At 38.8% G+C, this 144,179-nt stretch overlaps 4 protein-coding genes across 6 annotated transcripts; 2 read left to right on the forward strand and 2 right to left on the reverse strand.

Moving 5' to 3' along the window:
• The first annotated feature begins 34,275 nt into the window (after positions 1-34,275).
• On the forward strand, positions 34,276-59,197 carry nckap1l (NCK associated protein 1 like). The gene is made up of 31 exons (XM_023284630.3): positions 34,276-34,448; positions 35,707-35,817; positions 36,362-36,454; positions 37,092-37,148; positions 38,845-38,987; positions 39,884-39,974; positions 40,774-40,911; positions 41,476-41,524; positions 42,033-42,189; positions 43,018-43,074; positions 43,193-43,289; positions 43,516-43,625; positions 45,590-45,722; positions 45,874-45,955; positions 46,043-46,101; positions 46,210-46,355; positions 46,522-46,654; positions 47,040-47,159; positions 47,520-47,659; positions 48,390-48,521; positions 49,598-49,816; positions 50,141-50,271; positions 51,982-52,079; positions 52,841-52,934; positions 53,964-54,046; positions 54,222-54,302; positions 55,675-55,768; positions 55,872-55,988; positions 56,605-56,714; positions 57,824-57,913; positions 58,608-59,197. The coding sequence occupies exons 1-31, from the start codon at positions 34,359-34,361 to the stop codon at positions 58,722-58,724; spliced, it is 3,372 nt and encodes a 1,123-aa protein (XP_023140398.2). The 5' UTR covers positions 34,276-34,358; the 3' UTR covers positions 58,725-59,197.
• A 1,257-nt stretch (positions 59,198-60,454) lies between these two features.
• On the forward strand, positions 60,455-82,723 carry LOC111578049 (dual specificity calcium/calmodulin-dependent 3',5'-cyclic nucleotide phosphodiesterase 1B). Of its 2 annotated transcripts, none has more exons than XM_035954773.2 (14): positions 60,455-60,852; positions 66,432-66,545; positions 69,350-69,532; positions 69,977-70,043; positions 70,162-70,278; positions 70,653-70,793; positions 72,587-72,687; positions 74,645-74,770; positions 76,777-76,878; positions 77,066-77,186; positions 79,196-79,277; positions 79,615-79,732; positions 81,678-81,814; positions 82,261-82,723. In XM_035954773.2, exons 1-14 carry the CDS (start codon positions 60,776-60,778, stop codon positions 82,356-82,358), a joined length of 1,584 nt encoding a protein of 527 aa, XP_035810666.1. In that variant the 5' UTR covers positions 60,455-60,775; the 3' UTR covers positions 82,359-82,723. The 2 variants fall into 2 exon arrangements, with proteins under 2 accessions (XP_035810666.1, XP_023140402.1); XM_023284634.3 differs by lacking the exon at positions 60,455-60,852 and adding an exon at positions 64,193-64,430.
• A 13,447-nt stretch (positions 82,724-96,170) lies between these two features.
• Positions 96,171-130,736, reverse strand: LOC111578046 (protein phosphatase 1 regulatory subunit 1A-like). Of its 2 annotated transcripts, XM_023284627.3 has the most exons (7): positions 130,360-130,736; positions 116,983-117,043; positions 108,672-108,709; positions 108,491-108,554; positions 106,551-106,733; positions 102,357-102,485; positions 96,171-100,132 (listed from the first exon to the last, which is right to left on the reverse strand). In XM_023284627.3, exons 1-7 carry the CDS (start codon positions 130,438-130,440, stop codon positions 100,053-100,055), a joined length of 636 nt encoding a protein of 211 aa, XP_023140395.1. In that variant the 5' UTR covers positions 130,441-130,736; the 3' UTR covers positions 96,171-100,052. The 2 variants fall into 2 exon arrangements, with proteins under 2 accessions (XP_023140395.1, XP_054866896.1); XM_055010921.1 differs by lacking the exons at positions 106,551-106,733; positions 108,491-108,554; positions 108,672-108,709; positions 116,983-117,043; positions 130,360-130,736 and adding an exon at positions 105,102-106,544.
• A 7,020-nt stretch (positions 130,737-137,756) lies between these two features.
• npffl (neuropeptide FF-amide peptide precursor like) lies at positions 137,757-140,590 on the reverse strand. The gene is made up of 3 exons (XM_023284644.3): positions 140,282-140,590; positions 139,006-139,121; positions 137,757-138,260 (listed from the first exon to the last, which is right to left on the reverse strand). The coding sequence occupies exons 1-3, from the start codon at positions 140,429-140,431 to the stop codon at positions 138,140-138,142; spliced, it is 387 nt and encodes a 128-aa protein (XP_023140412.1). The 5' UTR covers positions 140,432-140,590; the 3' UTR covers positions 137,757-138,139.
• Between the last annotated feature and the right edge of the window lie 3,589 nt (positions 140,591-144,179).

Below are 144,179 nucleotides of genomic sequence, written 5' to 3' on the forward strand. Positions count from 1 at the left end.
TGTCAGCCAGTATTTTTGTATATCCACGTTCATTCATGGTGCCATCTATAAATGTCATCTCTCCAACATGTCATGCAGCTCCAACATCATCACAGTCCCACCTCCGTGCTTCACTGTTGGGACTATGCATGCACTGTGGTAGTCCTGGCCAGTAAACATCCTCGACCAAATCTGAGCCAAACACGTTCATCTTGGTCCCATCTGACTGTCTGTTTGATGTGCAAATAGCACGTCGTCTTAGGAATACAGCCACATCTCTACCTCTTGATTGCCGCTTATGTTATATTTAGACAGATTTTTAGTTGATCACCAATCTTTCTGTATCCTTTTCCGTTTTTTAATGGGGCTCATGATCACATTTTTCAATCCGTCTGCAGTTCTTTACCATGTGGAGTCATGATGCAGACTTGAAGCTAAACGCAACCAAAACTGAGAAAGTTTTGGTGTTTATAAGTCATTTTATAACTGTGTGAATGTAATTCCAATTCAGTGGAAATCCCAGCTGTGCTCAGTTATGTTTCAGTGATCACAGGTGTATTCACTCTAGTTGCACTGACTTTCTCCTTCTGTCTGTGTTGTCAATATAGTCTTTTCAAAGTGTTTGTAATTCTTCATAAAAGCAAATACTCATTAACTCAGAGATAATGCAATTATTGACTGTGATGATATATTTTAATAAAACCCACCACAGGAGCTTTCCTTTTCATTAAAATGTTTGCTTATTACCAGTGTTTATTATTATTAGCATTCAGCTGCTGAGCTTCCAGAAAGTCGACTGCAGAGTAAACCACCATGCACGGTCAGTTGGCAAGATGGAAATCTGTAATGCAGTTAGCAAAGTGGATACTCCAGTTGTCTAATTTCTGTGTTTACTTGCAGTCTCCAAAAAACTGAGATATTTAGGAAAGTTGCAGGGTGCATGTGCTTGTTGCTTGATTTTGTGAGACTACTTGTTTCCCTGAATCGTTAACGATACAGGTAGAGAGTTCAAAGTTGGTATGACCCAGAAAGTCACAATAGACACATCAGGAAATATGTCATGATAAAATAAAGTGGAATTTTCTTTTCATTGATTGATCAATTGCTGTTATGCTGTAATTTCCCATTGCAATAAGTAATTTATTTAGCTATATGTCTCTAGGTTATAGATATTACCTAGCATGGAAAATACGGAAGTACATTTTCCTTAGTTGTTCACAGTTGAGCACGATTTACTTGAAATTTATGAGAATGGTCAGCCACAGCGTGTGTTTGTGCAGGATGGAGTCTTGCTGTAAATTCTGTGGAGGAAGTCCTTTAAACACTGGCCTGCTGCAGCTCTGACATTTGCAACTCTCTCACCCCAGCTGAATCAATAAAAGCCTGCACTGTCACAATGGTGGCACTCCTGACCCTCACCCACTCACACACACGCATGTGCACGTTGACACACATAGACGCACACACACAAACTTACGCTTAGTCATGCAGGCAGCCGTTGGCACACAGACACACACTCACACATACAAGACACCAGACCCTTCCCAAATACGAGCATTCCTCACACCCAAATGAGATCCTCGACTCTTTCCTCGGCTCGCTGCCCTTTTAAACAACAGTCTTGTTACACATAACAGTCTTGTTATGTGAATCCAGCTGTGCGCTTCTCTTATAGGCTGCTATGTTTCTGAGACTGAAGAGCTGACATCATGTTGTCAACCCTGCTACTGAATGTAAGGCTGTAGCACCAATCACGCTTTACCGCAGAATTTTTATTTATTTATTTTTTTAACTTAGATTGTTTTAAGTCTACTCCTAATATTATATGTGAAATGGATTTCAGGGCCATAAACAACATTAAGAGTGTTTTGAGGTTGAACATCAAACCAGAGGTGGCAGAATTTGACTGTCCAGCTGCAGTGGTCTTTGTCCTCTTTAAACTTTTTCTACAGATGTTTCCCATCTTTTTTAATATCAAATAAATCTTTTAAAATTGATATGAAAAACAAAAATAAAACAATAAGGACATGCCAGTTGTGCATTAGTGGATTTAGTTTATATAACTGTTACTAATTGCCTGCAATGGTCATCAGTCAGATTCTAACACAGGAGGAGGCTGTAAAAATAGAGTCACCACAGCATCAAATGTCTGAACTCCTGCACTGACACTAATGTAAATATAAATGTAAAGACACACATATGTGCACACTCTGAGCTTACATCCGACTGCTAAAGCATTTATGCATTTTATTATGTGCCAAGTAGAGCAAACCTACTTAAATGGAAGGCCTTCAATTCTGGGATCACCTCTAGGGTTATTGTTGCTTTTCACGCCTGCCACTCGAGAGTTTTTCAGCAAAATCACTTATTATTTATGGAAACGATACTTCTTCTTCCCCGCTTTCCTTGTAAAAGTGCAATTAATACTACAAAATTGTGAGGCAGCAGCTCATAAACACAATTTATACATCATAAATACCAAGTGCAACTTTGAACATTTCCAGTTCTGTGCTCACATTTATTCAAAATTAAACTGTTAATATTTTCACTACAATTCCATCTTTCCAATTCGAATGTCTGCATCCCAAAATGCAGTTGAGGGACAAAGAATGATGTTAAAAGTTGCCATGTGAAGTCCAAGAAACAACCACAATGGCTGAGTAGTGAAGTGATTGCAGAAACTGATGAATCCACAGCTCCTCTAATGGTCACTAAGAGTTGCTCTAAGAAAAGATTGTGAAGTCACTGTGCAAATGTTTCACTTTGTTCTAATTTTACCCAATTTAAGACGTTTTAGCGTTTTCATTATAACATCAAAGAAAAGTTTCTGTCACAGTGAGTTTCTTTGATTGAAGTTTGTCAGCCTGTCTGTGTCAGGCATAAAAGTTGTTCCTCTTACCCTCAAGTTTCTTCTGCTTTTACCAAATAGTCACGATTGCACTGTCAGATCAACCCTTTTAGAAACGTACTGGCAAAGTCAGAGACGCTACTTAGAGGTTTTTCCATGTTTCATATATCCTTCAGGCCCTTTTATAGGTTAAAGTTTCATCCGTGCAACATGCTTTCAAAATCAATGTTCCAATTTGAGCATGAAAAATTTTGTCTATCCAAATATACTCTGCTGGCATCAGTGTTTTCCATTCACATAAATACCCAGAAAACAACCAATTGCTCATTTTCAGAGTGATATATGAGTCCTGTGGGAAAAGGTTTCAACTGCAAGAGTGAAAAAAAAGAAAATTCTGTCTAAATCTTAGTCTGAATTTCAGATTCTTTGAAAACTACAACACGGAAAAGAAGAGACTGAATGGGTTTATCAGTCTATCACGGCATCTCACTGAGGAGCTGTTAAAATGGCTTTCTCCAGAGTTTAGGTAATTACACAGATTTGTAACATGTACACATTTTTTGAAGTGCACATTTAATTGTTTATTTGGGTTGTTTTGTTCTATGCAGTTCTGCTACTACAAATAAACCGAAATGTTCATGTAAATAGCTCTTCAGTCAGCACCCTACTAACACGTCTCTCCTTCAGTCTCAGGCCCTCAGCACAAAATACAGTGAGCGTTATACAACACATGTAACCGATCACAGCAACATACACTGTAACAGTCACTAATCTGCCTGTTTTGAAAAGTGATACGGGTGTATTTCTCCTCCTGCCCTCTCCTTCCAGTCCTCAGCTCACAGTGAGTGCTCTGGCTGACTCTGTAATCTGGCTGAAAGCAGGCCACATGGCTCTCTATCTCGTGAGGAGATCCCTCTGTGTGGCTGCTCATTCTTTTCAGCCGGCATCTAAGCCTCTCAGGAATGCTGAACTCTCAGACTCGGACTGAGTGCGTGAAAATGTGCATGTGTGTGGGGCTGGACGTTGTGCCTCTGCTTGTGAGTGTGTGCCAAAACTGTTCTTTTGTGTCTGTATGATGTTCACGAGCCACTCATTATGATTATATGCAGTAAACTTCGATTAAAGCCCCGTTTGCATTCATTTTAAGGGGTTGAAATAGTACAGAAATACAGGCTTGGCTCTCCATTCTTCCTTTAATCTACGCAGAAACAAGTAGCTCCTGGTCTGTAACGTTTAAAGCTTTTTCCAAGCAAGAAAAAACAACATTGTTGTTCAGACTGCTGGCCCTTCTGGACCCTCAGAGTCTTACAGAATTACGTTTCTGAGTCACACGTGATAATCTCTCAAATGGGTCCAAATGAACTCATTAACCTTGACGCTGGTGAAATGGGTCAATTCTTGCACCACAAAACATTTGCACAGACTTTCCCTTGTGCTGAAGTATTAACTTGATCAAAGAAACTATCCACTTTATATGGCACATTTGGATTCCTTGTTATTTGTTTTATTTTTCTTTTAATTCCTTTAATTTTTGCATTTATGCACCTGCAAGCCAGTTATGTCATCTTTATGCACATCAGTGTTCTTTACAGTCAGTATCATTGTCTAAATCTTTATATTTAAATGACAATCTGCCAGCAGTGTTTAAGACATTCAGTAAAGCTGCTCGTCAGTGGAATATAGCTGCGATGTGTCTGAGTGGACTTGTAAAATGTGGCCTCAGAACCTCACAATTGTATTTCAGTTGAACTGTATCACAATTTAGGAAAAGGTGTGTTATTTAGAAGAGACACAATTTATTAGAGTCCTACTTACTTTGTATTTTAAACTAAGTGCATTTCCTCAAATACTCTACTTAAAGCAGCAATCATAATTTTTCCTGATCTACCTGTGGACTCCGTAGTTCTCCGCAGTTCTTTGGAGGTCTAAAGTGGCTTTTAGCTTCTTGTTTTGGTCTTTCCAACCTGCAGTTTGACTGAGTGTCATCTACTACAGCCAAACAACAAGCAGTGGGTCATTTAGCAATCCTCTCTCTCCAGGCTTCTGCACTTATGGTTGCATTAGAAACTGATTTTCAGAAAACATAATTTATTTTAAACAAACAGCAATGACTGAACAAAAGCATCATCAATTAGTATTTCAAATTAGGTTCACCTTGACTGACTATATCTTTAGTTATGCTTACATGTTAATAAATCAATGACAATGGTCTCTAGATACATCGCATACTGTTAATATGATGCTTAAAAAGACAGCATTCTGCTTGTTGAGGAACTTTAGCATGAAAATTGGAAGTATTTTTTATTTTATAGGTGATAACAGGGTAGTACTTGCCCTTTTTGAGCTACTGTTAACCACAGTAGATGTATTTTCACATTTAGATTCATGTAAACTTGAATAGCAGCAGACCAGGCAAGTGGAGTTTTCTACCGTACAGCCTTCAACCAGCTGAACCTCCCTCACATGGGTATTTTTGCTCCTTTGCTGTTTAAAGAGCTATCAGCCCACATTGAGAAGTCGAGGGTGGAGGTCTTTACTCTGGCACCTCAGGTATTTTATACAGGATGGCCCCTCAAAGTGTACCTCCTCATCCCTCCTTCCTTCATCCCTCCTCCCTAACCCTCCTCAGGGTCTGCAAGCAGTACTGCTTTGAAACCTCAGAGTCTCATCAATAGCCTTTTTGAGTAGGTCTGTTTGGTTATAAACACAGATTAAAAAAATAAAAAATACAGGCTGAAGACTGTTGATGGTGGCCAATTTCCAAAAGCAGTGGAAGTGTGAGCGGAAGAAAAGGGAGCGGAGGTTGGATTGAAAGCGGGGCTGATGGAGGAGAGTGATGGAACGAGGGGGGAAATGGAGACAGAGTGTGTTTCAGTGTGTGTCGGTGCATGTGAAAAGGCTGTACAGTAGTTTGTGGTCTCCTAAGGTGAGTCCAGCGGCAGCACATGGTGAGAGGCTGGACTGTGAGCTCCCTCCCCGACACACTGACACAATGGGGCTCTGTGTGGTGAACTTGAGGAATGCTGAAAGATGGCAGGGCTGTGGAGAAAGCAGGGAAGAGGGGGTTCTGGGGAGGGGTGGGTGGGTACTGGTAATGGATAAGGAATAAAGAGGGACACATGACAATGAAGAAGAAGAAGAAGGTTTTAATACAATGTACCATAATGGGCCTTTAGTGGCTGGCTCAGGTTTTGCTGCTGCAATCAAATTTTGTCTCGTTAAACTTTGTTTTGTTTGTTTTTTTAAACTATTTTAAAAAGTTTTAGGCATGTAAATATTTTTTAAATGCCTCTAATTGTGTCTTAAGAGATTAATATTGATGTTTTGAACAGTATTGAAGAATAAGAATGGAGGTAGATGGAGGCTTTCAGGTGAAAAAGCAGTGCTTTTTCCTCTCAATATGAATGCTGTGGTGGCCTTAAGCAAGAGCCTTAACCCCACCTGTTCCACTAAATCTGCTCTGAAGTCTGCAGGTCAGACTGTGGTTGTAATTGCAGTGTCCAGGGATGAATGTGTGTGACTGAAAAGAAAAGCTGGGCTCTTAGTGAAACTACAGTGAATGAATAAAGCTTCAAAAAAGATGAGCATGGTGATGTGATGTGCATGATGTAGAAACTGTAAGACTTCAAATTGTATGTTATTTTCTACATATTTTTTTCTATTATTGCCAGTTTTTGAGAAAAAATCCTTTACTGTTGTCACCATTTAGACATTAGGGACAAAAATTTGCAGCAATTTGTAAAACGAAGTAGTAAAATGGGAATTTAAAGAGACAAAGACGTGTACACAGTAGGATTTATGCATACATACTGTATACTGTGTACCTAAACCAACTATTATATGCACATAAAGTAACTAACTATACTCACTGAGTATTTGTTCCGGCAGTCTTTGTACCGTTACTGCAACGCTGTAGACACTGTTTACAATAACACTTAGACCTTTGACGACGCTGTATTTTTATCCAGCGTTGTTTTTATATTTCTATTTGTGTTTATATGATTTTTGCTTATTTGTTTGCCTCCTTTTTATTGTAGGTCCATGTCTAATGAATGTATTCTCTTGTAGATGTTTATGTAGTTATATATTTCACCACGAACCACAATCCAATTCCTTATATATGTCCAAACATATTTGGTGAACAAAGACAGTTTGTTGTTATGACATAAATAGCGATGAATATAAGGCACAAATTGGTATTGGCTTAGTTAGACATAAATCCTGTGGTCTAAAGTAAAGAGAAATAGGATCGAAAGTGGTGGAAAATGCGGCTGGAGATCTTTGAAGGATAAGAAGAGAAGACACTGAAGGAGAGGAGGGAGCTGAGGAGAAAACTGAAGAAATAAAACGTAGCTCTGGGGCTGGTGCTGCAGGGGGTAGAGAGTGAAGGCTTTAAAGTTAGAAATGGGAAGTAGAAAAATGAAGGGAAGGTACCAGCTGTGAGGAGATTTGCGTGGGAAAGAAGGACAAGCAGGGAAAGAGATGCAGATACAAGATAAGATAAGATGAGGAAAGGATGCCGAGAAGACAGAGGAAGGAGAAGTAAACAAATTGAGGGCGCTAACATTAGCATGTGTTATCTAAAGTGAAATTAAAAGAGGTGGAGCTGTATTTGGGAGCTTTATATGTGAAGCTGATAAAGGGTAGAAACTGCAGGAGCAGGTAGCAGCAATGAACAATGAACAGCGTAAGGATGAGGAAGAAGGGGAAAGGTCAGGTAAGTGATGGTGCACAGAGAGAGAGGAAAAGAGAGAGGTGAAGGCAGATGTGTTTCCAGACTCTCCCCACACCAAGCAGGCTCCAGGGGTCTTAAAGGAGACTGGGACTCTGCAGTTGCCTGACCCCACTGAGGCCAGTTTAAAGGTGTTTTTTGATGCCTCAGATAGGGGAACATTTTGACTGAGGAGCCATGGTGGTGTCGGTTTGAAAAACCACCACCTAAAAATATAACTTACCAAATTTGAAATCACTGGCTGGTCCGAAAAAATGATTCCAGTTAACAGTCACAGCAAATATTTTAAAAATATTTCATTTTTATGATGCGTGTGACAGCTATAGATGGAACAACTACTTTCCCATCCCATTTTTGTAAATGCGAGATCTCTTAAACTCCTTGAAAGAATTTCTTCAAATTTGGGACAAATCTTCACTTGGATTGGTGGTCAAACGTTACAAAACACATTTTTACACAAAACGTGATTATTCATGTGTAAATTATGACAAAACTTCACACAAATGTTAGGCAGGATAGAATAATGAAGTGATGAGATTTTATGTCCAGAAAGTCAAAGGTCAGCTTCACTGTGACACCTTAATGTTCTGCAAAAAACACTTTTCTGGTCGATATTCTTGTGATGTTTGCTCAGATACTGATTTAGTGACACTTTTCCCGGGTGTTAACCTATTAAATTCCTTCAAAGTTTTCACAACATTTATTATAAAGTACGGAGTGACATGCATGTAAAATGCAACTTCACTTGTTGGCAAATGTATACAACCACAAGGTGGTAAATGTAGTTTCTAGTAAAAGCTAGGTCATGCCAGAAATATTAGGCTACTTAGTCACATTACTGTCTCATGCACATCCTCTGCTCAGCTGTCATACATTACCTTAAAATAAGGATATTTAACAGTGCATGATAGGTATCTCCTGCAATGCTGTTCAAATGTTTCCCATTGTTAGTGTTTTTATTTACCTTTTATTAAAGTGTGTTTCAAAATCCGTTAGTTGGATGTGAGTAATGTATATTTCCATTTTGCAGAAGTCATAAAAAAAAGGAGTGCTGTATTTGAGCATTCACTGACCTGAAAGACAATGACAGGAATTACTGTTTTTAATTCTGCTTCAGTTCTCTGTTTTAACTTGACTGCCTTATTTTCACCGTGTGACTGAATTTATAGTCCAGCTGACAACTGACAGCAGTTAAGATTAGAGACTCCAGCCTGCTGAAACTTCACCACATGTTCACCAGACTACGTTGATGTGATGCTGTGGAGGCTGCACAGTTCTGCAGTTTGCATGTGACGCTCATGTAAATGGATTGATGGTTTCATTCACTTCTCAAATATACACCGATCAGCCACAGCATTATGACCACTGACAAGTGAGGTGAATAATGTCGATCATCTTGTTATAATACAACGTTCTGCTGGGAAACCTTGAGTCCTGACATTCATGTGGATGTTTTACATGTACCACCCACCAAAGCATTGCTGATCAAGCAACCCCCAACCCTCATGGCAACAGCAGTCCTTGATGCCAGTTTCCACCTTCAGCAGGACAATGCACCCCGGCACACCACAAAAACTGCTCAGGAGTGGCCCAGGGAACACGACAGAGCTCAGCTGTTCACCAGGGTTCCACACTATTCAGATCCAAATCTTACTGAGCATCTGTGGAATGTACCAGGATAAGCCTGATCTAGGTAGATCCCACCCTGCAACCCACAGGACCCAAATAATTCACTGCCATCTTGCTGGTGCCACAGAACATCCCCAGTGGTCCTGTGTTCATGCCCCACTGGGTCAGAGGAGGTTTAGCAGCATAAAGGAGACCAACACAATATTAGGCACGTGGTCATGATGTTATGTCTGATCTGTGTACAGTACAGTGGGAAGGCAAACCTCCAAACTGAAGCCGAATTACAAATTGATTTAATTTCAGGCTGTGGCATTTGTCGTATTTAGATTTTGTCATGTATATGTTCTTCTTTGCACCTGAAAAGACAGAACTAGAAATAGACCACATAACATGCTTTTGACTCATGTATGGAAAAGGCTTGCATTCATTCAATTTGACCCATAATGCTGGATGTGATGTTGTAGAGGGGCGGGGGAAGATGGTCTGAAATTGTAAAATCAGCAATGTTTATTTCTGCATGCAGTTTTTTTTTAACCTACCATTTGTAGGCACACTAAAATGTTGCACAAAACACTTTTAGAGATCAAAACCTCCCCAGTGCTGCTTCAATGTGAAAATACAATGTCTTTCTCTCTCATGCAGCAAGGAGCTTTTCTCAGCTTCTCTCCACATAGTGATTTAGATCAATATTACCGTCAAGGTGTGTGCAGTGCCGCCACCAGAAAGAGCTAAGGGCCACCTTTAAAGAGCGCCGTGGGTTGCTGTAATCCAGTCCAACTCCAGCTGAGGGGAGAAACACTTTAGACTATGATCAGAGCTGCTTGGAAGGACAGGAAGCAGGTCAGTGGGCCAGCTGAGAGGGCTACCTGCATGAGCGGACAAAAGCACAGTGTTCTGGATGGGCCAGAGTTGATATGCTGTACATATGGTGATGATAACTTTTAAATAGATGAAAAGAAAACCAAACAGACCACACCATATTTGTTTTGTGGCTGGAGTTATTCACGGTGCTTCTGTGAATATGGATCTTTTACTCAGTGAGGAGTGAGTGCACTGAGGAAATAGTGAAACGTAGGTGTTTTATAGGGATGATTAAGGTGTTTGAGAGTGCAGATGAAGAGAGACTATTTGCCTCATTCTGAACTGTTTAACAAGGGAATGTGCATTTATACAAGATCAGTATTCAGTGTACTGTTGCAAACATTCAGATATATAAGCCCCCTTGTGGAAGAAATGCAAGTGTCAATTGTCAGCAAAAGAGCAGCAGTCCTCTAAGCTGATTATAGTGCACCATTAAACAAAATGAATCAGGAATTAAACATTCTTGCCAAACAACTCAGAGATATCCAGAATGGCTGTGCTGGCAAGAGCATCTGTTTTTAAGGGGCTTACTGCAGAATTACTGTCACACAGCGGTGGCGAATTAAGTCTTGATGAAGGGATCTGCTGATTTTTTTTAGTTCCTTTTAACGTTGATAAACAGCTGTAATATTATAGTATATTGTAGAGTACAGTAGCATAGTCAGAAAACACAGCTGTGGTAAAGGCTCCAGAAAACTTCTCTTATCACAAATGTATTTTTCATTTTAATATTTTACTGCAATCTCTACATAGCATGCGAGAAATGTCTTGTAAATACCACTCCTACACTTGTAGCAATACAACCACATCTTTTCAGCTCCTAACTGTACAGGTACAGTATATTTCAGTGTGCTCCAAGGGATTGGGTTTGCAGATTGGCATGCTTTAATCGGCATGTGGCAGAGGTCCAGTAAATAGCTTCAGAAATGAGTTGAATGGCTGCTCTGTTCACCTGGTAAATCAGATGGGGCCTTTCTCCAGTAAGTCACATGAAAACAGACAGAAGAGATCAGAGACAAGAGCTTCCAGTGATTACAGGAGTGTCTGTGAGTTTTGACAGGAGAGGATTCGATTCTTAAAAAGGCAGCGATGAAGTGAACCACACAAGATCCTAAGTTGCACAAAAAGGATTTAGCTGCACAGGTCAATCTATAATAGAGTAAATAAAGTGTTTTCAAATAGCACCTTTCTAGCTCCACCATCAGTAAGTGCTTTACTATGAAAGACATAAGCAAGACATGAAATAAATAATGAGGCAATGTTGAAAGGCAGAGTTGTTACAGCAGCAGTGGGGAATAGGATTTGCCACACATTTAATACAAGTGAGATTAGGCTCACAAAAATAACCAATAATGCGACGTTGGCTCACTGTTGGCAAAACAAAAAAAAAAGTACCCTCTATTACCTCACGGTCTATCAGACTGTGAAACATTTAAAAATAATTGTTGGTGATCCACTGTGCTGTTCGCTTCTGTCATAGAAATATAGACACATCTGACAGATTGTATTTTAAGTGTCCAGTTTTTACAGCTGAAAATGTTTTTATTGCTCACTGAATGTGCCTGTTTTCTACTGAGCAGAATTCACTTATTGCATAGAGGACAGTAAACTGTTATAATGGTTTGACTGATTCAGTTACATTTTGACTCACATGGATGATCGTCTTTCAGTTGACTGTTCCACAAGCTACCAACAGACCGACTCAGCTGCCGAGTGTCTGGTAGAGCTGTAGACTTTTCCATGAATTGGAGAGTAAATAACTGGTTTATTTTTACAGTTGCTGCCTCACTTGGTGAGCATATGAATGTTTAATTAGGAGACTAATTTGAATTTTGTCAAACTGATTACTGATGATAAGTGGCCTTCACAGTATGGCCACCTCAGATGTGAACGTTTGAGCTTTTATAGACATTATCTAGACGCTTTACTGATATATGTAAAATCATCGTTTCGGCTTCCTTTGGGTAATTTTGTGTTCTCAGAAGCAGGAGGAGGCAGCGTTGGGAACACTTGAGTCGGGAGATGACACACACATCCTCCCAATGTTTTGGTTCCAAACAGTAAGGAGCTGATGAAGTCTGTTAGAGTGCCAGTCGTGATGATTTTACCCCCCCACTCTGGAAACCTCATCCAACTGCAGGTTTATTGTGGGAGTAGAGAGTCAAATTCCCTCTCTAGCAGCTTTATTTTGATTAAATGAGCCAGGAATTTAAAAAGTCCTTCTGTTTATGATGTTTCCACAGGTAAACTCTGCTCTGGAGCAGAGGTATTTTCTGACACTGCACAAACTCTGATGGCTGGGATGAAATGTGGCTTACACCAGATACTCTGTTTGCTCGACCAAACAGATGAGTCCAGTACAGCAAATGTTTGACCAAAATTCCAGCCAGGGAAATAAACCATCCTCGGTTGCAGTCATAATACTGCTTTCTGTAGTGTAAATGAGATTTGCTCCATTAGCAAACCCATTGCATGGAGTAAAACATACTTTGTATATTTTATATAACATAAGATCCTTGATTATAAGAGCAGCATGGTTTCATGGGTGCTAAAATTAGATATTCAAATACCAGACTATATGATGTGGCTGGAGATGGCTTGGCTGACTGTTTGCTAGGCCCTGCCCACTGCTCTATTTCTATTTTCGCATAACACGTTTAAAGTTTATAGTGCTAACAGGAGCAGATTTACCACTCAGAATCTTTTGTCATCATTGTAACACTTCTTGATTTCAAACAAGAACAGTTTTGTCATCCATAGTTTGCAACTGTGATGGATTTTGCAGGCAAAAATGACAACTGTTGCAAGCAAATTTTATCAAATGGATGAAGGTGGCTGATTAAACTGATGTTATCTCCACTGACTTTTTTGAAAATGCAAACAACTCTGTCTGTGTGGGTTTTAAATATGCTTCTGAGAGCCAGATTGTGTTATAGTATCCTCATAGCATCCTCATCAGGTGATAATTCTCGTACAAAGCAATATAGTGATTCAATGGTGTGCTAATGTTTGCAGAGAAATCCCACTTAATGTTGCTAACTGCACTATTACAAGGGAGTCACTTAGGGAACTGTCGACCCAGTCACACATGCTCTTTACAATTTTTAAAATTTATTTTATGACTAAAATTGGTCTCACACTATTTTCTGTTATTTTTCTGCTTTTAGTGTTGGAATAATATGTTCATGCCCTTGACTTTACAGTGAGTGGCTTTATCTTTCCCAGTTGTTTGAGGTGTGGTTAAATGGTCTGCACAGGAATTTTACACAGATTTTAGATACAGTTATGCGTTAACACACTTGCACTTTAACACAAAGTGTAAACAAAGCGTAATATACAGCTTTAAGAGCAACACCTTCAATAAACCTCAATTAGTTATGTGGTCTGCTCAAAGTGAAAACAGCAATATTTCTGTGACTGAGTTTCTGGCTTTCAGCAGGTTGTTCCATCAATTAGACTGTGGCTCTCTTTGTCCCACTGAACTCTCCACATGTCTGGACGATTACTGTCTGCTGTCTAGATTGTGCGGTTTCACAATGACATATTTAAATGGAGCACACCCTGTGAGAGTAAAATGCTTAGGAACAGAAGTACAGAACAACAAGCTCTGGTCACATGTGGTTGTTGCTGCAACTTCAAAAAATCAGGTATCACAGAGCAGCTTTGATATATTTTTTTAGACTGGGAAGTACCCTTTATGAGAAATGAACCATAAAGGAGTCACAGTAAAATTCTGACTTGTGCATTAAACTATTTAGGAGTCACAATCAACTTATGTCTCCCGGTGCCTCACCCAAATGGGTTTGACTTCTCCAGTGGTTCAAATGTATCTTGCAATATGAAAACAACTTTTCAACCTCGTGCACATTTTTCTGCTGCTTGTTACAGAGAGCCCTCTATACATCGCGCTTGTGGAATCCTTTTGGTCAACGAGGTGGAACTACGCAGTGCTCAGGTAGGTAAAAGTCTGGATTGTGAAGTGTTCACCTCATACAGGCAGCTTTTTCAAGCAACAGAGAACAGGCCTGTGTCAATACTGGGTGAGACAAGGCCCTGATTTATCCAAGGTCATGACGCATTAGAATTAGGTGTATTACTAGTTTCCAAGCCTATCTGAAATGCCTGCTTTTGCAAGAGTGACTTACAGTGAAATGAAAGAAAAGCCAGTCACTGCATAAAATTTCCTTAGGTGTACTGTGTGAACAGGAACGACAGAAGAGGGAGGCTACAGCTGGGAGCCCAGGTATAATAAATAGTAAGGCCTATGCTTCTCACGGGGCTCCCTTTATAAAAGCTGCACCATTAATCAGGCCAAAGTATGTGAAGCAGTGACTCTGTGTTTTTATTTTCCTGCTCTGATGGGAGAAACTTTGAAAAGCTCCCAAAGGTAAGCAGAGATTCCTGCTGGTGCTGTATGCTGCGGCGAGTGACTCTTTGTCCTGCCAGCAAAGCATAACAATACAACATTCATCCACAAATCTCTCCACACATTTGCTAAAACGATTAAATAAATTTGCTTGTTTAATTCCAAAAACTTATTTTTTCTTTTCTTTTTTTTAATCCCAGAGTTCCTGGCTTGTCAGTTTAATCATCAGCCTGCCAAAGATGAACCCTCAATTGGCTGCACTTTGAAGCACAGAAATTCAATTGCAAGTAAGTGCCAGGAATCATTCAGTTTGTTCTTCAGTGTGTCTGTCCGTCCAAGTTATTGTCTCACTGGATGCCAGTGTTTTGTGGGACATCTGTAGGTTGTTTGTGAGTGGCATGGGTAAGATCAAGTTTCCTGGCGGCCGCAGAGTATTCATCCCATGTGCGCACTCTTTACAGTCCAAGTCCAGCACAGTAGCGACTGAACCTTTTCTAAACTATTGCACATGCTGTGTGTCACAGTAATAGTTACAAAGGTTTGACTTTTCATTCTCACACAAGTGTGCTTTGCTAAAGACAAGCAGGAAAACATTAAAGCGTTTTGGTGATTTTATTGAAAACGTCCAAATCAAGTTGATGTTTAATGCAGAGGAAAAACAAATAGCAGGTTTGTCTTGCTTACTACCTGTTTGCATTCTAATTATCTGCTCTCTTTATAGGCAAGAGTTAAGTTCTCCCCTACTTTCAATAATCTGTTTTGTAATTTTCTGTTTGAGACTTTGGTTTCTGCATGCCTGCTATTATCCAGAGATGTTTAACTGCAGTAAAAGCTCCAAAATCACAAGAAAGTTGAATTCAGTCAGTCATAAAACTTTTATATGTTGGTCTGGATGCTGGTCTATCAACTGCATAAAGACAAGATGGTATATAACAAAGTCAGCAATTAACATATAGTATAGTGTTGATTCAGTAAATTAACTGTAACACACCTGTATGCTTCCAGGTTGTTAAAAATTAAGTTAAACAGAATATTGCTGAATGCTGTAGATGTGTTTTTTACAATGCGTACCACAGAAAAGAGAAAAATCAAATGATGTCCACCCTTAATGAGCGAGAGTCCAGCCTATAACATAATACATTAACTAGTATGCAGTTGTAATCAGCAAAAGGAAACATATACATTTGCAAACAACTGAATCAAGAGGAAGAACAGCCTCTTCTCACGCGTACAGCACAACTTCAAAGCTTGTGAAAGGTCACGCAAGTGTTTGAAATGTGTTTGTTGTGAAGATGCTGAAAAACTTTTGGTAAGTAACAGACTTCTTGAGGAAGGAAATTAAACTATGTTGTACAATACAAGCACAAGTCTATAAATTGTAGATTGTGCTATTTTGTATACTGGTATTGCACAATCTAACTCAAATACCAGACATGTAGGTCATCAAATGTGACTGACCCTGTTCTCTATTATATTTATCCTTGGATATTTTTGTTCCTCTTGGTCATTTTGGTTTAAATGTGTGCAATGTCGCGTGATCACTCATTAGAAACCATTTTCAAAGTTTTGATTATGTGTTGTGTTGGGAAAACTTTTACTCACTCCACTTCAACACCTACAGCATCTTGGATCACTTCCAATATTTAATCAAGTGTCGTTTGAAAGGAAAACCGACGTACTCTACGGCACAGCAGAAGCTCAGACAAGACAAAACACTCTTGTTTCTTTTTGGAGTAAAAATACAAGACATGGAACTTGAGAGAGGAAACAAATTCTCCTTTATCTGTTGCCTCTGCACATAAACTGAGCACGATCTTTGTGTTTATTCTGGATGGAGCTCGTACCCAGGAAACCAAACACATCCCATATTTCAGAGAGGGGCCACACCCTATGGAGAGCAAATCTAATCATGATTCCCTCCGACCAGTATAACAACAATGTCGATTATTCTACAGATCCCTAGTTCATGTGTCTTGCATTGCAACCAGCAGAGTTTAGGACAGCTTTGAGCGCTTTCCCAGTGTTGTGTTTACTTTTATTAGGCTTGTCAGCAGCACAGCTCTGTGGATGGTAGTGTTGATCAGAGGACTTTGGTCCAGACTGAAATATCTAAACCAAATTACATTTTACACTGCCCTGACTTTTCTTCTAGTGCCACAAGCAGCTCAAACTTTGTCACAATAATGCAATAAACTAAGATGAGAAGCACCATGCAGTAAACATTAGACCTGCTAAACATCAGGTTGTTACTTTGCTGACATTAGTGTTCAGTTTAAGACACTGCTGTACTCATCAAGAGCTGTAGTGAAACTGGAATGACTTCTATTCAAATACATTACAAAACGCTTTACTACAATCACATATATCTGTGTTGCAGTAATGTAACATATTAGTGTTTCTAAATTTAATAATAATCACATTACACTTACTTTTCTTATTTTAGAGTACTTTAGCCAACTGTCAGTGCCACTTTGATACTTTTAGACATTTTTCTTTCTTCTCTTTGGTCAGATTTTTGTCACCTTTGCTGCTGATTTTGTGATAATACTTCATGAAAGGACATTAGGACAGGGATTTGTGTTGATATGTTTGCATACATAGGGCATGTGTTAGGGTCTCTTTCCTTCTCTTCCTTTTCTAATACAGTAGTCTTTAAAAAAATATTACAAGTGTTGCATAATACATTTGTTTTTTGAAGATCAACCAACCAATGTCAGTAGCTAAAAAAACAAACAGCTTCGAACCTTTCTCAGAAGTATGATGTGTGATTCATTTTGTATGTCTAGATAGAGTGTTTTTTAATATCATCTTTTAAAATTTCAGTTTTTAGCAGTATGTATTCATCCTCATGGGGGACTGGTAATAAAGCACTTGAGATGTTCCACTTAGATTAGACATACATGGAATAGCAACCAGGCACAGGGGTCTAAGTATCAAAGACAACAGAAACCACAATTAAAAAAGGTGGAAAATGACTTTAAAGGAGAGCTTTAATTTTGTGAATATGACAAGTAAAGCCTCACAAAGCCACTAGGATGTTTAGTCTTTTCTTCATGTGAGCGACAATTGCATTTTCTCTCATGAACTGCCCTGTTCGAGTCACCATATATCATCCTTTTGGCATTTATTACCTCATTAACAGCACTTATATGCTCATCCAGAGTATATTCTTGCTGAGCCATGTTTATGTATACATCCTATATTTAGTCATTCATTAGGTTCTTTTCTTCTCATCGAGGCTTTAAATCCAGCTGACTATACTATGCAAGTTACTGCACTGACAAGTTCAGTATGGTGTAAAAGATATCACCCAAAGAAAATCACATCTCAGCGTGTAAAACAAGGTCAGCAAATCAAGAGGATTTCACTTTGCGGCGTATCAGCAAATCTCTCACTCCGAGAAAACTCATAGACAAGCTCAGTGCAATCCTGTGAACTTAAAGTAAACTCAAGCCGGTATAAATTTCTCTTGCGCCCTTTTGAGGGGCTTGGGAGAATAAAGCACAATAAACAGAAGCCCCCCCCCCTCTCTAATGGTCTACAGCAAACGCAGCCCGGCTATAGCTTTATTAGCGGTCAGCTGGTTCCCATTAGAAAGGCTTTGTGAGCTGCTATCTCTTCTCAAGAATCCCAAACAAACTGACCCGCCGCTCTGTTTGTCTCCCTCTAACCTCTCTCAGCATCCATCAGGCTTCTCCAAGCGAGATCCCCGGATACCAGCGGCCCTCCCACAAACACGGGTCGACCTCAGTGACCTCTCTGACCACTGATGTTGTTACAATGCTACTTAGGTGTATACGGTGTTGAATGATTTATTAAACATCTGTTTGCACTGGAGAAATGGCCCCTCCATCATTTGTGCTGTACAAGTTGGAAATTTTGGGGCATATGTCAATTTGGTTTACTGGCGTGAGTTTGGTATAAAGATTGACACCAAAGTCGCATGAAGCTAAATCTTAAATGTCACTGACTTGATCCCATTTCTTTAATCAGTGCAAAGACCTATGACTAAAAATGACACGACAAACTGATTATTTGCTGGACTATATTGCTTTCGACTGCAATAACTTCTCCTCTGGCTGCCTGGCAGCGTCTTGTTAATGACAAGACTCTGGATCATGACTATTACTTTAGTATTAGCTTGGTTTTGCAGCATTAGCCACATATCGATGACAACGTAGTGCAACAGAGACAAGTAATCTGTTTCTTTGATTTGATAAGGAAACACACTGTATTGGAATCGCCAGTCAGGCATGTGTATGACCATGTGTTTTATTTGCAACTTTACCAAAGCCTTAGACATATTGTGTATTTTTAGTTCTATCTAACCTGGGAGGCAAGTTAAAGCAGGGACTTAAATGGTGATAAAGAATAAAAAAAAACCCAATACTACATAAATACTACATAAAGATCTATTTCTTTGTTTCATTTTCAAATGTTGATTACCTTTCTTTGTTTCTAAATCTAAACACAGGGGAAATACCTAAACCAATAAGTGTAACTTATGATAAGAAGTTCAAAGGAGGAAGGTTGGGAACTTCTGTTCTTTCAATTGCTTTTGGAAATTAACAGTGATCACTCAAATGGCACCTTTAAGTACATTGTCTGAGGAAAAATTTTGATGTTAAATCCCTATAAGATGCAGGGATCATCATAAAACTGAAGAGGAATGAAGTCAAATGGGAGTTTCCCGGTGAAAAATGTGCTGAAGTTGACACATGGAGGATGAAAATAGGGTCTCTTTCCTTTTCTTCATCAAATAAAGTTGGTCAGGCCTGCAGGACTGAGAATCTTTTGTTGAGCCCAGGCTCTTGGGTCTTACTCAGGCTCTCAGATGGTTTCATCTGGATCAAAGCTTCAACAGTCCTGACCTGTACTTCTTACTTCCTGCCATCAAACAAAGAGAGAGAAAGACAGACAGAGATGTGTAGAAGGAAAAACAAATAGATACAAATCTTTCCACATTTTTTCCGGAGAGAAAAATTATGAAAAATGGTAAAGAGAGGGCAGTTACGGTGGTAGTTTTGGGGGTATGCAGTGGTGGTGGTCATGGTGGGGACTCAGACACTCAACCAACTCAACGTGAAGACCAACCAACAAAGCCACCATTCATGCTCCTTCCCCAGTAATGGAAAACGTTTCCCCCCCGACACTGAAAACAGAGCGAGGGGCAAATCTGCAAAGACAACAGACAGGGAGAGGTCCCCGCCACCGTGGATTAGGATCTGCTTGCTGTGAGCCACGTTCAGATATTCACACAGGCAAAAGGAACCAGGCATCTGCACCACAGAGAGCAGAGCTGGGAGGAAATGAAAGGCCAGATCTTATTCCTCCATGGGCAGGAGGATCATATGGCCTTGGAGGCCAGGGGGACCCATTCTGGATCCTCAGCCTGCTCAGACCGATGCTGCTGTGTGTCTGATTTACCTCAACTACCTGAAATTTTGAAGTCGGTGTGATCATCGCTTCTTTATTCGAGGTCATGCCTAAAAAGAAGTGTGCACCCGCTAAAAAAGGTAGAAATTCATCAGGAAGTCACTGATTTGTAACTTAAATTCTCTCTCCACTCAAAAAAGAAAGTTGCATCGTTTTCTCTCTTGAAATACTCAGAGAGTGATTGTTTTTAATGAGTGTCCCTGCGATCATTTTGGAAGTTATTCCTCATTCAGCCTCTCTCTTTAAGATTTGAAGGCTTATAGACAGCTTTAATGTCTATTGTGTGACTATTGATTGACGGTTAGCTCACCTGCTGTGCTGCCCTGATCCTGGACTCCTGCTGAGTTGAACTTTTGGAGCTTGTGTTTAAATACTAAACAGTAAAGCTTACAATATTTCAGTAAAGTTAATGATTCTTCTTGATTGCAATACCTGCACTGTAGCTGAGTAGCTGGCCTTAGCTAATGCTAGTCATTGACATTCAGAGTGTGAAAGGTAAAACCCTGCAGTTCTTATTTATAAGGTCTTGACTTCAAATGGAAAAGATGGTGGAGAACAGAAGCTGCGGCTCTGGGCTTTAAACTTCCTCATAGCAAACCAGGGATGATATCACATCTTGCTGCATCCACTGTTGCATGTAGTCTATAAGTTTCACACCAAAAGGCTGATTTTAAATTCTTCGGCTGAAAAAGGAATGCTTCTCTGTGGGCACAGAAATCAGTGTTCAAGATATGTACCTGAAACCAGGATTTTCAATTTTACACCTGCTCTGGAAGCCCGATGTGGAAACATGAGGTCTGTAGTGTGTATACATCAAAGTCTTTCAGTGAAGGAGGAGACATCTTGTATGCAGTAATTAAATCTTTGAAAGAAGAATATGGATTTTTCCATCAGGCATGAGGTGTAGTGCTTTTAAAGAGTTACTGTCATTTTTAGTCAAGGTAAAATGAAGTTCTCTATAGAAAAGCTAAAAAGACCTTCCTCAATGATTCATTATTCAACATTAAATATAATTTTTAAAAAACTGGTGAATAGCTTGAGCAGAAATTGAGCCAGTATCTAATGATCTGTTACTAGATGGCCGGGAGAGAGAGCGAGTACTGAAAGAGGCTTATATATATTTTCCTTCATGCTGAAAGAAAGGTAGTTTGGATTTTAGGAGTTTTTAGCCGTATGTAAAAGCCACACCATGTATTTCACATCTGACTGAGCAGCAGCAGTGATTAATGATATTTACTGCTACAATATTTGTAACAGTTGTCTGAGGAAAACATCTGCAGTGTACTTGGCCATGTAACTCAGGCGTCGTGTGATTAATTAGACCTATGAGGGACGATCGATCACACATCTCATCTCCTACATATTGTATCAATTTATGTCTCAAAGATCTAATTCATATTTTTTATGTATTATTTGGGGTCTGACATAGAACAGTGAACCACTTGTGCACACATGTTGTGACTATGTTTATACAATTTTGTAGTGACATAGATGCAATGTATGTAATAGTTACAGTGCTGTAGAAAGGAATGGTATTCCAGTCAAGGTGATGGAACCACCAGGATTTCTTTTCACAAATAGTCTCTTGCTTCAAGTAGTTATATTTTTCATGTTAATTTGAATAAGGTGCTAAATGCTCATCTAATTTTTTTTGAAAAATGTCAAATACCTATGTCCATATTGTGCACTGGTGAAAAAAAAGACACTTTGATAAATATACTGTACTACAGTCACAGGAGATGTGTTCAACTCCTCTTGCTAGCGGCTTTACAGTAAAAATAATAAGAGTACCATCAAGAATGAAGTACTGGCACAGTTGCAGAGTCTGATCACAAGGCTGATTGCAGGAAGTTTAACGTTTGCATTATTATTATTGTTATTTTTTAAATCAAAGCACTATCCTGCTTCGTCTCATGAATGAGTTTGCAGAAAGTCTGTTTTACTTGGAAGCAGATCTGCTTCTGAAAACGATATAAAGACACAGATGAAGGGATGGATGATCAAAAGGCTGAAACAGCTTTGGGTGGCCTCTGAGCTTCCGATTACCCCATATTGTGTTTTGGAAAAACTTTATTTTGTTTGGGGGTCTGAGTTTTCTGAGGGCACTAGTCTGAGCTGGGACATCCTGTTTCCTGAAGGGAAGATGTTTGTCTCTCTCCTTTTCTGTCCTGGGGTGGTGCCTACAGTGCTGGAGGAACTTGAAGGCCGTGACTGTTGATGTTTTTAATAAAAAAAATGTGTGTGTTGTAATTGGAAGTGAGATAAAAGTTCCTGGCATAAAGAACTACAGTAATTAGGTTATTATTTCTCAGAGCTGCTGTCAGTGTGTGAAATCCTTGGGCGATAAAGATGATGAGATAATTAATTTCAACTTTTTTTTTAAACATGGTGCTGCTTGGAACAGTAGCTGCAAACAAAGAATATCAGCTTGAAAAATGTTTTAAATGCTGATAACTATGACTTAAATTAATCTGTTTTGTTTAAATTCTGCATGTTAAATTGGGCAGGCAAGGTCTGAGACTAGGACAGGTTGTAAACACACCAACTAGATTATATGAACCACTTTATTTGGAGGCAAATCTGAAAGGGATTGCTCCTGATATGTTGGTAATAAGGCTGCATTTGTGCGCACACAAGTACAATACAGATGCTCGGTCTGAAAATAATTTATGATTAGGATCAACAATTTAACAGATTAGTGAGGTATGATGATAAAGTGCATTCATTTGCTTTAATTATGCTGTCCAATGTGGTGTTTTTAAAATACATATGATTATTGATCGCTTTGGTTTGATGCTGTACTTTATTGTTTGGTTCAATCACTGCTCGCATCAGTGTTTTGTGGTGCAATGAACAGTATTGTTAACAATAACAGCAGATTTAAAATCATGTTTTTGTCTTCATGAGTAAAAACGTGAGATATTTACTATTTTTGCTCCGTTTGCTGATAACACTGTATGTCCTTGTTGCGCTGGAAGCTCCTTACACTGCCCCAAGTGGCCAGAAATTCTATTTGTGGACAAACTGAATGTGGTCTAGACGATGACGATCTCCTGAACCAATCTGACACCAGTTCATTGTCTGCTGCAGCTCTCATCTGCACTGAACCTCCTCTAAAACACTCAGTGCTACACCTTTCTTCTCTGTGTGGGCATTTTCTGTGCAGAGTTTTTTCACCTCTCTATAAGCTGTCTCCTCAGGCATCTCTGTCCTTCACTTTTAAACTCTAAAAAGCAGGTTAGGGAGAAAGGAATGTGGTAATTTGAGTGGGTGGTGGTGGGGATGGATGGGGGTGAGTGCAGCTGGGCTGGGTCTCCGGAATTACCTGAGGAATGACGGAACATATCCACTCCTGTGCTGAGAGGGGGTTGTTCTACAGGCAATTACTGTATATGGTAGCAAAAGTCCAGCCTTTTTGATTTGTGGGGACCTCACTGTCTGAATTTGTAAGATGTTCAGTGACAAGCCGTAAAAATGAGTCTTAAAACGCCAATAGAGTCTACTTGAAGTTACAGTTAGAATCAGATTTGCACATATATTAACTGGCAAGATTTTTCTGCAATGGCACTGACAATTCAACGTACGAATAATGACAAAATGCATGCATTAGTTTTGTGGTTTAGCAAGATTGTGATTTTAGTTCAGTCGCTCAAGTAAATGGTAACTTCAGATCATTTAAGCAAGATGCATGTGAGTTCTTGTACCCTAATAATTTGCATTTAGTCCAAAAGCATAACTATAAATACAAAAATTGCTGTGCAGTTGCTACAGGAATATTACAGGAGTAGCAGCGCTCATTTGGCTGAATGCCTGCTTCACTGGGAGTTACCGCAGAGGAACAAGAGGGCAGAGCTCCCAGCCTGACAGACACAATTACCTTGTCGGTCATCACCTCCCTCATGCAGCAGCCTCATCAGCTGCCATCCTCATTTTATGACAGCTTAATAAACACCTGGCTTGACCTTCAGCTCACTGGGGGAGTGCGTTACCATGGAAACAGATCAATACCTGTGTTCGTTATGCAATGGCAGAACAGCGAATGAGTGTGATCATGGTTAGAATAAAATATGACCATGTGAAGGTGCTGTTTTCCCCCCAAACAACGTGGATATTTAGCACCTCGGCTCATACTTGATGATATCACAATTTATGTAAGCAGAAATAATTACCTCCGCAGCCCCTTTTTGTGTATTCTACAACATTTACAGCATCACAAACTGTATGTACCGCTAACAATAGGCTATGTGTGCACTTTACAGGCAAACAAGTGGCAATAAATCACTGGGGGACTTTAATGATTAGGCTATAAGTGTGCTGAGGTCAGTGGTTTGCTGTAATTAGGCCAGAAACAGTAAAACAGAGGGAGGAAAGGGGGCTGGGAGCATCCAGAGCGAGATGAAAAAGCAGACACAGAAGAGAGAGACTCGTCAGGGGCAGCAGAGTTTTCAGCCAGCCGCTGAGCTCTTATTCATGGGCGGTTGGACGTGAACACTGGCCACTCTGTGTCTATAAAGGTGATGTCTACTGAGAGATGCTATCTTTACCTCATTGATACAATGGCCTCATACACAGCAGACAGTGGGCCAAAGCCACAGGTCTCCATACTGAACCTCAATGCTCAGCCATGGCTACAGCCAGGAAGAGTGCGCCACCTACAGGTGCTAATGGAAAGTGAGCCAGTGGAGGCAAAGACATGGGTATTATTAGTATACTGAGTAGTGATTGTGTCAGTGAGCAGTTGGTGACGTAATGATTCTTAACCTTGTGGTTGATTCTTTTGTCAGATATTCAATGGATAGTTTTATCTTTGGCCACAACCAGAAGATATGTCCATGTGGTGCAATGAGGGGTCCCAAGAAGATGTTACTTTTATACAACAAAAGCACCAATTATGCTTATTTTTCTGGACTTTCTGACATCAGTGTCTTTTTCTATAAATCGCAGCCTCAAGCCCACAAATTTTACTGAACGCTAAAATCTTTAAAATTAACCCACAATATTTACCTTCATTTTTCAGTAGGCAAAACTAAGAACTGTAGTTTCTATCAAACATTACTCTAACAGGAGTAAGTAATGGATTGGTCTGGGGCTATTTTTAGTTGTCTATTAATCTCATTTGGTGCTCTAGTGAGTATTTACAGCAGCAGAATGGTGTGTGTGGGACTGACTCAAAGCAAACTACAGAACCTATATTCACTGTAATGAAAAAACATGTCACCAAAGTGCAGTGTTGTGGTTTCACTGCACACACAGAAGATTTGTTAATAATAGGAATCATTGTTGGTTTTGGTCTTTTCTTGGAGTTTGTTTACAATAAGAAAAATGAAGAATAGACTAGAATAGAAGAATAGACTTTTAAATAGTCTAAAATCATTGACATTGAAATGGTCGAGGGAGACAACCTCCTCCTCCTCCTTGAGCCTGGTTGTACCAGTTTCTTCCTATTAAAAAGGGAGGGTTTTCTTCCTGCTGTTGCCACTTTGCTTCCTCCAAGACAATAATTGGATTTGTTTGGTTGTTCTCTGTAACAGAATATTTTAAGGTCTTGACCTTACTATGTGAAGTTCCCTGAGAAGACTTAGGGTGTGAATTGGCTATGCAAATAAAATTGAAATGAAATAGAGTGAATATACAGCAGTAGAAAACATGACAGTAGGACAGAATAAAAATAGATGGCAGAGTAGTCACAGCAGACACAAAAATCCAAGTGTCACACAGTATGCAAAGCTAAAGCGCACAAAACAGTGTCAGGAGATTGGTACCGAGAGGAAGAGACATAAAACGTTGTCAGTTTCTGTTAGGATGAAAACAAAAATGATCAAGGAAACAGAAGCACTAATACAGAAGCACTCACACTGCTGTCCTTTTATAGGCTCTGTTTTTCTGAAAAAAGGGAGGCTCAGTGCGGCAGCTCTCAGTAGCTTTGGATGCAAGATTGCTAGAGCTATTTCCTTTTGGCATTCCTTCCCTCTCTACTCATGACGAGACATTTTGGCTCACAGGGGGAAGATGAGAAGAAAAACGGGTTGAGAATGGAACATTTTGCTTTTTTCTCCCACTAAATGAACACATGCCAGGTGTCACATAAAATTATAGCAGGTACACACATCTACAATACATTGTAAGCACCTCCTCAGTCACTTGCTACATTCCATGTTCAGAGGAATTTTGTCAGAAAGGAAACCCAGCATCAGTGAAGGAATTCTAACCCGTTTTCATCACCTCCACCTCTGCACTTTTGCCTCCTCCCTCTCACCTAGTTTTTGCTTCTTTTCCCACCCCCTCACTTTATACAGTCCACATTTCTCTGTCCCCCTTTGGTCCAAATCCTGTCTCCTCTCATTTTCATTTTCATCTGACATGACACTTAATTTAATTGTGTACATTCTTTCAAGAAAGCAACAGAAACAGCAACTTCCATAGCATAGTGTAAATCCAAAGCCTGCTTAAATGATGCTTCATTAGGAAAAAAATAGGTTAAAGATATTCACATGTTCCCTAAGGTCATCTTTGTGGTCTTTGGAGTCAGTGTAGACACAATATTTTACTGATAATAGCACTCATGGAAAGACTTTTCCAGAGAAACCACAGCCCAAAAACACTAAGCAACTCCTCCTTTACACACATACACACAAGGCATAAATCATGACACACTCATGTTATACTGCAGGCGTCCAAGCATCTACCGCAAAACCCTTCTTTCTTTGCTCAAACCGTCAATGAGTCAGGGCAGTGGTCAGTAAGGAGGTAAAAGCAAAAAGAAAAATGTGCAAATGAAACCACCTGTTATTTAATCTGTGGTACCAGCTGAGCGGCTGGCAGAAAGCTGACCTGTTTCTGACGTGGGGTCAAGCCGTCTGTGAGCAATTTGCATTCTTTTAACTGAGTGTTTGACAATTTTTAGGCTCCTCATTAATATAATAAAAGAAAATACATCAAGCCTCACAGACACTTCACAAACACAGTCTGGCAAAAGGCTGTTCATCTTGTCCAGAAGTCACGAAGCTGATGTTTTTATTCCTAAAATATTGGAGGTCTTTTTTCAGCGCAGCACTGTTGCTTTAACTCTAAATTTGAGTTGGAGCTACTGCACACTGCACTTTAATGTTTGGGCAATCTAAACATCATTTTGGTCCTTAGACTGAGACAAAGTAGGTGGAAAATAAGAAAAGGTGGGGATTGTTGTGAGTCGGAGAAACGGGTCCATTAATATAGCTCCAAATTGTCTTTGAAAAGTGCAATGTGCAGTGAAGGGACACACCCCTCACTAAATGAGCCCTGACAGGCTCTCAGAGACGCCAGGGGAAAGAAAGAGAAAAGTCCGGAGAGGAAAAGCTTGAGAAATATTTCACTCAGACTGAGGCAGAGATTTTTTGATTTACTCTTGTAAGTCAGTTATGATTCAGAATTGTGCACTCTAATTGTTTGAATCTAATATAGAGCAAGTAAATGTTACCCAGAGAAAAGCAGAGAAAGTGTGCTACATGCATCAGACTCTAGATCAGCAAATAACAATTGTGTTGTATTTTGAACAATCTTGCTAAAAGCTAATAGCTATACCATCTGTACAATATGAATTTTCCACACATTTTTAAACTTCTATAAAATGCTCCAGCTGTCCATGTGATTACTTCTTTTAAGCCCTGATTTATGAGGCTTTTTCTCTATAAACTTTCGCCTCTAATAACTTTGATTCCTTCTGATTTTTGACCAGACTTCACAGGTCACTTTCCCTGACAGAATATGAAACAAAGTTAGTTGTGGAACCCCCGGCCAGGTTAGAGGATTACTGTCCAACTCCATCCTTCAAAACACACCTCCTCCTCCATTCATTTATGACTTTCACCTCCTCTAATGTCTTTCTGTCTGAGTCAAGCTCTGTCTGCCTCTCCTTCTATCTCTTGGCTATCTATGTAAAGACTTTCTGGGTTATTGGATTTACAATAATTACCTCTGCTGCTTACTGGAACAACCTTTTGTTCTCAGTATAATTGTGTATGTGCATGTACCAAGTTTCATAGTTTAATGAGTTCCTCCATCCTCTTTCAAGTATCCTGCAGTTAACTCCTGCAGAGTTTGAGGAAACCAGTTGCAGATCATTCAGGTCATTTGACCTCTTGCTTTTTGTGAATCCCTCTTCCTCCAAATGTATTCCAGAGTATTTTGCTCTCTCTCAGTTTGTCTTCAATTTGACCGTCTGTCACCCTGAGGTCATTGGAGTTTGTAAGCTACTGAATTCCACTGTCAGTTTTGAAACTGTAAGTGAAGAAAACTAGTAGCTCAACTCGGAAATACCTCCGGATAACAAAACAACATAGGCTTAAGGAAACTGCAGCTTTTTTTAGCAACACTAATGCTAGGTTAAACAACTAGCTCATCTTTGATGACCCAAACTACACACACTAAAGTAATTTTTAATCACATTTTTGAAGTGATTTCAAATGTAACTACTGATATTTGACATGAAATGCTATACAAGGATAAGGCTGTTGCTAATCCATATTCTTCCTTGCTGGAAAAACTTTAATAATGTTAGTGACACTGACAAATATATCATATCTGACTTCATTTAATACAGTACAAAACAAAGTGCAGTGCCCATGCTCATCACAGTCCAGGAACATGTTCATCAGTTCACCTGTTTCTGGACAACTATGGACACTTTGGCACTGATGACAAGCCTTTAGACTTAACATAAATCATTAGAATATCACCAAAAACAAGTCACACTAGTGCAAAAATGACTGATGGTCTCCAGTAGTTTGTGTTTATTTTGGGAAACCTGGGAATTTTCCATTATGAATAGGGTTTGAAAATCCTCAGCCTTTTTGACAAATTAAATTAGCATGCCAGTACAAAACAACAAACCATTTAATTCCTATCAGCAGAAAAGAGCCCAGACTTTCTTTTGTTTCGTTTACCTGGCAAATAAAATGATTCTGAGGGGATAACTGTCAGTCATGTTTTTGTGAACTTGTATCTTAACTCATCATGTACATGCCACACTTCCTTAACTGTTCAGATTTAACGCCTTGCCGCTTGTCAGTGCTATTTATTTCTTTTCATCAGGCCTGTAGTTCTATATTATCCTCATCTTGTTTTCCTTTCTGTCTCCTGTACCATGTCCCAACGTGCCAACAAAGAATGCCGTCTCTTTTAACTCCTCTATATGTTTAACCATTTAGATGTGTAATTGCATGCAGTGTGGGATGTCGTAGCCGGGGGCCAAACATAATCCTGTTTTCTTAAGAGAAATGCAAGCTCCTGGCCCAAAATGGAGAAAGTCAGAGATAATTACAGACCTGGAAGAACATGTGTTTGTATATCAAACAATGGGGATTTTGTCCATGTAAGCTATCGTACTTTATAAGCATTATATATACACTGTATTGTCATGACACCTGCTGTTCGCTACCTCTCCTGCATCCATGACTTTATCAGATCTGTCCAAGGAAATACTGACAGGCATCTCTCATTTGCTCATCATGTCCTTTGCAGGCCATGAAACTTGCACATTAGTTGTTTTGTAACTGATGATCTGAGATATAGCAGATTTCTTGTCTGATATCACTTTAATAGGTAATTTTGGCTTGGTTGGCAAACTGGAAGCATGCAAGTACAAAAGTTCTGCGTGTTTCTGCAATTCTGGGATTTTCCTTAGAGCATGCACATTAGCATCCCTTTCAGTTGAGCTTGTATTATTGGGCATGACCAACATTCTCACCAGTCCACTTTCTGGCACCTCACACTGAATGGGATAAAATAAAATAGCAGCTTTTCTAGACTATCATTGCACAAGATTGAGCAAATCTGATGATAAATGAGAGTCGTCTCATTGAGATCAGTAACATTTATTCACCCCTTTACAGCCACTCTTTTTTTAACAGTTATCTTGTGTATTGTAAACTACTAAGTGTAGCTGTCTGAGGCTAATATCTTGCTAATATAACAATATAAGTAATATTCTCTAACAATTAGGAGATTTGACCGGAATTGTACTGCAGATGGCCACTTATGCACAACTGCAATAGATTTTGTACACATTCAAAATAGAATAGAGTAACAGTAGCCTTTATTAATGCAGTATTTGTATTCCAAGCAAACCTTATTAACACTTGTCTTTCTAGTTGATATGCAACACATTTTTATAAACAGTTGCCTATTTACTATTTACACATTTGCCATGAAAAGAGCAACATTACCTTTCATCTAGAGTTGTGTCTTTGGCCTTCTGATATATCTAAGTCCAATATTCATGGTACTTTTAAGTTCTGCTTTGGTTTCCACCAACTCATGAGCAAAATATCCCACTATTTAGCTCCTAGAATTCTATGTTCACAGAACTTGTTGTTGTCTTAGGTGCAAAACTATAAATCAAAATGAACACGAGAGGAAAATATTTGAAAAGTTCTTCAACCAGGTGGCCAACCAGGTCTGCTAATGGGTTAAAATAGTAGCACTTACAGCAGCCTATATGTACGTGCCTATATTTTATTTATGACACACACCATGTGTTTTGCCATCTCTCTCCTCTGACATCTGGGCTGCAGCCGGAGCTGGGAGCACTTCCTCTATCATTACTGTTACAGACTGCAAGGAAGCTGCAGCTTCCCTGGTTCTCTTTATTTCTCCACTTTCAATTCTTGTAACTGTAAATACAAAAAAAATACCTACATCTGTCTACAAATCTATTCCTATCAGCTTTGTTACTCTTTGTTTTCCCTTCCATTTTCTTCTGAGTTTTAGCTTAAAGATATTTTTAAATATTATTCTCAGCTGGTAGTACTGCTATTTTTTTAAGTAACACACAGCCCCAGTGTGCATAGCTCTTCTATCGATCCTTTCTGTATGACTCGTATAGCCATAATTTGCGCTGTTCTATGAAGTATATGTAATTTAACCTGTTTTTCATCCATAAAAATGCATCAATACAGCAACAGAAATGTATATTTTGCTTCTTGTAGTGCTGTTTTAATGTTGCTCTTATCAAAAATATTTAGGCCAAAAGTGTTCAGGGATGACAGATTGGTAATATGTCTAGTATATTGTACTTTGGAACACAATCCAACAATGTGCTGAGGTTAATTGATTATTCTAAATTTGCCCATAGGTGTGAGTGTGATTGTCCTGTTTTAAGTTACTGTATTGTTTTTAAGTTATTCTCTTGTTTTTCACTGTGAAGCACTTTGGTCAACCTCTGGGCTGTTGTAAAGGGCTATAAAAATAAAATTTGACTGACATCATCATATCCACTTGTACTTTTTAAACTGTATTTGTGATCATAGTCAAACTGCTGCCTCAGCTTCAGCAACAACAAGAGCATTTGGAGCTGTTTCCCCAAACAAGCTAAACAGATTTAAGCACCTTTCTCTGTCATGATATGTCAGGTAAAAATTCATTTTCTTTGCTTGTTCACAGAGCGTAAGAGGTTTAAGCACCTCATCCACCAGGCCCTATCCCCTTCTCCTCCTCCCACATCCACATCTTCCTGTCTGCTTTCCCAGACAGCCTTGTTAACATGTCTACCGCTCTCTGAGCTTCTGCCAGTACGGAAATAATAAACAGATTATTTCTTCAAGTCCACTTAACATCAGTCATTGTTTTGCTTCACGCTGCACTCTCAGTGGTCGACTTTGGTGACTCTCATTAAGGAAATTAGTCTCTCCAAGGCCTACTCTGCACTCTTCAGTTTAAATTTTACAGAACCTGTTACAAATTCCAAGAGGAGTTATTGGGCTCTTGTGGGAAAACAGAAAACAGCACTTGGCTGCTGAATAACTTCGGGTCTTTCGAGTTTACATGACAAAAAGTCTTTAGTCTGAGTAATTATCACTGAGAATAGCTCAATGTGGACTGTGCAGAGCTGCAGGTAAATGAGGCTTCTTAGTTAACACACAAAGACCAATTTCAATTGATATGTAAGAGACACATTTTAATCACCAGGGTTCCAACACATCCTGGTATTCAGGCAGGGATAACCATGATTTTAAGACAAGCGTTCCAGTCCTGAAAAACTCCTGGAAATTGAGAGAAATAATAAACTGTCCTGAAAGCCGATGACATTATCGTCTTTTGCTGAGAGCAAACTGTGAGATCTCTACAACAGCTGGAGGCTGCTTAGGTTTGAATGGCAGGGTGACAGCTTACATGCTGTGATGCTGTTAACACACTATAAAGCTGTGGGCTTTTGAACGCACCCCGAATCATGTCAGGTTGGTGAAGACGGTGTGCACTTGCCAAATACAAATTGGATAAAATCACTGCTGAGAGGCAGAACTTATGAGAGAAGAGTTAATGGTTAATTCAGAAAATTGGAAAGGCAAAAACAGAGTTTGACGTTGATATTTGTCCATTTGTGTGACCAGGAAACATTCTGACTTCATTTTTATGTTGCACTTGGTAAGAAAGCTACTTGGATCAATGGCAGACCAAATTTAATGTAGATCTAATTTTATTCAACAAAATATTTTGAAAAATGTACGCAGGATGTGTAATATTGCCATGGATGCAATGAATTACAGCAACAACCTATGGCAGAAACATGAAATCCCTTTGGTAACTTTTTAAAAATGTTCCAATAGTTCACTGAATTAACTATTAGCAGTTCTTACAGCAATCAATTGATTACTTTGATAATAATAATAAATAATATATATATCTTAAAATTGGGGAATTGTCTGGCAAGTTATGAAACTTGTCATAAGCAGAAAAAGAGAGCCACATACAGAGTGGTGACAAATTAATGGAAAAAGCTGACAGCTTGACTGGAGTGAGAGGAGCCACTGGATGTTATGAAGTGAAGATATTGAGAGAACCAGGGACATTGTAGTTTCCTTACAGTCTTTAACGATAGAGGAAGTGCTCCAAGCTCCAGTTTCAGCTGTCTGTTATAAAGTGAGGGGCATTTTGCTGGCATGGTTTGGGTTTACTTGTTGCTTTAAAAAGAAGGGTGACAAACCAAGCGCACCAATAAAAAATTGTTGTTTAGGAATCACCTTTTCACTCATGATGAAACATTTCATTCCTGATGGCGGTGGTCCTTTTCAGGTTGTAGATACCCCCATCCACAGGGCATGAGCAGTCACTGAATGGGTTGATGAGTTATTTTTTAGTTTAGTTATCAGATTTCAAGCCAGTTTTGGTGATTATGGACCAGAGTGTTAGACAGCATTAATCACTACCACTATAACCCCTTTCGGATTAATCCCTCTAATGGAGTTCCAGAAGCTTGCAGAATCAATGCCAAAGTGCATTGAAGGTGTTCTAGTGGCACATAGAAACCCAGCATCCATGTCATCAATCTGTAGAATAAATATGTTGCATGCTGTGGCCTGTTTTTAAGTCACAGTTTTGTATGTTTTTCGTTTTGGCTGTAATAAACAGCCATAATTACGAGATCCTAATGCACACGCCGTTTTCTGATCGTGATCATGAGAGATTTTCCATAAATACAGGACAATGTGCAAGAACGCAGCAGGAATAGTATCAGTTTAAAACTTGCCTGAGAATCCTCCAGTATATCAGATTTCTACAGCATCGAAGTAAGACTGTTATTAGTACAAGAATAATTCATCTAGAAAGCTGCAAAATGTTTCCACCAAATATCTTGTTTCATAGTGTACTGCATTCTGTGTTTTACTCTCTTCTGTTGTATCTTGTTGATTGATGTTGGTGTCTTCGGTGAAGCCGTTTTTCTGATATTGTGTGCTTGAGGATTATACTGATCTGTCTAGGTTTGTCACACTGGTGCAGAGCTGAGCTCCATATTCACCTGAGCTTCAGTGAGTAAATGAGGCCATCTTGTGGTTAAAAACAGAACATTCTAACGATTTTAAACTTCATTCATGCCTTTCTTGCTTCACTGACCTGTTTTATAGCTGGTCCTTGATCATTTTATATTCAAAACATCATGATCTTAAATACCAATAATCAGATTTGTATAGTTCTATCAGTCGGTTCTGGTCACAGAAGGTTTTTTTCAGTTTCTTTTTTTTGTTTTTTTTTTACCAGAGGGGGGGGGGAAAGGAAGCAGCAAACAAAAGAGGCAGTGTAAGTTTAACAGTGAGGAAACAGAACTTTGACATTGATTTACAGGACAATAACTTATAAATGTTATGTTTTCTCCCCAGTAACCAAGTCAAAGTCAGGCAGTTTAATAAAAAGTAACTGAAAAAAGCAAATACACAAAAGACCATACTTTACCGTTTTCAACTTTTTTGGAATTTCATGATATTTTCTTAATTTATAATCCTGACATTTACATGACAAATTTATACCTGCTGTTATTTAAAAAAACTTAAAAACAAAAAACAAAAAAACAAACAAAAAACCCCCCATACAGTTATGTCATGAGTGATTCCCATTCAGTTTCGTTCATGACTCCACCTCTGCTGACAATCCCCATGTGACCTAGTGACAGGGTGAGGCTCTGGGTGCACTTGTTTCCGCTACGAAGGACCAGGAGGCCAAGGCTTGAACGGAGGGAGAGGTGTAGCGTGCCCAAAGTCATGGACTACCAACAGAAACTGGCTGAAAAGCTCACCATCCTCAATGAGAGAGGGAATGGGGTGCTGATACGCATGAACTACATTAAGAAGGTGAGGGAGACTTTGGAAACTAATGGTACACGCAACAGAGACGGGAAAAAAGGAACTTCTTCTTTCTTCATGTTTTGGTCATTTTCTCAGACATATGTGCCTACAGACAATTACTGCACAAAACAAAGATACATTTGAGAGTAAATGTATCACTAAATACTTATTCACTGCTCAGCAATTGACTAAATTTGATATTATTTGAATTAGTTTGTATTAACGTTTGTCTTCAGTTTCCACAGAGCTGTTAAAAGAGAACAATATGATCATTTTATAGATTGCAATCACTTTTATATATATATATACACACACACACACACACACACACACACACATACACACACATACACATGTACACACACAAGAAACAAATAATGATGTATAAAACAGATAAAGTAGAACATGTCAACATACTTTACATCTGTAAGGCACGGAAGTACAACAGAGTCCTCTAAGAATGCATGGCAGCAGTCAGAATCCAGAAAAGCACAATTTCTTAAAGTCAAGAGAATCTTCAGACAGTGTAACTTAAACTGTAGTAATGAGATAATGTGAAATAAACTGTGCTGTTTGTGCGGTTTGTCTATGTACTGACTGCACTTTGTGAGCAGTACAATCTCCCAACTGCAACTGAGCGTTTTTCTCCAAAGAGGAAGTGCAATCAGGAAGTCAGTCTGTGCTGTCAGTCAAAATTTTAGTTCTGAACTGAAAACTGTGAAGCTCACACAAAACAGAAGGAAATCTATTGAACTAGAGGGGCTCCAGGGCCAACCGTCTATTCTTCTATGATGTAATTTCACAAACCAAATCAGATTTGCTACCAGATATACATGTGCGCCACGTCTCTTCCGAGTTTAATGAGAAAGGAAGTCATCGAAATACAGCCTCCCTGGCAGAGAAAACATATCAGGGAATGTGATTATTTAAGCAGTAACTTGTGACAGGTCCATGGTTTGGAGCTTAGCTATTATAAAATCACCACGTCAAAGTATGTTTGGTTCATGATAATTCAGACATTTGTGACATGTAATGTATAAGCACCAGTATGCACAAACTCCATGCTTACATTTATCAGGAGAAGTAGTAAATAAAGAGTCTTAATATGAGCTATTTTAAAATGTTGCCCAGTGAAATTTTACGGTCCATGCATTATTAAAGCTTCTGCACTCAGGCATCACACTTGGGGTCTGCTACAGTCTTCCTCAGCTCAAGATTAGAGAATAACATCCTCCCATAATTCATTCTCTCACTTCTGTTCCAGTTATGTGCAGACCCCAAACTGCGACCCTCCATCCTAACAGACAAAGCTATGGAACCTGCCATCAAGTATATTAACAAGAAATTCCCCAACATCGACTTCAGAGGAAACATTGTAAGTATGAAGCAGACTCTTTTTCTAACCTAATCAGGGTGATCGTTTTTCATGCTTAGTTTCTTTGTGATTATAAAGATCACAAGCAGATTTCACTGAGATTTCTTGTCAGTTAATAATTATAACAGTGTGTGATCCAATGAAAATGCTGTGATTTAATGCTTTTCTGTTCTGTGTTGTGACAAAATGATTATCTCGTGAAAACAAAAGTCTGCTCTTGTGATAATAAAATAATGCTTATCAGAACAAAGCGTTGCATCAAAAGAAATATTTAAGATATTTGTGATGTAGAAAGATACAGCATGTTACAGTTTTTTTTGTTTTTTTGTATTGGATTTTACTGCATTGTCCAAATGTCTCTGTTCATATTTGTTTTATACGCATTTATAATCATCATTTATTTAATTTTATGCATTTTTAAGGATTGATTGATTGATTAATTGAATATTGAAGGGAGATGATATGTTCAACCACTGGAGAAAGGATTCATACAGTTTGCCACCTCACACCTGACTAGTAATGTTTTCATTATTCTTCATTACAGCAACATCTGACCAGCATTCAGCGACAGAAATCTGAAGTGCTTACAGCCACAAGCAGCTACTACGACTCTTTCATGGATGTCATAGAGTTCAGGGTGAGTTTTGTTTGATTTGTTTTGTGCTTCTCATCTTCCCCCCCTAAAATTTTACCTTTGGCATGACAAGAAAATGACCCCAAGCAAAGCATCAGACAATTAACAAATAGTGAAAAGTATTCAAGACAAGTGAAAAAAGGCTGTATGTCAGTCTTCAGATTTGAAAACACAAATGTGAAAAACCGTGGTGATCGTTGCAGCAAACAGAGCCCTCTTTGTTTTTGTATACCCTTTATTTTATCTTTATTTTAAACTTTGTTACCACAAAATACATTTACATATAGAGTGGTTTATACTGAATCAAGAGAATAATTGATTATATTCCCAATATCAAGGACACTTATTGTACCTCAGTGTGGTTTGTTGCAGTTTTTACTAGCTTCTTCACATTTGCATATTTCTGTGATGGAGGTCGCAGCCGAGCCAAAGGCATCACTGGGATTTGTGAGCTTGCAAATGACTCAATCTTGATGCTGTGGGAATATGCAAATGGTTAATGGTTATCAAGCTACAGGTTTCTATAAAAATGATAATATGCTTTGAAAATTTCATTAGAGACCTGACTTTATGCAGATATTGCTTTGTTCTTGTGCAGGTCGTTGTTTTCTAATCTAACTGTTCTCTGTTCTTCCCTCAGGACCACGTTTATGAGTTGCTGAACACCATCGATGCCTGTCAGTGCTTCTTTGATATTGTAAGTATTTGCTGGGTGGCTTGTAATTGCTTTAGTCATACTCAACATCTGCTCATAATCTGAAAAGCTGTCACTCTGTTCTCCTGTCTTAGTTCATGCTGCGGATGCATGTTGTTTACTGCTCCATGTTGCATTTTGTACTTTATGTTGTTTACTTCTTACTGCCCCTGGTGATGTTTGTTGGATGATTTCATTATCTGAATTAACCCTCCAATTATCCTCAAATATTACTAACATATTTTACCCTTGGGGTCAGTCTGACTCCAGGCATATTTGCCTCCAGAAAATCATCACATAAAATTGTTGACCAAGTTTGTGTCAGGCAACCCTTGATAATGAAACCTGAGCTGACCTGTACTCTAGCATCACCATCAGTCCAAACTTTTAAACTAGAATTAATCTTTCATACAAAATGCTTAATTTTATTTACTGACAACATTTATGACCCCAAGAGTATGAACCCTATTGGTTCTGGCAATGATATGACCTTTCCTGTAGTGCCACCATCAGGTCAAACTTTCAGTTTAGAGATAGTGTATCTTGTATGACACGGGACAAAACTTGGAATGTCTTCAGAGACATGGTGGCTGGAAATATTGCCCTTCCAGTCTCAACATTCCAAAGGCTTGCTGTTGCTTCACCTTTTGATTTGTAAATTCCTGCCAAAAGCAGCAAGCCAATGTAGTCAACTACATCCAAATTTTTCAAACTGTCCCCATATAGATGCTTCCCCTCTAAATTTGTCATCCCAAGTACAATATTTTCAGTCAGTGTAATGAAGAGCTCTAATGATGACTTGATGTCTTTAGCATGGCTGACTGCATTTCTGGTGGGGCCTGGAACCATTTTGATAATATTAGTAGCACTAAGTCTACCCTGCTGATGAAGAGGAGAAAGGGACCATATTATCTTTCCATTTTTGGAAGGGATCATGTCTGCTGGTGGTTGAGAGACAAAAGGAGGGTCAACAATCTTATTCGCATCAGGTGAACATTCTTCAATATCAGGGTCCTCCCCAACACAATCCTCTGTCTCAGAAACATTCTCCTCTAGGTCACTTACACTGTCAAAGAGTCTGCTCCAAAACACCATTGACAGTAAACCTTTTTCCACAGGATATTTTCAAGTGAAAGAGCCCGCAGATTGCAGATAGAGGGCTGCCCTGCAAGCTTTTAAATGTTTGCTCTTCCCATATTTTGCATGAATAACCAATGTCCTGCCGGGAATACCCACCCTCCACAGCATAGGAAATATCAGTTATCAAGTCTGCACCTGCAGGTGTGAGGATGTTAGGTCACTCAGACAGACAAGTTTTAAGCAGCTAAAGCAGCTTGGGGTCAATCAGACTCCAGAGGAACACCAGTGCATGCAATATGTGTTCAGCACACTGAAAATATTATCATGATAATTTTATGCTCAATCAGTCGTCCCCATCAAATTAGGAAAAGTCATGAAATATGAAGCAAAAAAAAAAAAAAAAAAGTCAGCTATTATTTTTTGAATGATAAACATGGAAAGTCAAAGTGACCCCAAAGATAATAGAAGAGTTAAATTGGCACCTCTTGCTTGTGATGTTAAACATGAAGTCCATCAAGATGATCTCTCAAGTCATTTTACTGTGCTGCATCTGTATTACACTATAAGCTGGAAGGAGGTAGTTGCAGATCAACTGACTCTGCAGCAATTTTTATCTCAGTCAGTCAACTTTGACTTCACCAAAAATTACCTGGATCTGATCGTCACCTACACGTCAGTTATCATAACGCTGTCTCGCATCGACGACAAGAAGGCTCTGGTGGGAATGTTCAACTGTGCCCATGAGATGACCAATGGGAGCAGGTAAGGAAATGAAAAACTACTGAATGGATCTGCACTGATCTCACTGATAGAGTACAGTGTAATTTGATGGATGACTGTGTTTTCCATTTACCTACTGCTTAAAATCCCATCTTTCCATCCTTGAGCACTTTAATTGAAAAAAAAATCCCACATCCATCAATATGACTACTCTGCTGATCGTCATAATTAATAAGAATTATAATTCATCATTGGCCTGACATTAACTTTTGTGCCAAGTGGTACTTTGGTAGTTTGTATTCACCAGTTTTGGAGGATGTATTCATACATTTCAAAACAAAGACATGGGTAGAAAACATGAACAAATACATTATAGAATAACAACAATATCATCTTCATTTGTATAGCACTATCAAAACAAAGTTAGAAACACTTAACATAGCAGGTAAATATCATATAAAACATAGAATCAGAATATATGGTGACAGTAAAGAGAAATAAAGAACCAAACAAATCAAACTGAAATTAGAAAATGGATGGTTTGCAAAGCATGCAAATATCACATAAAATGTACTGAACATAGTAAAATAAATACAAGTACTACCAGTAACATAAGATATAAAATAAACCGTTTACTCAGCCTGCCTTATTTCCTCAGGCACAGCAGTTTATACTGGGAATAGAAGTCACATTTGACTTGAGCAAGACCACACACAGTTAAACCCCCAGAGAGGGGCCTCAACTCTTCATTATTTCTGCTGCCCCAAAATTAAGCCGTGCAAAATGATTCAATTTCTTAAAGCCTAAATTTGTACCCTCAATAAAATCCCTGCCGCTAGATGACCGTACTTATGTAGCGCATCATTATTATGATGTCCTGCTTCTTTTCTTCTTCTTGTGGCTCCACTGACTAATTGCATGCTACATTGAATCTGCAGTGACCCCTCATACCCACGACTTGGCCAGATGTTTGTGGAGTACGATCATCCCTGGAGGAAGCTCACTGAGGAGTTTGGCCCCCATACAAGGGTAAATTCATCTGACATTAAAAAAAAATGTGTACTTGCTTATCATTAGCTGAAAATGGTACAAAACATTTTATGATTTGCTTCAGAGTCAAAGGTGGCCGGTGGCCAGGTGAAATATATAAAAATATGTTAATAAATTATACAAAATTTTCAGTTTCATTAACTTTTCTGCTTATATTAATGGGATGTTTTCCTCCTTGCAACCCCTCTCTATATTTTTATACCTTTATTTATTTAAACACAAAACATTTAGACCAAATTATAGACACTTCCGTCCTATCATATTACTGTCTTAACAAACAATTCCCCATTTGATGTTTTTTATTAGCTTTAAGGTGGTTAAAGTGTTTTATTCCAATCTGTCTGGCAGTATAATATGTTGTTATTAATCATAGCAGCATATTGTTGCAGCTCATTGTGAAAACAGAATCATGTTTTCACTTAGGAAATTACTGCTATGGATTTCATGACTGCACCACTCCATCAAATGAAAATATTTTATGCTCATCTTTCCAAAACTGACATATTTTGGTATCTTTGGAATCCTCACTTTAGCTGCACAGAGGCAGGAGTTTGCATCAGGTCACTAACTGCTAAGACGCTGACAGTTAAAAGGGCTTTGCTTGTGGTTTATCATGAAGTATGACTGTGTGTGCTTTAAACCACAGACTGCAGTTTATGAGCCTTGGATTTGGGGTTTGAAGCGCCGCCATCTCTTAATATCTGTGTATTTTGCCTTCTTTTGTTCATTTTCCCTCCCTCTCTCTCTGCATCTCCCCCGCTATCTGTCCTCCCCTCAGTCTGTGACAACAGCGTTGCTTTCCCTGAAGATGCTCTACCCACGTAGGAACCTTCCAGCGGAGCAGTGGCGGAGCGCCCAGCTCCTCAGCCTGCTCAGTGCTCCAGCTGCCATGCTGGATCCAGCCTGCTGTGACACTGTGAGTCCCCCTCTGCTCACCTCTCCTCTGGTATTTATCTGTGACAGAGAGAGAAGGGCGCTAAGAGAAATTACAGAAGGTGTCACAGCCAAGATGCTCTAACAGCAAATGTATTATTCTATAGGTCAAATACAGACTTATTGAAATTAGGAGCTCTATGTCCCATTTTCTCACCCTTCATACTTCCAATGATAATATATCATTTCAACGTAACGTACTGTGTTGCCTTTTAACTTCTTTGCTCCTTCCTTACATCCATCTTACTAGAGGATATTTAAAAACACCCACTTATTTAACTTCCTGCATCAGCACATTTTGGGAGGACAGTCAATAATTCTTTGAAATAAAAAAATCAATAAGCTCAGACTAACGCACAGAAAACTACTGAGCTTCCTCTGCAAATAAACAAGAGTACAGTGGCGATGCAGTGTAAAAAAAGAAGACACTATAGCATGATATGCTATACAGTCACCTCCTAAACAGACTGGCTTTTCCTTTTTTCCAAAAGATTGCTTTAGTAAACATGTCTGTGCTGGCAGCTCATACGTTTGTCGTCCACCACAGATGGCATGTGAATACCTGTCTATGGAGGTGATGGAGCGATGGATCATTAGTAAGTGTTTCTCCCTCTGACAGGATGTGAACATTTGCAAATTACACATTAGTACTAGCAGGATTCAGGTTTTTTCAGCACATCTCAGACACTCTGACATCTTGTACATATGAAGATAAATATGTAAGCACAACTACAACTAATAAAAGGATCTGGCTTAAGACACATTTCCAGTTAGCATTTTCCATAAATGACAATTAACTTTAACATTATCAGTGAATGACAGCTAGTTTTAAAATTACTTTTTTTTTTTTTTTTTTTTTTTTACTGTAACTGTTTTGATTTTGGTAATGCTCATACTCTTTGTGCTAGTATTGTTTTTGTGCCATCTTATCTCCAGAATAGTAATTTTGTCTTTGAAAATCTTCACACCTCACATCTTAATGATTAAAAGAAAAAGCAAACAAAGCCTTTAACCCAATTATTGATGATGTAATCACAAATAACCGCGGGATGCCCACAGTTTTTTAGACTTTATAGTGATTGTTGCTAACCTTCCTCCTTGTAGTCGGCTTTCTGTTGTGCCACAGCAGCCTGAATTCGAACCAGGCTTCCCAGGAGCTGTGGAAGATGGCTCTGCGGAGCGGCATCTACCTCATCCTCACCAGAGACGAAGTCCTCAACATACACAAGGTGTCTGAGGACCTATTCGACAGTATTAAAGGGTATGAAATCTGTCCTGCTGTGCAATGAGAAACGGTTGATGAATAAATATTTTAAAAACAAGATAACTGACAGTAGGTGCAAAATAATAAACCCTCATATTTCAAGCAGTAACGAATGGGAACTGATTTAAAAATGCATCTTAGATGCCGTACTCCGAGAGAGAAGAGTCCTCACCAGTAGCGTGACTCTCATTTAATTGTGTAAATTACTCATGGAGTGAGCCTGCATCAGCAGTCTCAACTGCCATATTTTGCAAATACCAAATCATTTTATGTATGAGTTTTAGGGAGAATTATTATTCATGAAATTACATATTGGTAGTAGCTAATACCATATGACTTATGTGAGTTGTGCAAAATTATCAAGCTGAATTTTTGACAACCACAGCATAGCAACTGCTGAGGTAAACTTCATTTTTTTCTAAACCTACTTCTCCATAACATTGCTGGATACACATTCAGTTTAAAATGAGTAAAATAAGCCTAAGACAGCCTTCAGCAATTTCAAAATTACAAATGAAATATGCCTTGACACTTTAACTCTGGCAATAAGAGAGGAGCTCAGTGTAAAAATAGACCAAGGTTAGCAAGAGAGGACACAAGGTTGAAGAGCAATTATAGTGAGTAATCCTTTCCATGGGATGAGTGTGTTATGATTTATAGTAAAATAGTTAAAGCACAGGCCTATTGAAAATCGAAACTGCCACGAAGTTAATAAATGTCAAGAAAAAGATATTATCAATCCCTGAGACTGGCATTAATCCATCTATGCATAAGAGTGGAAATGAGCTTGTGTCTCGTTAATTCTTTTTTCTTTTCTTTTTTCAGATATAGCAAGCGAGTCGCAGACATCAAGGAGTGCCGTGAGCATGCTATAGTCAACAGGTGAGCCTGGAAGGAAAATAACAACTGGTTTTACCATTTTTGTGCCATAAATACACAACAATGTGCATTTACTTTGGAACGAGCTGTGAGAACGTAATGTTTTGAATGTTATTACCAGTGGAGCTATGCACAGAGAGAGGAGAAACTTTCTGAGAGGAGCGCTGAAGGAATTATTTAAAGTTCTGGAAGATGAACCTGGGCTCCTGGGACCAAAGGTAGAAGTACAGTAAGGAGCATAACAGTGGTACTTGAGGAATTTAAAGCATGTCATTACTGCAAGTTATGACTCCAAAATGAAATTCTGGTCACATGACTTGTGATGTCTTTGATCCATCTTCCATCCAAATTGTATTTCATAGTAATTTAACTTTCACCAGTTGAAGTTGAGGCTCTTTCCTAACATTCATCTTCTGTGTTCTGTGGACCAATCAAATCCCTAAGGCCCTGTTTGTCTTCATGGCTCTGTCATTTTCTCGTGACGAGGTCCTGTGGCTCGTCAGACACTCTGAGAATATGCCAAAGATAAAGACGCCCGAGGATTACATTGACAAGTAGGTCACAGGTATATAGGAAGTAAACCACTGCTGTGGACTGCTGCAGCTACACACATGGACAAAATTGTTGGTACAACTCGGTTAATGAAAGAAAAACCCACAATGGTCACAGAAATAATTTGAATCTGACAAAGTAATAATAAATAAAAATTCTATGAAAATTAACCAATGAAAATCAGACATTGCTTTTGAACAGTGGTTCAACAGAATTATTTTAAAAAATAAACTCATGTAACAGGCTTGGACAAAAATGATGGTACCCCTAGAAAAGACTGAAAATAATGTGACCACAGGGACATGTTCAATCAAGGTGTGTCCTCTAATTAGCATCACAGGTGTCTACAAACTTGTAATCAGTCAGTCGGCCTATTTATAGGGTTACAAGTAGTCACTGTGCTGTTTGGTGACATGGTGTGTACCACACTAAACATGGACCAGAGGAAGCCAAGGAGAGAGTTGTCTCAGGAGATTAGAAAGAAAATTATAGACAAGCATGTTAAAGGAAAAGGCTATAAGACCATCTCCTAGCAGCTTGATGTTCCTGTGACTACAGTTGCACATATTATTCAGAAATTTAAGATCCATGGGACTGTAGTCAACCTTCCTGGATGTGGCCGCAGGAGGAAAATTGATGACAAATGGAAGAGACGGATAATAGGAATGGTAACAAAAGAGCCCAGAACAACCTCTAAAGACATTAAAGGTGAACTCCAAGGTCAAGGTACATCAGTGTCAGATCACACCATCCGTCGTTCTTTGAGCCAAAGTGGACTTCATGGGAGACGACCAAGGAGGACACCATTGTTGAAAACAAATCATAAAAAAGCCAGACTGGAATTTGCCAAACTGCATGTTGACAAGCCACAAAGCTTCTGGGAGAATATCCTATGGACAGACGAGACAAAACTGGAACTTTTTGGCACATCAGCTCTATGTTCACAGACGCAAAAATGAAGCATATCAAGAAAAGAACACTGTCCCTACTGTGAAACATGGAGGAGGTTCTGTTATGTTCTGGGGCTGCTTTGCTGCATCTGGCACAGGGTGTCTTGAATCTGTGCAGGGTACAATGAAATCTCATGACTATCAAGGTATTCTAGAGAGAAATGTGCTGCCCAGTGTCAGAAAGCTTGGTCTCAGTCGCAGGTCATGGGTCTTGCAACAGGATAATGAGCCAAAACACACAACTAAAAACAGTCAAGAATGGCTAAGAGGAAAACATTGGACTATTGTGAAGTGGCCTCTATGAGCCCTGATCTAAATCCTATTGAACATCTGTGGAAGGAGCTGAAACATGGCGTCTGGAGAAGGAACCTTCAAAACTGAGACAACTGGAGCAGTCTGCTCATGAGGAGTGGACCAGAATACCTGCTGAGAGGTGCAGAAGTCTCATTGACAGTTACAGAAATCGTTTGATTGCAGTAATTGCCTCAAAAGGTTGTTCAACAAAATATTAAGTTAAGGGTACCATCATTTTTGTCCAGGCCTGTTTCATGAGTTCATTTTTTAAAATAATTCTGTTGAACCACTGTTCAAAAGCAATGTCTGACTTTCATTGGTTAATTTTCATAGAATTTTTATTTATTATTACTTTTGTCAGATTCAAATTATTTCTGTGACCACTGTGGGTTTTTCTTTCATTAACCGAGGGGCACCAACAATTTTGTCCATGTGTGTATCTCTGCCATAATAGTGTGCAGAAGTATGGAAGTTATCCGTTGAATTTCAATCACAGAGAGAGCATCAGCAGTGAAGTAAATGAGGCCATAACAATCACAAAACATCTTGTATTCATTTGGTAGTAAGTAAGAAAAGCAGCAGTGCCACATACTGCAGCAGTTATACACAGCAAAGTTGTCTATGCAGATGAGATTTTACAGTGGATTTAACATTTTAATTCTGCAAAGAAATAACTAATAGTATTTCTGTGTCTGGTGTTGATTTGTTTCCTTTTTCTCCAGTCAGATGGCTGAGTTGCTGTTCCACATGGAGAAATTAAGAGGTCTAATGAGAAAACACATCCACGTAGTTCAGCGCTACCATGTTCAGTACCTGGCACAGTATGATGCTCTGGTCCTCAATGACACCATACAGGTACCTGCTGTTAGCAAGTGCATATGAGCACATGAATTGTTGAAAATGAACAGGAGTGTTTCCACAATTTTAAATTCTACATGGCAGGAATAAAAACAATGATGCTAATTGCATCTGTTACTCACAATCAAATCATCTTTATTCACTACAGAACATGTATGTGTGTCCAGAGGAGGAATCAGTCCTGATGACCTCGTTTGTCTCAACCCTGTCTGCCCTCTCAATCAAACAAGGTAATCACAAGGAAATACTGAGCATCATCCACATTTAAAATTAATATTAATGATCTAATAATAACATTTATGTATTTTTCTTTGCAGTGGACAACAAAGAAGAGTTTGATTTCAGAGCGCTTAGACTCGACTGGTTAAGATTACAGGTATGCAGATGTGTTGCACAGCTTCATATGTCATGTAGTGTTCATTTGAGAGTGTGAGATATAGAAATGTATGGAGATATCACACGTTTTCTTCATCCTTTGCTTCAGGCCTACACAAGTGTGAATAAGGCCCCTCTCCCACTAAAAGACTATCCTGACTTGGCAAAGGTGATGAACATGATCCAGTTTCACACAAGGACTGTGGACAGTCTGGAAGAGCTGCTGCAGGAGACATCTGATGTGTCCATCCTCTGGTCAGTCTTCTCCTCTCCTCTCCTCTCCTCTCCTCTCCTCTCCTCTCCTCTCCTCTCCTCTCCTCTCCTCTCCTCTCCTCTCCTCTCCTCTCCTCTCCTCTCCTCTCCTCTCCTCTCCTCTCCTCTCCTCTCCTCTTCGATAACTGCTTATCCTCTGTGCTTTCAGTTTCTACCCTCGCGTCTTTGAGAAGATGTTCATCCAGAGCAGTGAGGAGATGACTATGAAGCGTTACCTCATGGCCTTCCCGTCCGTCTGTTCTCACTTTGGTCACTGTGGACACCCGCTCTGCCCAGAAGAGGTCAGTGTTCAGTCACCTGCTGAAGAGCAGTAGTTATTAGGAGTTAGTTTTCCAACTCTCAAACTGCATGGTGGATCTTGACATTTGTTTCATGCAGTCTGCATTGATGCTGAAGTTTTCAGTTTGTATAGAAATAGAGACATTACTTTGTTGATGCTACTCAACACAAGGGAATGAGTGATTATTGACAGGGATATGCTGTACATGCTTATTTGCACCTTTTGCCAGCTTAGTCTGCAAAACTAAAAACATCTGAAACAGTTTCTATTTCCAACAGATTGATAATTAGTGTACACTGTGTTTGCATAGTATTTTGTGCATGCCTACCTGTGGATTCAGTGTGTCAACTTGTTTGCACGGTCTCACTCTACGCTTGTGTGTCTAGATGGACAGTATGGAGAAGAAGAGTCTACGCCTGTGTGTGACCTTCCTGGAGCAGATAGCCAAGCAGACCAGCAGTGTTGTGTTAGAGATATGTGCCGAGCAGCGCAACCTCCATGACCAGGTGAAGTCTGAGTCTATTTCAGATTTGAAAAAAAAAAACTAATTATCCAGCAGAGATTGATTCTGTGCTGGTTCATATCCAAATATAATCACACTAGCTGGAGGCAATCAACACACTTGGGAATTTGAATAAAATGATAAGACAGGTCTAAAAGTCTGGAGTTGATTAGTATAGTGGTGTTGTTTCACTAATCTGTTTATGAAAATATGACTATATAGAGCAATCTTACTTGTTTGTCTTTAAGGATGATATGTAATATTTGCTTGCCTGGTTTTAATTCTTTCACCCTTTCTCTCTATGTTTCTTTTGTGCTCATTCTCTCCTTCTTTGCATCCAATTCTCCACGTGAAAACCCCTCAGCTGCTGCCCAAGCACTGTGCTGAGACCATCAGTGCAGCTCGGCACCGAAAGCAGAAGAAGCCCGTGCAGAAAAAAGGAGAGGTCCAGAAAGAGAAGCCAGGCGCTGAGAGTTTGAGGAAAGACCGGACAGTCGCGACGAAGTCAGCTTCTCCCTTTATTTCCTTTGATTATTCCCATCATGTCCTCTATTTATCTCACACTGTCTGAACCTTTGATCATTATGCTGAACTGGCAGAAGTTTAGAGTAAATCTGAGTGTAACTGATGCATCCCAGATTTCTGGAGATGTGCAGCATTATCAACAGAACTGGCTCAAGTGAAGTAGTTGTTAGATAAACACTCGACGATGTTGGATTCTCTTTCTGCACTGTGGCTTCAGTTCTGCTGACATTTTCAGTTTTCTTTCTTCAACCAGTGATGCATTTCTTGCCTTCAATTACTAGGAAGACAGGATGAAAATGGTCTTGACTGCAAGACACAGTTTGTTTTGAACTTTATTGCCTTCAAATTGAATCAGTCAGTGTGGACAAGTACTGAATCAAACCAGTAAAAGTTAGAAACAAAACACCTCAACATATTAGAGAGAACCACATAGCAGTTTTACTGGCATCAAGTTTATTTTGGTGTTTTCATTGTTTGGTCATATTCTGTATTTAGCCACACTCAGAGGGCTCTTAAGTCTGAAGAGTTGTAATTCTGTCTCTTTCTCTCATCTCAGTTTTCCTCCCCTTTGCCTCGGTTTCTTTAAGATCTTTATTACCTTATTGTCTGAGAATAGAACATCCACAGTAAAGTCATTGTCAAAATATTTGTCCTAATTTCCTAAAGACCTGCGTCGTCCCTTCTCCTTTTCCGCTTCTTTTTCTCCTAGTGTGGACAAGATGCATCTGATGCTGACAGAGCTCTGCTCCTCCTACAGTCTCTGCAGTGACTTTATTGTCTTCAACCACATCGTTGTTCCCGCAGAGTTCCTCCTTTCTCATCTGGAGACACGCCTCTCTGAGTATGCTGCCATTACATTTATCTAAATAACGGTGGATGATATAATGTGTCCTGAAGGTGTAGAAAAAGTAGTGAGTCTCTGAAGTGACAGTTGTGGATTTTTCTCCCTCTTCATGTGCACCTTAAGAGGATGTCACTTGAGCAGCTCTGTAAACAATTACTGCCAGAAATATGATAATTGCTGATATGAGTGCCTGCTTTCATTGTGAAAGGAACAAGCTGTCCATGAACTACGGTTTTGTCTGCTAGTGCACAAAGACATTGTGCGAGTGTAACCCTGCATATTAACATAATGCCATTATTTTTCCTGTTTTTACTCTGCTGATGTTAAAACTAATTGACTGAAAGCTTCCTATTCTGCAAGCTGTCATGCATGCTTAACGGAAAGTGCAGAAATGTTAAATACAAAACGTGGAATCATTCCTGCCAGTGTGTGACTGAGCGCTGGGAAAACTGAAAATCACCTCAAGCTGCATTTTCTCCAAAGTGTCACTTATTTGGTGAGGTGCAGACAGGTTTTTGTCCTCCAGAAACTCAGGGAATCATTTGAAGCTTGACTCTTGCGAAATGTCTTCTCCATCTCTGTAATGAACCTGAATTCCCTCGCGTCAAGCTGTGTTGCACCCACTTAAAAATCTGAACAGAGATCCATCATGTCACTCCCATGCTCTGTGTCATTTCAGTGCTAACTGCTGTTTAGATTAGGGCCTTGGTACCAGGGTAACCTAATGTTTCTCTGTATATGCTCTGTTTAGTCTCCCTGTCTTAGCTGATGATTATCTCCCCTGTCACCTTAAAATTAGCGACCTCGAGTAGCAGCATGCTCGCAGTGATCAGTCCTTCTGTGGCCAAAAACTGTAAATACAGTCAGGGAGAAAAAAAAAAGGTGAGAGAACGAAGGTTCCCAGCAAAAATAAATACATTTGCAGCAAAGCCCTGGAGTGGTGAATGTGCTGACCTAATGAGGGTAGGGCCGAGTCGCCATGGCTCGTTTAACCTGCTTTAAGGTCCCATCTGTCCACCCTCAGTCCACTTCAGCACGGTGACAAGTGACGTTGGTTCGACTTGTTTCTCCAGGATCATCGTGATAATGGCAAATTACAACCAGACCACCCAGGAGATAGCCCGCCCCTCTGACCTCCTGGCAGGGATAAGGGCCTATACAACCAATCTGCACAGCCTCTCCAGCTACGTCAATGTGGACGTCACCCGGCTGGTGAAGAGTGTCCTGCTGCAGCAAACGCAGCCGCTGGACTCCCGCGGAGCCCAGACTGTCACCACAATCTACACAAACTGGTGTGTGTGATATATAGGCGTACCTATTGTGCACTGCATCTGATTTTTTTTTTTTTTAAAAACATATGTATCCAAGTATATATTCACGTATTGCCATCTGTAGCATAAACCTCACACACACACAGAAACCCACAGGAAGCAGAACTACACATGCATGTTGCACAACTTGTACTGCAGCACACAGAAGTGCATCATCCAGAACATTCTCAGCCTTGTCTCCTTTTCTTACTTTCTCTTTGTCTCTCACCTCATGCTGTTTAATTGGAAATCAAAGTTGCTGAGGAAATTATATCTTGTTTTGTGTGTTTCCTTTCTGCATCTCAGGTTCCTGGAAAGTCTTCTGCGTCAAGCGAGCAACTCCCTCATCGTCCACTGTCCCACAATGCAGTGCTTTGTCAGCCAGACTACTGACAATGAACCAACTTTCAGAGCAGAGGAGTTCTCAGATATTACAGGTCAGCACTGGAGCTTGATTATGGTAATTTTATCTACAGTAAGCATGGAAGTGTTAAAAGTTAGAAGTGCTACTTTTTGCACATTTTTTAAACTATCACTTCTAAATTCACAAAAAGGTACTGACAGATAAGTGAGACAAATAATATAAAAGCAGCACATGTGGTAATGAGGAAATTATTCTTTGACCTTTATTGCATGTTACATTGTGGGATAAAGCAATTCACAAGGCATTTATCAGTGATGTGCAGCCCTTAGTATCCATAGCAACAACTTCAACTTTTGAGAGGTTTTATTTTGAGCTTGTCTATGTTGTACAGTAACTTCACATTTTTAAGGTGCAGCCTTATAAAGTATTTTAGACATGGGGTGTTCCCTTGTTGCATTCTTAAACATATTTTACTCTATGAGAATAGTGTCAAAAAGTGTGAGTAAGAGAGACTTTTTTTGTCATTTTAATTTTTTGCAAATACAGTTTTATATTTGACAGGTTTGAAAAGTTTCTCTGTGCCCAGAGTTTTAATGATCACAAGGATCACCAATCCAAGAGATGACTCACACTTATTAAATGACACAACTTGTAGATCTTGTTCACTCCTGTCACACATCGCATGCAGACGGAGCGTTGTTGCTCAAGAGGATGTGAAGCTTGTCATCGCGGTGGTGTGTGGCGATTTCTTCCACACCGCGTGTCGTCCAATTTATTCTGACTCTGCCTGGCTGATGTGAACTTCAGAATTTGCTTCTCATCTCCCCCACTCTCCCATCGCTGCCTCATAACTATTCCAGCATCACTTGTTTCTCCTCCACACAGCCTCCTGATCCTCCTCCACACTACCTCGTATGAGTAGTGGACCTGTGACTGTATTTAGGCTATATTCACACCACGTCAAACCATGGCTCACGCACACACAAGCGAACATGAACAGTATACATGCATTTATAAAGGAGACCGCTGCACTTAAGTAGACGCTCCCACACAGTTACATCATTATTGTCTATACTGACTCCAGAGTGAGGTATCTACTTGCCTCACAGTGACTCACCTGCACATCCATTAACCATTTCCAATTTTAGCCACCCACGTCCCTGTGCATCCATATTCATGTAGATGTCAAGCCGAGTTAGAGGTCTAATAGCTGCAGTCGCCTCTGTCTGACTGATTCAGACACTTAGAAATTACATTGAATCATCTCTATCATCTGTTTCACTAGTAGAAAGTCCATCCATCCATTATCTAGACGCCACTTAATCCTTATTAGGGTCGCAGGGGGGCTCGAGCCAATCCCAGCTGACTTAGGGCGAAGACGGGGACTGTCTATCGCAGGGCGAAATACATTATATAGACACTCACATTCACGCCTACGGACATTATAGAGTTACCAATTAACCTGAGCATGTTTTTGGACTGTGGGAGGAAGCCAGAGTACCCAGAGAAACCCACGTATGCACAGGAAGAACATGCAAACTCCACACTGAAAGATCCCTGGAAGGCAGGGATGCAAACCGGGGATCTTCTAGCTGCAAGCCGAAAATGCTAACCACCAAGTCACTGTGCAGCCCTAGTAGAAAGTCAAGCTTTGCATTTGATTCCCGTAAAAACGGTGTAAAGAAACAGTGCATCTTCACTCAAGCTTTCTTTTGTGAATTCATGTAGACAGGGCAACATGTTAACCACAATACTTAAATTATTCATGTGAACTTTCAAACAGAGTTACAGGCTTTGGCAGAGCTGCTGGGTCCATATGGCCTGAAGTTTCTGAGTGAGAACCTCATGTGGCACATCACCTCTCAAGTCAGCGAGCTGAAGGTACAGTGTGGAGCGATGGACTTGTTTTAAAAATGTAAACTAGTGGTTTGTATTATCTACACTGATGTGTCAAATTTAGTTTAAGCTAAATTTAGCTCTTGTTTTCTATCACATCTCGTCAGATCTCTTGCATTAGGTGTTTTGGCTGTTTGTGTGCAGCAGACAATGCAGTAAGTGTGGCAGTTTGGCTTCTAAAGCCCACAAATTATCAAGCTAGAGAGCAGTTATTATTGTCTTTGTATAGGGACACAAAGGCACAATGAAATAACTAAACACAGTCTATTCATACAGTTCACTGACTTCTGTTTGGAATCAGTTTTAAATTCTGTTAAAAAGGAAATGTAAATTGAAAAGGCTTTTTTCACGGAAATGAGACATTATACATTTCAATTTCATAATATTTTGTCAAAAAGTCACAGTCATTTCCAAATATATTAGTTTTGCTAGCAAAGATGTAGTCACAGTCTATGAATATAAGTTAATTAAAATACATTTACTGACTTCCTTGTACTGTGTAAAAAAGGCTCATGTAGAGGCAGTTTAGGGCATAAAACCTGTAGATCTCTTCTAAAACAAACTCTAGATCCTCACACACAGTTAATAATGCTGTACTGCGTCATGCTTCCCATTTTGACACCTGGAACTGAAGCGAGAAGTTGCAGGATTTACCGCCAGACAGACCTGTCACAGTTATGACCTCACCATTGTAACTCCGTACTGTAAGTGGTTTTATTACCTATTTCACTTTCATCTCTTCTTAGAAAATGGTGATTGAGAACATGGACATCCTGGTGCAGATGAAGAACAACTTTGATAAGCCCGAGGAAATGTCCAATCTGAAAAAGAGGCTGACAGGTGAGAAGTACAGAGGGAAGATGTGATGGAGGAGGTAAAGGTGCTGAAAAGAGCTGTAGAAAAAAGGAGACTGGAAGAGGAGGATCTGATGAAAAGTAAAAGGTGAGAAGAGCAAATACGAAACAGATTAGAAGAAGAACGATACTAAGAAGTGAGGGGGAGTACTGTAGAAAAAATAATCTAAGCATAGACCACAGTCACTTTCATTCTTCTCCAGAAACAAGTATCAAGTACTGCAAACAGCAATCAGGTGCCAGTAAATGGATAAATAAGAATAAGAGTTAGAAATTCCACCAGTATATTTATGTAAGTACTGTGCTAAAGTAGGCTTTTGAAGTTCCATTTTATGCATCTATATGTTCTACTTAAACACCTAGTTTTTGCTCCTTAAAGTGCATTTGATTGCTCTAGTTTTAGGTTGCATTGCTACTTAAGATTTTTACATTTTAGGCATACGGTATGAATAGATTATTTATTGTTCAATTAAGATCCAGCTCTGCTTATTACAACAGAAAAATGCCAGTTATGCATCAATGCAATGATAATCCAGTAATACTTTAGATTCTGATGATAACGATTACCAGTAAGAGTTTAAATGTGGGATTTTTTTCATTTATTTTTTTACTGTGTAAGGGTTTTTCCACCGCATGGTTTTCCTACTCCAACGCATGACACGTCAACATCTATTCTTCTTCAGACTGTAATCACAAGCTCATCTCAGGTCTCATTAAATTCTCATGATAATATATGATCTTAAGCCTCAGCCTGATCCCCCAGAGTGACATTCTCATCCATGTAGGAGCCACAAGTTAATTAAGTGCAAATAACCGGTTGTGCTGTCAAACCCTTAACAATTTGTTGTTATCAGTAATGGCATGCTTTTGTTTGTTACAACAGCAATTTGTCACACATTCACCCACAGTGTTATAATTGGGGACACTGCGCTAGCAGAGCAGTTTCGTTTCATGCTTAAGTACAGTATAAAGACAACAGGTGTAAAGCTCAGATTTGTTCTATATGTGCATGTAGGTGGAGAGAACGTGCTGAAGAGGATGACCATCATCGGGGTGATCCTGTCCTTCAGATCAATGGCACAGAACTGTCTGAACGATGTACTGTCCAAGATTTTATTATATAACCTATATAATGAAACTGTGTAGAGTGTGGTGTAGATATGAAATATATGTGGAGCTGATATTATCTTAAGTCCTTGACATTATATATAAAAGTCTCTCCTTTGTTATGGATGATCCCAGTAATATTGTGTTGTATAATTCTGCAATCTAGATCCTGCAAAAGCATTGTCCCTACCTGATGGGGCCCATCGAGTGCCTGAGAGACCTCATCTCTCCTGAAACTGACATTAAGGTAAAGCACAGCTGTTCTCCCATGTCAAGAAATTTAAACGGTAAAAAAAATAAAAAAAAGTCATCCATATGTTAGAATCCCACTGAGGAACAAACGTTCAGTAATCAGGTTTTCACTGTGCAAGAATCATCACATCACAGTTTACCAACAGTGTATTCACAGTTTGTTTTCAATGGGTTACCTTATTGTGGGAAAATTTGTACTGAAGGCCTGTTATTGTATTGACAAAATGTCTGTTTCCTTTGAGATTGGAAAGGTTGATGAGGTGATGGACTGTCATCAAAGGCTAAGAAATGGAGAATACAGCATGTGTGTGTGTGGCAGAATTTAATATGTTTAAATAATAGACAAAAAGCAATGGTAAATCTGAGCTAAGGGGCTTAAGAGAAACAATTTTTTTTTGGTTCTTTAGTACTAACCAAATTAAATTCCTTATCTCCCTCTGGGGTAATCTGTGTGACTGTGACTCATGAACTCTCCTTCCCTGTACTGACGTCTGGCCTCTGAGTACAGCATGACAGCCGTGCCACAGCCTGGGCCAGGATAACCCCAAAGACGTCAGCAGCCCTCCTCGTGCCTCCGTGAGAGACTCTGATCGCTGCTGCAGCTCTGCTCTCTGAACCACATTAGTGGAAACATTCTGCCCAGACAGGCCAACCATGCATGTAACCAGAAATAGGGCAAGATCAAAAGCCGAGCGTCAAGACAAAGACACCCACCGCTAGTTTAGTGTCACTCCTGGAAGAATATGGTGTATGTCACTTCTGTTGCTGTCATATGAAAAGCAAAACATAGAAAAGCATCCCACTGGCTGTGTTTCGGAGAAGTCGGTTGGACGGTAAAATGTAAGAAGCGTTCAATTTGGACCACAGCGGCTCAGTCATTAAAAACGCATGACGTGCAGATTCAAGGGAAAGTGAAGGAGAACATAAAAACACCACACAGTTACAACAGTGTGCCTCCAGTTAAATCAGTGTCTGTCTAGATTTGATCTTTGACCTTGTGGATTTAAAATGTCATCACTTCATCATTGTATTCTGTCAGATATCTGTGTGACATTTTGTATCAAATAAGAATTGTGACCAAAAATGTGTTTTGGGAGTTGGTAGTAACCTGATCTTTGACCATCAAAATCAAATCACTTCATTCTTGAGTCCAGCTGAACATTTGCACCACATTTCAAGAAATTCCATCCATTTGATATAGTTTGACGCAGAGACACTAAAGAGACCCAACTGTGGAAGCACTAAAAGGGAAAACTGCGTGCGAAGGGGTTAAATGCACCTCATGTCAGCATTTTCACCTCCTTGGTGCGGAAGCTTCAAACTGCTTATTATAGATACACTTCCCTTAATGCTGCATGACCTTACAGGTGACTCTGAGCGTTTTTGAGCTGGCGTCTGCTGCAGGCCTGCCGTGCGATATCGATCCTGCCCTCGTTGCAGCTATTGGCAGCATGCAGACAGGTAACACTAAAACTACACAACACGCTGTGCTTTAACAGTTTACTCACCAGGAAGACAGAGCGTTCTTTTATTTCTCCATTTGTAATTTATTGCAACCTTGCAGACAACACATCCATTGATGAGGAGTACAAGTTGTCCCGTTTGTTGCTTGTCTACATCGCCGTGTCCCTGCCTACCTTGGCCCTGGACCCCAACTCGTACTACAGCCGAGAGCATGGAGGTGCACGTTCGTTCATTCATTTCAGCTTGCTTGACAGTAATTATTCTCCAGGCAGCCCTCAAACCAACACTAATCACTTGTACTTCCAGCCATTATTTACCAGCTGCTGATGTGTAAAATGAGGGACTCCACCCAGGAACATGAGGCTTATTAGCATCTCCGTGTAGCATACTTTCCAGTCTGACATGGTCCGAAGCAAAGCAAGTTGGTTAATGAGAAACACGTTTGTGCTGAGAGGCTTTTGTTTACAGATAACTGCAGCTGACGTGCATTGATACGGTTGCTCTTGGCATGTGGCCTTGCCGACCCTAACCGCTTGGCTCAGAGCCTAGACTGAAACATTAAGAGCAGTAAATAGCTCAGATTTCTATCAAAGCACAAAGTGGCATTTTGTCATAGATTATTTTCTTTGTCTCTATTTTCCATTGACATATTTTAAATAAATCTAGCCAGTGACCCTGCGGAAATGCGCTCAGCATGCTTCCTCTTAAACGTTGCAGATCATTAAGTAGATTTCTCCAATCACTGGGCTACAAAAACATCCTCTTTGTGGCTAAATTACGGGACATGCTATTCTATTTTTCATTAATGCCTTTTGTATTTTTTATTTCCTTAGGTCACAACAACAACATCCACTGCTTAGCGACGGCCATCAACCAGCTGGCTGCTGCCATGTTCACCATTCAGAACCAGAGCGTAGAGCAGCAGCTCAAAGAGTTTCTCATGGTGAGTGGTTAACATTTTGTTATGGAAACTTTAAAGTTTGGAAACAAAGAGGGAGATGTTCATTGTTATGTAGGATTGGCAAATATTATACACATCTGACCACTCTTTACATGCCACTGATTGCAGCCCCTTTATTAAGCATCTTAAGCTGTTGTTATAATTATTAGTATTAAAATAGGGAATTATTCCAAATCTTTTGGGAGCTTCACACTATTCCTGGATATTTTTTTGTAAACCTTGGTCAAATTAAATGGATCACAGTAACATTGGGATGCTAGGTGACATATTCAAGATGTTGTCGACTGTGTAAAGCTCAAGATCTATTGTCCTATATTGTTGTAGTATGATGTGTTGATGATGTGTTGTTGTTGTTGCAATAGTAACTGGAACAACACATCATCAGTAGGGCAAAACTAACCTGCCTCATGATGGTCTCAACCCAGTTCTCGTTCCCTATTGGGTGAACAATCCAACGCTTGGTAAATTCTGCTTCACAGTGATACGAAGAGCCGACATGGAAGGATCAAACATAGAAAATCCTGAGAACCAATAATTAAATTACAGTATTTGAAATCATACAAATTCAAAAAAAAACATTCGTCACAGATTCTATACAATCAAATTTAATTATATTCATATATTCTTATAACAAGTACTAAACAAAGCACTTAGACATCTCATTATAGACAAAATAGAAGCGTTAACTACTTCTTTTTCTCTAATAAGTACTTTACTTTTAATGTGGAATAAATGTAAAAAATTATTCACATGACATAAGCCTGGGAAGGAAAACTCACTCAGCTGAACAGTGCATCCCTCACAGACCTGGACAGCAGTGAATGTTCTAAATAAGACCATTTCACAGGAAACACAGGTGAGTTTCATGACTGTGTTTTAGTGCTGAGACCTTTATTAAAGCCACTAAAAGTAAAAGACACATGACGAAGGACAAATGGTTTTCTTGGGCACACAACTCTGACAGTATTTGATTTGAAGAGCTTTCTCAAGACACTGCCAACCTTTTGCCCCAGTTGAGGTCAAGTCCAGCAGCGTGAAAACGTTCCAGTTGTTTGATTTTCTTCTCTTTTAAACTTCCTGTCACTCCACAGCTGGCCTCCTCCGCTCTGCTTCAGTTGGGACAAAATGTAGAAAGAGTGGAGAGCAAAAACCGCGAGTCCGTCTACCTGCTCCTACACATGGTAGGGTCATAGGGATTCATTTACTTTAAAAATGCAATAAGGAATTTGTGGGATTAGAACTTGACTAATGGAAAACCTTATGACCCTTAATTAACTGAATTTTTTTCTCTTTACAATAACCCATCAGACCTGCAGTGTCTTCTATAATGGCTTGCTGGTTATCTCTGAAGCACTAATAAATGAACTTTATAGTAATTATGCATATTTTAAAGGGGTTCTACAATTTTAGATTGATGAAGAGAGCTTTTGCCACAATAAAAATGCCAATTAGAAGGTCAATTTTTAATGTTTAGGTTAAAGTATTATAATTTTATCACATCCCCCGTATCTATAATCTATACTGTGGTTTATTCCTCTTTATTACTGTGGTAAATGATCAAAAATACCTCAGTGAGCCTCACTGGAAGATGTGATCCTTTACTATCATGAACACAGGAACTTTAGTTTATTTTAAGTCAGTCCCACACATATCATCCCACTGATGTGAAAACTCAAATTCCCAACAAACATTCAATATCGTCCTATTTAAGTAGCATTTCTTACGAATTTCACTGTGCAGCTATTTTAAGGGAATGACTTTTTGAAAAATGAAACGATGAGTAAGTTGTTTTTAAGGATGATCAAAAGCACTTATGGCTACTGATCTCTTAACTGGATATGTTAACAATGAGAAAAACTCCTGTGATTCATCTAGATTGTGGAGGAGTCTCCGTTCTTGAGCCAAGACATGCTGGAGAGCTGCTTCCCGTATGTTCTCCTCCGAAACGCCTACAGGGAAGTGTACAGGTCCTTCGTTGTCACTCTGGGCTGAAGACTTTGTTAGATGCTTTTAGTTTAACTGTTATTTATCCAAAAGAGTTTTTCAGCGAGCATCCATGCTCTGCTTTCATCACCACTCGGCAGCCTGTGATTCATGCAGGTCTCCAGGTTAAACGTGGCCTTGGATATTTTGATCGCAGTACATGTTGATTCCTGTGAGTCAGAACTCTGTATGTACCCTCTTAAAAAATCCTCTTCCCTCATTTTACGTGATCTAGACTTGCTTTCATGGTGCAGAATCATGATGTAGATCAGTAGTTTTGCTAATGTCAGCTTAAATAATTCTCATCAGCAGCTCAGGTCAATTCTGTCAGTTTTAAACTTACTTTTGCCATAAACATGTTTTTAAATATTTTTAGACTTGAGCCGCAACCAGTGTTACATAGATGATGGTATTAACAGTTGGTGTGTAACATTATTTCTTGCGATTTTAACCAAATTAAAAACAAAACAAAACAATAATAACATGCTTGTTTTCTTTTTGTCTGTATTCAACATATGTGCTTTGTCTATTTCCAGTCTGCCCTCGCTACCCTCCCATCTCTCCTCCTCGTCCTCTTCATATTTCATGTACAATTTAAATGATGCACTCCAGCTTTACAGAGCTGAAAGTGCTCTTTGCTAATTTTAGGCAGCGCTATCGTCATTATATTTTGCAGCCAGCACCGTCCTTGTATTCCTTCCTTTTTTCCCTTTCTTTTCTGTCTCCACCCTTCCCATTCAGCTCATGCTACAGCTATTTCCGTTCGGTTGCCACACTGGAGATACGGCTGCTTACTTTTGTTTGCGTACAGTTGTGGATGTGTGTGTGTGTGTGTCTATGTGCAAAGTGTATTTAAGGTTGAGGCCAAGGGACTCAGCCTTCTCACAAGAGCACAAAAGGCTCAATTCCCACTATAGGCAACATTTACACATTTATGGAATAAACAAATGACAGATCCTGAAAACAGCACAAAACCAAATAACAATGCAATACTGTTATTCATAAACAAGAATAAACAGTGGGAGTGAGTCAGTGTTTGTTGTGTGCATGCAAAGTCACTGAACACAATATATAACAAGATCTACTGAGATATAATGTGCCATTTATGCACACACACATAATTATCCTTCCTTCCTTTTACATTTTCATCTTTTGCGTGTCTGGGGAATGGCCACATATCAGTCAACAGGTTTGCTCATTCTTATTTCATCACATTTTCCATTAAGCACCTACCAGACCTGCCAGCTGCCTCTTTTTCTAAGAACCTTGATGTTTTTTTTTCTTCATTTCCTTTACTGTTAAAAATTTAACAGTGATTTTTCCTTGACTGCTTGCTGCTCTCATACCTCAGATTTGATATGATCATAACACAGTAACCGGCCAAAAAGTGACACATTATAACGCAGTTGTAACTATTTTTTGCTCACAAAAAAAGGAGAGAACTACTGGTTTAATATGGAGATAAAGTGCAATATTTTCCTCTGAAATGTAGCTGTGTGTGCAAAGTACACTCTTACATGCTTTTATTTTGTCAAGCAAAAACAATACATATTAAAGTTCTGTTATTAATAATATCATGATTAGATTTAGTGAGAGTTTTGGTATAATGCATCTTCTGCCTGTTGAATGTTAACATGCAAATCAAGTGTCCCTGTGCAACTCCACAGTGGATCCTGTCCCCAGACCCTGAGGACGGTTAATGGTGGAAACTCTGGTCCTGATATAAAGACTCTCTGCTGATTGTGTTGGTGACAGAGTCTCTCCTGCTGACTTGTGGAACACTGAGGATTACACACTTACAGACTCACACGCACACACATACACACACTGTACTCATTGCACACACTGCAAAATACAGTATGCACACACAGAGAGGGAAGATCTGCATGTATCTGTGAGTGTAAACACAGAGCAAGCTATAGCAGCTATGCTCTCATTCAAACTATCACACATGCTGGATTTATAGCAACACACAGAGGCGTAAGCTCAGTCTATATCTCTCCAGCACTGACAAACACACACATGCACGTGGTCCTCAGCAGCGTTACAAGCCAGAGATCATGACGCCGACGTGTAAGATACACAGAGCAGCTGATAGAAATCTCATTCGAGTGATGCAGACGACCGCACTGGAATGGTAAGTTTATGATTATTTTTCTTACTGTACATTTTTTGCATTATATTACTTACATTAAATATTGCAGTGACACTGTGTGGTTATGTGAGCTTGTTGGCCCATAAAGACGCAAGGGAGTAGTTTTGTTTCAGCAATATTTTGTGCAATTAGTAAATGGTGTTTTATTATGATTATGATAAATAATCATAATCATAATAAAATGACAAAAATTTTTATCATTAATCAACATTATTGTCTTTACACATTCTGTCTAATTGATCTTAAAGGGATGGTTCTTCCAACTTTAAAATAAAATAAGTTGTTTACGTAAGTTTTTGTTTTCTTAAGTGTGTAATTTAAAATGGAGACAATACAGGGAGGGATAAACTGAGAATATGGAACACTGCATTAGTTAAAGAGTTAGTTCACCTAAACAATATTTTAAAATAAATAAATGCATAAAATTGTCATTTACTTTTATTGGCATCAATTCATGCACACATTTTTGGTTTATAGGCTCGCTAGAAGTTGAAAAATCTGTCTGATATTTTTGTCTTCACTCCACTTCAATGGAGGTAAACACATTTTTATTTGTGGTGCACAATTCAGCAAAAAATAACATTTAAACAAGAAAAGCACTCAGAGAGCACAGTGCTCTGCCAAGGCTCCTCAGTTGTATCATTTCCAACTGCTGAAATCTTGAAAAAAATTGTGCCAGTAATCACAGCACTATAGAATGTAGCCATTTAATATAGATGTACCCACAAACAAAATGACGTTACGCTGAGCACAGGCGTGTGTTATGCATGTGTACACTATGTATGGATACCGAATCGCGTGACCTAAATATGCAGCGGCAATTGATGAAACTCGGAAGCACCTACACAATTTAATCAACTGTTCCCTGTATGATTTCCGACGAATAAATCCCGATAAGTCTGCAGCGGTTCATTTGTAGTAGAATCGCAATCATGTGATCGTCAACAGGCAGCTGACATAGTGTTCACTTGTTGTCATAGTTACAGTAACGCTGTGCCGCTATCTCGGAATGATACGGAAATCTTTAACAAATCCGTAGATCCAGACTATAAGCTGCATCACTGCCAAAATCTAATCAGGCGGTCCTTGTGTCATTTCTGACCTTCCCTGAAAATTTCATTCAAGTCCATTGGTCCGTTTTTGAATAATGTTGCGAACAGAAAAACAGACAGAAAAATGGACAAACGTACGCCGATCATCACATAACTCCGCTGAGGCTCCGCCTTCTTGGTGGAGTAATAAGAGTCTAAGAGTCTTCATCCAGGCTAACATGCAGCTCTGTGAGGCCGTACTGAGACATGTTCATGTTTACTGTGTTTATCATCTTAGTGAATTAACACACTTAACTTTACAGTTTAAGATTGAACACAAAGTAGAAATGAGCTGGAGGGCAATGTCATTGGTTTAGCAGGGATTTGGTTGTAAACCCAAGTACTGGATAAACTAGAATAATAAGAAAAAGTTTTTGTGCCAGTGTTTCCAATAATTTTTAAGATATGTCTGGATCAATGTGGTGAACCCATGGACTTCTCTTCAGCCATGAAGCAAATGTGGCTAAAATTCAATCATAACACACACTTTTAAAAGATTACCTCATTTTCGATCCACACAGAACATTTCACTGGATTATATTATTTATCCTAGATAATATTTCTGTGAAAAGATGCTGTGTGACATCTGAGTAAAACAAACCCAAAGCTATCTAGACTTATACATATCACAGCAAGAAACAGAGAAAATATGATTTCTGTAATTTGGTTGAACTGTCCCTTTAATCAAACCCACATTCTTCAGACCGAGGATCATACAGGAGAACCTTCGACCTTTTCTCCACTGTGTTCAGCCAAAAGCCTTTAATTGATTCTAAAGCCCTAAAACAGAAATAACGGCTCTCCGTGCCCCTCAAACATCCAGTTCCCATGCAGAGACACATAACATTTAGATGTGATTTATGGTGCCACAAAGTCAGATTTCTCCCTCTGAAGTGTAGAGGCGGTGAGTAATAACTGGCTCAGGTCAGTCGGTGGACACGGACAGATCAGAGGCTGTATGTTCGTCATCAACAGAGAGAAACTGTGATGATGACAGATGAATGGAGGAAAAAATACAGCGCTAGATTAGAGTGTAACGCAAGAGGCTGGCAAGCACACAAAGGGAAATTACTTAAGAATTATTTAAATGATTATGAGTGACGCTGGATGAATTACTCCTCTGCAGTCTGTAATTTAATCTACAATTGACATCCCATCGTGAATGTGGCTGCAAGTCTGTTCTCTGGTATTTCTACACGCCGATCCTTTTCTGTGGGCAGCTAACAGTGACACAGGAGATGGAGAATCATATGTCGCCATGCTACGTTTCTTCATTTTTGCAATATGTCGTGGCATGTCAAAGAGCATGGGAGCATGAGAGTCAGCCTGACCCAGCAGCCGAAGCAGAGAGACGGACAGGAGGCAGGGGTTTTCCCAAGCCATGCTGTCGCACTGCTCTCATAATACTCTATAAATAAGGACTAGTAATGGTTTTAGGACCTAGAACTGTAAAAGTGTTTAGGGGCAACTTTTAATGATTCCTCTGATCTTCTAGGTTTGTGTGCTGCCCTTTTATGGTGTCTCAATGGAGCAGAAATTGCTTTCTTTTGGCCAGACTTGCTCTCACTAAACACTCAGCTGACAGTTATTCATGTGGCATTTCAGTCCAGAGATACAGGCTCTGAAGTCACTGAAGTCGACTATTAATGTGATTTTAATTGTTTTTGAAATTTTGTACACAAACTGAGCTATTTAGAGATTCAATATTATTTTCCAGGGTGGTTTTCATGGCCATTTTGTGTACCCAATTACAGCAGTTAACCTATCGCGCTGTTGTGGACGGCTTTCGAGGATAAGTTTTGTTTGTGTATTTTGGTTCGGGTGCCTCTGGTGGGTTTCAGTGAAAGACTCAGTGTAGTTCCCTGATCTGAGGCTGCGGTGGAAAATTCTCATTTGGGATTTGAGTACACACGGCTTGAAAGCCTTGCAGTCAACACTTCATCAGTGAGTGAGGTCAACTCTCTCACACTTCACACAACGAGTGTACACATATACACAAACACTCGCTGACATAGACACTCACAGCAGCTCTCTCTCTCTCTCTCACACACACACACACACACACACACACACACACACACACACACACACACACACACACACACACACACACACACACACACACACACACACACACACACACACACACACACACACACACGCGCGCGCACACACAGATGTGCACACACTGACACAATTTGGGCCTGCCCAACCAATCAGAGTGAAGTGGAGTAGGTCCCCCCAGAAGTGGGTGGGGGAGCTGTTGAAACAGAAGTCTGTCTCAGGACACACAAAGTTTGCGTTGGTGATTTGGAGAACTTTTCTGCTTACTACTCCTCTGCATCAAGTTTTTGTTTTTCACCTTCTTATTTTTTATTGAACTCTGGGGTCCATTAGAGCACAGCTTGACCGTGGAATGGCTGAACTGGTTCGAATCCGTAAGAAAAGGCTGCAGATTCCCATCTCTAGGTAAGACGGGGTTCACATTAGATTAAATCTAGTTAACTAAACTCAACCTCCCTGGAGGATTTCACTAAACATGCCACATCTTTCATTGCAACGTGATTAAGAAGCGTTTGGTGCAGCGAGGTTGTACTTCTATGTAGGAGAAGTTTTCTTGTTTTGCAGAAGTGGAAAGATATGACTCAAAAATACACCGCAGGCTAGAGGCTGATGGTTTGACACCTTTTATAGTTGCAGATCTTGATCACTACAGAAGCAAAGAATGAGAACTTTAACAAGTATACAATTCAAAGAATGTGTAGTAAACCTTTAACAGTTCACCTATATGACTATACTTACCAGTTTGTGAGAAAACGCTTGATGTGCGAACCATTGTCTTGCCCATGCTTTTGCTGTGGGAGGGAAATGTGATGCAGAGGTGACAGGTCATGTGGTTTTGTTTTGGTTAACAGCTTGATATATTAGTGTCTACAGGGATCAGAGCTTGCTTGAAGCCTTGTTGAGTGTTTTTGGGTCATATTTTATTTGATTTCATACCTTTCCCATGGAGTGACAGTCACATTTTAGTAGCTTACAGTTTGTTAAACTTTTGTGGTATTATGTAATTTGATCTGATTGAAATTCAAGCTTTCATTTCCATCTTTTGTTGAAGAATTTCTTTAAAGATTTGTGACAACAAAGCTGGTGCCACCACACCGATCTGCTGATACATAGTGAGGAAAACACTATGCACTGTGTAGATTCAACAAAGCCTCAGCCAAAGGAGGATTTGTCATCTTTCTCTATAAACAAAGTTTCACGAGTGCACTTGACGAGTAATTTCCTGTAAACGTCCTGTCAGAGGCTCTTCTACAGCAAACAGTTGAAACAAAAAAGACCGTGCTATCACGAAAGATTACTTGAGATTGAGAGTGAGCGGTGGCATTCAGATGCATGCTATTTTTGTGACTCAACAGCTTTTGAAAGCCCTTGCCAGCGTGATAAACACTTGAAAAGCTGTGAGCGTCTCATCCCCGCGAGTTGGCTCCATGTCGTGGCCTCAGGCAGTTTGAACACACTCATTCTGGTCACCATATGGGCAGCACACCAAGTTGTTTTAGAGGATTTATCCCTGGAACAAATATGTTATCATATCAAATAAATCTCGTTTTCAAACAGACCGAGGGAGAACAAAATCCAATCAAAGTCGAAAGATTCCATTACAAACTGGGTGAGATTATTATTTTTTTTTTATTAGACAATGAAAGCTTTTGGATTCATTCTTGAGATGAGATTACATTAACCCACAGCAGGTGGGTTACACTGTAGGTGACACATGCCTCAAGCATTTGCTTCCTATTACACTCCAGGAGACAAACGCATTTCCAGCAGTGTTCTATTGTAATTTGATTAAAAGTTTCAAGAGTGAACAACGTGTTCTCAGAAAACATCAGAATGCAGCCATCATTTCAAAACTCAAAAACATCCTTTTTTTGGGAATGTATTTTGACAAAATGTGGATTACATAAGACCCTAACTATGGGAAGTTTTCCTCTCATGGAAAATTTGGTACTAATGATGCCCTTTTGCCAGTGGACCGCTTGGCATTTCCAAAGAAACTCTTTCTGCTCATGAGGATTTCTCAACCTGTTGCTGAAGCAGTTTGTTTCATTCACTCAAGACAATGACAAGTGCTGTCAATTTAAAAAGCTAGGTCAGAAACAATGTCATACAAACCACCTCAAAGTGTTTAACAGAGACAGAACACAGAGACTAAATCACACAAAGCTCACATTTTGTTCAAAATAGCCTTTCTTCTGTAGCTATAACTTTTAGTGCTGTTCACGTTGGGATTTAAAGCGGATACTTTGAAGACAAACTCCAGTCACCTCAGCAATTTTTCCTCTCAGTGATTGCTGTCGGTTGCTGTGAGGTGAAACAGTTTTCCAGTACGTTCAAAAAGAGAATCGACCTTTTTTTTATTTTGTTCTGCATCACGTCCCAACAAATGATTGCTTTTCTTTTCAGGCTGCGGAGCATGCTGAAGCAGCTGGAGGAAAAAGATGTCGATTTTGAAGAAATCAAAAAGAATCTGGATTTCACTGCGTCATTACTGGAGGCAGTATACCTCGATGGAACGAGGTAAAATAACAGAACAGCAAGAGGAGTTTGAAAACAGAGGCAAATATATTGGGATTGTTGAGTAGTTTTCAGGCCAGAGTAGGCATGTGTTCATGCTCTTGCTTCACGCTTTAAACAGAGTTATCAGTATTCATAGGTCAGTGACTATATTCGGTCTCAGCAATCAGAGCAGGAAAAAAAGACAACATTATGTTGTTTTCAAATGTAATATAAGAAATATATTCCCTGATAAATTGCTCACAGTTTCTTTTGACCTTCCACCACCACACCCCTGAATATTAGTGTTATACAACAGGTGCTAAAAGGACCCTGAAAATTGAAAGTATGTAACACAAATTGTAGTGCAAAGCAAGTGCTCCAGACCACATACTCTACTTTTTTTTTTTTTTTTTTTACGTGTTTGACTAAGATGATGTGTTGAGGGACTTCACAGACTGCACTGTGACCACAGAAGAACTTGAAACTTCCTCAAAGATATAGAGTGACATTTTAAGAAAGACTCTTTCTGACAAAGGCTTAGATGACAGATCAGATAACATGCTCAAGTCTGCACAAGAAATATTCAATTCACTTCAGTTTTTTTTTTTTTAAATATAGCACTGCTTAACAGCACATGTCATCTCAGGGTATTTTACATGGTAAGGTCAGACCTTACAGTATTGTGAAGAGAAACCCAGCAAGTTCCTCTTAAGCAAATGCTTGGTGACAGTGGGGAAGAAAAAGTCCCTTTAAAGAGGAAGAAACCTTCAGCAGAAACAGTCAGGGTGGACAACTGTTAGCAGTTAGCTTAGCTTAGCACAAAGGCTGGAAACAGGTGACACTGTCTATGCTCTCTGTTTAATCCATACAAATTGCTACAGAAATCTTCTGCTTACAGTACTTGCATTCAAATCGCATTGGAGCAAGAGCTGGATATCATCTACAACTGGAACTGTTCCTTGTAAGAAGCTGTTGTTTTGCCTTCATTGAAAGATGTACAGTGTCTCTGCTGTCCTGTCTTCAGTTGAGCTCTTGTTTCACCACTGTGACCAAGATGAGCAACCACAAGATCCTCTGAGTGATGGGATGTCTAACCGTCCAGAGGCTGCGGGTGTGCATGACTTGTAAACAGTTTCTGTCATTGCTCTGTTGGCCAGTGGCAGAGGTTTGAACTTGTCGCAAGCAGCAACAGGAAGCCGTTCTGAGCGAAGAAGAAGTCCATCCATCCATCCATCCATTATCTATACACCGCTTAATCCTCATTAGGGTCATGGTGGGGGGGCTGGAGTCTATCCCAGCTGACTCAGGTGAAGGCAGGGGACACCCTAGACAGGTCACCAGTCTGTCACAGGGCTACATACAGAGACAAACAATCACTCTCACATTCACACCTACGGGCAATTTAGAATAATCAATTAACCTCAGCATATTTTTGGACTGTGGGAGGAAGCCGGAGTACCCGGAGAGAACCCACGCATGCACAGGGAGAACATGCAAACTCCATGCAGAAAGATCCTGGGAAAGCCGGGACGTGAACCAGGGACCTTCTCGCTGCAAGGCGAAAGTGCTAACCACTACACCACTGTGCAGCCCCGAAGAAGAAGTGTGGGAAAATTTTAGGAAAGGTTGAATACCATGTGGCCAGCAGCATTCAGGATTAGCTGCAGACAACTGATAGCAGACACAAGAGCTCCAGCGAGGAGACAGTTGCAATAGTCCAGGCAGGAGATGACAAGATCTTGGATGAGCACCCGGTCCACGAGCAGCAATGTGTACCTGCACCTGAGTGTCAAGTCGAGGAAATGAAAAGAGCAGTGGGGTGTCATAAGCATAGTGGCTATGTGAGTGTATGACAGGAGCATGCATCCTTGTGTAGAGGCAGAAGGAGGAGGGGCTCCTGGACAGAGCATGCAGGACTCCTGTTGTCAGCCTCTGAGACTCAGACACAGATCTTCTTCACACCACCTGGTACGAGTGCAGAGCCTGAGGCAGCCAACCCTTTAATGGTGGAGAGGAAGATCTGGTGGTTATCTGTGTTATGTCATGTTTTATGGCACTTTGTGTGTTATTTCTCTGCCGATTTTTAGCTGGGAACAGAAATGTCCTGGAGTCTCTGCTGGTTGTGTTTGGACAGAACCAGGCTAGCTATTTTCAGTCTTTCTACAAAGCAAAGTTGAACAGCTGCTGGCAACAGTCATATATTGAACATAAGCCATAATAGTTTTAAAAATACTCACCAAACTGTTCTTTCAAAAATGTTCCCTTTCATTCACTTTGGTTAAAGCTGTATATACACTATCATTCAAAAGTTTGGGGTCACCCAGACAATTTCATATTTTCCATGAAAACTCACACTTTTATTCATGTGAATGTGAACAGAATTGCACAAAGGTTTTCTAACCATCAGTGAGCCTTTTACACATTAGCTAACACAATGTAGCATTAGAACACAGGAGTGATGGTTGCTGGAAATGTTCCTCTATACCCCTATGTAGATATTCCATTAAAAAATTCCAGCTAGAATAGTCATTTACCACATTCACAATGTCTAGACTGTATTTCTGATTAATTTAATGTTATCTTCATTGAAAAAAAAATGCTTTTCTTTCAACAATAAGGACATTTCTAAGTGACCCCAAACTTTTTAATGGTAGTGTATATTATTTGTTCTTTTTTGTTTTTTAAATATTTTGCCTCTTTCTTAGCCTTTAAAAATCATTCAACTGCAGTGATACTATATGAAAACATTTTCTCTGCTGCTTTCACCCTGTCCTCATTTGCTGCTCTGTTTCTTTATACTGTCGAACAATCGCTGTCTCTAACAGGCAGTGTCTGGAATCCGAGGACGACCTTCAGCAGCTGCAATCAGACGGCGTGCCGTCAGAGGTCACTGATTGGCTGGCGTCCACCTTCACTCAGAGGATTCGACGCCCTGTGCGACGCTCAGACGAGAAGCCCAAGTTTCGCAGCATTGTGCATGCAGTGCAAGCTGGAATATTTGTGGAGAGGTACAGGAGCAGAAATGTTCATTTTACTCCTATGCCAGTGATACAAGGTTGTGAGTTTTGTCCGTGAAAGCCTACATGAGTATAACTGGATGTTGAAGTAACAATGCAGCTGTTGCAGAAATGAAGCTGTATGTTGTATTCATGACACATAAATAGCATGGAATGAGGAAAAAACTTCATACAATAAAACTCCCATTGTAAATGACTGATTTCCTTGTTTGTACTATCCTTCTAATATAAGCTCATACAGCGTTGTTACTATTATAACCACAGAAAACACAGACAGCTACACTGGCCTGTGAAATATTAGCCTCCTTTTGTCTTTAAAACATCCTTCCAAAGCAGACAGAGACTTTAGATGATTTATATAAACAGCTCCTGAGTTGAGTTTGCTGCACAGTGTCAACATCTGAACTTTAACTGAACTCAACATAAACATTGCAGGATGTTCAAGAGGGCCTACACAGCAGCCATGCCAGACCAACCTGCAGCGGTCGTAAACTGCCTTCGGGTAAGTCTCCACTAATCATCAAAGTACGCTGTGTGTTTGTTCAATAAATCAGACATCACAAAAGGAATCATTTGCCAGCACAAGAATGCATCAGTCACCTTCCTTTCTTTCTCCTCAGGATATTGATCGCTGGAGCTTTGACGTGTTTGCTTTGAACTCGGTCAGCTCCGATCACGTACTACAGACTCTGTTCTTTGAGCTGATCACCAGATATGAGCTCAACAGCCGTTTTAAGGTCTTTTAACTTTCTTTTTCATTGTATAGTACATATAATTCACTTTGCACGCAATACATTTTTAAAGTCTTGCAAGATTGTCTGAGTTTTAAATGGAACATCTCACAGTAACACAATCATCACTGGCCTGGTAGACTGTATTTTTGTGTGTTGTAATTTGCAGATAAAATCGGGCATATGGGTTTTGTTACCACTTTGTGGTGTTTGAAGGCATAATTGGTTGCAAAATTGTGTGTTATGCATCATACCGCAGTCAGTCTCAGTCTTATTACAACATTCAGGTTGTTTTAGCTTTTGTTGTTGACACAAACTTTGTGAACTGTTGGCATTTTAACTCAACTTCACTTTCAGTGATTATGTAATGCTTTTTGCAGATCCCCATCTCGTGCCTGACAGAATTCCTCTCTGCACTGGAGAGAGGATACTGCAAGCACAACAACCCCTACCACAGCCACGTTCACGCTGCTGATGTGACTCAGACACTGCATTGCCTGCTGCTGCGCTCTGGACTCGTGGTACACTGAACTCACTACAACACTCCACCTATTGATCAACTGCTTCATCCTATTTTTTTAATGATAAGGCTGATGTTCCAGCTTAAAAACATGTTGAAAGATGGATTAATGTGTGTTAGACCACGTTCAACACTTTCCAGTCTCCCTGATCTGTCGTCTGTGGCTCTGTGCCACATGTGTTCTGGCTGAACACACAAATCTTACAAAACCAGATGTAAACTATTTGTTAAACAGAACTATATTTTCCTAAAGCATCTAGGATCTCTCATCTGTAGCAAGCATTACTCAACATCTTTTGCCACCTATTTACAGCTGTGGATTAAGGCACGCTTGGTCACTCATAATGTATAATGTTACAGCTCATTTATGTGTTTTAAGCCATGCTAGGTTTATATGGACCATAGAAAGGTCACAATTTCAATTTGGGCTTAGGTTTAAGACCAAATACCCACGAAAATATACACATTCCCATTAGCCTGAGCTATACTTTGTATTTTAGGCTAATAAGCAAATCCTAACATGTTAAGACATTAAACTAAGATTGTGAACATTACAGCTACAGAGCTGGACTTTCATATAACTGGACATCTGTCACATTCAACCCTTTGTCAGTGAATACACAAAATTACTGATTAAGCTTATCAGCTCCAGATAAATCTCTCTCTGTATTTTAAAGCTGGTGTCTGTGATGACATTCCTCTGCTGGCACACCCGTAGCAATGATAGATTTATCAGAGCAGAAAAGGGAAGTGATTGTAGCAACAGAGATGGAGACGGCTACAGTAACTCGGGGTAAAGAAGTGCCTTTGACTCAAAAACCCAAGAAGGGTTTCTGATACTCTTGATACAGAAGAATGTCAGTGTTAAGAAGAAGTATTACAGTCAAAAACAAAACAAGTACATAAACACAGAAAGCGAATAATGATAAGGTATATGTCACACATCAACACTGTTTGAATAATTACTCTCACAGCCAGAAGGGGGAGACAAAAGTTCCTCATTGCAGGTTTTACCCTGCTAAGTATCAGCATTTCTGTTAAATCTGTTGATGCTAATACTTGGACAGTCTACTGGCTGACAGACCTGCAACGATTAGTCCATTAGTTGTGAACTGTCCAATTAATTGGCAACTATTTTTATATTCATCTAAACATCCTGAGTAAATTTTTTAAGAAAAAAAAGTCAGATTCAGACTTCTGAATATGTTTGGATTGTGGACAAAGCAAGATGTTTGAGGACGTCATCTTGGACTTTAGGAAACATTACATGACATTTTGTGTTAATTGATTAATTGAGAAAAAAAATCACAAGATTTCTTGACAATGAAAAGGTCGTTTGCAACAGCCCTAATTGGCAGTTGTCTGTGAGGGTGTTAGCATGCTGATGTTAGCATTTAGCTCAAAGTCCAGTTGAACCTCAGTAAGGCCTCACGTATGGGTATTGACACTTTAGCATCACCAAAAACAAATTACTGCATCATACTTTGCATTGTAGGACAAACTCATTGTTAGTTTTGATCTACGGTTTGTTGACAGTGGAAAAAGAAGTAGTACATGTAGCCTTTTACTTTTAATGGCAGTGGGTTACTCTTTTACAACAGCTACATCTTTTTTAGGAGATGTGTCGGATTAAGTCAAAATTTGTAGCTGTTGCTTCTTTTCATGTCGAAATAATAACATAGTTTGATGTTTTTATACAGTAAAGAACATCAAAAACATGCTGTTGTCATTATATGTGTATGCACTCTGCTACATCAGCAATATCTATTTATTTATGTATTTGTTTCCATCAAGCACTGGCTGACAGAGCTTGAAGTGATGGCGTCGCTATTTGCTGCAGCCATCCATGACTACGAACACACCGGAACTACAAACAACTTTCACATCCACACAAAGTAAGCTTTATTTCTGCAGCATGCTTTTTAAAGACTTCCATGTTTAAAGCATCCGCTACATATACGCCACATCCTGTTGTGAAATTTGAAAAATAGTAAGAGATATCAGAGAATGTAGGAATAGTAAGGTGGTGTTTCTGAAAGGTCTTTGTGCAGTTTGAGAAAGAGAGCGTGGAGAGCACTCTAAAGCAAACACATCTTCATGGAGGGAACATCGTATTTTTAGATTTTCCACATAGGAGGGCTGAAGAACGCAGTCTCTTGGCACCCATCATCATCATCATGCTTTATTTTGGGAATAAAGCACAAAGATGGTTGTCCACAGCAAAAAAAAGAACACATCTTAGTTACAGCATCTAAACAGCAGCTATTGAAGTTATATTCCACTTAAAATATATCTTCTGAGTGTCAAACTTAGGCTTAGAAGATTAGGTGTTGTTGTTTTTGACCTTATGAAGAACACTGGCAGTGTTTACACTGAATTTAGGTTGTTTACACTTTTATTTGACTTGGGATGTGTTTTCATAATGGAATAAAGCGTCACATACCTCTCCTGCCGCAAAAGGCAGTTTCACACCGTTGACTTGTAACATCCAAGATCTCAGGATTTCCCAACACATTATAAGTCTGTTTTTATATTTTCCTTTATTTCAGACGAGCTTTAAAATGCTTAATTTCCATTTACTTGACAACAATTAACTGCTAACATATGTCTTTTAGTCAGTATACTACTTGCAAAAATATAAAATTTGTCTACAGGTATGCATGCAATTTAGCATACTTCCTCTACATTTTTCCTAAAGTAACTGATGAAATAAAAACCATTGTCTTGGTTTTAAATGAAACAGCTCTTTCAGTTAAAGTCCTCCGCACAATAAGGACTGCTTACACTTGACATAAATAACTACAGCAATCTGGAAATGACTGGAATGTTGACAAGTGGAGTACTTGGGGCTAATGTGGTAACAAAAAGCCTGTCATCTTCACAGTAAGAAAAGGCAGCAGCAGTGACAGTTTAATTAGCAAAGTGACCGCTAACAGCTGTCCCTCATATGGAAATGTTCTGAGCATATTCGCTCTTTATATACAGTGTAGATATGCTGTACGTGTCATAAAAATAGCACAGAAGCCATCAAACTTTCTGCACATCGTGTAAAACAAGACTCGCTAGTTTCTTTAAACTCCGTAACATTATAGAAGACAAGACAGCAATTTCTTCATTTAGTCCATATCTTTAATTAGTTAATTGTTGGTAAGCAAATTAATCTTTTCAAAATTTCAGAATTTAAGTGCACCGCGCACACTAGAGGAAATTTAACTAAAGTATCAGTCGCAAAAAATACTATTTTCTCTTAAAGTAGCACCAATTTTATACCAGACACCAATAAAATGAGGAAATTATGCACCCTTAAAAGTGTTTCTTGGATTTTTTTTTTTCACAATTAGAATCCGTATTCATCAATGTGGAATGAAGCTGACTGTAGCTGCTAAAACTGCAAACATTAAAGACCATTTCAACACACGCAAGAGAAGTGTTTTATTTAATGTTTGGTTTCACTATAAAGAGTGACGAGGCTTAAAAATAAATACTAATTAAAAAACTTTTTACAATTTACTCCTTTTTACCAGTCTAACGGAGTAGTCATGCAAATAACTGGACACTGGATGCCTGATTGAGAAATTAGCTAATTATCTTACCATAGTGAGTCATTAACACCCACATGGTGCCAGTTTTATCACATCCCACTTCATCTTCAGCACCTCTAAATTCATCATTACAGACCTGCAGTCACAGAGCTTAAATTGCTCCCTGAGGACTCTCCTTTTATCTCATTCTCACCTCCTCCACCTTCAGCAACCACTGTATTAGACTACACTTGTATGCACATGCACACTTTACAACTTACAATCTCTCTGTCTTCTGTCTGCCCTAATTTCTTCCCTGTCTGTCTTGCAGGTCAGAGTTTGCATTGATCTACAATGACCGGTCAGTACAAGAGAGCCATCACCTGAGTGCCGCATTTCGCCTGCTGCAGGACGACCAAATGAACATCTTTATTAATTTGACACGAGAGGAATGGATGTAAGAGGACAAAATTTGTATCATTTGAACATTTTTGGCAATTTAATGTTGATTTAACACTAAGAATGACTAAATAATGATCCATACAAATAGTTTTAAAATTAACTGATTGGTTCTTTTCACCAGTGATCAGACAGCTGCAGGAAGAAACAAATCGATTATAGTAGAGGCAGAAAAAAAATAACTCTTCTCCATCAGCGCTATTATTAATAGACCAGGATGTCATGTGAAGTCGACCCAGTATGTTGCATTTTGAACCTCTACTCTCCTACTTTCTCCACCTACATGACTTCACAGCTGAATGTAACAAACTCTTGGCTGTTCTCGGTTTGTCAAAGGGCTTTCTAAAAAATCATTTCCTGAAATGGAATGAGCTGAAAATATTTCAAAGGAGTTCAGCAAATAGCACAAGCTACGCTTCACTGCAGTGAGAAAAAAAAACAAATAACAAGGATGTTTGACAATAAAGAAGGAGGTTAATTTTCATAAAATAGGACAGGTTGATTGTTGCAATGCTGTTCAGTTTTTCTACCCTTTTTATTATAGAGATATGGGGTGAAATGTTGGGGGAAGAGGACAAAGACCCAATGAGTTATTATCTGTTCAGCATGAATAGAAAAGATTTTTTTATGGTCAGCAAATACCATAATGAAGACAAAATGACGAGAAAAAAATACTACTAACATGCTTTATAGGTTTGTTAATGTCTGATGTATCAGTAATTTATAATTCTAAGCTATACGCTGCCATTTTTTCACAAAATCTATAAAAAAAAAATCACTGACATTTTGGTTTTATTTGGGTCAATTGCACAAACATTGTCCACCTGTTATCTTGTAAATAATCAGTAGAGCATCATTTGTGCATTAATCTGAATCTGAAAATCATCCCAGAACAAATGAATTGTTTATGTCTGATAGAGTAATCTTTGCTAAAATCTACACAGTCTGTCTGTTTTTAGGAAAATTTACAAAGATCTACTTTTGTGAATATTTAAAAAAAAAAAAAAAAAAAAGATTTCCATGTTTAGTTGTCAGGAATGGTTTTGAGGCCGAGTCTGATGAAGAGAGAGTCAGAAAGTATTAAGAGACAGACTAATATGTTGGTTTTGGACTCAGTCAGTGTTGACATTAGGGGAAAATATCAGAAACACCAGCCATATTCAGCAAAATAAACTAAATTATGTTAGTACACGTGAACTGGCTATGGTAGATTTTGTGAAATTACTTTATGGAAACAGTGACAGATGTGGCAACATACTGATAAAGATAGAAGACAAAGACCCCACGAGAGCAATTATCTTCCCGGCAAGAACTGGCCTTTACTAAGATTTCATAGTCGCCTCTCTGGCTGACCCTGACCTCTGACCTCCTGAGATAAAATTTCTCCTACGATAATCAATAAAAGATCGTGTTACTCTGACTTTTGAATGAATCATTCACTAACTAGCAATGGAACGGTGGATGAGTCACATGTACTTCCTCTGACTGCAGTGTCTAAACTTAGATGTGCAGCAGATGAGTTTAATTTGTCAGACGTAAGAGTTATGATAAAATGCAGAATTTACACAAGCAGCTAAACGTTTGAGTCAACTGTGGCTGATGAATATTGACTGTGATGTTAAACTAATTGAGTGGCAGATGTATTCTAGTCAGTGTAAACAGTTCATGTCTACACAAGAGTACAGTTTGTGATTAGAAAATATTTAGACTGTTTATACAGCTTCATATTCGTGGAGACTATTTCTATATATATATATGATGGAAACAGTATGTGACTGTGTTATTCATACAAGAGCTCTGCAGATATCACCAGAGATAAACACCAGCAGTACATTGTAATGACAGTCAGTGCTACCATGGGAACAAGAAAATCCATCTGGAAATCCAAAAAGGTTACAACCCTACTGAGTCTTGCTGCCTGCCCTTTTTACTCCACGCAGTTTTTTTTCCTATCATGCAAGGTCAAACAGTAAACTGTGTGTCTTTGTGTGTGCTTGCTTAAAGGGAGTTGCGATCACTCGTTATAGAGATGGTGTTGTCCACCGACATGTCCTCCCACCTACTCCAAGTCAAATCGATGAAATCCTGTCTACAACAACAAGAACGGTAATGCTCAAACGCCGCGCTGTTGTTCACACTGTGGCACACAGCCGAGAGGTCATAGAGCAAATGCTCAGAGCTCGTCCTGCTGGTAAACTGGCAAAAACAATGTCAGGCTGGCTGACGTTAGGTCTGTTTCTCAGACATGTCTGGAGTCACAACAACAAGAAGTGCATTATGCTTTCTCCTACAGGATTGACAAGCCCAAAGCGCTGTCTCTGTTACTGCACACGGCTGACATTAGCCATCCATCCAAGCCCTGGGTTCTGCACTCTCGCTGGACCAAAGCCCTGATGGAGGAGTTTTTCAGGCAGGTAGGCACTTTAATAGACCTCAGCTGCCAAAGTGACTTTTGCCTCTCTCTTGTTTTCTTATTTCTCTTCTTACTTGAAGTTTTTATATGCTGTGATTTTTGTTCAATAATATGTTCAAATGCAACAAGAGATAAATTAGGATGCTTTCATACAGCAATGCACAGTGAGACGATGAGATCAATACCACTCTCATTTGGTAATTATAGAGTTTAAAACCTGCAGGCTGCTGGTTTAGCGTGGAGGGACCGGGGAAACAGCTTGACTTGCTCTGTCAGAATCAGCCAACTAATGTGCCAATGCTAAATAATTAAGACATTACGTCTTGTTTCTTTTCTTTGTACAAAAAATGAAGTGTAACTGAGGCGTAGCAGTTTTTGGACAGGCCAGCAGTTTCACCCTGTGGCTCTAATTTTCATCATCTCTCCACTGGTTCCTTGTTGCTTCCGGTGTAGAGATGAAGTTGCACAACCAATATTCAAGTTTTTGAGCTTTTTCATTCGCTATGATCAGCAAATTAGTGACATCTAGTTCTCATACTACTTGATTTGGTCACTAGAACTCCTTTGTTTGAAGCTATTCCTCTGAGAGTACTCAATTAATATGTTATCTCTCTCACTTTCTCCTTGATCCTTCTCTAGTTTCCTCTGTAACTGTAATTGCACGTACCCGAAAGCCTTATGGCACTTCAATTAAGTGGAGCGCAGTGCTGCGACTCTGAGTCATAGAAGCTTCTCCTTGATCTACTATATCTTGGATTGTGCTTTATTTGTTAACCAAAAGCATCTGCAACATGAACATATGCAAATTTAAAATGTAAAGAAAAGTATTTTTTTCCTGTTCTCAGATCACATCAACTGTTCATGTCGTATCGACCTCTATTCTTATTTGACTGGTCTGATCTAGTATTATCTCAGCATGAGTGATGAGTCAAAAGCATGGACGTACAATAGCAGCGCAACAGTTTTGTAAATGGCTCATTTTTGCCTGAAAGGGAAAGTAGGAAACCTTCAAAGGGGTTTATTACGTCAGAGCTAAAGAAAATCACATAAATAGCCTCTCAGGTATGAAGCATAGACAGCCAGAGAGGGCAAAAACTCTTTGAAGAGTTGTACATTACTTAGTCGTCAAAGTAGTCAGAGCCAGAAAGGATATTACAAGCTCAAAATCTGTACAAGATTTAAGTCTAGAAAACATTCAGAGAATCAGTTGAGCCAGATATGTGGCAAAGCAACTGATGTTGTTGAAATGATGTCGTCCTTACGACCTCACAAACCTCATAACGGCTTATGCACTCGCTGATCTTTAGGAGCAACACGTAACATAAAACTAAGCTATTGAAGAAGACTACAAGATGCGGTTTAAAGTCACAAAAATCCTTGGAGATTTGTGCATCTGCCATTGAGTGACAGCTGACAAGTCTCATTTTTTGACGTAGGTAATGTAATACGATTGAAATCTCCTGCTACTAAATGGATTTTGAGGTGAAAGATGCTTGACACCTTGTGAAAAAATACATTAAATTCCATAAAAATCTGTGTCAGTCACAGAAAATGAAAGACAGTTCCACAACTTAGCAGGAGATGCATTCATGCAATCAGGTGTAGAGAGTCTTTGTGTTGTTGGAGTTGATCTGAGAAGGAAACAGTCTTAAAATAACAATGACACCAGTGACTGGCATTGTGAGGATGGTTTTTGGTATTACTGAATTGAATAGATTTGCAGTAAATGCACCAGTAAGTTGCTCCCACTCTTCTATTTTCCCTGCAATGTCTTGAAAAAGACATAGAATAGAGGAGGTGTTGGACAGTCCTACTCTCTTTAAAAATGAGATGCAATCTAATGTTTGTTTTGTTACTTTAAATATAAAACCACTCACATGGTGTTATTTGAACAATACCGAAAGTCTCAGGTGGTGAGTGTTGGAGTGAAGTAACCTTTAAGAAGGTATTTCCAGGCAATGTGTGGGATTCCCTTTAAGTATCTTCTCTTTCTCTTCCTATCTTTGTGAGGGTGATAGAGAGGCAGAGCTCGGCCTACCCTTCTCTCCACTGTGCGATCGAAAAAGCACCCTTGTAGCCGAGTCCCAGATTGGTATGTCTCACACAGCGCTCTCTACATACTGTTTCTTTACCTCAGATTTCTAGTCTGTGAAAATAGTTTGGTTCCTGTACACAGTTCTTCTGTTACATGTTCACTGACTAGTAATCTTTGCTGCACAAATATGAAAAAAGGGTGTTTATATTTACCACTGCAGCCATACGTCACCCTCCATAATGGTATTTCTTTCACTTTGTCTCTTTCAAAATGCTACAAGCCTGTCAATAATGAGCTTAGTGCTGATTTTATAGCAGCTCACCTTGAATTTTTGACCGTATTATTTAAGTCATCTTATTTTCGCATGTTGATACAGTGACATTTGCTCTTACAGGATTTATAGACTTCATTGTGTATCCTACATTCTCTCTGCTGACGGACATGGCTGAAAAGATCGTTATTCCTTTGGTGGAAGAGAACCCAGGTCCGCCAGACCCCTGCAACAGACATAGGTAAATACGCTGACAATTCCTGACCACGGTGATACCTGTTGGAAAAATATACCTTATTACGTGTTTAGTTTTAGACATGGCAAAAGATGTGAAAGACGAACACCAAAGTATCTGAGTGACATATAAGCACAGGACAACCCAATGCAATTTCACTTAAATGTCAAATAATTGAAACTCATCAACTCTCAATGATTACTTTATTTCTTCGTTGACAAATACAAGATTTATTCCTAAATAACATTCAGAAACAAGTACTTTGGAAAGACTGTATTGAAAAGACCGACCCCGACATAGAAACTCAATGCAACAAAAGTCAATACACCCATGTTTACTAAGACACAAGATACAAGACCAGTGATTATTAACACTAAAAGGAGTACATCTGTGATTTACAATTAGCCTGAACACCGTTATGAAATGACTTGTGAACCTTCTCAGTTTTGAACTAATGGGCTGTGTCTATCTGCATGTCTGCATCATGGCTCCACATGACAAAAACTGCCAAAGGAAATGAACTGTGAGCCTTCACAAAGATGGAAAAGAATACAGAAAGGATGATGATCAGTTAAGAATTAGTGGAAACACAGTTGCAGTGGCAATCAGGAATGAGTCATAGTACCATTTATCAGTGCTGCAGTGGTTGTATTTATGAAATGACACCATGTACAGTGTGCTATTTTCAAAATCTAGCTGAGAAAAACAGACAGACAAATGCTTCAGACATAGCACTGGGGCTATCAATGCAAAAATGTAAGTGTCTGTGATAGCTGATACAGTATAAAGGACAGTGCATAATGTCAGCTTCTATAGATGAAGTAACAAAAATCTTTGCTTGCTCTTTGTCACAACACTGCCAGATGATCTTTGTCTACAAAGATTTAAAGAAGCCTGGTGAGCATTGGGAGGGAATTATTTGGGAAAATAATTCACCAAGATAAATTTGTTTGGGAAGGATGTGGTCCTAAATGCTTGGTGTTAAACTACCACAGTAATTGTATAATCCTGATAGTGAAGCATGTAGGTGGAGGAGTGATCACATGGTGCTGCTTGAGTGCAAAAGCTGTTGGGGAAATTACATTTATAAATGGCATCGTGAATGCCTGTGGGTATATCAGAATACTAGCTGACAAGATGACGCCCAGTCTTCAGAAGTTTACCAGAAGAGGAATAATCCAGCATGACAACAAATCTGCAACCCTTTGTCAGAAACACAGTAGAGTTTCTGAAGAAAGGAAAAGTGAAAACTATGACTTGGCCAATCACGTTGACTGACGTGAATCCAACAGAACACCTTTGGGGTCTTCAAAAGAGAAAGATAGCTAAAAAAAAAAGAGCAGCTGAAAGAGCTGTCTCTGAAGAATGAAAGAGTATATGTGCAGAAATTTGTGCAACACTTGTATCCTACATGCTGAGGAGAACTGAGCTTATCATCAAAAATGAAGGTAGACACACAGAGGTTTGAAAAATTTAAATATCTGAATCCCAGTAATAAAAAGTCTACTGACTTTTGTTGCATTGAGTTCCTACTGTGGGGTCTGTATTTTTAATATAGTAAATCTAAACTGATTTCATCAATTTTAAACCTGTAATTTTAACCTATGATCAAAGGTAAATGGCTCATCAAGTTGTTGCTGTTCATGCTGATGGGAACAAAACAGTTTGTATCAAATTTGAAGACAGTCTATCCAGTCATTGGCAAGACATTTCATCCAAAACCATAAAGGCAAACCTCATGGTGACACTAAAGTCATCAGAATGTATCACGTGGGAAACATAAATATCTTTACACAGTTATGTTTCGTTTGTAGGTAATTTACAGGACAAGAGAAAATGATTGACCTACTGAGGGCACTAGATAAAAAGGCAGATGATACCAGCAGTCATTAGGATTCAACCTGTGGGGAAAATAAGCATCTGTACAAACAGTGCTGTTATTTCTCAACAGTAATGTTTGGAAGGAGAGCTCTAGAGGTCTGCAATGGAGTCTCGCTCACATCACAGCTGAGCTGGTGAGCTTCCGCTCTACTTGGACACGACACACCGAAGACAACAAGCTCAAATGGAAGGAAAGTGGCTCAAATGGTGTGTTGTATATTCACTTGTCTTTGTTATGAACGTGCTGTGTACAATCATCTGTGTAAAACCTACTTTGAAGTAAAATATAAAAGAAATTTAGACTTAACCGGTATTTTTTCATGCAGTCAGTGTAATATTTGAATTATAGTTACATTGCTAACATAGTCACTGCACCTCTTAATAACAGTCTTGAGAAATGATTATACTTTTCTGATGTCACCTTTAGCAACAATTCTGTTTTTATTCTGCCAGATACTCTGTCAAGATATTGGACTAATTTGGCACGGACAAAGCCTCTTTGCTCCATAAATGTACTCAGTCCCCTTGATTTGATTTGTTATCTAAATTCATTTCAGAGTGATCTCATGTTGAGATCAACAGACACAGATATTGTTTTCCTTTCAGCTTAACTACATTTTCCATTGGCTTTTCCAATCTTCTTTCTCCTGCAGGATTTTCAGACCCCAGTGTGACCAAAGGACAGAGATCCAGACAAGAAGTGACGTCAGAAAAATCCCTGCAAGACCCCACTACAGATACAAAACCATAGACGGGACTCCATTTGTAATATGTGTTTGTTTCAAAGAATATCTACAAAGATTAACTGAGGTTAACAGTGAGTCACTTTTTGTAACAAAATCACAATGCCTTTTATTGTATTGACTGAGAGACGGAGGAGGAGGGATATTTTAAGATATCTTCCCAAGGTAAGATGCAGTGTAATCACAGAAATGTCCTTATGTCTTATTTTAAGTGTAGTAGACGACAATAATTTAAATGCTGAGTATACATGCTGGTCGTGTTATACAGAATAGTCTGTGTCATTAATTTAATTTGCCACCTAAACACAACAACAGGAGCGTTTGAATTGTGCACCAATCATTTAACCTTGCATTAAACTTTTAATATTTGCAATTTTTGAGTTTTGGTAGTTCATTATGAGACTGTTTTTTTTTTGATAAGATAAAGTGTTGTTTTGTTTTTTCTTCAAAACATTTTGCTGTGAGTAAATCGCCGTTGCTTGAGTTGCGTCATTTGATCCATTTTCAAGTCTGGGAATAAGTTAGAGCACATCCATTGGCCTATTCTGCAAACCGAAAATGAAAACACCAGCAAAATGCAACTAATTGCAAGAGATATTTTGTATTTTACTGACAACACTGTACACTTACAAGACAATAATTAAGCCCATTTTAAAGCCCCTTGCTAAAATGCATGCTTAGCAACAAGAAGTAAAGCTTGTAGCTGCCCCTCCTTCAGTTTGTTTAATTAGATTTAGTTGAAAATTTTCATCAGAATTACAGCAAATTACCGTACATTGTTCTGTGACATAAAGACTCGACAATCAAAACAAAATGGAGCCTCCATTGAAAAACCATCAGGACATATGACAAAAGTTATATTTATCCATATTTACAAGGGCATAATCTGTAGTTACTAAAATCAGTCCTTTATTCACTTTTAAAAGAGCACTGAAGCCTTCATATGTGCGAATAAAATGTATAAAAAATATAACTGAACATTTACAGAAGATCCCACGCAACAAATCATTTAAGTACACAAATTATACTTTTAGTCCAATAGTACATTAAAATGGATCAAACACCAAATCCACTCAAATGCATTTAAACTACACTTGCTATGATGCAACTAGAAAGTTTCATTTCTTAAACCCTCCTTTGACTTCAACATGCACGGTGGAAAATGTTAAAGTGCCCTTTTAAAAGATGGCACTGCTGGTTTGAGTTTTCTGCTCCTCCAGCAGGAGGGGCTGTAGAGCAACAGCACATTTAGCTCCAGGGTTGCCCAGAGGACTAAGCTTCAAACCCAGTTTCTTGTTTTAAAGATTCCATCTCCGGTTGAGCACAGGAGACGGAATTATTACGTTTGCGTTTGACTGTAAATGAATAAATAACACAACAACGACAAGCATGCAGCTTCTGAATAAAATGTGCATAATTTGAGCTTGCACCACAACGGTCCGTGTATATTTTGGCAATTGGATTTTCCGTTCTGAAACGGGTATTGAAAACAAAAAGCGAGTGGTTATTTGATTTTTTAAAATACAAAAATTAAAATTGAAATACAAGGCGTTTTTCCTTTTCATGATCTAAAAGGGATATACGAAATTTGATTTTCAAGCCCAGTGTTCAAGGGTTCTTCTGGGAATATACCATTAAACCAACCTTTTAGGTGAATGTTTTACGATGTTGGGTAGAATATACCATCAGATAAACCTTTTAGAGGAAAAAAAAATTAATACAACAAAACTTTATAGGTTTTCTCAATTGATTGTCAATTCTCAACACTATGTCGAAACAAAAATGTGATTTTTCAACATGTTGTAAAAACGTGCCATATGATGAAATAATGTAAAGTAGGCTGTGAAAAACACTCCAGAAAGGTTTTCTTTGAAAAAAAAAAATCATCATGAATTTTGGCGCAAAAAAACGCTATAGTATACTATGTCAAAAAAAAAAATGCAATTTTTCAACATGTTGTAAAAATGTGCCATATGATGAAATAATGTAAAGGAGGTCGTGGAAAACACTCCAGAAAGGTTTTCTTTGAAAAAAAAAAATCATCATGAATTTTGGCGCAAAAAAACGCCTTACTATACTATGTCGAAAAAAAAAATGCAATTTTTCAACATGTTGTAAAAACGTGCCATATGATGAAATAATGTAAAGGAGGCCGTGAAAAACACTCCAGAAAGGTTTTCTTTGAAAAAAAAAATCATCATGAATTTTGGCGCAAAAAAACGCCTTACTATACTGTCGAAAAAAAATGCAATTTTTCAACATGTTGTAAAAACGTGCCATATGATGAAATAAGGTAAAGGAGGCCGTGAAAAACACTCCAGAAAGGTTTTCTTTGAAAAACAAATCATCATGAATTTTGGCGCAAAAAAACGCTATAGTATACTATGTCAAAAAAAAAATGCAATTTTTCAACATGTTGTAAAAACGTGCCATATGATGAAATAATGTAAAGGAGGTCGTGGAAAACACTCCAGAAAGGTTTTCTTTGAAAAAAAAAAATCATCATGAATTTTGGCGCAAAAAAACGCCTTACTATACTATGTCGAAAAAAAAAATGCAATTTTTCAACATGTTGTAAAAACGTGCCATATGATGAAATAATGTAAAGGAGGCCGTGAAAAACACTCCAGAAAGGTTTTCTTTGAAAAAAAAATCATCATGAATTTTGGCGCAAAAAACGCCTTACTATACTATGTCAAAAAAAAAATGCAATTTTTCAACATGTTGTAAAAACGTGCCATATGATGAAATAATGTAAAGGAGGCCGTGAAAAACACTCCAGAAAGGTTTTCTTTGAAAAAAAAAAATCATCATGAATTTTGGCGCAAAAAAACGCCTTACTATACTATGTCGAAAAAAAATGCAATTTTTCAACATGTTGTAAAAACGTGCCATATGATGAAATAAGGTAAAGGAGGCCGTGAAAAACACTCCAGAAAGGTTTTCTTTGAAAAAAAAAATCATCATGAATTTTGGCGCAAAAAAACGCTATAGTATACTATGTCAAAAAAAAAAAGCAATTTTTCAACATGTTGTAAAAACGTGCCATATGATGAAATAATGTAAAGGAGGTCGTGGAAAACACTCCAGAAAGGTTTTCTTTGAAAAAAAAAAATCATCATGAATTTTGGCGCAAAAAAACGCCTTACTATACTATGTCGAAAAAAAAAATGCAATTTTTCAACATGTTGTAAAAGCGTGCCATATGATGAAATAATGTAAAGGAGGTCGTGAAAAACACTCCAGAAAGGTTTTCTTTGAAAAAAAAAAATCATCATGAATTTTGGCGCAAAAAACGCCTTACTATACTATGTCGAAAAAAAAATGCAATTTTTCAACATGTTGTAAAAACGTGCCATATGATGAAATAATGTAAAGGAGGCCGTGAAAAACACTCCAGAAAGGTTTTCTTTGAAAAAAAAAATCATCATGAATTTTGGCGCAAAAAAACGCCTTACTATACTATGTCGAAAAAAAAATGCAATTTTTCAACATGTTGTAAAAACGTGCCATATGATGAAATAATGTAAAGGAGGCCGTGAAAAACACTCCAGAAAGGTTTTCTTTGAAAAAAAAAATCATCATGAATTTTGGCGCAAAAAAACGCCTTACTATACTATGTCGAAAAAAAAAATGCAATTTTTCAACATGTTGTAAAAATGTGCCATATGATGAAATAATGTAAAGGAGGTCGTGAAAAACACTCCAGAAAGGTTTTCTTTGAAAAAAAAATCATCATGAATTTTGGCGCAAAAAAAACGCCTTACTATACTATGTCGAAAAAAAAATGCAATTTTTCAACATGTTGTAAAAACGTGCCATATGATGAAATAATGTAAAGTAGGCTGTGAAAAACACTCCAGAAAGGTTTTCTTTGAAAAAAACATCATCATAAATTTTGGTGCAAAAAACCGCCATAGTATCCATACTAAACTATGACGTTTTTGTCACATTTTGGACGACATAATAAACTATGATGTTTTTGTCACATTTTGGACGACATACTAAACTATGACGTTTTATGGATGACATGCTATACTCTACAAACTTTTAGGTCAACATTCAAAGATTTAAGGTGGAATATTCCTTTAAATCAACCTAAATTTCATGTTTTGATCATTATCAAGTGAGAAACCTCAATCCACACTCCTCGTAATGACGTTTGAGATTTATGCTGCTGTTATTTGTTTAGTCCAGACTAAATGACAGAAATCCACAATTATAATTTTATTTCAGGACTCGGTTATTAAATGTCAAAACAATCCATGTGACTCTAAAAACTCAACAGCTTTACAAATTCTAAGATTAAACTCTCCACAAGGATCCAAAATAAGTTGGACTACATGAGAGCTTTAATTATTCTTCATCTACTTCCTGAAAAGTTTGGTCAGTAAAAAAGAGAAAAACTAATATCTTCAGCTGAACTAAAGACAGACTTTGTGATTTTTCTGCTCACATGTCGTGTTGTTGTAAACTTACTCTTTCAAATAAATAGCCTCCTAACCCCCTGGAAACCAGCGTTTGTCCTGTTTTTGTGTTGCTCCTCTGCAACCCTAGACAGCCGGGTCGTAATGTTTTTTGAGCAACACACCATACTATGACGTTTTTACAATGATGGTTCTACTATGAAACCAGTTTGACATGTTCAGGTGTTCTTTGTGTGAAAATTCAGAGATTTCAGGGATCAAAAAGTGGTTTTCAACTTTCTTTGTTTACTTTTTTTCCTTTAAAGTTATTTTTTGGCCTTTTTCAGGCACAGTGAAAGAGAGAGACAGAAAACAAGGGTGAAGAGTTGGGAAACACACGCAGCAAAGGGCCGCGAGCGGGAATCGAACCCGGACCGCTGCGGCGGGGACCAGCCCCTGTACATGGGTCTAACGCGTTGAGCTATACGGGTGCCGCTTTGTTCGCTTTCTGCTTCAGCTTTAAACTAAATTTCCGTCACTAAACCAGCCCTCTGGACGTCCAGTAAACTGTGTTCCTATTGGCTGTCCAGGTGGGTGCTTGGTGTTATCAGGAACACCTGAGCAGCTCCGTGTCTTCCTGCTTTAATTTGCTGCAGCCAAACATTTCCTCTGCTTCTCTTCACCTGGGTTTGGCTCCGTTGCTTTAGTTTGTTCGTTAGGCGTTGGCTTGCAGCTTCCAGCAGTAAAATCGTCTTTAATGTGTTTCTGGGTGTGTTTTAGGGCTTTGTACCAGATAGTTGTCTTGGTAAATGTGGTTCTTTAGCCACAGTTAGCACATGGTGCTAATGTCTGCAGTGATTAGTGGATTTGGTGCAGCTGAGTTGTGTCTTTATCTTGGCTGTAGTGAGTCTTTAGAGGTTTTTGGTCAGACACACACACGTTGGTTGTCCAGAAGGTAAGAGTTCCTGTCCTGATTCTCTGTTTAAAGAGGTTCTCTGGTAGGCTGCAGGAGACTTTAGCGTTTGGGTTGTGCTAGTTTGGTTTTTGTACGGTTTCATTTGGACGACTATCTTGAGGCCCCTCCATGTGGTTTAGTGAGGTTTTCTGGAACAGTTCTACAAAGCAACCTGCAGCAGAAGAGACTTTGAGAGTTTTTAGGAAGTTCTGGAGAGCAGACTTTAGAGCAGCAGAAACATTTGTCAGCAGTTTGAGCTGGAGAAGGTGATCTTCAGAGTAGAAATCAGATGGAAACCTTCTTGACCCGTGTGGTGAGGTCCTGTACCAAGAGTTTGAGCAGGTTGTGAAGAGTCTGTAGTTCTTTCGTCTGAAAGCACAAGAAGAGTCGACTCATTAAAGGAGAAAACAGGAGATATTGTTGGTTCTTCTGTCACTCTGCAGTTTCCTTAGACTGAATGTCAAGTTTATGTTTTAAATGATTTACCATGTGAGCCCAAGAAGCCTTCAATAAACTCCCTCCATCCCCTGGACACAAAATATTTTATTACCATGTTAAATCTTTTTTTTTTCTTTTTAAAATGTTTCTGAGTTTTAATCATAGTTTTAGCATAGGTTTTTTTTTTTCTCTCTTTGCTTGTTTAGTTTTGTCATCTGTGTGAAAGGTGCTAAACAAATAAAGTTGAATTGATAAACTGAATAATTGACTAACTCATGATTGTGACAACAGAAGTATTTTCATTGTGATTTAAGGGTTTATTTCATTTTTCAGGTTGGGGTTAAAATCTTGACAGAAAAAGAAGATCAAAGAAATAAACTACATAACAAAATGCAATTAAATCAAAGGAAAAAAAATTAATAAAACAAAACTTTTAAAAAGTTTTATTATTAAAAAGTATTTTTTTAAATGTTTAATTATTGAAAATATTTTATCTGTAATTTGTAATATTTGTATTTTAAAAATTTTGTTTAATGTCATCATTACATGTATTGTATCTTGTTTAATTATCTAATTCAATATTTTGTCTGTTTAATGTATTTTAATTGTATTTAATGTTTAACTATATTAAACAGACAAAATATTGAATTAGATAATTAAACAAGATACAATACATGTAATGATGACATTAAACAAAATTTTTAAAATATAAATATTACAAATTACAGATAAAATATTTTCAATAATTAAACATTTAAAAAATACAATTAAACAAGAAGAATATTAAACATTTAAAAAAATACAAAACATGTAATTAGATTATTAAACCTTTAAAAAGACAAAACAGTTAATTAAAGAATTAAATGTTTAATTAGAAAATTACATCTTAAAGACAATAAAACTTCAAATAGGAATTAAACAGAAAATACAATGAAGCATTTAAAAAGAAAATTAAACATTAAAAGGTGGTAAAACATTTAAAAAGGAAAACCTAACAGATTTAATCGAAAAATTAAATATTGGGAAAGAAAAAAAAATTCAAACAAGCCGATAAAACATTTGAAAAAACAACAATTAAACATTAAAAAGACAAAACATTTGGAAATCAAATCAGACATTAGAAAAGAATAAAAGGTGAGAAAGGAGCAAAACTAAACATTTAAGAAGAATCAAACTAAAGACAAAACATTTGAAAAGACACCAGTTAGACTTTAGAAGATCAAATTAAACAGAAGAGACAATAAAACGATGAAAAAGAGCAAGAACAGATTAAGGTCTTAAAGCGTTTTCTAGTCTGAAATGAAAACATCAAGTTGTTTCTTCAAACATTTCCTCTTTCTATGTTCTTGGTTTGATTGTGGACAGATTTACTAAGAACTCATTTAAGAAAACTGCTTTCCAGATAAAGTCTACTAGTAGTTGAAGGCATCGATCAAACTAATGTTACTTTCTGATCTCCACAAACTTTACTGTTCAGTGAAGAGAATCAAAACTTGTTCAGGATTTCTAAAAAACCCACAGGTGAAGGTCTGAGAAGAACTCAGATGGATGGTCTAAATGTGAAATCAAGACTCATGGTCACAAGTTTTAAGGCTTCTGTCAACCAGAAAGTTCAAACTAACAGAGAAGTACTGAGAAACTTTTAAAACTTCAGCCCTCAGACTGTCTAAAGGTTCAAACTAACAGAGAAGTACTCAAGAACTTTTAGGATTTCAGTCCTCGGACTGTCTGAAGGTTCAAACTAACAGAGAACTACTCAGGAACTTAGAAGATATCAGTCCTTGGACTGTCTGAAAGTTAGATCTACCAGAGAACTACTGTGGGACTTAGAAAATTTCAGCCCTCAGACTGTGTGAAAGCTCAGGTCCTGAGGACTCGGGAGGTGTGGAGGCTTGGAAAGTCTTGGAACTGAGGGTTCCACCCTCTAGCACAAAGGCGGAAGTCCAACCTCCTGAGAAAAACGGCCGAGACGAGACTCGAGTTAAAAAAAAACTCGAAAATGACAAAAAATAGATGATAAATGCGCAAAAAAAAGAAGAATTTGTATCTGAGCGAGTAGCTCAGGGGAAAAGGAGACGGACTAGTGACTGGAAGGTCGCAGGTTCGAGACCCGCCACCGGCCTTTTTCATTCTTTGTCTTTGTCAGTATTTTGAGAAAATTTAAGAAGTGTCTGGTCTTGAACCAGCGACCTGCAGCTCCATAGGCAAATCCTTAACTCACTGAGCTACAGATCAGATACAAAGAAATAATTTCGTCGTCCCTTTGGCATCGTAGTTTCTGAAGTCACCACATGGGCAGGGCCAAGGCGGAGCCTGGGTGGAGTCAGGGCGGAGAGTAGGCGGGGAGGTGGGTGGCGGCCTCCCCCCTCTACTCCCCCACCACCCACCACACCTTCCCCCGCCCCACGAGTTCTTCGAGTCTCCACGAGTTCTTCGAGTCTCGACGGGTTTTCCCGAGTTTCTGGAGTTTCCACCAGGTCGGAGGCAGGACCAGTTGTCATGAAGAGGTGTTGAAGTCGGCGAGGATGGTGTGACTTTTTACAGCGACTAGAAAGAAGATGACTAGAAGAGAAGGTCTTTAACCAACATCCATAAAATCCATGGAGTCGGCTCCAGAGAAATGAAGGGAGGTCAACTTTTATCAACCTCCATCCAGATGTTCAACTCGATATCTTTACTTTTTAGCACCACAAACCTTTAGTGTCACACTTTATTATCATTTATTAGGACTCTAATGGAATCCACCAGCAGATTTAGTTTTTGTTGACAAACTTTATTCTTGTCGTCGTGGGACTGCAGTATTTAAAACTCTTCCTTCTATTTGACCTCATGTTTATTAGTTTTAGTGGAGAAACTTATTTTAATTGTCCATTAGTCTCTTAAAAACCAAATAATAAATTGGATTAGTCATGAGCTTTAAATTTCTTACTTTGCCATATTTTTAAAAAAAAATACAAAAAATATAAAAATAAAGCGTCTTGAGACAATTTGACCTGTAATTGGCGCTATATAAATAAAATTGAATTCAAATTGGATGTATCTTGTAATGGTGCAGTAATTCAGCCATATATGTTGGAAAACACATTTTCTTTGACCATTAATCTGTTGATTGTTTTCTCCACTAATTCATTTCTTGTTTTGGTTTATAAAATGTCAAACCAAAATATATTCACTTTACTGTCATAAAAACCAAAAAGGTTTACATTCATGATGCAGGAATCAGGCAGTTTTTCACTTTTTATCTTAGTTTAGTCAGAAAGATAGTTGCTAATGTGTGAATTGTTGCAGCTTCTGAGCCGTAAAAGGTTTAATTCTTTGGGGCAGAGTGTCAGAAAACATTTAGAAACCAACATCAACAAAACACTCAACAAAGATTTGAACATCATTAAAGGGAAATCCAAATTTTGCATGACAATGTCTAATTAAAGGACATTTATTTCCAACATAAATGTGTGATATTCATCCTCTGGAGCTTTCTCTTCACATCGTCTTCCACCTGGACTGGTTTGGTCGGGAGCATGTGCAACAAACATTTGAAAAACTGCACTTTAACATCAATGAATGACACTGAAGTTTAATCTCTACATAAATGAGACTGAGTCTGGATGTGCTGCTCTTTCATTAACTCCTAAGTTTAGGGAAAGTTCAAACAAAAGAGGACAGTTCAGATAAGACTTGAGAATGAGCTTATTTTGAACAAACATCTCAGACTTTCTGAGCTTCAGCACCTCTAGCAAGATATTTTAACAACAAGCAACTCAAGAGATCCAGAAGTTGGAGAGAGTTAGCTTTAGCTGAGCCAAAGAACATGTGGGACGCTAACCTAGCAAACATTTCAGACTTTTCTCTGTGAATTCTGAGAAATAATTTACTATTTAATGACAGAGCTACACATCTTAACTCAGTCTCATTAAAACAGACTCTAATTCAGTGTCATCCATCCATATTAAAGTGCAGTTACCCAAAATGTTTGTTGCATGAGCTCCAACAAAACCTGTCCAGGTAGAAGGCCACTTTGACAAACAGGAAGTGGAAGATTCCAAGCAGATTTATAGAAGGGGGAACCGGACTGTACTAAGTCTGGTCGAGTATAGAGGGGTGTTTTGTGGGTTTTTAAGGCTGATAATGATTATTAGTGAGACATGTGGAGTAGATAATCATTTGCAGTAAATGAAAGTATTTAAAATCTTGGAGTTAAACTTAGAAGAGCACAAACTTTAACAGAAAACTTTGTTGATCTGCTTTTGTTTTGTTTACAGATGTTAAGTTAAAGGAGTTTTATTTTGTGACGTATAATCAATCAAATCACTCCAGAAGACAGAGCGACCACAGGTAAATAAAGGTTCAGAGCCAAAGTAGCGCCATTTTTAAATGTATTTATTACCGTAAATCAGTAAAATTGGTTCTAGAGAAAGAGAGAGCAGTGATTGGTCAGACTGACTGAGAGCTGAGGACTCTCTGTCCCGCCCACATTTACGGCTTCTGCTGTTTACCGACGCTGCTGCTAACAACGTTAGCATCAAAAAGTGAAGATAAACTCTACAGGTAAGTCATTTTTTTTAACTAGCTGTACTCTTCTCCACATCTGGTCAACATCACATATAAAGCAGTGAATTTACTGTAAGTTGACATCAGACTGTAACCTCTGATATAAACATGTTCTAACATTGTGTTTTAAAGTTGTTTAGTGTTAACACTGATGCTAAATCAGGTTAGTCAGTGTCATAAACTAGTTAACTGTAGGCTGTAGCTAAGTTTCCTGCAGATCACAGCTGATCAATCATAACGGATCGATAACTGCCGTTTTAATTATCAGCAGATATAAATAAATCTACGTTAATATTTCTCCACAGAACTCTGTTACTGATGAATGTTAATCTCTGTTCTTTGCTTCAGTTTTTTTCTCTACAACAGTGTATGGTGAGATAACTGTGGAGCTCATGTTAATGCTAATGATACATTAGAATAAAATAGAATAAACTTTATTGTCCATCTAAGGCAGTAAAATGTAAAATGTTCTTTAGCCTCAACCAGGAAAAGAAACATTTCCATATGATTAAAAAATAGGACAAAATACAACACTCTGTTGTGTTCCATTCATATCCTGCTGTGTTCACTCTCATATTTAACGTTCCTGCAGTTGGAATGAAAGAACCTTGTGGATCTTTTCCTCACTGTTAGTGTATTTTCCCTCTAGCCTTTGTCTGGATCATTGGGGACATCTAGTCTGATGGACTGAGAGCTACAGAGAACATGAACATCCAGCTGTAGTTGTCTGAAAAGTCTTCTCTCCTTCATCACTGAGGAAGAGCAGCACTGATGTCTTCCTCATCCTTCCAGTAATAACACTAATGCTGCAGATTCAGCTCCTCTCTTCATAATACAACTTGTCTTGTGACTGTTCAGTTTTTACACTTCACTGTTGGCAACACTTTATTTATTTCATCCATTTATTTCATGTGTTTACACATCTTTACAGTTCACAATAGTTAAACAATGTAGTTTTTAAATGTGCAATGAAGATAATAATAAAGCTCTTGACCTGAATGTGTTGATGTTTTAATGCTGCATATCTGCTATAAATAACATGGACTTTTTATATTGTATTTCTGCTACAACAGCAGAGATGAATTTAAAGGTGATAAATAGAACCCCTGAATACTAAGAACAGAGAATAATAAACAGCTGAAACAGTTGGTCTGTCCTTCTATAAGTGAAAGCTAAACAGGAAGTGGCTCACTGAGGATGTCGTCCATTCAGTCTCCTTCTTCACAACCAGATGAGGTTTTCCTTCTGCTGGCTTCACTCAGAGGATCCTCACAGTGAAAATGAGACACCTGAGATGAAGACAGACATCACAGTATCAGCATCAACAGCAAAGGTTCATTTGTAAGTGACCCTGGATAGATTTGCCATCATATATCTTTTTCCAATCACTGTAAGACAGAAAGGCCTGTAGTCACTTCAGCTTTAGAGGAGAGGATTTTATTATCCAGCTTATCTGTGCTGTAATTTAAATGTAATAACTGTAGTGTTCTTCATTACTTTGGACATATTCTGGGAGGTTATTTTTCTAACCTACACTGCAGGAATAAGTACTACAACATGTGAATCAGTCATTAAACAATGTTAACGACTAGAGATTAGATTTACTGTTTTCTCCAGTTTAACTTCAGAGACTCAGCAGATATTCAGGACTACTGACCACACAGAACCTTAACCTTACTGTTTTAATCACATTTAGGTTTTCTAAACGTTACATTCATGTGAACTGTCTCCATGAACAGTTTTATTAACTAAATGTACCACATTACAGTAACACAGCACACTTCAGCTGTTTACATGAAACTCAACACAAACATCGTTAGCTTAATGCTACGTTAGCTTTAATCAGGCTATACCTGAGCAGCTAGCACGGTTAGCATCCTAACGTTAAAACTAATATTTACCAGATGCTAACTTTCTTCTCTGGTCAATACACACTGAAATAAACTCCACCAACATCTGGAGTGCATGGCACACATTATATCTGACACTGAAGCTGCATATAAAGTGCATTAAAAGCGGCACCGATACGAAAATAAACATTAACTTACCGAACTATCAGAGTCCTTTCAGTGTCTGCTGGTAGAATCAGCCGAAGGTAGAAAACTGGTTAAAACAAGCCAAGGGGCAGGAAAACTGTCTGTGGAAAACGTTCTGCTGCTCTACCGATAAATAAACCAACAGTTATTATATCAGAACTAATCCAAACAAGGACAACAGAGTCTCTGCTGCCTCCTCCATAGGACCTGTCAATCATTCCAGACCGGACTGTCAATCAAGTAGTCCCGCCCCCTGGCTTCGCAAAACTTTAACGCTCTATAAAAAAAATTAATATTGATTTATTTTAAGATTGGCCACCTGATCTCTCTCTGATTTTGAAAACTAAAAAAAACAAAAAAACAAACAGTCTATACACCGTACTCTGTTTGGCTCCACACTTGCTGATGACCACTTCCGGTCTCAGAAAATGAAAAAACGGACCTTTTTTCGTTTCTGTCTCTTACTGATTTTATTTTTTGTTATTCTAAATGTAAAATGAAAATTAAAGCATTTTTAAAATTTCTTATATCCCTTTTTGATCATGAAAAGGAAAAACGCCTTGTATTTCAATTTTAATTTTTGTATTTTAAAACGAAAATCAAATAACCACTCGTTTTTTGTTTTTAAATACCTGTTTCAGAACGGAAAATCCAATTGCCAAAATATACACGGACCCACAACACATACGTATGAAAATAATTTCATCACACAGCAGTGAATGTGTTAAAATAACACCAATCTTTCAAATGGCTAATATGTGTGGTGCAAATGCGAAACATGGTAAACATTTTTTACCAAATTTAAAGGTTATAGACATCCCTTCTTTAGCTAAATTAAAGGTACAAGATCAGGATGTAAATATTGTATTGCTTTCTTAACTGTCTGTCAGCCGTATAATCAACACGGCAGTGCTGAGCTTTTATTCTCAAAGGATCCTGCAGCCTATCCCCCCAATGTCATCAAGCAGCAGCAAACATTTGCACTAGAAGTGATCAGTCTCACACACATTGCCCTAAAAGGCAACTGTAAACGTCTGCATAAATATCAAGTGTAGTTTAAATTGCTGCAGTGTTACAAAATTTATTTGTGAAATCTCATGCTGTTTATGAAAAATGAATGTGTTTTTATGCTCTCGGCAGCGAGCACATTGAATTATTTAACGACAGAGTGCCTATTTTTAGGGTAAAGTCAAAATCAACCTCAACTAAATGCACGAAAAGCAGTGTGGGGATAAGTTTAACTTGAAGTTTTTGGAGACTTTCCACTAAAATACCTCTCTTTTTTTGCATTTTAACAGGAAAGCAGACCCTGGTTTATTCTGCTTTGAACACTCAGGGTGGCATCCTGTTGACACTATCTGTCAAACAATCTGTCATCTGTAATTGTAAAACTGATAAACTGGTGCTGGACAAGCATACAAATAAAATAACCAATCACCAATTTAAACATTTTATTGTATCAAACAAATTTAGATTACAGACGTAATCATCAATCAATTCAAGTAAAACTGGAACAAAAACTCCCCAAATTTAAATCATGTAAAGTACACTATTACCATTCAAAAACAGAACAAACATTACATGGTCCATAAATACACTGCAGAAGAAGAAAACAAAAACTTTCAGAGGAATGTTTTACTGTCTTTCTTCATCGTGGATAAAGTGGCCACTGTGGACAACTGGGAAATAAACCGCTGAAGCTGTGGCTGATTAATCTGCTATGGTGAAATCAATACTAAGGTGGCTTCAGTTTTCTGTTTCACTTCTGTTCACTTATTTCTTTCAGACATGTCAAGTATGATGTGAAGCTTATGGAATGATTGTCACATAATCTACACGATAATGCCACGTCAGTGATGAAAATAACAGCTGAAATGATGTAAAAAGTTTGAGTGTTGTGATGATTTCTGTCACATATAAAACTAGAATTAAAAGACGATGCAGCAATGACAATATGTGTCTCATATTTAAAATGCTTGAGTTGCTGTTTAAATTTGGTCCTGTACAAAATGAAGTACAGTAAATGACTTGGGCTTAAATTGAGAAGTCAATGTACATTCAGTGCCATGCAAGAGCGTGTTTTATGACTAGGATTTAGTTTCCCGAGGAGCATTCATGTGTCAAAAATGAGGGTGCAATTTACTCGCTGGAAATGAATTCCTCCTTGTTAATCCAAAATATGTAAATGTCAGTGCAGACACAATGCTGTGTTATGTAGTCTGCTTGTCAACTAGACCTCTACCCCATGGTCTGAGTGGTTAAAGTCAAGTTATCTATATAGTCCTATAAGCAGACATGTCAGTGTTGTTAATCAGTGAGTAATTAATTACCCACCACCCTGCTCAAAGAGTAAAACACATTTCTGTTTCAATATTAGGAAGATAAAGTAAGTCTGAAGTCCGGCTGAAATCACATTAATCATCCCTTTTTGCAGTAAGAATTAATTTAACTGTCTTTCTTCCATTAATAGCTTTTATACCATTAAAAGAAAGAAAAGAAAGGTCTTTTCAAGAAAATATTACCACCTGTGTTTAACTGACAGCAGCCAGAGCCTTGTTAGGCCAATAAGGTTTAAGGTTTTAAAAAAACATAGCTTTTTATGTGTGTTTTGGTCTTTTGCAAATACACAAAAGCAATTTCAGGTCAATGAAAACATACTGGAAAACTCCTTCTTGGGTGAAGATGATCAGAAACTCTGACTGCAGTTTGGTTTTTGGCCTGTGATGTCAGAGTGTGCGTTATTATTTCCTTTGTTCACACAAGGCGCATTTGTGCAATGACTTGCATGGCCGAAATAAGGCTAATGCTAACCTTCTTAACAGGATCTTTTACATGCTTACACTTAAATTTAGTTTCTCTACAGTTTCAGCATCAATCCTTCCTCAATGCACCATTGTTGGTAGTCTACTGAAACTGCCTTTTTTGAAGCTTCTGAGTCGCCAGCATGATTTTAGGATTATATTGCCACCTGTTGGTTTGATATTCACGTTAAATGTGTTTTTGTGTTTTGATGTGGACAGAGATTTTTTGGGGGAACAAAGCAGGAAAAAGCCAGTTTTTAAAAGACTTGTTTAGGTCTAGACTAGGCCTTAGAGACGAAGTAAACAAACCTGCCCTGTAACTTAGAATTTACAGGCAGACAGTAGTTGGAACTACACCAGCATCTAAATGCATCAGACATTTTCAGGTATGTCTGCATCCAGTTTAATGAGCTACAGCTGCGCCAGTTAATAAACTTGCCTGCAAACTGACACAACTGGTACATTTTTCTCTGGTGAATGATTGTTTAGTTGATTGTTAAGCAAGCTAAGGTGCAAGACAAGATCTGAGATGAAGCTAGCTGAGCAGGAACGCTAGTGTAGGTTGTTGTTCAGAGTCTGCTCCACTTTTTGATGTACAGTAAAAAGTGAATCCCAGACTCAAAGATGGCAGCCGCTCACTTGAATGGTAGTTGCTTATTTCAAAAATACAAAACCTTCATAGATTAAAAACTACTAATAGAAAGAATAAATCAGTCCTTGTTTGAAGTTGTGTTGTTGAAGTTGTGTCCCATCAGCAGGGCTACACATGTGATAATAATGCTTGGAAAAATGCATTCTGGGCCTCTATGCCAGATGATTTTCTGTTGCCATATCACAAGTGGCCACTAGGAAAAATTAGCAGCAGGTCTGAGTGGTGGTGCTGTATCCAAATCTCTTAACAATCCATCAAGGGATTTATCTGACTGTGTAGAAATAAAGTCTCCAAATACTTCCATGGAGTGGTAGTTTGATGAATTAATGCGAAAACAGAGGGAACATTTACAAAGATTTTTTTTATTTTTTTTACATGAAATCTAAATTTCTCTCTTTGGGCTTCTATTTTTCTTTCTCAAAAATAAGTATGTACGTTATCTTCTGACTCCTTTAGCTGTATAATCAGTCTGCCTAAAAGACAAAATCGCAGGCAAAAAGTAGGGTTGCCATTCTGACGATTGAGCCAATCTGGCAACCTCTTTCACAGAGCAGATATGTATGTTGTTGTTTTAATTAGGAGGTAATATGCTGATGATTTTCTTGATCCATTCATTATTCATGTCATGTACAAATTGTCATAAAATAAAAAATAAAATACCCCAAAAACTTTCCCAGTGCTCAAAGTAACATTTTTAAATGTCTTGTTTTGTCCGATCAACTGTCCAGAGCCTATAAATTACAATTATAGAAGACAAAACTGTATCTACAGAGAGGTCATGAGCAGTACGTTAGCTGTGCTCCATCTGTGTGACACAGGAGGCTTTCAGGCACAGTGTTGAGTTGTAGGCTACCTGCATTTTAGAGGCTTTAATAGCCTAATACAACACAATAACTGTGGTTATGAGCTTAAAATGTACTTCAGTGTAAATGCAAGCTGTTACTCTTGTGAAAATGCCCGGTTTCATTAAAATAGGAGCATTTCAGTATGAAAGACTGAAAACGTGGCTGAAATGCATTCTGTGTAAACACAGTTTAGCAAAAGCAGCAAAGCTGGAACCAGAAAATCATGTATTGTTAGTCTTAAAATCGGATATCAAAATAGTTGCTGATTAAATTTCTGTCATTTGCCAAACTGACAGGTTAATTATTACCTAATTTTGTCATTCTGTAACAGAAATCAGTTGTATTTCTTAAGAACACTCTGCATTTGTAGATGTCGAATCCAATAATGTAAAAATATGCAAATATATTTGGATGTAAACTGTCAATCAATCCAGATGTGATATGCACCAAGTTACAATTCAGCATCTACCTCACTGGGACTAAGTGGTGGCATTTGAAGTAAAATAGACGGTTTTGGCTCCAGTTATTTATGAGGTACGGATACAGTTTTATTGCTTTGAGATGGAACAAATAATTGCTGAAGTCATGGCACATATTTGATGGTAAAAACTGTCCAGAAGAATTGCAAATAAAATATTTGTTGCCTTTGAACATTATAAGGGACATTAAAGACATCAGCTGTAGTTTATGATGATGACTGTGCGACTGAGACAGGAAAAGACTCTGCCGTTAAATCGACTCCATCTGGTTCATACGTACAGTAGGCTAGTTTTAGTTTAGTGCAGGGGAAGCTGGAATAGACAAACACAATTAAATAATTGTGCCTTTACACAGGATTTTTGACACAAAATAAACGTAGAAACCTTTGTTCTTGTTCTCGAGGTGGTAACTAAGGCCTGAATGTAGAAGAATAATAGATGCCCTGATGTTTCTAAAGAGTGAATCTGCAGACACAATCTTCTGTCATTGTGTTGGGCCGACTGAGCACACTAAACAGCATTGTGTTGTGCAGAGGACTGCTCTATTTTTCTTTCTCCAGGCTGCATTTCTTCGTCTTCTCCTCTGCTGGCTGACTCGCACTGGATGCTCCCGCTTTTGTGTCTACAAAACGTAATCAGAGACATAATAGACAGAAGAGAGTGAGGAGGCTGACTGGCGATCTAAATGGACTCCTGAAGCTAAACATTTTCTGACACTCTTTACTGCCATTTAATGAATCTTTACTCTGTTGCTTTGTGTTTTTCTACTTGTGAATAAAGGTAGTTGACTCATATACAGCTAGACATCATTCTACGTATGAGTATGAGTGGTGAATTTTGTGTCAAATACAGTAGCATGACACCGTATTTTACACAACATACAGTATCATGTTGAGATAAATATCAGGCTCCTGACAAGTCTACTTTCAGCAGGGCTTTCTTGTTTGTGCTTTTACTCTGAAAGTCACCCTGAAGCCTTCAGAGATGCACCTTGTTGGATAAATATGGTGTTTGCCTCAATAAGCACCCAAGTCACTGTTTTTTGCAAAGGTCACAGACTTATCATCAGATCCAGAAACATTCTTAAAACAGTTTCAACACAATACAAATCACACCGTTTATGTTAAAATTAAAGCTCCTCTTGCGCATCATGAGCCAAATATTGCGTGAGCATTGTGTCTGTTCCCATAAAGATTCTGTCACGCCTAAGTAATTAAGTATTTAGATATCAAACGCTTGTATCTGTTCAGCAAAATGCCATGAACAACAGATACTAGATGTAGCCAGCAATGTTGCAAAGTCCATGTATGAAAAAATGCTTAAAGGGTTTAAATACAAAGCTTTGATTTCAGATCAACAAAAGAAGTGTTGCCTGCTTCTGTCGGAGCCTCATGCTCTGTTTGCTGTACATCTGTACATGTAGTGTTTTGGCATTTCATAGCCACAGCCTCCATCTGTGATGATTACAGAAAGCACCATGAGATTCCTACTGTTATGACTTTATATGCAATATGGTCAAAGTCATCATGAGCACCGAGGCTGCCTGTTGAGAATATGCTTATTGTACATGCCTAGAAGACAAATTAAGCAAAGCACAACCAAACAGTGTGTAGGTCACTGGAGAGGGACTTTATGAATGCCATGGCGTCTTAGGTGGAGCTCAGCCGAATCTCCTTGACAACCAGTTCTGCCCACCGGGCCTGCTGCAGGTATAGAGGCCTGCTCCGAACAGTGATTGTCTACACGTAGCATAACAACTATTTCTATGCAGCTTGGTCAAGGTTCACATTTCTTCACATGGTGGAGTGATGTGCATGAGGGTGCACTAACAGCGCAAATAGTGCTGTTATTTTCAAGCTGTTCCAAGACCAGACATACAAATGTTTAGTCAAACAGAGGGTCAGATAATTTCTGCATTTCCAACTAAGAGGTTCATTATCTGCAGAACTCTGTTCCTTCTGGGTCAAGGAGCACACGGTTAACTGATTAAATTATTTTGAAGAGTTACAGGTTGTGCTAGAAAATGCATTCAAACGAGCTCAAACCATAGCTGAGCAACTACAGACAAATTTATTAACAGTTATCTCTATTTCTAAAAGGCTTATTTGTACATCTAAAACACACCCTTTGATTATATGAACATTAACAAAAATGCAAAATTTAATTTGCAGTTGAAATGTGCCAGCAACACCTGTGATTTTAGCCAATAAAGTCAACACTCTTCAGTCAGAAACAATGTTTAAAAAAACATAATTAAAAATTAAAATGAGGTTAGTTTGTTAACTTTCCACGATTATCACTACACACTGCATTTACGGTGCAGGAATGTGAAGTTTACCAGGCATAAAAGCAGTCACTCGGGGGGGCACAGCGGCTGGAACATCTTAAATTTTATAATCACACCATCAGTACCTTGGGATTGTACTGTACTTGGAAGACATCATAATTCATAACACTTACAGAAGCCACAAAAGACCACAAAGATCAGCTTCAGAGAGACAGAATAAAAACAGGAGAGAAGGTATTAAAATCTCCACTAACGACAGCATATGCACCATAACAGCTCAACTCCACCAGCGAACAAATTTTTCCACTTTGGTGTGTAGCCAACTCCCAGAGTATTTCAGCCACGGCGCTGCTCTGTGAAGTGTGGATCAAAGCCACTTCACAGATGTCTGTTGACAAGCCATGATTACATGACACCAAGGCCACTGAACTGTTTAACATACCTAAATAAACCCTGCCTGCTGAACAGAGGATGAGGAGTCCCCTGAGAGAAAGGCCATCAAGGAGCTGCAAGAGGCAAAGATCCCTGCCTAAGTGAGGCTCTCCCGACTCTTATGTACCTGCTTGTGCGTTGTTTTGTTGCGACGAGGGATCTGCTACATTGGCAACACTGGAACAATCCTCTTTCTCCTTGGAGAGAGGGCACTCGAGTCCACCTGCAGCCTCTAATAGACTCTCCCTCGAGAACTCTGCAGTGGTTGGACAGACACATAGAGGACAAGATAGAGGGGAAGATAGTCATACAATCAGATATTCATCGTAAATCTGACTCGACAGAGATTAAGTGACACATTTTATTCCACAAAAGCAGTCCACCTCGGCTCATCATTCAATGCTGCCTGACATTTACAGTTGTGTGTTATTTGGTTGAATTTAAAAGTCTAATCTTTAAGTGAAACCACACTCGTGTTAATGCTCATTTATTTGTTTCCCGCAACTTACTCTTTGCTCCTTTCATCTGGTCCGACAACCTAATTTGCAGCTCCTCTATAAGGTAAAGAATCCAAAAAGAACACGGTCACTGCGTAATTTTGGACTCCGACTGTTCAGGCTTTTATACCAAAAAAAAATATTTGTCTCAGTGAGTTAAATTTATTTTTTTTTGCACTGTGGTGTTATTGTCTCAGATAAACAGCCCTGTCCACTCGTGATGCATTAGTCCTGGGCAATTACTGATTGTGTACAGTATGTGCCGTACACTCTGACCATCTCACCACCTGCCATTACACTGAATTATTTGGCCCAAGCTGGAGAGCTGACCTTTGTTTTTTGCCATTAGAAGCGAAGCATTTGGAACAGAAACAAGATAGTCTCTGCCAAGGGGGCAACTTGGCCATGATATTTTGGGAAACACACTTATTTTTCTGTGTAATTTACACACCTCCACGTAAGAACTTGCTAATTAAAACAGTGCATTTAATTTGCTCAATCCATATGAACACCAGACAGCTGATGTTTGACTGCAATCTGCTCCTGGCACATATAGTATCCTGTAAAAATGGAATGAACCAGGCTGTCTGGCTTCATCTTCACCAAACTGACATAAATGCTGTCTTCTCATTTAAGTCCTGGCAAAAAAGAGAATAAAGGCACTTTCCAAAATGTCGCTATTTTCCTTTAAACATTTCTTCCTGTCCTCCCACCCTTCCCCAATGCCTTTGTTTCACTTTTCTTCTTCCCTGTCTTTCTCCTAATCTTCGTGTATTTACATACATCCCTTCCAGACATGCTCATGCTTCCTACCTCATTCTCTGCTTTACTTTCATCCCCTTTCCCCCCCTAACTCTATACCCCTCTCTCCTGGTAATAAGCTTTAATTTGTTATTCCTTTTTACCTTCTGTGATTTCTGTTTTTATAGTACCTCACTATACATTTGTCAAAGGTCTCACAGGAGACCGTTTCAATCCTTTCTTCACTGCAGCCCTACATACTCTCATGTCTATCTTTTTATGCATCTTTTCTTGACAGATATGTTTCAATAGACACCCTTTTGACTCATACATAAAATCATCTTCTTTATATTGCCCACTGACAGCTAGGCTGAAAATCTGAGGTTCCTGTATTTCAATTTTCTTTTAGTGCCGCTTCTGCTCCGTTACATCTCAAAGACAAATCTATTTTTCAACTCCACAATATTCAGGTTAAGCTTCTACGTAAAAAAAAAAAAAAAAAAAACACAGTAGGCTTTTTTCGAAAATATCATTCTCACAACCTTGGCTTATTCTTTTCAAATTTAAAACCTGTTCGAAAATGACAGTGTCATGTATTTGGTAATTAAAGGACCTGAGTATCACTGCTTAAATGTCACTTGACAAGTTGCAGGTCGATGTAATCACTCAAAAAGTTCAACCTGAAGTGGAATCTAAGTCACAAGTCAAGGGCCAGAGTGTAAGACTTGACCATGTTCAAATGTTAAATATCTTCAAAAAACAATCACCAAGAGAAGTCCGTATTCAGAAGCAGCAGGATGCATTGTAATAGTTCTTAGCAGTGATTAACACCCCAAGAAAAAACAGAGATACTGAGCTGTGCATCGTCTTTTGTGCTGTGAGAGTTGGTCATGTTTCGTTGCGTATAGGGCAGGGCTATTCAATTAAAAATTGACTCGGGACGGATTTTCAGACTAAGAACATGAGCTGGGCCAGATGTTTTTAGCAGACAGTGAGCAAAGTTAACCATTTAAAATAAACACAAACAGATAAGATAACAAACACACTGGATGTTTATTAACATACTGCCACATCCAAAAGGACATAAACACATTAGAAGAGTAGTACTTAAACTAAACCTGTGCTGAAATATTGCTTCTTTAAATTTTACATTTCAAACACACAACTTCAACACATTTTGATAGGTAAATATAAGCACAGGTTAAGGTGCATATGAACATAAAAACTAAGTGCCGATTAGAAACACCATCTTTTGTTTTGGTCACATCTCAAAGTGCATTAAAAAGTAACTTGCTTAACAGTAACTTTACAGAACTTGAGACATTATTCTTCTTTTGAAATAACAAAAAACAGAGTTTGTCCCTGTCCATATTTGGTCTCATCTGAGACAGTCACATCTTCAGTGCATATAATCAAAAAAAATAAACAGCAGGCACAGTGATAGTTACTATCCCTTTGAAACGAAGTAAAGCTGACATCAAAGTGCATAATAAAGTGCAACTAAGTGAAATAACTGTCAAAACAAAATGTCTTTCTTAAATATTAAACTTCTAATAAGTGAACATAAAATAGTCACATAAATACATAAAACTACCTTTAGTGTCTGCTACAGCACGCTGCTTTGTTGCACTTACCATGTCTCGAAGACATCTGTGGCGAGAATGTTTGACGTGTCAGACCTGTTTTGATAGCAGATGTCACACTTGTCTTAACTTGATCGTCCGTTAAAACTTCATCCACGACAGCCAACATGCAGTCCTTCACAGTTTCTGAGTCTGTGAACAGCCTCTTTTTCGTGGCCCTTTCCTGAGCTGTGCAGGTCCGCTTCATAGTAGTACAGCTCCGGTTGTAAGATGCAGTCAAACTCTGAATTATAGCTGCTCTCTCATGACATCCCTCGGGAAAGTTTGTCCGAAACGCGGCATGTTTTTCCAACGTGGTGTCTTCGGACATGATAATCTTTCAGCGTTGCAAAGCACTCGTTTCAGAGTAAACGCATTGGTTTGGCGTTCGGACTTGGTGGTAAATAAATAAATACTTGTCAGTCCACGCAGGATTAAACCGACGGTTTTCCTCGCCGATTTGTCATTTCAGGATAGAAAAAGACACGCTGCTATTTTCGCCTGTATATAACTGCTAATGTTAACTTTTCAAACGCGTCTCCTCAACGCAAGGCATTGTGGGTTAGTTGCTAGGTTACGGTAAGTGTTGCATTCAATGTTTGCAATAATGTTGGAATTTTTGTAAGAACTTGTCAGTGTTACTGAAAGATGTTTTTCTGTTTTTCTCGGACCCAAGTCCCAGTCACTCGGCAGCTGCTTTAGGGCCACTCGAGGGTTGCTTTCGGGCCGCATGTGGCCCGCGGTCCGCTAATTGAATAGGGCTGGTATAGGGCGTATGATAGGAGTGACAGTTTTGACACCATTATACTTTTCTAAATCTATTGGTCAGATCATGACGTCAGGTTATCATATTTCACCCCTAGATCACTCCCTACAGAAGACATGTGCATTAAGTTATCATTGGGTCATCTTTTACAGAGAACATGCCCAGACATGTTCAAACTTTGCCCTATTATTTTAAGACAGATTTCATGCATATTATACCTTTATGTATCGTTATGTTTCTGATACCCTTCTTTTAAAAGTTATATTGCTTTAAGTTTGCACCATTGTGTCTTGACTACACCACATGTAATATTCTACAAAGCATGTATCTTCACACCAAAGTTACAGGTTATACTTTGCGATCTTTCAGCTGTGTGTGAGTGAGTGTGTCCTCCACAGACACACACCATACCATCAAAACATCAGTCATTACTAGAATATTAATCATTATGTATTTTATACATATATTTTAGCTCTGGTCTTGAGTCTAGTAGCATTTGCCATAATTATATCATCTTTTACTTGCAGCACATCATACCCAAAAAAGATTACACTACAATCCATGCAGGACAGATCTCATGTGACCAAGTTTGGGGTGTTGCTCTTGTTCTTGTCCTATACGGATGCTGTGGTAGATTTTTCAGGGAGGTTTATGCTGCTGAATAAGTAGCTGCAAACACAAGTCTCCAAACATACCCTCCATTTGGCAGCGCAGTTTCTCAAAGGCCTCTGCAGTGGCCTCGTCGTCGTGTGGGAGCTCCTCTCCGGTGGGAACAGAGTCGGGGCTGGGCCGGTCGGACAGGCAGCTCTCTGAGGAACACTCGTCTCCAGCTCCCTGCTGCTGCCTGTACAGGTGGTGCTCTACCATGAACTGCAGCTCTGGGACAAAGGAGGTGGAGATAGAAGAGGTTGAAGCCAGGAAGAGAAGAACAGAGAAAGAAAGTTGGAAAAAAGAGGAAACGGGTAACATGGGAGGGAAGATTAGAGGGGAACGGAGTGGGTTGGTAAGAATATTGAAGTGAGATGGGGAGATTCATTGGGGAGATGGGAGCAGAAAGAGGACAAGCAACAAAAGTAAAGTGGTGCGAGATGAAAGCAGCCAATGGGAGGAAAGAAGGGTTATGAATAGCACACAGTGAAAAAAAAAAGATGGAAGGAAGGAGAGCCAGTGTAGGTGGAAATTCAACAAGAAATCCAACACTTACAAAATATATCGTAGGTTGAGCATTTTAATAAACTGGCAACATTTAATTAACCCCCTGCACCTGTCTGGAGTGAGGGGGCAGGTAAAGACACATCAGAGTGGAGATATGATTTCCTTAATCACCGTCTTCGGCCTCCTTCATCCGTGGTTTTATTAGTTTTAATTCCCCTGTAGCGAGAAACCAAAGCGCACTTGCTACCACCCAGGTTTTCTCTAAGAAGTGACTCATTACCCTTATAGCAGTTTAGCTGTGAAACTAGCTGAAAAACAAACATCCTAGAGCTTCAGATTTCACTTATCTTTTCATTACAGTCCTCTTGCTTGACTTCCTTTATTGGAAATTTGTTTATTCTCTCTCTTACTACATATACTCTGTACAAAACCATTTGTATATAAAAATAAATATACACTTAAAATTGACTTTGCATTGCACCAATGTGACCAAACCACCTAAAGAAATATTAGACTTTTTAAAATGTTTGTTCCTGAGGCTTCCTTTAGGTGTTTCAGGACCCTTTGCTACAATCTGACCCATTTTCTAAATTAAAAACACAGAATATTAAAGCAGTTCTGGTCAGAAAATGGGATAATGAGTCCTAACTGAAGGGTGTGCAGCACTGATTGGCTCCGAGTTTGAAATAGGACACTCAATCTCAAACTTGGCTACTTTACCAAGAAAAGTCATGTTAATTTGCATCTGAAAAATCTGCCCTTGAAACATTTTAAAGTCTAGGAACTGGACACACCACTGGCTTCATTTTTTATACACTATACATTAGATTTTATACAAACAATGGTCACATGATGTAATCTTTGCTTCTGGCCACATTGGAAGTGAAGAGATCCCTTAAGGGCATACAGAATCCTTATTCTGTGCAAAGATTTGTTCAAAAGTTCAGCTGAACCTAATATGATGCTTCGGCTGTCTAAGCGATCTAAAAATCAAGTGGTAATTTTCCAAACCTGCAGTCTCTTTGGAGCATTTCCTCATTTTTCATTATTTCCTTGCTGAGCAGTAACTGTAAAAGCCTGTTGACGGCGACCAAAAGGTGCTGAAGTTCAGTTTGTTTTTGAGGTAGTGCTTCATGGAGTTGCTCACATTTTTAATTGTGTGGTTTATGGGCTGGCTTTGTGGTTTTCCTTGTCTTTGTAAAGAACTTGACATGGTTAGGGACTGTATATGAGGAGTTTACACTTCATACATCTGATGTAACTTGAATAAACTTAGCTATGATATCAGTTTGATTAACTCATTCACATTTGCTGTCCTTACAGCCTTTAGCACTTGAATAGCAATGAAATTACAGTTTATAAAGCAGCTATGAGAGCAACACAGATATGACATTTGCTGTTTGCACACCAAAAGTGTGATCTAACACATAAAAAGTCAGCATCACTCATACAAGAGTGCTGGTGACTCATAACAGACTACCTTTCATCGTAGGTGTTCCTTTTTGCCCTTTTCGCCGCTGTCGAGGGGAGTTCAACAAAGCTGCCTGTAAAATATCAACACCAATGTCAGCTGGGCAGAGAGCACAAAAATGGACGAGACTCTTTTAACAGACATAAAACTTTTTTTTTTTTTTTTTTTTAAATAGCATGAATTTGATTACCTTGTACAACTGGTTTGGTAGGCGATCTTCATCTATTTCTGTGAAAAAAGCAAATAATCAGTTAAATTCAGACTAAAACTATGGAAACAAGGAGTGTAATGCATAAACACAATGACCAGGCAATTATATGATATAGTAACTTCAACATAACCACAAGAAAAGGTCCCACATTTTGCAGTCTTGATCCTGTTTGTAACAGCACAGTATACTGTAGCTGCTGTGTCCAGACAGAGTGGATTTAAGGTGACCTCCAGCCAGATGGTTATCTGACACACTACAAGAACAAGCCCTGCAGAAGTACTCAGTTTTTATCAAGCACTGGGGCAAGTGTTGTTTTATTTTTTACCATCATCTATGAAGGTAAACAAACTCTCTGTAAAAACAGGGTTGCTGATCCACTCTCATCATATTCCTAATAGACCCCATATACAGTCAACAGCTGGTAACAGATAAACAGTAAAACACTGTTTATGCAAAAACCCCTGAGGGGGAGTGCATATGAGGCATACTGAGGTGTACTCTGGAACAGAGCTGATTTATATTACTAAAAGCAGCCACTGATGGAAAGCACATTTATTCAAATACTGTATATAAATGCACAGCAGAGGCTCTTGATTTAATTTAGTTTAACATTTTAAAGTGTGCATATAAAACACAATGCATTCCTCCACAGTTAGTTAAACCATCAAGCAGCATATGAAATGAGTATAACTCCTTCTATGGCAGCTGTTTACAACATTAAAGTGCTGTTTGTGTGTTGCTGCATTAATAGCTGTAAACAAATGGTACAAAACATGATAATGTAGCACTGATCGAGTCCATTTTGACTGCACAGCGAGTCCTTTAACTTTTCTGCTGTATGTACATTTTTCCTAGAATACTTTTATTTGTAGGCGTTACTGTTGTTGTTAATTGAATATTTCTTTCACCGCAGAAGCAGCTCCAATATGTACAAACACGGGAGTAGAGATTTTATTTGCCTCTTAGTGGAAGTGAAGGTCCAACACAATATAAGACTATGAAATTCATATGAGCTTCACTGGATGAAGAAAAGCTCAATATAAAAAAGTCAATATGTGGAAACACGACTCTGTGGTCACTACATGAAAGGACCAAAATAGAATAAAAAACCTGACTGGAGTACAGTGAAACCATTAACTGTGATCAATAGTGAGCACGTTGAACCCTCATCCAAATCTGTGTTTTACAGCCTTGAAACTTTTTTCTAGGACACCACCTTGTTGCTTGGCAACCTATGCATCCCTCGGCACTGGGAAGCCACTGTGTGTGTGTGTGTGTGTGTGTGTGTGTGTGTGTGTGTGTGTGTGTGTGTGTGTGTGTGTGTGTGTGCATATATTATTCCTACTTAAAAGTATGTGCTAGGCTGTTCAAAATGCCAGTGATGTGCTTGTCGCGTCATTCATTTCTCTCTCTCTGCTCCAAACACAAACGCAGCGGTGTGTAAAAATCTGATATAAAAGCAAATACTTTTTATTTTGTGGAGAATTTATCTTCATGCTGCGTGTTTTTACAGTGACGCCTGAAACTGAAATATATCTTTAGCATCTCCCAGGAGCTGGGGAAGGTTCCTACAAGTGTTATGGATTTTGTTTCAAATCAATCCCAGGAAATGGGCCAGTCATGGACTGTCCTTCTAGTCAGCAGGAACAGCTTAAGATTTATAAACTGCTACTTGACAGTCTGAAATTAGACTTTCAGTCCAATAGTGCAAAACACCAGAAATCTGATACATTTTCCACAGTAATGAAAAAGTTGCCGACATGTTTTCAAATCGAGGAAGCAAGTATCATCATAAATCATGCATATTTAATACTAAGGATGAGGACAAATTCAAAATATTTATGCATTTCAGTAAAAGCTCTAAACATGTGGCACAATCTTTAAGGATGAACTTTATACAGAAATTGAAAACATCATTTGAAAAAAAGCTAATGAGCAAATATGATAGTGTAATATGCCATATATCGTGTAAATATGATCTTGTCAAAATCACACTTAATAGGGGGGAAAAAAATCAGTGTTATGTGAAATGGACCCGTTAAATGTGTGGACACGTGAACAACATTGTGGTTTGGATTAAAGTGATTATGTCACGAATGTTAAAGAAAAGTACAAGTTAAGACTTGATCACGTTTAACAAAATATCACCTAAATTCCATCTTTACTCATATTGCTACCACTGCTGGAGGACTTTATCACATAAACAGCTGTTGCTGCTGAAATAATGCACCTCAAATGTACAGTACATGTGCAATATACACACTATATGTGGGTATATATGTGCATTTACATAACTAAATGTTATTTCACCTGTACTGTAGAGACTGTGTAGCTGTTATATATTGTACATTGTAGATAGAGAGATGTGGTTAGTGCTAAGATCAGGTGTAAAATCTCCAGATTCAGTTTAGGCTGTTAACATTTTCTAGTTTTAATGAATATTTTTTTCATCCTTAGTTTTCCAGATATAAATAAGAAAAAGTGTTCAGCTCCTGTGAAGAATTTAACACCTGCTGTGAGACAAAGTAGATGCTGTAATTAAAGAACATGAAGGTGTCTTGACCCTGAAAATATGGACGTAGAATAAGTTGCACCACGGGAATCTAGTGCATCAAATGAATGCACTGTAGCCGAAGACGTTAAATCTTACAACAGCAGCTGCGTTTTAATTTGAACAAGCAACAAGATTAGTATTGTTAGACACGGCAGAAACATCATTTGGGTCAAGAAACATAAACTGTGGTGTTCACGAGGCTGATATTCAGATTGTTTTCTCTGTGCGTGGAGCCCATCTGTGCTGCAGAATGAAAGAAAAGGCCAATAAGGAAAAAAAAGCCTCTCCAGCAGTGATGAATCTATCACTGCAACTCCCAGCTGACTGACTGTCTGACACAAAGCCAGATGAGAACAGAGATGGTCTTCTGACTCCACTTTACTCAGCCAAGCTGCTCCAATTTAGCTTTCCACTGTAGCTGGTGTCAGATTTTGGTTGCTCTGCTGCATCCGATGAAGAAAAACGAGCAAAACAACAAAAACTCTTGCATGGTGCGTTCAGTGAAAAAGAAGTGGACGTCTAAACACAGTCAGTCATTTATGCATTTCAATGGGCTGTTTCATCTGTGCTCTTTTTGCTCTTGTTTACTGTTGCTAAGAGCAAAGGGAGTGGAGGGGGTGGTTTTCTTTATTGCACACATAATAACAAGTGGCTCCTTTCTTTTCATTTTACAGAAAACACTGATCCTCTGCCCCTCCTGTCCAATTATTTGAGCTTAAACAAACCAGCCATCAAATGCATTTCTGATGTAAATATGATGTACTCATAAATAGCAGGAAAAAAATACCAAATGATGCTATTATGGAAATGTAGACATAAGGACTTGGGGTCACAGAGCGAGGCAAACCACAATCATTATATGTTGTTCATAATAAATATAAGGTAGCAATGAAAGTGTTGTTTTTACACTTTGGTTTATGATACAGTTTAGCTGTTTTACCACTACTGGAAACACAACAAGAGTAGGTGTCCTGATGGTTGCTGAAGCCAACTCATTACACTGACCATATGGTCTTTAATGCCAGTGTTTCTACACTGTCCTTCAATACGATGGCAGTTAAGTCTTTAGTTATGACCAATTAAAAGTTTTTTTAAAATAAAATAAAGTCATTAGAATTTTCTTTGTATGTCCATATCCACATAGACAAGACACTGTTTTAAAAAAGCTGTAAAAAATGTGGAAAAAAATGGAATACTGTAACCTTAAAAAAAAAAACTATAAAACTGCAAAAAAAGTCTGAAACTTACATTGCATACTCTATCTTAAATTTCCCACGCTGATTCATCAATACTGAGTGTGCAACGTCCCTTTTTTATTGCCGTCATCCAAGCAGGAAATGTGCGTGCCTGTATGTGTAATCTTCATAAAGGTCTAGTCTTTAATTATAGATTAAATTGTATATATTGTCATGCTGTATTTGCTTTCACTACATGTTAAGATTTTCTAGTTTCATGTGAGCCAAAGTATTTCACGTGGCAGCACACATTTTACACAGACTCGCTAACCAGCTGCTACTGGAAATTTAGTGTCTCAAAGGGGAAATGAGACACTATATGTATATATATATATATATATATATGTATATATATATATATATATATATATATATATATATATATATATATATATATATATATATACATATATAGTGATCATAACAAGTATGCACTAATGTTGTAATGTTCCAAATGTTCCAGTTCTATATGCAGGAAACACAAAACTTCAGAACAGAAGTTAATTAAGAAGACATTACTCCAAGGTTTTTTTTACTAAAATCAATTCAGATGCTCTATTTTTGTTGAGTTTTGTTTGATCTCACTCAACTTGTCTCTCTCCAGTCCAGAATCCGTAAACTCGTGACTCTACTCATAAGCCAAGCTCTTCTTGTCAGAAAAATTCAAATCAGCGCCCATCTTGTAATAATTTCTGCTTCCTCATTATTTAGCCGGCAGCCTGTGTCTCGCTTGTCTGTGCATCTGTGGCTCTTCCTCTGATGTGCTTTCGGGGTTCGCGGTGCACAGGGCAGAGCAATCTGCAGTGCATTAAATAATGCAGGGCTCTGTGTGATGTGGGGCACACCATTACTGCACCAGCACAGCTCCTCTCCCTCATCATCATATCTATTCCTCCCCATCCCCCTCTTCTCTGGCTCATCCTCGTCTCTCTCTCACACAAACACCCATAAAACTGGAACTGTCTCTGATCGAGTCTTTGCGTCTCATTTGACATCTGTCTCGATTGCTCTGTCTCGGGCAAGAATTTAGTTTTGATATGTGCCCTTGTGTGTTGTTTTTTTTTTTTTTTTTTGTTGCTGACGTCAGATTTCCTTTTGAAAGCATGCACATAGCAAGGTGCCATTAAATATGAATGCATTAAGAAGAAACAAGAAAAATATGAACCTTATATAAATATGCTGCCTTCACTGGCCTAAATGTGATTACCATTCCAATGAGGACAACATAGCAAAATATTTGCAAGAAATACATTACATACAGACCATATAAATATATATATATATATATATATATATATATATATATAATATATATATATTATATATATATATATATATATTATATATATTATATATATATTATATATATATATATACATACATATAATACATATATATACACATATATATATATACACACTTGATAACGTAAGGATGAAATTTGTTTGGATATCCAGTTAAATGTACATGTTTGATGGACATTTCCTACTTTAGATATTTTTGAAAAATATACTTCTCTGCTAGAACCAAACAGCTGTTTATGCAGTACGTAAATGTTCAATCAATTAAAAAAAAACATGAAAAAACACAAAATCAACTCATCAATGTGACTGCAAACAAGAGCAACACTGTATTAAATATAAAAATAAGCATTTTTTTCTCTTTTTACGCTTTATCTCAGTTTCTCCTTGCTTTTTTTTTAGTACATTCAGATTCTTTCTCTTCATAAATGATTTCTCCTACACTCCACTTCATAAGTGCCTCCTTTCTCTCTCCTCTCTTCTCGTCTCTGATCTACTAAGCATGGAGGATTGTTGAGAGCTCTCCCTGCACTTTTATTCACAGATCAAGGGTTACTCCACATGCGCACTGTCCAATTAGGGATTCAAACAAGCACATACGCACACATACGCACAAAGACACATAGCCACACTGATCACAGGTAACGACACCTGCTTTTACTCTGCTCCAATCAAGACTCTTGTTTTCAGGAAAAAACACAAATGACGTCATCTTGCAGAGATAAAAAAGTTGTGATATAAACAAACTATAACAAAGGCGTTCTCCATCTGTATTCTCAGTGACGCGTCAACTCTTATTTATTTATGCACAGCAGAGAATCCCACTCTGTTTCTTTTCGCACCTGGAGAACATGACTTTCTCTGCTCCACGTTCCCTGCTGATCATCTCTTTATTTTGCAGTGGGTCACATTACATGCTCACAACCCAGAGCACAGCAGAGGCAGGAAGGGATGCAGGGAGCCACTGGATGACTCATACAACGGAACAACTCTCTAGAGCTTCGCTGTTGTGTTTGATCATTAAGATCCCACAGGAGGACACACACACTCGGCTGTTTTTTCTCCTTCGCTCTAATGCAGCAGGAAGATTCATTTGCTGCATAATAGAGTTGAGCTGTATGATCATAGCAATCAAAATAAGATATGGAAATGTGGAACCGTGTGAAACACACTGGAGCTAAGGTTTGATTGTGAGAGGGACTATAAATGACTTAATTCAAGTCAGAGTTTATTAGAACTCAATATCACACAGTATGCTTCAAAGGGCTGTAAGAAATAATAAAAATGTAAAAGAGAGATAAGTTACATATAAAACACTATTAACAAAGCATTTAGGAAAATGTAATAGTATACAAAGTGGCAATGCATGCATATAACACTCCAAGAGATCAGACAATGCACAATATCCATAACACATAGCCACATTTTTTAGTTTAATGTTGCATTATATCATGAATCACTACACATACGGACATAAACTGTGCAATGTAAGCTAACTAATTATATTTTAGTACTTGAAGGAGAATAAACGGTTGAAGACTGATGCAAATAGATGTGCATTGTGTGTGACAGTGGAGCCCTAACAGCTAAATGAGGAGCGACTAAAGGTAATAAGTAGGATAGGTCAAGCCTGTGTAATAAAAGCATGTACAGGAAGCCAACGTAATCAAATAAGCACAGGGGTAAATGTGATCAAAATGACCAGTCTTGCTGAATATCTTATAGCAGCACTGTTCTGCAGAAGTTGTAATTAGCTTCTAGCTGAATAGTTGCCAAGCACAGCTCCTTGCGGCACACCATAAGTCACCTGATGAAACAGATGGTGTGTAAAACAAGGTGAGATCTGTCCACTAAATATGATCTAAACCAGGAGAGTGCAATGTCAGAGAGACCAATATAACTTTCTAAACCATCTAATAGAATATGGTGATCCATCAAACTGCACCGAGGTCCACGAGCATCAATTCTGAAACTGAGTCAGAGTTTGCAGCAGGTAATAAATCATTTACCACTTTTATCAGAGTTGTTTCTGTGCTGTGGAATTTTCTGAAAGTGGGATATTGAGGTTCAAACAGATTACTGAATGAGAGGTGAGCTATAAGTTGCTGAGACACTGCTTCTTTAAGGAGCTTTGTCAAGAATGGCAGATTTTGACTGTAGTTACTGATTACATCAGGATTCATTAATTAAGCACATCGAGCAGAGAAAAAGTTTCTCACACAGCCACATTCTTGGCACAAAAAGCTCGATCCCACAGCAGCAAGCATCTATTTAAGTATTAGGACTGAGCTTAAGGCAGGTTTGGCTGTAGGTCAGGTCAGCTGAGGTTACACGTGTTGTGGTTTAAGAAAAATTCTGATTTATTACAACTTGGGTCCCATTTTTTCCAGCTTTGGAAATCATTCATTTTGATACACGGCAACAAGCCGTTAGATGAGGTCAGGCTATAAACAATCTGTTTGGACAGATTACAGCATCTAAACCGTTTTTCATCAAGATGAAAACCAAAACCGGGTGCAAGCAAAATGTAGACCATAATTTCTCCCTAACCTTGAAGCCTGTTTGCACAGTCAGTCAGTGACAATCAAGGAATTCAGTCTCTTCACAATTGACAGTTTATTATTTTCCAAACATCTTAGGAGAAGACTGAGTTCAGCCATGTGTAAAATATGTAGATATCTCTTGAATTTGAATGAGGTCACTCCACTGAAACAACGGCATGCAAACACAGAGGAACCCAGCAAGAAAACAAAGTCTACAGAAAAAAACACTGACTCTGGCCAGTATATATCCATATGTTCTTGTACATATTCCTGATAGATGATTTTCCAATGTAAACACCACCATATGCCTATATAGTATTTCTAGCTCTCATCTGTCAATCATTACAACAAATATAATAATGGAATAATCAACAGACTTTCTGTATTTAACGTCTCACCTAGTGTCAAAGTAACATTTGTATAAACTGTTATTTTCTTTGCTGGAAAGCACTTTGGGTCAACATCCACTGTTTAAACTTGCTATAAAAGTAACTGACTTAAGCTGGCGTAGATGCCATCATGCCCGAAAATCCCAATCCACTTTAATGAAAGTGAGTAATCTATAAAGCATAATATCAGCCTTCAGATAATGAATATGATACACAAGTGGCAAAAACAGTCTGTGTGAAAGTACATGTTTGCATTGAAGTGTCTTACCAGGTGATGATTGATCACTGGATGCCACTAAGGTGGCAGGTGTTGGTCTACGTCTTCTGATCTGAAAGACAAAAAGAACAATTTCATTCTAAAGTGAGGCTTGAATCATATTGAGAAAAAGACACCTTCATTCCAAATTGTTGCTGTAATGACAATAAGTCACAGCAACTCATTCGGAATCTCTCAAGATCTTTGTTTAAACGCCTGTTCTTGCAGATTTTCACGTTGTGAAATAAAAGTAATAACGTGCAGGCTATAATTTCTCACAGGGTTCACTTTTAATAATCAGCTCCACCAATCAAAATTCTAAAAAGTAACACACTGGTAATTGTCATATTCTTTTGACTTAACCAGTTAGGGTTGGTTTAGACCTTTTCCCCTCGCTGACATGTTGTGTGGTTCACGCTTCAGCCAGTTTCTCTGCCATGATGCTGTCAGACCAGAACGGGCCTGTGTGATCCATGCTTTTGGTTTGACAGTCATAACCTTGAAGATGTCTGGGCTGGATGAGAGCAATGCTACATCCTGCAGTGCTGTGGAAAGACACCAGCAGGGCTGCCTGCCTCCTACTGGCTTCTTGGCCCAGATATTGGAGTGTGGCAGCTATGGACCATGTTGGGACAATACATGGAAGAAATGTTCATTTTACTGAGCTGCTCAGCTGTTAGCAAGTTTAAACCTGTTACTGATAGAAGAAATAACTAAAAACATTTTTGTGTAATTGTCCCAGGTGAAAACAAAATTTAAAAATTGGCAAAATTTCCAGTGAGAAATAAGTCATGGCTCGAGACTTTACTATTGATTTTACTGTCAATCAAATTTTAATGGAAGCCGGCACAATGGGGTTAAAATTGTTGGGAGAAAATCAATAGCAGCCCTGTTTGATACAAGAGAAAAACTGTACCTAAACACCCAGACAGCACAGCATATCACAATCCCCTGCGGTGGCTACAAACATACACAAGAAATGTTATATTTAAATCTGTTTATGTCTTTATTTTCTACAGAGATACAGCTACTAGTTTTGTAAAGCAATGCAACATGCTATAACTTACTTTCATCTGTAATTTTGGTGAAACTCCACACCAGAATCTTCCAGTTCAACCCTTGCTCACAGTTGCATTTTTATAGAATCTGACTGCTGCCTTTTTAGTGGCAACAAATGGCAGACAGACCCATTTTGACTTGTTCTTGCTGGACTGGTGGCTGTAATCCACTATTGTTTTCAGAGAAATACCGAGGTATAAAATAGGTTTTCCATCTCAGAGCTCACAGATAATTTTAGAGCAAGTATGGCGATGCAGTTGCCTAACAGAATGAGTACTGAACCGTTGTCCCCAGAGCTTTAGGATTTTAGGGGGAAGCACAGTGACTCATTGACAGCTGCTGGATCAGGTGATTGTATTTTAATTTTATTGCTCCATAAATATAAAGGGCTCTGATGAAGCAATTTAAACACACAGTCGATTATTCACACATACGCACACACAAACACACACATGAACACGTGTATCCACACATACACTGCACACACGGAGGTGACAGAGTTGCTGACTGATGCTGTAAGTCATGTCAGCTCCATCGTTTCTAAATGCTGTTTGTGCACTTACAAAGCAGTGCTACCTCCGCCTTCGCAGCTGCAGCGCCACATAGCAAGTAGGTTAGTAGCTCTTTTTATTAAAAAGAAATCAGAGTCAAAATTACAAGTAGTGAGATGTGTTAAGATGTAAATCTACAAGGGAAATTAAAGAGTTGGGAGTCATTTTTATTGCTTTCAAAGTCCTAATAAAAAAAAGTGACTGAGTAGAATCAGCAACAGAATCATCGGCATTGAATTACAGTCCCAGAGTGCAGGTTTGAATTTGAGGCTTTGCTGTGACTGAACAAAAAAAGCATGAGGATATTATTAAATAGCACAAGATAGTAAAATGCACAAAACATCACTTCAGACTTTAATAATCTGGATTGTTGGTGGTTTCCCTCTATTCAGAAATCCCTCCTGCAAAACCAATATCTCCCTGCACACACACACACACACACACAAACACACAGCCTGATATAGTAGCTATTGGAGCTCTGCAGAGTTCAAGACCTAAATTGATTAACTTCACATCATAATGACATGACACAGATGTAACTACAGAAATAATGTGCAGTAATGAAAAGTGAGCAAAGTCAGTAGTACGTGGCAGCACACAGTCAATGGCTTTTCAGATCTGAAGAGACTTCATTACCTTTCAATTCTCAGCCGTGGAGAACAGAAAGACTGTGAATAAGAAGAGACACTTAGGGCCTTCTCTTTTCCATAACAGACACGCTGCTGAGGTATTTTACTTCTTCGAACACTTGACTTCCGAGAAAACTGCTGACTTCATACCCTGAGACGTATGTCAGCTATTCAGTGTTACCTCCCTGCGGCACTGCAACCTTCTCTTTAAGGTTGTGATTCTCCTTTCTGTACCCATGCTTGTGTTTAACAGTAATATGCTATCCTAGAGATGTCAGTGTCAAGATTGATAAAAACACAGATACAGCCGAGGTTGATTTTTCTTTTCTTGTGATTGTGCCATGTGTCACTGGATGGCAGTTTGGATATGTATCACCAGAAATGAAACCAGACATGCCTAAAATGAAGTGTGTGAAAATCCAGTCACTAGATTTCAAACAAAACAGATTAAATGAGATACAATTTCTGAATTCTCATTCTCATGTGCCTATATGTGGTACAGTATGTGGTGTACATTCAAATACATCATTGACAGATTAAAGGTAACTAGGCAAGCAACTCACTAATTCTTTCACATGTACAGTACTGTTGAAAAGTTTAGGGTCACTTAGAAATGTCCTTATTTTTCAAAGAAAGCTTTTTTTCAGTCAAGATAACATTAATCAGAAATACAGTCTAGACATTGTTAATGTGGTAAATGACTATTCTAGCAGGAAACAGCTGATTTATAATGGAATATCTCCATAGGGGTACAGAGGAACATTTCCAGCAACCATCACTCCTGTGTTCTAATGCTACATTTAGCTAATCGTGTTCAAAGGCTAACTGATGATTAGAAAACCCTTGTGCATTTATGTTTTCCATGAATAAAAGTATGAGTTTTCATGGAAAACATGAAATTGTCTGGGTGACCCCAAACCTTTGAACGGTAGTGTACATTGACACAAACAGATGAAGTGCTAAATAGTCACGCAGAGTAACTGTTTTTCTGTTAAATATTATTTTGAAAGGAAAATCTGCATTCTTGTACACTGAAACATGAGTCCTGTAAATACAGGGCTAACTTTCTTATTCCCTGGTGAAAGAAAAGCCAATTCGTCTTGTAATTTATACAGCCTTCAGCAACTCTATGACTATGTTACATTACGGATACCCTGAGCATGGTCTACTATGCATCACAATCAGAGCTTGATATAATTGTGTATTGATGTTCTTTTGATGTATATTAAATATTTATTAATTTAATTAAGTTCCCTGCTTAAGTTTATAGTACATTAATTGGCTTTCATTGTATATTTACAACCTCTTGAGAAGCTCTGCTGGCTCAAGTTTTAAAACCTGCATTAGAAATCTCATACTAAGTACTCTTGAGTATACTAAAAATAGTGCAATATTATTTTAGCCTTGCGAGTGTGTTTATGTGTTTTGTTGCCATTACAGAAAATCCACCCTGCCAGGCCCACATTAAAGCAACACAAACCGTGGCTGTGTAGAACTGATTATACCAAGAGTCATTGTTATTCTTCTCACCCGGCAGCAGAGCAGAGAACTCCCTGATCCTCTCGCTCACACAAATACCACCGCTTACTGGACGGACTCACCCCTCCTACCGCCATGCCTGCCTTTCAACCCACAGTCTGTTCAAATGCCATTTTATCATTTCTCCCAACAGTGAACAAAAACAGCCTTCAAAAGTGATGGGTGGGCAGGAAAACTGGTGCATGCCTGATATTCTTGTTGTGTGGGGGGGCAGTGGACAAAATACCCTTGGCTGGAAAATGTAGGTCAGGCCACAAGACAGCAGAGTCAGAGTTTTTTTTTATGCTGAAGTCCCAAGTTGTATGGGTTTTACTCTCTAAATGTGTGGGCTCCAGAGGATCCCAATTCTGTATGGAGCTGCAATAAGTCAATAAATGGATTTGTTGTCATGTATTGAATTAGCTGTCAACTATTTTTATATCCAATGATTCACTGTTTTTAGAAAAAAAAATCTGAATTCTCAGATTCTAATCAAGAAGATAACTGACAGAATAATTGACAATTTAAATATTGCATGTTGCCCTAATGTGTAGTAAAGTAAGAGTAGTTGTGAAAAAAACCATTACATTTCCCTTGACAAATTATCTACTTTCATCTTGTTTTCTTAATACCCAACATGAAAAACTGAACTGAATTGTGAACATTTCTCTTTGCCACAGACTGATTGAGCACACTTGAACAATGAAAGGTAACACAAAGTTAGGAAATTAACATAAAACAAGTTGTTACATCAAATAAGGAAGAATTTCATCTGATATTTTTTTAAACTCAGACTGGTGGCTTCAGCCATGGGCCCAACTTTTTCCTAACTGTCTAATCAAAAAATATGTAAACAGGTGGAACGTGAGCGGAGCATCAATCAGATCATGCAACTGTCTCTGGGCCACGGATTGTCCCATGATGGTACTGACCTGTTAGATCCTTTAATTATAAATAGCATTGAGCCAGTGGACTTCTGACAGATTAGGAAAAGGCAAGAATGCTGTTTTCAGGATTTATGTGGTTTAGCATTTTGATGGTTTCTGTCCATGTGTTGTATGTCCACTATCTTTTCACATCAACAGATCTAGACTTCAGGAGGGTTTAAAGACATCCAGCTGCAACCTTGGTGCCTTTTCTTATCACAGAATAAAATTACTCATAACTTATTGAGGTGACAGAGAATGACAAGAGGCGACACAAATGTAAAATTCAAGATTTTAATTGAAAAATTTGAGGACGGAAAGTCATCATTCTAACCCTGATTTCCCATAATTTGCTTTAGAACTCAATGTTAAAGAAAGCTTTCCCAAAAACTTTGTTACTGGGTGGGCTAAAGCAGTTCAGAGTTGTCAGATTCGGTCCAGTGCACAGAACATATTAGACTGGGAGGATTTATGTGAATCCTCATCCTTCATCCTGTCATTTGAAATATGATCTTGGTATTGTTCAGGCTAAAATCGGTGCTCAGCTGTAATAAATCCCCACAGACTCTCTCCAGCGGTGGTCTCATTTGGTTCTGAATGGAAGGGAGTATTGTAGTGGGAGGACTTTGAAAATCCACATCACTGACTTCAGCTTTCTATTATCTGAATTTCTTCAGTCCTCAGACTCCTGCTCAATTTCTATCAATCCTGTTTTCCCCCTGACAGCCCTCCTTATCATCTTCTCTCTTATTGACTCGTATCATCCAGCCAGGTGCAGATGGGGAACAGCTATAATTGAATCACTGTACTAGATCCAAGAAAATTACATTTTTGAGAATCACAAAGGTAAATTCCAACAGTTTATCATTAAATAAAATGTAGGAATAATGAGGGCTTCAGTGTTGCAGCTGTTATAATAGCTGTATCTGTGATTTGACTGACAAAAATAGGATTAAATGAGGAGAGAAACCAAAATGACAGTTTACTAGGCCCTTCTCTTGTATTATTGCAGTTTACAATAACAACAATGGCTTCTCAGACAGAGGTAGACCAAAGTAGGCTTCATGTGTAGCTGCAAACATAGATTGATCTCAGATGACAATTGTTTCTAGGAGACTGTCTTGAGCGGTTGCTTGCGAGGTAATTAAGCTAGCAGTTACTCAATGACTTTGGAGAAAATGCTGTCTTCAACTGACATTTTAATGTTTTTTGCTGAATTCTAAAAACTTGCTCATTAACATGCACTTAACAGCTACATTTTTTTTAGAACATTGAGGCTAAAGCCACATGTCCCTGTCAAAAAGTCACATCCTGGTTCAGATGAGCATTTAACAAGAAAAACAGTAAGTTCAGACTATAATTTCATTCCAACAAACCTCTGGGTTAGGGTTCTTATCATGCTAATTTGTTCATATTTTCAAACTGTAGCCTCTGTTTCAACCTCTGAGACCACAAGACGAAAGGCCGGCATGATGAGGACAAACCGATCTAGTAACATGACACTGCTTCGCATAATTCTTGCCTGTTCACCCAAATAAAATTAAGAGCGGGTCACAGCTGCACAAGGCTAACCTAAACTCAATAAGCAGCATTAACAAAATGGGGAAATAGCCTACGACACAATGCTGCCTGGTTCCCAACAATGTTTAGGTGAGTGGTGCATGTCAAAGCAGCATCCACATAAGTGAAGGACCCAAGGTTTCCCAGCAGAGCACTGCATTGTAACAAGATGATCAATGTTATTCACTTCACTTTTCAGTGGTTTTAATGTTATGGCTGGCTGGTGTAGTGTCATTAACCAGCAGGCTGATGTTTGGAGCTTAATTAAACAAATATTAATCCATTTTGTAAACTTTTATTCTTGCATCTTTGGGATAGGGAAGGCTGGAAAAAAAACATCCATTCCCTCCTCCATTCTTTAAACAGCCAGTATCACTCTGACTTCAGCCTCATACACACTGCTTCAGCATGTGAAGATGTCCAAGCTTGAATAAACTGCTAAGTTACATTTGGGGAGCTATGCTTGGACAATCACTACTTCGGGAAGAGATGTAGCAAATATTCAGTTTTGTGACGGTGGTGAAAAGCTGAAAAATTGCATACAAAAAAAAAGTGTTGTTTCTATTTGTAGAAAGCTGTAGTGACCACATGCTCTGGTTAAGATGATGTATTTTAGTTTAACAGGTTTGCTAATGTGCAAAAGTTATGCATGGTGTGATTATGACAATCTGCTGCAATCAAAGTTCTTGGAAAATGACCCTCCTGAGGCAATATAAGCAGGCCATTTAATTTTTACATTTTTAGTGAAGGACAAAGATGGTCTGACACATCAGCGAAGGGAATATTAGGGAGGTGATGTCTCAGCCCTGAACCGTCTGCAATAACATATAATTGCGTCAATATGACATGATTCATCATCTCAGCTGGGAATACACTGACTGCATTTATGAATGTAGTTTTTCAAGTGAGCTCTCCTCATCTGAATGACAGAAGAAAGAGTTGTAGCTCCCAGTTTGTAGATCTTTCTGTGAACAGCATTGTCACTCAAAGAATAAAAAAGCAGAGAGAAATTTAGGTTTCATTCAGAGCTAAACCTGCTGTGTTAATAGTTTTATAAATATCCCAACTACACCCCTAATGACAGCAAAATTACCTTTTGTTAACATTACAACTGCACTAATCACACCGCTGCCTATGTCTGGTAATAATAGATTAATTAGTACGTGTGCATTTGCATTAATTGTAATGTTGGCATCAACCAGTGGTATATCCTTTCCTTTGAATCAAGGTTAGTTCAGTTTAACAAAAAGATTGCCGACAGAGCAAACACCCTGTAATCCTGTAGCCTTAAATAAACCATGAGGAACAAGATCGATCTTCTCAATCAATCAGCAAGAACACAAATAAGCATAATAATTAAAAGTCGGCAAGATGTTCGTACACAGATACAAAGATCTGTGGCCTCCCATGAACTCTAAAGACTCAAAAGGTTCCCTTTGTACAGGGTAAAGTTGAGGAATATATCCCAGAGGCATCACTGTGGTACTAAAACAATCTCAAAACACAGCATAGTGATTTTATGTACTCAGGAACAGATAATGACCACTACATGTATATAGCTGTACGTACGAGTGAGGAGACTACCCAAAATGTTAACCTGTCTCTCGAAATAGTAAAAGTGTCTTTCAGGACATGTAATATGAGTCACTATAGCAACCTCTGAATGGGAGAGCAATAATATAGTCATTGCTGGGGAAAAGGATTCTAGTGGGTACAATCCTCACTTCATTCAGGGGACACCATCTGGTCTTGGCCTCTATTAGGTACAGTTTGTTTGTGGTCATAAATACACAATGAGCTTTCATGTAAGGTTATGATATCCGTGACACACACTGTATTGTGTGGATAAGAGGATGCGTGTGTGCTTTTGTTGTGATCAAGGAGGCTGTTGTGACTGATGGCCTGTTCTCCACGGAGGCTGATTTGCCCTGCTGGGAGGTGTCAGGTTGCAGGGATTACTGAACCATGGGTGAAACCCCCTGCTGTGACATCCGTAAGTGTGCTTTTAAACATGGGCACACATTGTCCTTTTACATCCACAGCATCCCTTTGTTTATTTTCTTTCCCTTTAGATCTGACTGTGACACAGTTGGGCTGCTTGTTTCGGTCAGCTTTCTCACACACACACACACACAAACATATATATAAATCCACACACTTGAGAACCAGTATGCTGTGCAGGCTCAGCAACCACTCACAGTGGTCTTAGAATAAATTGAAAATGGATCGTAAAAGGGTAAAGTCCCAGTGGCTATTAGGAAAGCTTCGGTCATGCTTATTGAGGCTGTGAGCTAAGAACTCTCTCGAGTCTTTGCGGAAAAAGTAAACTGAATTTTACTTACATACAGCTAAAACAAAATCTGTCTGCTGGTGAAGAGAATTAAGTAAACACCAGGCTGAAGGTGTTTAAGCTCCTATATTGAACGGCTGCTGCAGCCTGAGATCAAATGTGGAACTAAAGAAATGCAGACAGTGGACACCAGCTCCCTGACACAAACAGGACAGACGGGGAGGCCACAGAAAACTGAATTACATGTGTATCTTTCAGACTCACATAAAATGCACGAGACAGAGAAAAGGACAGAATGCACTGCAAAGAAGCACAGACTGATCTAAAGATACACACAACTACAGCATACTATTTTATACAAATGCAACATGGGCTTAAATTAACAGATAGTAGTGTTCATTATAGCACTTGACTAATTGAACAAATTGAACAAACATAGTGAGTCCACAGTGGTGTAAAACAAAAGGCTCCATGGCATCCAACTCTTATGACCATCTGCTGGCAGATTCATTTAAGTTAAAATCAGTAAAAATTCAATTACAGTTGATTTGGCTACTTCTGTGGTTCCTGGTCATTATAGAACAACACTTAATGAACAGCTGTTTTGTCAGATACAACTTGTGCATTTAGTACAGCCAAACAAACACTGATTTAATAAAGAGCTCTGCCACTAATCATCCATCAGCGACATTTAAACTGTTTGATAGTCAAAGCAACCAGGTTTCACTAGTTATACTGTGTGGCAGCAGCAGTAACAAGCAGTAACTTAGTATGTGCTTCCTCTACTATCCCTCAAACACCAGCACAGCAGTCAGAAATAGTCCTCTGGAGCGACGACACCAACATAAGTGGTCATCGTTTCCTTGGAGACACTTGCGTGTGTTAGTTTTGCCAGTCAGACACACTTTAACAATGGCAACAGCAGCCAGCAACGACAAAACATGACCAAAGGAAGGTGATCATATTATGATATGAGAATGGCTCAGTTTTCCAAAGTCTGACGTCAAACAGACCAACATCCTGTGTAAAATTGGAAGTGGTAAACTTTTTACCACACCTGAGACAAACAAACATCCAGTGGAGTAGAAGTAGTTTGTGTCTCTTTGAGATTCAGATGCAAACTGCTGTCAAAATTCCAAAATCGGCACTACTTAGCAGCAAACATTAGCTGTCACAGTTTTAAGTGTCACCTCATTTAACGAGGGAGGATAGCCCTGGAAGGAAATTGCAGAGGTGCTGGCAGTTTACATCAGGAAAGACATTGTACCCATTTGCACAGTAAATGAAGTATGCACCATCTGCAAATATTCACCAGAGGTAGCGCTGTTTTTTGTATTTTTTCCCATTTCTTTGCAGGTGTTATGCAGCTGCTGCTCTGCCATTTAAAATGGTAACAGCCTTGCAGGTGGTGTTTGTTTTTTGTAAGTCTTGCTCATGAAGCCCTTATTACTAGAGAAACTCATATAGTCTTAATATAGAAAGCTGTTTTTGCATCACCTCGGTCATGTCTTGAGTGTATGTAACCTAAAAATATCACAATTTTTTAAAAAATTCTGTCTATATAACAGAACATTTTATTAATGCCAAATGAATCACCAACACAACTATATAAGTGAGAAACAAGTGGAAATAAAGGCAAAATTTGTCTAAATGAAACATAAAAGTACAAAATAGCATAACTGTATGTTAATGAAAGTCTAGTTATTTTGAAAGTATTTTTTTAATGATGCCCATTTAAGCTAGGAGGCTCTGATCTGAGAATTTTCATTCATTAACTCTTAAACAGCACATGTAAGGTTTTTGTCAGTGAGATATTTCAGTGCTCTCTTTTGAACAGCACTACAGCCTTTTTATCTGTCGTTTCTTTCATGAGATTAGGTTTCCTCTGTCATCTACCGAATGTTTCTCTATGGAGCAGAACTCTTCAAGGTAACTTTGAAGACGAGGATATTTCATTGCACAAAGTGTTTCTTCTGTGGCCACACTGCAGTGTACATCCTTCCAGACTGCAGCTTCAGTAGCTGGAGATCACAATCTGAGAGAGGAAGTCTGACATATTTTATATGAAACTTGTTGATGTCAGGTGATCTCTATTTAAGCAATTATGCAAGCAACTAGCTACACCAGTGATGATTTCAGTCCGTCCTCTCAATACTCAGTGGAAAAATGTAACTAAACTAAGGCATTTGTATGTTACTGGAGTATTTCAATTTTATGCTACTTTCTGCTTAAATACTACACTTTTCACTCCCCTACATTTATTGGAAAGTTTTGATTACTAGTTACTTTGTAGAATTTAATGATTAATAAACATATTTTTTCAGGACAATCAGCAATAGACTGTCAAACATTAGATTCAGAGGCAACAATGTGGATTGTGTCCTGGTCTTGGAACACTGGACCAGCGTTTTACCCACTGTGGAGTTGCTGAGATTGTTGACCATCTAGTGTGCATGTGTTTTGTGGATTTGGAGAAAACCTATGTGGAGTACTGCAGAAGCATGGAACACAGGGACCATTGCTACAAGCCATCTGGTCCTTGTACAACCAAAGTAAGAGCCGTGTTTGTATTCTCAGCACAAATTCCAACACTTTTCTACTCTGCTAACATTGCCCCTTGTCTCTGATCCTGTTTGTGAGATTTTATAGATGAGCTCTCAAGGTGCAGTTAAGTTGTGTCTCGGTTTCTTTGCAGATGATGTGGTTCTGTTGGCTTCACTAAACTATGACTTTCAGGACACACTGAGCTGGTTTGTGGCCGAGAAATGATGAGGATCAGAGTCAGCATCTTCAAGTCTGACGCCTGAGCTGAGCCGGAAGACAAGGGTCTTGATTTACTAGTCAGTCTATGTTCCAACCCTCACCTATGGACATAAACTCTGGGTAGTGACTTAAATAACGAGATGGCAGACACAAGCAAATGAGAGGCTCAGTCTTAGAAACAGGGTGAGAAGCTCTGACATGTGCAAGAAGCTTGGAGTAGTCTTTGTATCTGTATGTTGAAAGAAGCCAGCTGAGAGAGTTTAAGTATCAGATTAGGATGCCCCCTGAGCACCTTCCCTTGAGGGTTTTCCTGAAACATACAACTGAGAGGAGACCAAGGGATGCACTAAAAACTCGCTACAAGGTATATATATCTCATCTGGCCTGGGAACGCTTTAGGATCTCTAAGAGGGAACTGCATGATGTACTATTATAGATGAAGCTAACCAACAGCTAATTGCTTAAATTTAGCATCACCTCTACCTGCTGCATCATGATATGATGCTTAATAACCAATACTTCAGTAATAGGTCACTACTTTTGTTTTGAGAATTGATAGCATTACAGTCTGACATGACAAGGACAGAGGAAACTCTGCTTAGATATTTCTGTGAAGAAAAAAAATTGAAATTAAATCTTTTTGTACTTTACCATTACAAAAAGTGACACAGAATGTAAAAAATAGTTTGTGCGGGCAAGCAGATTTCCTGTATGATAACCATTTTCATTTTCTCCTGCCAACAGGGAATCTTTATGCAGAGGTGAACACGAGTGATATAGTCACAGAATTTTATACAGGAGTAGGCTCCAGATTTTGTACCATCTGTCTTATCTGGCTGTACATGGTTCATGTACATTCATTACCACGATGTGTAGGTAGATGTACGTCACACCGACCGTACTCTCCCTGAAATGCATGTTCGCACAAACACATTCTGTTCTTCACATCTGAAGCTTCTAATCATCTAATTCTAATATCGTACCAGGAGTTCCATCACAAAGAAACTCGGCCATACTCTTTAACAATCCCATAAAATGCCTTGGCAAGGGCAAAGTCCCACACACATACACAGCACACACACATTAAGCAGTCTCCTAACATCCACTTTCCCTCCGAGTCTCACAGTGAGGAAAACAGTGAGCAGCAGAAAGAGAGAGGAAGAGAGAGAGAGAGGAAAAAAGGGGGAAGAGAGACATAAATGCAACATAGCCAGACTCCTAAATCCTTGCTGGCTTTACTCGAGGCTCATTCATTATGAATGACCTGTCCTGTCCATGTTATATTTATAAAAATGTGAAAATGGGACACAGCTTTTCACTATATTTTCTAAAGACACATGAATTGAACCCACTGGGCTTTTTTTGAGTTACTAATCAGAGTTCTTTGCTCTGATGCCACAAAGTGAGGTCCAGTTTAGAAAGTCCAGAAACAAGAGTTCTGGCATCTCTCCATCCTTTCAAATATGCTCTAAATTGCTTTGAATCCATTTGCAATTAGGCTGCCATGAGAGAAGAAATAATCTCAGAAATAATAAGCAATATAATTAGCTTCTTATTATACCACACAACTTTTGTCAGTACCTCATTGCTGTGGTCACTCACTCAACAGAAAATAACACCAGCCCCTTGGAGACACATCGACACGCTGCAACACCCGTTTATAACACCGCTGAGAGGCTGAGTGTCTCTACAAATGTGCCACACTGCGAGTGTAGGCGGAAAATCAATCTTAAATTCATCAGTGCTGCATTCAAAAGAAACATTCTTCTAACGAGGTGAATGACAGTAATAAGACACTGAAAATGTGGTTTCCTTAAAGCAGCAGTTTGTCATCAGACTGTGACTGTACTACAGCATTTGGGACACAGTTGCTCAGCTGTGACTGCACCTGCTAAATATTTCTCAGTTATGTGTTCACATTTTTGTCACAAGTGTAAACTGTGATTTCTTCTCACGTCGTTACTACAATCATCTTTACTCAAAGTGGGAGTACTTCATCACTCTGCCACTGTCTCTGACACACGATAGAGCCCTTTAAAAGCCTTAAAGTCCTGAAATGCCCACACCACCTCCTCTTCTTCCATCCTCCTTACCTGTTCAGCTGCTTCTGGGTCCAGGTGGGTGTCCAGCAGGGGGACGGTGAACTGTATCTTCCTGGGGCTCCCAGTTTCCATGGTGGCACCGTCTATCAGAGAGGATGAGAGCAGGAGGAGGAGATGGGGATGAACAAGAAGGAGAATCCACACGAAAGAAGGGCAGCAAAGAGCTCAGTGAAGGTGGCTGAAAAAGAAAATAAGTGGGTTCCAGCTGAGTATAAAAATAAGCTGATTTAGTTTGTGCCTTTACTTTTGTCTTTTAACACACTTTTCCTTAAATACCCTTCTTTCTGGCACCCTATTTCTATTCCAGTGATTTTTTTCTATCCTCAGCACCTGCTGGTGTCTATCCTAGCTTCCTTCTGCTTCCTCTCTGTCTCTCTGGGCTCTCAGCACTCAGACAAGGACATTCTGGACAAGGAACACCTCTCCTTCACTCCCATTCGCTGTGGCAAGCTCGCTTTCCCACTAAGTCCCACCCTCACTCACATTTCCTTCTGTCTTTATTGGCTGTCTGAGCTCAGGGCTGTTCAGCAGCAGTTTCTGCACAGACGGGAGAGTGAGGATGACAAAGGCATACTCTCTCTCTTTGTGTGTTTAAAGGGTAGAAAGGATGCATAATCTTTCCTTTAAGAGTATTTTTAAAATTACCTTCCTACACAAGCTTAAAAGCAACCTACACAGCATTTGCGAAGCCTCATTCAGAAGGTGTCCAGTATACTCTCTCTTTCAGAAATAAGTTTTATAAATGTATACACCTCTGACAACATTTAAAACAATCGCACACAGTAATTTGTTTTGTCCCACATTGAGAGTGCACATTAATAGACACTGATGTAAACACATTAGTGCTGAGAGGCTGTTCTGTACAAAATGTTACAAAATCATCTGTGATTCAGGCAAAGATGAGATGAAATAATTGATGAGCTGCATCTGCAGCTGTCATTGCAGTATAATTTATAAATAAGAGGCCCACATAATGACAATTTGGAGTCCACACTGCAAATAAAGCTGTGGAATGATTGCCTGAGCTTTGTTCATAACTGACCAGCACAGTCTTTATTGATTGCCTCTTAGCCTGAGTGTCCCTACAGCACATGTCTACTGGGCCCTGATACCTGACACCCCCCACAAGCAAATCACTGGTGTGGGAGATTTGCAGGACATTTTGGGGGGAAAATGAATATGATGCATTTTAACCATGCTCTGACATTTTTAGAAATGTTATTTGGTCAGGAGATGTGTCAGAATCAGTTTTCCATAACTCTAGCACTACATTAGTATGCCAATCGAACTGGTGATGAAAAGGATTTTTGTTAAGGATCAAATACATGGGCGTCCCTGTAGCTCATCTGGTTGACCCATAAACAGGGGCTATAACGATGCAGCGGTCATGGGTTCGGGTCCGGCCTATGGTCATTTGCTGCATGTCCTTCCCCCACTCTTCTCCCCACATTTCCTGTCTCTCTCCATTCTCAAACTATAATAAAGTCTAAAAAGCCCAATGTCACGATCCATCCTCTAGGTTCAGCTGGATGTAACAAAATAACCACGTTATTTGGTTCAGGTAAAGGAATTTAATGCCAAGTAGCAAATTGAACATAAAAGTAGTCAAACAAAGCAAAACAAGGCTGGTGGGTGTTAATCAATTCTAAGAACAAAATACAACCAAACGAGGGCTTCAGAGTATCTAACTTAACTAACACAAACAAAACAACCATTCTCTCTAGCCGAACTGAAACACAGAAGCAACACTCACAAGTAACAGAAGACAAACAGTACGCAGAACAAACTAAACTAAACTGGTGCCTCTAAACACAGACATTTAACACACAGTACACGAAGACTTAAATTGCAAAATAGCTTCTTCCTGAAATTGGCAGGCTGCTAACAGGAGCCACAGTCTCCACTGAATCTGGGAGCTCCACACCAAATTAGCAGTCGCCAAGAGAAGCTCAAAACGTCCATAGTCACCTCTCAGTGACGAACACAAACAAAACACAAAGAGGCACCAGGGAAAACTGGTCACAAATGCCAACTGCCACGACTGAGAGCTTGGTTGTAGATTTATCCTGTTCAGGTGTGGTTTGTGGGAGGAGGCATTGTGGTGGTGGACCAATCCAATGAGTTGGGAGGCAGGGGAGAACCGGGGCTGAGCAGGTCTGGAGCTCCAGACCAATCACTCCAGATGACTGCCAGGTGGGATCTGAAGCTCAGTCTTCAGCCAGCTGTAATCAATAAGGTCTCCACAAGCCATCCAAACAGACAGAGGCTGTACAAAGTCCATTCCCAGTGGATCTAGCATGCATTACCCATAAATCAAGTAGCACCTACATTACCCACAATGCAACTCACAATGTGACAGCTCAGTCAGAAATTTAGGTGGATGACCCTGGTTGCAGTTAATATCCATTAACCTCAACCCTAACTTTACCCCTACTTGGATGTAGAAATGTATGTTCCTACCTATATTTTCATTTAAAAAATCATTTTAATTCAAAACTGCTGGCTCATCTTGGAAGCTGATGTTCTCAAGGTTTCCATCATGATGGTCACATTTAGATATTTTAAAACCGATTAAGCTGTATGGAAATTTACACCTTTCATACATTTTTAGGACATTTCTTCCCACATTTCAATGTAGACTGTTGTGCCGAATAGGAAAGATGTGAAAACAGGACAAAGACGTGCAACAAAAACTCTCAGCAGGAACTGAACGACTGATGAAGCAGCCTCATGGCCATTTGTTCCTTTCAGAGTTAACCCAGACTGTTTTTATGTGGCGTTTAGCTCCTCATCTAGAAGTCCCTGGAGAGGATGACACACAATAGGTAAATAATCTGACCTTAAAATGTCCAGACCTCAAACTATAAAGAAATGAAAATAACATCAGAATCATTTTTTGCTTTTTTTTTCCTCAGTCATTGTGATGCTCCTCCAGACATCTGCACATAAACCATTCAACACACAAGACACAGTTTCCCTTTATTGTAGCAGAGAGTGAAAGAGCGATAATAAAACCCTGCCACTGTAATTAGAGCTTTTCTTGAATTATGTCTTTGTCCCCAAAGTAGAAAACCGTGTTAATAAGAGGCCTCATGTTCTGTGTGAGTATTTGTGTCCAAGAGAGAGAGCTGACAGCAGCTGGTAGCTTGTTTTATGTTACAACCTCAAGAAACAATGGTTGGGAAAATACTGCCACTAAATAATAATGTAGATATTTTATGATAGATACACTCCTCTAAATAGTGTCGAGATAATGCTGTTCTGAATTATTTCAATTCTATGTGGTATTAACCTTTGTGGGGATTTGTAATATTTCTTCATGTGCTATAATTTTCCTTTTGAAGTCAAACAATAATCTTTTATGTTATTCTGAAATCTGTTACTATGAGCTTTTGCAAAGTTTAGACCTCACTTTAAATCTTTAGCATTTTTGATATTTTTTCAAATGGATGCTGTGCTTTTTTAAAAAATTTTTTAGCTTTCTGAAAATTCATCAGATGTATAGAAAACCTTCTGAGCAGCAAAGCCAGAAAGAAAGAAAGAAAATGATTTATTTCACTAAAGAACAGTTTATTGCTATTAAAGCAGTCACTTTTTTACTGACTGCATCAGCCAGTAGGATAGGTACTACCTAACAAACTGGTTAGTTGCCTTGGAGGAGTCTTGATTCAGCTGCATGATTATTTTGAAGCTGCTTTTGATTCTATTTTCTTTTGCATTTTTTCTCCAGGCTGAGATTTGTTTCTACCATTTTGTCTGTTTCGACAATATGCCTCTCTGTTTAATCCGCTACAATTCAACAGCACCATAAACTACATCTGCCAAACAGACTATAAAGTTCAATCAGTTCCTCAACATCCAAATGGGACCAAACAAACAGATCACTCATGAAGGAGGATTTCTATATTAAACTACATTAATGTTAATCAAATATACTATGTTAAAACATGTAAAACCACTGATGTATCGCTTTAAAACAAGGAATGACAACAAAACAGCTGGCGAGCAACCTGTGATGTGTGTTCTACAGCCATCATTATAGTATTTAATGTAGAATTGCCACTCTGTGCAGCAGAGCACATCACTGCACTTTATCCTTGACGTCGTCCTTGCTTTTCTTTTCTTTTTTTAAACAAGATCATTCACTCACCCAGTAGCCATTAAAGGCTGTTGTGTGTGACAAATTGTGCTGCGTCATGGCCAGGGCCACTAACGACTGAGACCTCCCTCTGCGCTGTTCGAGATAGCTGCCTTCCAAGATGACGGCCATGAGGGAACGTGGGAGTGTGGGGGTCGAGGAAAGGTCAGCAAGCCATAGATGGACGAGGTACAGAGAGGTGAATGCAGTCTGTGGCTTGTTTTTTGTAAAATTACTGCACACAGGAGGCACAAATAATCTTTATACTGAGTGTGTCCGTCTGTTAGTGTTTTCCATCTCCCTCTCCCCTGTCTCTCTTTGTCTGTCTGTTGTAATTGCTGCACACACAGATGTTTTGGCTGAGGCCCCCTGCAGACTCATGAAATTCAGATGAGTCGAGTTGTTCTCTAACTCAGCCGTGCGGATCAGAGGCTACAGCTGCGTGGACAGCAGCGCCCGCTCTGCCTTTGTCTTGTCTTCTCGTCTCGGTACGCTCCCTGTCACCTCAGATTTACCTTTCATATCTTGCTGCTGTGTAAGACAGATGTCAGTCAGGTGTAGGCTGCACATGTTCACACAGCCTGAGCAGAGCTGGGATCAGGCAGACTAAGTGGAAACACCTTTGAGGGGGGTGGGGGGTGTTTAATCTTTAACAGCTTTGTGATAAAATTCTTGTAGTCTGAACAAAACTGTCCGAGTTTTACCACCTCATCATGAGTTTGATGCTAATGTGCTAATAATGGACTGTTCAAATATGGAGAGTATTTTTTCCTACTGCTGGCAGCTACAGAGCCATGAATCCATACATTTATACAGCACACATACATATACAATAAAACATCATAATTTCACTGAATATTTAACATTTTCCTTGTTTTCAGTCTTATATCCAGGTTTATACATATATGGATCAGGCATAACATCATGACCACCTGCCTAATATTGTGTTGGTCCCCCTTTTGCTGCAAAAACAGCCCTGACCTGTCCAGGCCTGGACTCTACTAGACCCCTGAAGGTGTTCTGTGGTATCTGTCACCAAGATGATAGCAGCAGATCCTTTAAGTCCTGGAAGCTGTGAGGTGGGGTCTCCATTGATCGGACTGGTTTGTCCAGCACATCCCACAGATACTGGATTGGAGTGAGATCTGGAGAATCTGGAATCCAAGTCAACACCTCAAACTCATTGTTGTGTTCCTCAAACCATTACTGAACCATTTCTGCTTTGTGGCACATTATCCTGCTGAAAGAGACCACAGCCATCAGGAAATACTGTTTCCTTGAAAGGGTGTACATGGTCTGCAGCAATGCTTAGGAAGGTGGTACATGTCAAAGTAACATCCACATGGATGGAAGGATCCAAGGTTTCCCAGCAGAACATTGCAAAGCATCACACTGCCTCCACCAGCTTGCCTTATTCCCATAGTGCATCCTGGTTCCATGTGTTCCCCAGGTAAGCAACACACACACACCCAGCCATCCACGTGATGTAAAATTAAACGTGATTCATCAGACCAGGCCATTGTTGGAGCTTTCGGCAGTGCACAGGGGTCAGCATGAGCACCCTGGCTGGTCTGCAGCTATACAGAACAAACTGGGATGCACTGTGTATTCTGACACCTTTCTATCAGAAATAGTAACTTCTTCAGCAATTTGAGCAACAGTAGCTCATCTGTTGGATCAGCCTTCGCTCTCCACATGCATCAGTAAACCTTGGCCCCCCATGACTCTGTCGCCGGTTCACCAATGTTCCTTCCTTGGACCATTTTTCATAGATACTGACCACTGCAGACCTGGAACACCCCACAAGAGCTGCAGTTATGGAGATGCTCTGACCCAGTCATCTATCCATCGCAATTTGGCCCTTGTCAAACTCTCGCAAATCCTTACGCCTGCCCATTTTTCCTGCTTCTAACACATCAACTGTGAGAACAAAATGTTCATTTGCTGCCTAATATATCCAACCCACTAACAGGAGCCATGATGAAGAGATAATCACTGTTATTCACTTTACCTGTCAGTGGGCATAATGTTATACCTGATCGGTATGTGTGCATATATATATATATTTGCTGAAATTGCTGAAAATGACGTGAAGTGACGCACATGCAACAATGCACCCTGATTAGACCAAAATGGCTCTACAAAGTTACCCATGAGGAAGCAATAATTTAAGATCACCCATCAATAGTCTCCAATCAGCAGTGGTTACTCTTCACCCTGTATTCTGGGAAGGACTAGGAGGTCAAGCTAATGAAAGACTTTTTCTCTAAGAGGGACTGACGTGCTTTCCTTCCCAGTAATTGGCTGTGGAAGCCGTTAATGCGTAGAGTAATTGCATGTTGCTGTGTTTTAATTAGTGTTCAGGCTCACTGCAGGCTGCTTCCCCAGGTGGCCTGTAAATCCGCCACAGAAAACAACCACTGCAAGCCTGTGGAGTCGAGCTGAGCATCATTTTACATTAAACAGATGATGGCCGGACAAGACAGTTTCCATCCTTGTCTCATGAAACCCAATCCTGCACATTGCTGTCTATGTGGAGACAAAAGTGAAGTAACTAAATGTCTCACTTTACAAATGAGATATCATCTTTCATTGATATCATTCATACCTTTCTGTGCAGATTTTAATGACTTTACACTGATAAGAGTAAGAGTGAGTCAGCACAGATATATTAAAATCTAGTAGGATGTGGTCTAGCTGATGTGCATAACTGTTAACATTAAGGCAAAGCAAGTTTATTATTATTTTATTTTGATTTAGCTTATAAGTTAATAGGATTTCTTGTTACATTTTTTTATGCATAAATGCAATGGACAGCAAGAAAAAAAACACACAACTAGTCCAACAACATAATTCAACTAAATCGGGTTTCCTTCAAAATATAGGTAAGACACTGACTGCTAAAGCAATGATTTAACTATCTTACTTTATCTGGAACAATCCTGCAAATGTTAATATACTAGTCGATGAGTCAGTCATCAAGTCAAATTATTATATATTTGTTTGTTTGGGACTTTTAGCCAAAACAGGACATTTGATGATGAAACTAAAAACTTGTGATGGCTATTTTTTGCTTATAATTACATTTTATAGACTAATTATTGCAAAATATTAACTAATTTTTGTTTAATTTGTCATATTCTGACTTTGTTAGTATAACAACAACAGATGTCAAAGCTCAGACATGACCTGAACTTTCTCGGACTTTCTCAAATGAATTATATTGAACTGATGTACACATAAATGAAGCTTTTTCAATGTTAAAGCTCTTTTATTTGATCAGTGAACTGAACAATAACAAAAACTGTAGCAAAACAATTTACAGCAAACACACTTGGTCCTCGATCACATTTAAGTCAGAGAAGACAAGACCTGCTGGGAAAATCTCAATAGGCACCAATCAGCATGCTCTTCAGTGTCAGAAATCAGGAAAAACAGCTGTAAGATGAAGCTAGTGTTGTCTTTCACTGAACGCCAGGTGTCATGTCAGGCCTAATGGGCAAGAACAGAACTGAAAGGAATGAGAGACTTTTATAATACAATTCAGATTTATTCATTGAAATTTAGTCTCTCCACATGTGCCCACTGCTTGGCCTCAAACCAGGACAGCGATGTGTGGATGTGTCTGTCACGTTATTTCTTGCCAAATCTCTGGGGCACGGCCATACTCCAGATCTGACCGGGGGCAGACTCCCAGTCACGAGAATGTATCTGTTCATCTGACAGTATGGGTCCTCTGGAGTCACGGCCAAACCTGTGAGGGAGGAATAGCAGGAATGGGAACTGATGTCGGCTTGGCTTAAAGGGCTTTTTATGTATTTTTGTGTTAAAGACCTCTGCAAAACATGCTTAATATGACGAATAAATCATAGCCTGCAAATATAAAACAGGTTATGAGTGCTGGGACTCAATTATATTTAACTAACCAGAGCAACAGTACACCACAGGCAACAATTTTAGCATAATGTACGAGGTCCTGACAACAGTTTCAGATCAAACACAGGAGCTAATCTTTGCCGTAAGAGTGGAGTTCAGCTGATGAACCACTTTTACAAATGGACATTTCAAGTACATAATGATCATTAATGGTACTTGTGCCATTTTAAAATTCAGATATGGAGAGCAGCTGTAAATGGGTAAACGGATTTTCCTTTTATCTCCGTCACTCTTGCAACACACTGAAGTACTGGATCACTTTAAGGAGTTATAAAAAGGGTTATGAATGCTGTATTTTACTGATATCCGTAGGTGACCTTAAAGTGATATTTTCCTGCACAGTAGTTAGTGATTTTTGCCAGATCTGAGTGAACCTTCTCCATTAGTATTTAATATTACATTTTCCTGCAACAGAAAAGCTCAATATTTCAGTTTTATCCTTTCTGATAGAGAAGTGCTGTGCAGAAGGCTGAGATCTCACGGTTTCATCGATTGCAGATTCCCTGCATGTGTGTTTTTACATGTGATTAAGCGATGAATGCAGGCTCTGTAATGGCACTGACCTCTGTGGCTGATGGAGAACCGAGTTCCTGGTTTCTCTCTGGGATCCCAGCAGCAGAGCTCTCAGCACCGAGGCCAGCAGACGATCCTCCACGCTGCTATCTCTGTTCTCACTCTCCTGGAGTACGCACACACACACACACACACACACACACACACACACACACACACACACACACACACACACACACACACACACACACACATGTTTATACCCACACCAACCCACACCCACACAGATGCAAAGCCTAGTATCAAAAAGCTCCTGAATAAAAACCCCACAAACACATCAAGAGCACTGACTGCATTCAGTTTTGGGTTGCAACACAAACCCCGGGGCTGGTAACTCCAGCCAGTTTCTCCTGCTGTAGAAAGAGACCTTGAGATGTAGATATCAGCAAACAGAGGCGAAGAAACGTACCTACTTGTTTACTGCAGCCTTCTCTTAGATGCTCAGTCTATTTTCTTGACTTTTAATGCACTTCTATTGCTTAATTATGTTTTCATTTCTATGATTTTAATGTATCACCATACTGTCTACCTTTAAATCATATTTATAATTAATTTTAAAGTTCTGTGCTGAATGTGTTTCTTTGCCATTTTAAAGCACCTTCAATTGCCTTCATGAATTGTGTTATACAAATAAACTTGCCTTGCCTTGAATTGTCTCCTTCTCACCCAAATAGGCATTCATCCTTTGCTTTTATGCAAAATAAACCTCAGATCTGTCTGTTCCAGTGTGCCGCTAACTTGTGATCTGAATCCTTGTCCTTCATTATCTTGCTCTGACTGTCTGCTGACCCCAGAATATACAAGAGTGTATTTCACACTGTTGCATGAACAGGACTCTATCTGAAATCTAAATGGGCTGTGTGATTTATTCTGTCTCTCATTTGACAAAAAGCTCAGATTCCATTAACATACTGCGTCACATGGAGTGACAGATTTCTCTGAAAATGTTGGCATGACTCCTTGTTGTGCGCAGAGTCTACCATTCACTCTAATGTAGCAGAACAGACAGTCCATATTTAAATCAGACAGACAGTATATTTTAACACGTAACCATGTGTGCCTCAGATATGTTTGAACATCACATTTCCATCTCCAGGTGCCAAGATTATTTTGGACTTGGCGTGAATTATATAGCAGGAAATGTACATAAATGCAGTGATATTTACACGCCAGCTACACAGAAAAGTCAAAGAGCTGAGCTATGATCATTCAATAACTGGAATGAAAAATTTGTAATTCAAGTTTGAGAGCGGTTTGTTGTCTCACCAGCCCCAGCAGGCGGTCGGCCATGTTCTCCTCTGAGCTGCCAGGCATAATGTCATTTTTGTCCAGACTGCCTTGGATGTGAAGAGCCTGACTGACGCCAGCCATCGCCATAACCACAGCCAGAAGAGTCGCCGCTGCAGCTGCGTCCATGGTCTCAGGCTGGACAGAGGGTCAGATAAAAGTTGATGACAAAGGATGAAGAAGAAGATGTTGGCTGTCCGAGTAAGCTTCGAAGGTTAAAGACGAGCTCGTCCTGGTTGGGGTTAGTGTCCTCTTTGTGCTGTATCCTGGCTAACTTCAGTGGTGGTGGCATCTCGCTGGGTCTTATATACACCTCACAGTGACTGGATGGAAACCCCAGTAGAAGTGAAGAAAGATGCTACTGTACAAAGGAGGACAGGGGATGGGGGACAGGATGGAAGAAGAAGAAGGAGCTCCTAATACGGGACTTAACTAGGTCCATTTAGCAGGATCAGAGCATTAGTGATGACGGAGCACCAGAGTGCATTATTATGTGGCCCTTAGGGTAGTGCAACACAACTCTCCCAGTTATTAAACAGATAAATCCCTGCAAATGGACTCTGATCCAGTAGTCCCAGTTGTCCATGAGTTCGCACTGTGTATACAGAGAGACAAACATACATTATCCACTTAATTATGAGTCAGTGTGAAGCAGATTAGTCCAGAATTTAGTCATCATAAATGGCAAAGTAATGAAGTGAATGCGCATATAAACTTTTATTTCTTTATTTGATAGGGACAGTGCACATTAATGAACATCTATTTAGACAGCAATAGACGTAAATATGCCGAATTATAGCAAGAATGCTAATTTACATCCGCAGTCCGTAGGCATGTAAAAATAATAATAATAAAAAAAAACATATACACTTAGGTCACAATAAAAGCACATTACAAAAAGTACACAAAGAAAACATAACAGTGAAACATACAATGAAACATAGGACAATAGGTCAACTGCAAAACCGATAAAAGAAAGTGTGACACATTTAGCAATGATTTTCTAAGACAGTTCACTTAAAAGTTTCACTCAAAGTTTCCAGATAATAAACCCATATCCCAATCACATTTCGTGTCACGTCTCAGATGTTTTGCAGAGTCACTGATGCATTCATCAGTGACGGATCAGTTAATGAAATCAGATTAATGCTACGAATCCTTGGCTTCATTTAAAGCAGTGCAGGTAGCCTGAATTGAATTTAATACTTTGTATGTAGATGGATTGTTTTGTGTTATTTCAAAATCTATTATCGGGACCATGAAAATTTCACCCTAAATGTTTTACATTCTCTCTTAAGGATCATGGCACGAATCTGAAGTAAACTTCGGGTCACTACTAACATTACATGCCATCAAAGCATTGGTTTACACAGTCAAATGGACAATTTTAGGAGTTTTTTTTTCTTTTCAAATGCTGATCAAGGGTTTTTTTTGGACAGAAGCTTCTCCCAAAGATCTTAGGATGAAATGTTTACTGTTAAACTGTTAAATGTCAGCTTCCTTCATTTGGTTAATCTCGAATGAAGACAACTTTTGACTTGATAAGTGAGAGTGACGTTTGCTCTATTAATGCCATATGTATTGACTTTGTCTTTGCCTCAGTATGTGCGTGTGTGCGTGTGTGTGTGTGTGTGTGTGTGTGTGTGTGTGTGTGTGTGTGTGTGTGTGTTTATGTTTGCGAGTAACAATTAGTCACTTCCTCCATGCTAGATGCGGCATGAACAGATTTGGCTCATCAAAGTGCCTAATGGGCAACAATCCGCTTAAACACACACTCACGCAAACACACACACACACACACACACACACACACACACACACACACACACACACACACACACACACACTAACTGTCCCTGTTTAACTGCCATGGCAACTGGGATGACATCTAAAGGATTCTGCAGGGAATTAGTTTTCATGACTATAATAAGATCAGAAGCTTTAGGATTACAGAAAAATCTAATTCGCTCACTCTGACTTAAAAAAAAAAGCGAAATGCATGTTTAGCTCGTGCCATTTTGTTCAAGATTGTTCAGTTTAGCATAACTGTCTTGTTCAAGTAATTTAGCTCAAGTCCAAACACATTTAAATAAAAGCATCATCTTCTAAACATCATCTTGCAGACATCAGCTGTTCATTGCGCCACAGGGTCATATGAGACTATGGGTTAAAATCTATGTTTTAGTTGTGTTTTACAGCATTTTGGGAAATATAGTTTGTTTTTGCTAAACTGAAGTTACATGTTAAATCAATATTATACCGTATCTGTCGGTTTAGTATGAAGCTGCAGTTAGACGCTAGCTGAGGTGACTGGAAACTTGGGGAAACAGCTTGGATCTGAGGTCCAACGGTTAAAACATTTCTCTTCCAGCATCACACCTGCTGCAGCTACTTTTTGCTGAAAGATGCACAGAGAACCCAGTTTCTGCACAGTTGCAAGGTTCGATTCTCAACCCCTCCACATGCTGACGTGTCCTCAAACACACTGAACCCAAGTTTGGCTCAGTTGTTCCTAATGGCAGGTGAGCATTTTGCATAGCGGTTCTGCCACCATTGGTATGAAGAGCATGTGCAAATGACTGACTGAGAAACACAAAGTACTTTATAGAACCTTAAAGTTGAACAGTGCTATGTAAATGTAGACCATTTACCATTTACTCAGGAACAAAGATATGTGGAAAACATCCCTGGCAGGTTTGTTTAGCATAATATAAAGAGTGTGAAAGAAGCAGCTTGTCAGTTCTTTTGGAACGTGTCAAAATCTGGCAAGAACAACTTCAGGTTTAGTATTATTTACCGATCAAGACACGTCTTTTCCCATGTTCTGTCTTTATACTATGCACAGATAAAGTTTTCTGACCCCAGCTTCACATTTATTTTAGCTCTCAAATAATGTTTTATATCATTCTAACTATTCATTTAACATTTGCACTGTTCTCAGGTAATCCAGTTCCCTGAATTTATTTGAAAATTTTAGGCGAATTAAATGAAAGGTCACTACATTTGTTTGGTCATATCTAGAATTAGTAATAAATTAATTCACTTACAAACTGTGCAATAAAAATGTAAATAATGATGCTATGCAATTTCATAGAAATTTTGCTGTAAATATTTGTATTTTTCTTCTAGAAGGAGAAAATATCTATGCACTGTGTGCATTGTGTGCTGCTCTATCTATCTATCTATCTATCTATCTATCTATCTATCTATCTATCTATCTATCTATCTATCTATCTATCTATCTATCTATCTATCTATCTATCTATCTATCTATCTAATTTCTTTACTTTGCTCAATATTCATCCCACCTTTGTTCACTGTTCTTCTAACATCACTGCACTGACTCAAATATATTTTAATATTTGATTTTGTGAGTATTGCCTGGTTATATCTGTCCTTCAAAATCCTACATAGAGCAAAATGATTGCAGTTCTTCTTACTACAGCACAGGTGAGGGATGCATCATGAATTATTCTCATCCTCAGCACATCTAGAGGTCATCTGTCCTCTAATCGCTTTTCTGCTGCATTACTTATATAAAGGTCAACATCTCTGTAACACCTACTGCAGCTCTATGTAACTGCTGGGATTTTAATCAAATCTAAAGAAAAATAGTACATTTGACTAACTGGATCGTCTTGCTGCTGGTTGCCTGTTATAACAGGAAATGAGCTTAGGATGTAACATTCAGGTCAGCGTGACCCTGAGCTTTATAAGGCTGATACTCTGGGCTGTGATGTATCTAGATGATGACTGGTATTATTGTTGTCTGACACGACTATTATTAATTTTCTATTCTGTTAATCTTGTTTAATATTACACAACACTAATGTTGTTTTCCACAGAAACAAAACTAGCTACTTTTACAGCTCCTTCT

The sequence above is a fragment of the Amphiprion ocellaris genome, chromosome 5, assembly GCF_022539595.1.
Source record: "Amphiprion ocellaris isolate individual 3 ecotype Okinawa chromosome 5, ASM2253959v1, whole genome shotgun sequence".
NCBI classification, from domain to species: domain Eukaryota; kingdom Metazoa; phylum Chordata; class Actinopteri; family Pomacentridae; genus Amphiprion; species Amphiprion ocellaris.

Excerpts from the sequence above, each read along its gene's own strand:
- nckap1l (XM_023284630.3), top strand. The coding sequence starts at position 34,359 with ATGGACTACCAACAGAAACTGGCTGAAAAGCTCACCATCCTCAATGAG. Across the intron at positions 43,075-43,192 it reads GAGCATGCTATAGTCAACAG|TGGAGCTATGCACAGAGAGA; the intron begins GTGAGCCTGGAA and ends TGTTATTACCAG. Across the intron at positions 56,715-57,823 it reads AGCTCAAAGAGTTTCTCATG|CTGGCCTCCTCCGCTCTGCT; the intron begins GTGAGTGGTTAA and ends GTCACTCCACAG.
- npffl (XM_023284644.3), bottom strand. The coding sequence starts at position 140,431 with ATGGACGCAGCTGCAGCGGCGACTCTTCTGGCTGTGGTTATGGCGATG. Across the intron at positions 139,122-140,281 it reads CCGACCGCCTGCTGGGGCTG|GAGAGTGAGAACAGAGATAG; the intron begins GTGAGACAACAA and ends TGCGTACTCCAG. Across the intron at positions 138,261-139,005 it reads GTTCTCCATCAGCCACAGAG|GTTTGGCCGTGACTCCAGAG; the intron begins GTCAGTGCCATT and ends CCTCCCTCACAG.
- LOC111578049 (XM_035954773.2), top strand. The coding sequence starts at position 60,776 with ATGACGCCGACGTGTAAGATACACAGAGCAGCTGATAGAAATCTCATT. Across the intron at positions 66,546-69,349 it reads GTATACCTCGATGGAACGAG|GCAGTGTCTGGAATCCGAGG; the intron begins GTAAAATAACAG and ends TGTCTCTAACAG. Across the intron at positions 69,533-69,976 it reads GCTGGAATATTTGTGGAGAG|GATGTTCAAGAGGGCCTACA; the intron begins GTACAGGAGCAG and ends TAAACATTGCAG.
- LOC111578046 (XM_023284627.3), bottom strand. The coding sequence starts at position 130,440 with ATGGAAACTGGGAGCCCCAGGAAGATACAGTTCACCGTCCCCCTGCTG. Across the intron at positions 106,734-108,490 it reads AGGAACACCTACGATGAAAG|AGCTGCAGTTCATGGTAGAG; the intron begins GTAGTCTGTTAT and ends CCTTTGTCCCAG. Across the intron at positions 100,133-102,356 it reads ACAAAACAACGCACAAGCAG|ACACAAAAGCGGGAGCATCC; the intron begins GTACATAAGAGT and ends TACGTTTTGTAG.